Source organism: Pseudophryne corroboree (genome assembly GCF_028390025.1).
Source record: "Pseudophryne corroboree isolate aPseCor3 chromosome 3 unlocalized genomic scaffold, aPseCor3.hap2 SUPER_3_unloc_22, whole genome shotgun sequence".
Taxonomy (NCBI): Eukaryota; Metazoa; Chordata; class Amphibia; order Anura; family Myobatrachidae; genus Pseudophryne; species Pseudophryne corroboree.
In genome coordinates, this window is record NW_026967511.1 from 1,096 (window position 1) to 145,274 (window position 144,179).

The 144,179-nt window shown below is 49.0% G+C and overlaps 1 protein-coding gene across 1 annotated transcript; it reads right to left on the reverse strand.

Moving 5' to 3' along the window:
• Positions 1–23,724: 23,724 nt before the first annotated feature.
• Positions 23,725–104,190, reverse strand: LOC134983725 (zinc finger protein ZFP2-like). The gene is made up of 6 exons (XM_063949371.1): positions 103,889–104,190; positions 77,272–77,463; positions 72,498–72,576; positions 72,276–72,377; positions 51,156–51,935; positions 23,725–27,917 (listed from the first exon to the last, which is right to left on the reverse strand). Exons 3-6 carry the CDS (start codon positions 72,529–72,531, stop codon positions 26,782–26,784), a joined length of 2,052 nt encoding a protein of 683 aa, XP_063805441.1. The 5' UTR covers positions 72,532–72,576; positions 77,272–77,463; positions 103,889–104,190; the 3' UTR covers positions 23,725–26,781.
• Positions 104,191–144,179: the final 39,989 nt, after the last annotated feature.

A 144,179-nucleotide genomic window follows, 5' to 3' on the forward strand; every position in this document is an offset into this window, starting at 1 on the left:
CCGCAGCAACACTCCTACACACATCACCGCAGCAACACTCCTACACACATCACCACTGCAACACTCCTACACACATCACCGCAACACTCCTACACACATCACCGCAGCAACACTCCTACACACATCACCGCTGCAACACTCCTACACACATCACCGCAGCAACACTCCTACACACATCACCGCTGCAACACTCCTACACACATCACCGCTGCAACACTCCTACACACATCACCGCAGCAACACTCCTACACACATCACCGCAGCAACACTCCTACACACATCACCGCAGCAACACTCCTACACACATCACCGCAGCAACACTCCTACTCACATCACCGCAGCAACACACATCACCACTGCAACACTCATACACACATCACCGCAGCAACACTCCTACACACATCACCGCAACACTCCTACACACATCACCGCAGCAACACTCCTACTCACATCACCGCAGCAACACATCACCACTGCAACACTTATACACACATCACCGCAGCAACACTCCAACACACATCACCGCAGCAACACTCCTACACACATCACCGCAGCAACATACATCACCACTGCAACACTCCTACACACATCACCGCAGCAACACTCCAACACACATCACCGCAGCAACACTCCTACACACATCACCGCAGCAACACTCCTACACACATCACCGCAGCAACACACATCACCACTGCAACACTCCTACACACATCACCGCAGCAACACTCCAACACACATCACCGCAGCAACACTCCTACACACATCACCGCAGCAACACACATCACCACTGCAACACTCCTACACACATCACCGCAGCAACACTCCTACACACATCACCGCAGCAACACTCCTACACACATCACCACTGCAACACTCCTACACACATCACCGCAGCAACACTCCTACACACATCACCGCAGCAACACTCCTACACACATCACCACTGCAACACTCCTACACACATCACCGCAGCAACACTCCTACACACATCACCGCAGCAACACTCCTACACACATCACCGCAGCAACACACATCACCACTGCAACACTCCTACACACATCACCGCAGCAACACACATCACCACTGCAACACTCCTACACACATCACCGCAGCAACACTCCTACACACATCACCGCAGCAACACTCCTACACACATCACCGCAGCAACACTCCTACACACATCACCACAGCAACACTCCTACACACATCACCGCTGCAACACTCCTACACACATCACCGCAGCAACACTCCTACACACATCACCGCAGCAACACTCCTACACACATCACCGCAGCAACACTCCTACACACATCACCGCAGCAACACACATCACCACTGCAACACTCCTACACACATCACCGCAGCAACACTCCTACACACATCACCGCAGCAACACTCCTACACACATCACCGCAGCAACACACATCACCACTGCAACACTCCTACACACATCACCGCAGCAACACTCCAACACACATCACCACTGCAACACTCCTACACACATCACCGCAGCAACACTCCAACACACATCACCACTGCAACACTCCTACACACATCACCGCAGCAACACTCCAACACACATCACCACTGCAACACTCCTACACACATCACCGCAGCAACACTCCAACACACATCACCACTGCAACACTGCTACACACATCACCGCAGCAACACTCCAACACACATCACCGCAGCAACACTCCAACACACATCACCGCAGCAACACTCCTACACACATCACCGCAGCAACACTCCTACACACATCACCGCAGCAATACTCCTACACACATCACCGCAGCAACACTCCTACACACATCACCACTGCAACACTCCTACACACATCACCGCAGCAACACTCCTACACACATAACCGCAGCAACACTCCTACACACATCACCACTGCAACACTCCTACACACATCACCACAGCAACACTCCTACACACATCACCGCAGCAACACTCCTACACACATCACCGCAGCAACACTCCTACACACATCACCGCAGCAACACTCCTACACACATCACCGCAGCAACACACATCACCACTGCAACACTCCTACACACATCACCGCAGCAACACTCCAACACACATCACCGCAGCAACACTCCTACACACATCACCGCAGCAACACTCCTACACACATCACCACTGCAACACTCCTACACACATCACCGCAGCAACACTCCTACTCACATCACCGCAGCAACACTCCTACACACATCACCGCAGCAACACTCCTACACACATCACCGCAGCAACACTCCTACACACATCACCGCAGCAACACTCCTACACACATCACCGCAGCAACACTCCTACACACATCACCGCTGCAACACTCCTACACACGTCACCGCAGCAACACTCCTACACACATCACCGCAGCAACACTCCTACTCACATCACCGCAGCAACACTCCTACACACATCACCGCAGCAACACTCCAACACACATCACCGCAGCAACACTCCTACTCACATCACCGCAGCAACACTCCTACACACATCACCGCAGCAACACTCCTACACACATCACCGCAGCAACACTCCTACACACATCACCGCAGCAACACTCCTACACACATCACCGCAGCAACACTCCTACACACATCACCACTGCAACACTCCTACACACATCACCGCAGCAACACTCCTACTCACATCACCGCAGCAACACTCCTGCACACATCACCGCAGCAACACTCCTACACACATCACCGCTGCAACACTCCTACACACATCACCGCAGCAACACTCCTACACACATCACCACTGCAACACTCCTACACACATCACCGCAGCAACACTCCTGCACACATCACCGCAGCAACACTCCTACACACATCACCGCTGCAACACTCCTACACACATCACCGCAGCAACACTCCTACACACATCACCGCAGCAACACTCCTACACACATCACCGCAGCAACACTCCTACACACATCACCGCAGCAACATACATCACCACTGCAACACTCCTACACACATCACCGCAGCAACACTCCTACACACATCACCGCTGCAACACTCCTACACACATCACCGCAGCAACACTCCTACACACATCACCGCAGCAACACTCCTACACACATCACCGCAGCAACACTCCTACACACATCACCGCTGCAACACTCCTACACACATCACCGCAGCAACACTCCTACACACATCACCGCTGCAACACTCCTACACACATCACCACTGCAACACTCCTACACACATCACCGCAGCAACACTCCTACACACATCACCGCAGCAACACTCCTACACACATCACCGCAGCAACACTCCTACACACATCACCGCAGCAACACTCCTACACACATCACCGCAGCAACACTCCTACTCACATCACCGCAGCAACACACATCACCACTGCAACACTCATACACACATCACCGCAGCAACACTCCTACACACATCACCGCAACACTCCTACACACATCACCGCAGCAACACTCCTACTCACATCACCGCAGCAACACACATCACCACTGCAACACTTATACACACATCACCGCAGCAACACTCCAACACACATCACCGCAGCAACACTCCTACACACATCACCGCAGCAACACACATCACCACTGCAACACTCCTACACACATCACCGCAGCAACACTCCTACACACATCACCGCAGCAACACTCCTACACACATCACCGCAGCAACACACATCACCACTGCAACACTCCTACACACATCACCGCAGCAACACTCCAACACACATCACCGCAGCAACACTCCTACACACATCACCGCAGCAACACTCCTACACACATCACCACTGCAACACTCCTACACACATCACCGCAGCAACACTCCTACACACATCACCGCAGCAACACACATCACCACTGCAACACTCCTACACACATCACCGCAGCAACACACATCACCACTGCAACACTCCTACACACATCACCGCAGCAACACTCCTACACACATCACCGCAGCAACACTCCTACACACATCACCGCAGCAACACTCCTACACACATCACCGCAGCAACACTCCTACACACATCACCGCAGCAACACTCCTACACACATCACCACTGCAACACTCCTACACACATCACCGCAGCAACACTCCTACACACATCACCGCAGCAACACTCCTACACACATCACCGCAGCAACACACATCACCACTGCAACACTCCTACACACATCACCGCAGCAACACTCCAACACACATCACCGCAGCAACACTCCTACACACATCACCGCAGCAACACACATCACCACTGCAACACTCCTACACACATCACCGCAGCAACACTCCTACACACATCACCGCAGCAACACTCCTACACACATCACCGCAGCAACACACATCACCACTGCAACACTCCTACACACATCACCGCAGCAACACTCCAACACACATCACCGCAGCAACACTCCTACACACATCACCGCAGCAACACTCCTACACACATCACCACTGCAACACTCCTACACACATCACCGCAGCAACACTCCTACACACATCACCGCAGCAACACTCCTACACACATCACCGCAGCAACACTCCTACACACATCACCGCAGCAACACTCCTACACACATCACCGCAGCAACACTCATCACCACTGCAACACTCCTACACACATCACCGCAGCAACACACATCACCACTGCAACACTCCTACACACATCACCGCAGCAACACTCCTACACACATCACCGCAGCAACACTCCTACACACATCACCGCAGCAACACTCCTACACACATCACCGCAGCAACACTCCTACACACATCACCACTGCAACACTCCTACACACATCACCGCAGCAACACTCCTACACACATCACCGCAGCAACACTCCTACACACATCACCGCTGCAACACTCCTACACACATCACCGCAGCAACACTCCTACACACATCACCGCTGCAACACTCCTACACACATCACCGCTGCAACACTCCTACACACATCACCGCAGCAACACTCCTACACACATCACCGCAGCAACACTCCTACACACATCACCGCAGCAACACTCCTACACACATCACCGCAGCAACACTCCTACTCACATCACCGCAGCAACACACATCACCACTGCAACACTCATACACACATCACCGCAGCAACACTCCTACACACATCACCGCAGCAACACTCCTACTCACATCAATGCAGCAACACATCACCACTGCAACACTTATACACACATCACCGCAGCAACACTCCAACACACATCACCGCAGCAACACTCCTACACACATCACCGCAGCAACATACATCACCACTGCAACACTCCTACACACATCACCGCAGCAACACTCCAACACACATCACCGCAGCAACACTCCTACACACATCACCGCAGCAACACTCCTACACACATCACCGCAGCAACACACATCACCACTGCAACACTCCTACACACATCACCGCAGCAACACTCCAACACACATCACCGCAGCAACACTCCTACACACATCACCGCAGCAACACACATCACCACTGCAACACTCCTACACACATCACCGCAGCAACACTCCTACACACATCACCGCAGCAACACTCCTACACACATCACCGCAGCAACACACATCACCACTGCAACACTCCTACACACATCACCGCAGCAACACTCCAACACACATCACCGCAGCAACACTCCTACACACATCACCGCAGCAACACTCCTACACACATCACCACTGCAACACTCCTACACACATCACCGCAGCAACACTCCTACACACATCACCGCAGCAACACTCCTACACACATCACCGCAGCAACACACATCACCACTGCAACACTCCTACACACATCACCGCAGCAACACTCCTACACACATCACCGCAGCAACACTCCTACACACATCACCGCTGCAACACTCCTACACACATCACCGCAGCAACACTCCTACACACATCACCGCTGCAACACTCCTACACACATCACCGCAGCAACACTCCTACACACATCACCGCAGCAACACTCCTACACACATCACCGCAGCAACACTCCTACACACATCACCGCAGCAACACTCCTACTCACATCACCGCAGCAACACACATCACCACTGCAACACTCATACACACATCACCGCAGCAACACTCCTACACACATCACCGCAGCAACACTCCTACTCACATCACCGCAGCAACACATCACCACTGCAACACTTATACACACATCACCGCAGCAACACTCCAACACACATCACCGCAGCAACACTCCTACACACATCACCGCAGCAACATACATCACCACTGCAACACTCCTACACACATCACCGCAGCAACACTCCAACACACATCACCGCAGCAACACTCCTACACACATCACCGCAGCAACACTCCTACACACATCACCGCAGCAACACACATCACCACTGCAACACTCCTACACACATCACCGCAGCAACACTCCAACACACATCACCGCAGCAACACTCCTACACACATCACCGCAGCAACACACATCACCACTGCAACACTCCTACACACATCACCGCAGCAACACTCCTACACACATCACCGCAGCAACACTCCTACACACATCACCGCAGCAACACACATCACCACTGCAACACTCCTACACACATCACCGCAGCAACACACATCACCACTGCAACACTCCTACACACATCACCGCAGCAACACTCCTACACACATCACCGCAGCAACACTCCTACACACATCACCGCAGCAACACTCCTACACACATCACCACAGCAACACTCCTACACACATCACCGCTGCAACACTCCTACACACATCACCGCAGCAACACTCCTACACACATCACCGCAGCAACACTCCTACACACATCACCGCAGCAACACTCCTACACACATCACCGCAGCAACACACATCTCCACTGCAACACTCCTACACACATCACCGCAGCAACACTCCTACACACATCACCGCAGCAACACTCCTACACACATCACCGCAGCAACACACATCACCACTGCAACACTCCTACACACATCACCGCAGCAACACTCCAACACACATCACCACTGCAACACTCCTACACACATCACCGCAGCAACACTCCAACACACATCACCACTGCAACACTCCTACACACATCACCGCAGCAACACTCCAACACACATCACCACTGCAACACTCCTACACACATCACCGCAGCAACACTCCAACACACATCACCACTGCAACACTCCTACACACATCACCGCAGCAACACTCCAACACACATCACCGCAGCAACACTCCAACACACATCACCGCAGCAACACTCCTACACACATCACCGCAGCAACACTCCTACACACATCACCGCAGCAATACTCCTACACACATCACCGCAGCAACACTCCTACACACATCACCACTGCAACACTCCTACACACATCACCGCAGCAACACTCCTACACACATAACCGCAGCAACACTCCTACACACATCACCACTGCAACACTCCTACACACATCACCACAGCAACACTCCTACACACATCACCGCAGCAACACTCCTACACACATCACCGCAGCAACACTCCTACACACATCACCGCAGCAACACTCCTACACACATCACCGCAGCAACACACATCACCACTGCAACACTCCTACACACATCACCGCAGCAACACTCCAACACACATCACCGCAGCAACACTCCTACACACATCACCGCAGCAACACTCCTACACACATCACCACTGCAACACTCCTACACACATCACCGCAGCAACACTCCAACACACATCACCGCAGCAACACTCCTACACACATCACCGCAGCAACACTCCTACACACATCACCGCAGCAACACTCCTACACACATCACCGCAGCAACACTCCTACACACATCACCGCAGCAACACTCCTACACACATCACCGCAGCAACACTCCTACACACATCACCGCAGCAACACTCCTACACACATCACCGCTGCAACACTCCTACACACGTCACCGCAGCAACACTCCTACACACATCACCGCAGCAACACTCCTACTCACATCACCGCAGCAACACTCCTACACACATCACCGCAGCAACACTCCAACACACATCACCGCAGCAACACTCCTACTCACATCACCGCAGCAACACTCCTACACACATCACCGCAGCAACACTCCTACACACATCACCGCAGCAACACTCCTACACACATCACCGCAGCAACACTCCTACACACATCACCACTGCAACACTCCTACACACATCACCGCAGCAACACTCCTACTCACATCACCGCAGCAACACTCCTGCACACATCACCGCAGCAACACTCCTACACACATCACCGCAGCAACACTCCTACACACATCACCACTGCAACACTCCTACACACATCACCGCAGCAACACTCCTACACACATCACCGCTGCAACTCTCCTACACACATCACCACTGCAACACTCCTACACACATCACCGCAGCAACACTCCTACACACATCACCACTGCAACACTCCTACACACATCACCGCAGCAACACTCCTACACACATCACCGCAGCAACACTCCTACACACATCACCGCAGCAACACTCCTACACACATCACCGCAGCAACACTCCTACACACATCACCGCAGCAACACTCCTACACACATCACCGCAGCAACACTCCTACACACATCACCGCAGCAACACTCCTACACACATCACCGCAGCAACACTCCTACTCACATCACCGCAGCAACACTCCTACACACATCACCGCAGCAACACTCCTACACACATCACCGCAGCAACACTCCTACACACATCACCACTGCAACACTCCTACACACATCACCGCAGCAACACTCCTACACACATCACCGCTGCAACACTCCTACACACATCACCACTGCAACACTCCTACACACATCACCGCAGCAACACTCCTACACACATCACCACTGCAACACTCCTACACACATCACCACTGCAACACTCCTACACACATCACCGCAGCAACACTCCTACACACATCACCACTGCAACACTCCTACACACATCACCACTGCAACACTCCTACACACATCACCGCAGCAACACTCCTACACACATCACCACTGCAACACTCCTACACACATCACCACTGCAACACTCCTACACACATCACCACTGCAACACTCCTACACACATCACCACTGCAACACTCCTACACACATCACCGCAGCAACACTCCTACACACATCACCACTGCAACACTCCTACACACATCACCGCAGCAACACTCCTACACACATCACCGCAGCAACACTCCTACACACATCACCGCAGCAACACTCCTACACACATCACCGCAGCAACACTCCTACACACATCACCGCAGCAACACTCCTACACACATCACCGCAGCAACACTCCTACACACATCACCGCAGCAACACTCCTACACACATCACCGCAGCAACACTCCTACTCACATCACCGCAGCAACACTCCTACACACATCACCGCAGCAACACTCCTACACACATCACCACTGCAACACTCCTACACACATCACCGCAGCAACACTCCTACACACATCACCGCTGCAACACTCCTACACACATCACCACTGCAACACTCCTACACACATCACCGCAGCAACACTCCTACACACATCACCGCAGCAACACTCCTACACACATCACCACTGCAACACTCCTACACACATCACCGCAGCAACACTCCTACTCACATCACCGCTGCAACACTCCTACACACATCACCACAGCAACACTCCTACACACATCACCGCTGCAACACTCCTACTCACATCACCGCAGCAACACTCCTACACACATCACCGCAGCAACACTCCTACACACGTCACCGCAGCAACACTCCTGCACACGTCACCGCAGCAACACTCCTACACACATCACCGCAGCAACACTCCTACACACATCACCACAGCAACACTCCTACACACATCACCGCAGCAACACACATCACCACTGCAACACTCCTACACACATCACCGCAGCAACACTCCTACACACATCACCGCAGCAACACTCCTACACACATCACCACAGCAACACTCCTACACACATCACCGCAGCAACACTCCTACACACATCACCGCAGCAACACTCCTACACACATCACCGCAGCAACACTCCTACACACATCACCACTGCAACACTCCTACACACATCACCGCAGCAACACTCCTACTCACATCACCGCTGCAACACTCCTACACACATCACCGCAGCAACACTCCTACACACATCACCGCAGCAACACTCCTACACACATCACCGCAGCAACCCACACATCACCACTGCAACACTCCTACACACATCACCACTGCAACACTCCTACACACATCACCGCAGCAACACTCCTACACACATCACCACTGCAACACTCCTACACACATCACCGCAGCAACACTCCTACACACATCACCACTGCAACACTCCTACACACATCACCGCAGCAACACTCCTACACACATCACCGCAGCAACACTCCTACACACATCACCGCAGCAACACTCCTACACACATCACCGCAGCAACACTCCTACACACATCACCGCAGCAACACTCCTACACACATCACCGCAGCAACACTCCTACACACATCACCGCAGCAACACTCCTACACACATCACCACTGCAACACTCCTACACACATCACCGCAGCAACACTCCTACACACATCACCGCAGCAACACTCCTACACACATCACCACTGCAACACTCCTACACACATCACCGCAGCAACACTCCTACACACATCACCACTGCAACACTCCTACACACATCACCGCAGCAACACTCCTACACACATCACCACTGCAACACTCCTACACACATCACCGCAGCAACACTCCTACACACATCACCGCAGCAACACTCCTACACACATCACCACTGCAACACTCCTACACACATCACCACTGCAACACTCCTACACACATCACCGCAGCAACACTCCTACACACATCACCACTGCAACACTCCTACACACATCACCACTGCAACACTCCTACACACATCACCACTGCAACACTCCTACACACATCACCACTGCAACACTCCTACACACATCACCGCAGCAACACTCCTACACACATCACCGCAGCAACACTCCTACACACATCACCACTGCAACACTCCTACACACATCACCACTGCAACACTCCTACACACATCACCACTGCAACACTCCTACACACATCACCACTGCAACACTCCTACACACATCACCGCAGCAACACTCCTACACACATCACCGCAGCAACACTCCTACACACATCACCGCAGCAACACTCCTACACACATCACCGCAGCAACACTCCTACACACATCACCGCAGCAACACTCCTACACACATCACCGCAGCAACACTCCTACACACATCACCGCAGCAACACTCCTACACACATCACCGCAGCAACACTCCTACACACATCACCGCAGCAACACTCCTACACACATCACCGCAGCAACACTCCTACACACATCACCGCAGCAACACTCCTACACACATCACCGCAGCAACACTCCTACACACATCACCGCAGCAACACTCCTACACACATCACCGCAGCAACACTCCTACACACATCACCGCAGCAACACTCCTACACACATCACCGCAGCAACACTCCTACACACATCACCGCAGCAACACTCCTACACACATCACCGCAGCAACACTCCTACACACATCACCGCAGCAACACTCCTACACACATCACCGCAGCAACACTCCTACACACATCACCGCAGCAACACTCCTACACACATCACCGCAGCAACACTCCTACACACATCACCGCAGCAACACTCCTACACACATCACCGCAGCAACACTCCTACACACATCACCGCAGCAACACTCCTACACACATCACCGCAGCAACACTCCTACACACATCACCGCAGCAACACTCCTACACACATCACCGCAGCAACACTCCTACACACATCACCACTGCAACACTCCTACACACATCACCGCAGCAACACTCCTACTCACATCACCGCTGCAACACTCCTACACACATCACCACAGCAACACTCCTACACACATCACCGCTGCAACACTCCTACACACATCACCACAGCAACACTCCTACTCACATCACCGCAGCAACACTCCTACACACATCACCGCAGCAACACTCCTACACACGTCACCGCAGCAACACTCCTACACACGTCACCGCAGCAACACTCCTACACACATCACCGCAGCAACACTCCTACACACATCACCGCAGCAACACTCCTACACACATCACCACTGCAACACTCCTACACACATCACCGCAGCAACACTCCTACACACATCACCACAGCAACACTCCTACTCACATCACCGCAGCAACACTCCTACACACATCACCGCAGCAACACTCCTACACACATCACCGCAGCAACACTCCTACACACATCACCACTGCAACACTCCTACACACATCACCGCAGCAACACTCCTACTCACATCACCGCTGCAACACTCCTACACACATCACCGCAGCAACACTCCTACACACATCACCGCAACAACACTCCTACACACATCACCGCAGCAACACACATCACCACTGCAACACTCCTACACACATCACCACTGCAACACTCCTACACACATCACCGCAGCAACACTCCTACACACATCACCACTGCAACACTCCTACACACATCACCGCAGCAACACTCCTACACACATCACCACTGCAACACTCCTACACACATCACCGCAGCAACACTCCTACACACATCACCGCAGCAACACTCCTACACACATCACCGCAGCAACACTCCTACACACATCACCACAGCAACACTCCTACACACATCACCGCAGCAACACTCCTACACACATCACCGCAGCAACACTCCTACACACATCACCGCAGCAACACACATCACCACTGCAACACTCCTACACACATCACCACTGCAACACTCCTACACACATCACCGCAGCAACACTCCTACACACATCACCACTGCAACACTCCTACACACATCACCGCAGCAACACTCCTACACACATCACCGCAGCAACACACATCACCACTGCAACACTCCTACACACATCACCGCAGCAACACTCCTACACACATCACCACTGCAACACTCCTACACACATCACCACTGCAACACTCCTACACACATCACCGCAGCAACACTCCTACACACATCACCGCAGCAACACTCCTACACACATCACCACTGCAACACTCCTACACACATCACCACTGCAACACTCCTACACACATCACCACTGCAACACTCCTACACACATCACCACTGCAACACTCCTACACACATCACCACTGCAACACTCCTACACACATCACCGCAGCAACACTCCTACACACACAGTGCAAACATTACACACAGGACGGGGCTGGGCGGAGTATGTGCCCGTACTGTCATTATATAAACCAGGGGGAATAGATATATGTGACGTTGTGTCAGTCAGTGATGTGTGACACCAGGGGACAGGACACACATTCTACCAAGTACACAAATACAGGGGGCGCCTCCACATCAGTGATTTTATTATTAGGTCATTCCATGTACACACACACACACACACACACACACACACACACACACACACACATAGTACACACATACAGTACACACATACACTACACACATACAGTACACACATATAGTACACACTACACACATACAGTATACACTACACACACATATAGTATATACACACACACACACACACACACACACACAGAGTATACACACACATATAGTACACACTACACACATACAGTATACACTACACACACACAGTACACACACATATAGTATACACACACACACACACACACACAGTACACACAGACACTACACACACAGTATACACACATACAGTATACACACATACAATATACACACACACACACACACACACACACACACACACACACACACACACACAGAGTATACACACACACACACACACACACACACACACAGTATACACACACAAAGTACACACACACACACACAGTATACACACACATACAGTATATACACACACACAGTACACACATACAGTATATATACACAAATAGTACACACACACACACACACATATAGTATATACACATACAGTACACACATATACAATATATACACACACTACACACATATACAGTATACACACACACACAGTATATACACATACAGTATATACACACACACACATACAGTATATACACACACACATACAGTATATACACACACAGTACACACATACAGTATATACACACACATAGTATACACACACACACACACACACACACACACACACACACAGTACACACATATACAGTATACACACACACAGTATATACACACACACACACACATACAGTATATACACACACACAGTACACACATACAGTATATACACACATATACAGTATACACACACAGTATATACACACACAGTATATATACACACACACACATACATACAGTATATACACACACACATACAGTATATACACACACAGTACACACATACAGTATATACACACACATAGTATACACACACATACAGTATATACACATAGTACACACACACAGTATACACACACACAATTATAGTATATACACACACACACAGTATATACACACACACATACAGTATACACACATACAGTATATACACATAGTACACATTACACTCACCAGGCCTTATATAGCAGCAGCATGTCACAGTGTAGTCTGGAGGCGGGGCCTGTGAGTGACACTGGCTGCACCTATCAGCGCTCAGTGCAGGAGAAGGGGGCGGGGAGAGAGGAGGCCGCTGTCATGGTTACCTGCCACCCAGCCGCCGCCTCCTCCCTGCACCAACAGGACGGACCACAGCAACATGGCCGCCGCCGCCGCGGTGTTAAGTAGCGCAGTGTCAGCACGGCGAGGATGTACATTGTGAAGGCGTGTTATGTGTTGGTTGGAGGGGTGATATCGCTTCTCTGCACGTGTCCCGTGTACAGGAGCGCGGCGGCCATGTTGCCGGAGCCCGCAGAGCGGAGGCGATCAGCGCAGTGGGAGGGGTGTGTCCTGTGAGTGACGCAGGGGGCGGGGCCGGCTGTGTCCTGTCTGAGGAGATCAGGGACCGGCAATGGCGGGAGTTTCCTGGGAGAGGCTGGAGGCGGCCGGTGCTCACTACATAGGAGCAGTATAGTGGCGGGGTAATAGTGACCCGGAAAGAGGGTGAGAGGAGGAGGAGGAGGTTACAATGTACCGGCTGTATGGAGTACCTAGTATTACACCATACATCCACTCACAGCTGAGTGCAGCGCCAGTGACACCTAGTGGTGGTGATAGGAATTATCCTGATATATCATCATCACCTCCACCATCACCACCACCTCGTCCACCACCCCAACCACCTCCACCACCACAACCTCCACTACCGCCTCGTCCACCACCCCAACCTCCACCACCACCACCACCTCGTCCACCACCCCAACCTCCTCCACCCACCACCTCCAACACCACCACCATCACCACCACCTCGTCCACCACCCCAACCACCTCCACAACCTCCACCACCACCTCGTCCACCACCCCAACCACCTCCACCACCACAACCTCCACTACCGCCTCGTCCACCACCCCAACCTCCACCACCACTGCCGCCACCTCCACCACCACCTCGTCCACCACCCCAACCTCCTCCACCACCACCTCCACCACCACCACCACCATCACCACCACCTCGTCCACCACCCCAACCACCTCCACCACCTCGTCCACCACCCCAACCTCCACCACCACTGCCGCCACCACCTCGTCCACCACCACCTCCACCAGCACCTCCATCACCACCACCTCCACCATCACCACCTCCACCAGCACCTCCACCACCACCATCACCACCTCCACCAGCACCTCCACCATCACCTCAACCACCTCCACCTCGTCCACCACCCCAACCTCCACCACCACTGCCGCCACCACCTCGTCCACCACCACCTCCACCACCCACCAGCACCTCCACCACCTCCACCATCACCACCAGCACCATCACCACCAGCACCTCCACCATCACCACCTCCACCATCACCACCTCCACCATCACCACCTCCACCAGCACCTCCACCATCACCACCACCAGCACCTCCACCATCACCACCACCTCCACCCACCACCCCAACCACCTCCACCACAACCTCCTCCCCAACCACCACCTCCACCACAACCCCAACCACCTCCACCACCACAACCTCCACCGCCTCCACCCCAACCACCTCCACCGTATCCACCACCACCCCAACCACCACCTCCACCACCACTGCCGCCACCTCCACCACCACCTCGTCCACCACCCCAACCACCTCCACCACCACCTCATCCACCACCCCAACCACCTCCACCACCACAACCTCCACCACCACCTCGTCCACCACCCCAACCTCCACCACCACTGCCGCCACCACCTCGTCCACCACCACCTCCACCACCACCCACCACCTCCACCTCCATCACCACCACCTCCACCATCACCACCACCTCCACCATCACCACCCCTCCACCAGCACCTCCACCATCACCAGCACCTCCACCACCTCGTCCACCACCTCCACCCACCACCCCAACCACCTCCACCACCACAACCTCCTCCCCAACCACCACCCCAACCACCTCCACCACCACAACCTCCACCGCCTCCACCCCAACCACCTCCACAACCTCCACCGCATCCACCACCACCCCAACCACCACCTCCACCACCCCAACCACCACCTCCACAACTTCCACCACCACCCACCACCCTCCTCCACCACCCCAACCACCTCCACCACCACCTCGTACACCACCACGTCCAACACCCCAACCACCTCCACCCCAACCTCCACCACCACAACCTCCACCACCACCTCGTCCACCACCCCAACCTCCACCACCTCGTCCACCACCCCAACCACCTCCACCACCCACCACCTCCACCACCACCAGCACCTCCATCACCACCTCCACCAGCACCTCCATCACCTCCACCATCACCACCTCCACCATCACCACCACCACCAGCACCTCCACCATCACCACCACCTCGTCCACCACCTCCACCACCACAACCTCCACCCCAACCACCACCTCCACCCCAACCACCTCCACCACAACCTCCACCGCATCCACCACCACCCCAACCACCACCTCCACCACCACCACCTCCACCACCACAACCTCCACCACCCACCACCACCCCAACCTCCACCACCACAACCTCCACCACCACAACCTCCACCACCACCTCGTCCACCACCCCAACCTCCACCACCACTACCGCCACCTCCACCACACCAACCACCTCCACCAGCACCTCCACCACCACCTCCACCAGCACCTCCATCACCACCAGCACCTCCACCATCACCACCACCTCGTCCACCACCCCAACCACCTCCACCCCAACCTCCACCACCACCTCGTCCACCACCCCAACCTCCACCACCACCTCCACTGCCACCACCTCCTCGTCCACCACCACCACCCCAACCACCACCACCCCAACCACCTCCACCAGCACCTCCACCACCACCTCGTCCACCACCTCCACCAGCACCTCCATCACCACCACCACCTCCACCATCACCACCTCCACCATCACCACCACCAGCACCTCCACCATCACCACCACCTCATCCTCCACCACCACCCCAACCACCTCCACCACCACAACCTCCACCCCAACCACCTCCACCACAACCACACCTCCACCACCACCTCCACCACAACCACCTCCAGCACCACAACCTCCACCTCAACCACCACAACCTCCACCGCATCCACCACCACCCCAACCACCTCCACCACCCCAACCTCCACCGCCCCAACCACCACCACCACAACCTCCACCACTTCCACCTCCACAACCTCCACCACCACAACTTCCACCACCACCCCAACCACCACCACCCCAACCACCACCACAACCCCAACCACCACAACCTCCACCGCCTCCACCACCACCTCCACCCCAACCACCCCCACAACCTCCAACACCACCCCAACCACCACCACCACAACCTCCACCACCCCAACCACAACCTCCACCACCACCTCCACCCCAACCACCACAACCTCCACCACCACCCCAACCACCTCCACCCCAACCACCACCACAACCTCCACCACCACAACCTCCACCACCCCAACCTCCACCACCACCAGCACCTCCACCACCACCTCCACCCCAACCACCTCCACCACCACAACCTCCACCACCACCGCCTCCACCACCTACCGCCTCCACCAGCACCACCACCTCGTCCACCACCTCCACCACCACCGCCACCACCACCCTGGATACCATTCATTGACTTTCTATATACACAAGGATGTATGCTATACAATTACACTTCTACTAACGTGGACACTTTGGGGTAAATTTACTAAGATTGGAGTTGTATTTAAGATGGGATGATACCCATAGCAACCAATCAGATTCCAGGTATTATCTTCTAGAAGGTGCTAGATAAATGAGAAGTAGATTCTGATTGGTTGCTATGGGCAACATCCCATGTTAAATAGAACTCCCATCTTATACCTCCCAACTGTCCCGATTTTGGCGGAACAATCCAGTTTTTCACAGTCTGTCCCACGGGTCGCAGTGTCCTGCGGGTGGTGGGGCAGTTGGGAGATTCCCCCCCCCCCCCCTCCCTGTCTCTCTGAGCAGAGCAGCGGTGAATAGATGCTGTGCGCATTCACGGCAGAGAGGGACAGGGGGCATGACCTGCAGCTCTCACAGCGCTGTTCATGCCCCCATAATGACCAAAACTGGGTGCGTGGCTTGCGATTGCGGCACTTGCCTCGAGGCCATGCCCCCTAAAAATCAGGCGCGCAATGTGGTCCCCCACACAATAAAACACGACATAGACTCCCACATGAAACATGACATACCACCACAATAAAACACGACATAGACCCCCACATGAAACATGACACACCCCCACGCAATAAAACAACACATAGACCCCCACATGAAACATGACATACCACCACGCAATAAAACACGACATAGACCCCCACATGAAACATGACACACCACCACGCAATAAAACAACACATAGACCCCCACATGAAACATGACATACCACCACGCAATAAAACACGACATAGACCCCCACATGAAACATGACACACCACCACGCAATAAAACAACACATAGACCCCCACATGAAACATGACATACCACCACGCAATAAAACACGACATAGACCCCCACATGAAACATGACACACCCCCACGCAATAAAACACGACATAGACCCCCACATGAAACATGACACACCCCCACAATAAAACACGACATAGACCCCCACATGAAACATGACACACCCCCACACAATAAAACACGACATAGACCCCCACATGAAACATGACACACCAGGGCTAAGCAGATTGTCCTTGGTGATTTTAATATGGTCATTAGGCCAAAGGACAGAGGAGGTTCAAGGACAACCATAGGTCCTGATTCCGATTGTTTTGTTAGTATGGATAGGCAGGCGGATCTGGTAAATGTGCATGTTATCCATTTCCCAGGCCTCACGGGTTACACCTATTTTAGTGCTAGTCGTAGGTCTAGCATAGATACGTTTTTTTGTTAAGGAGTCCTCGAAAACTCCATCTCCTAGAGGGGAAGTTAGTAGAGTTTTCTGATCTCAGTTTTCTCTCTGTCATTTTGAATGCTTCATAAACTTCAGGAACTGGATGGAGTACCCATGTGGTGGCTTATGCATATGATGTCATGGTAGTTCTGTCCTTTGAGGATGAGGCACGTGGTGTAGAAGAACTGCGAATACTCTGAAGCTTCATGCCCAAGAGTACACCAGGAAAAGTGAAGGTTTCTGGATGGGGAGGAAGGTGAAGAATTTTTCCTTCTGTATAGCCTTTGGGCCAGTGCGCTGATAAAGATTTCATAGCAATTATACCACACTATACTGGGAGATAAAACTGGAAGATACTACCTAAAAAGCTGAGACCTGGAGGAGATGGAAGCTCATTTTCAGGGAAAGGGTTGACGTGTGTAAAAAGTAAAACCAATTGACTCTGTTTTTTTTTTATATGTCAGCTATGTGTGCTGCTTCTTGCCACAGGAATATATTCAATAACTGTCGGAAGCTGCCGTCTTGTTGGAACCGGGGGGAGGGGGTTGCTCCAGCAAGCGAGGTCCCGTTTGTTGGAGTCGGGTGGACGCTGCCATGAGCCTCCAGTTACGCTGCTTCAGCCGCTGCTCACCCCGTCTCCTCCTCTCCTACCCCCTATCTCCTTTCTTCCGCTCCGTCCTTTTCTCTCTTCCACTCCGTCTCCTCCTCTTCCGCTGCTCCCCCAGCCACTGCAGACATCTCTCTACCCCCCCCCCCCCCGCGCCGCAGACGTCTTCCCACGCCAGCCGCTGACATACCACCCCCCCCCCCCCCCCTCGACAGTCGGATTTGGATGATCTTTGAGTAGGGGTTGTCGGGTCCATTCCTTTATTATTGAACATACCCTTTAGTCTTTATGGACCAAGCTAAATGATCTGTTCTTTCTGTTATGGGGAATTACAATTAATTTAGGGAGTAATTCAGACCTGATCGCTCCTTTGCAGAGGGCTGTGATCAGATAGCCGCCGCCCGTAGACGGCGGACATCTGCAAATCCGTTCACAACTCGCAATCGAATGATTTTTCTAGTCTGTGAACAGCCCAGGACTTACTCCCACAGTGCGATAGAAACAGGCTGATCGGAGCCGGAGCTGACGTCACACACCCGCCCTGAAAACGCTTGGGCACGCCTGCGTTTTCCCCGACACTCCCAGAAAACGACCACTTACCACCCACAATCGCTCGCTTCCTGGCACTCTCCTTGCAAACGCCTAACGATAAAAAAAAATTGCAGGATTGTTTTGCAGTTTGGCCTTGCACCTGTGCATTATAATCCGTACATGTGCGCAGTCATTCGATAATCGGCCGCTGTACAATTTCGCACAGCAATCAGGTCTGAATTAGGCCCTTAGCTGCAAGGTGTACTACTTACGAATCGAGAAAAGGAGGGAGGACTCTGGGGATTATTCAGGTTGATTGCAGATTCACCTCCTCTGGGGGTGTGAGATGAAATCCCGGCGGCGGCGGTCACTCTGCGCTGAATTGAATAGCCCCAAGGGCAAACTCCCAGTGCTGTTCAATTCACTTTCAATTGAATTGATCCCATTGTATATACAATACACTCATTGATAGTGAATCCCATTTATTTCCTTTGTGTCCATTTTTTTAGACTGATTAATTCCAACACAGGGAGGAAGTCATGTCACCACCCAGCTCATTACATTGGGGCTGGAGACCAGACAGCTTCCTGAAAGGACCTCTAGTAAGTTATGTTTATACCCATATTTTGGATTGGTGTCCGATTCTGTTGGAAACTGTGGGACCCGGGCTAGGGTTTGTACCACGGGAAAGAACTCTGGAGCCTTGGAGTAAAACAAGGTGATTTAATATATCTCCGCATACAGGTTATGGCAAGAGGTGAACAATAAAACAATAAGATATTTTGCAGCGTTCTTGAACAAAACTATAGAAGGTAGTCGGCTGGATACTTGTCCACAGGTGAGATGTAGTACGTGGATGTCCGATTCACTAGGTGCCGAGACCTTGTTTCATACTTGAACTCAGGTGTGCAATGGAGATGGGTGACTGGACAGCTGGATAACCGGAACACAGCTGAGTGCTTGAGCACAGATTTATTGTAGAGCGGAGGCATTCGATAGCCGGGACACGGCTAGGTGCTTGCACACAGATGAGCTGGATAGCCGAGACATGACTAGGTTCCTGCACACAGGTGAACTGCAGAGCTGGATAGCCGAGACATGACTAGGTTCCTGCACACAGGTGAACTGCAGAGCTGAATAGCCAGGACACGGCTATGTGTTTGCACACAGGTGAACTGGAGAGCCAGATAGTTGGGAGTCAGGCGAAGCAAAGGATACTGCTTGCACCAGAGTCTCTGTACAAATGTCAGCTGGGAATTCTCCTGAGGGAGTGAACAGCAGACCTGTAAGGACAACAAAACACTGACACTGGAGAGACCAGCTTTATAGCCCAGTTCCCCACTGGATTGGCTGGACATGTCACATGATTGCAGACAGAGCTCTGATAGGTATGCAGTACGGTCAGCTGATCACAGTGTCATGGATTGTCACATGGATGGAACTGGGGGGAAAGTCGGCATGCAAGGGACTGACGGCAGCAATGGCGGCTGACAGTGAGGTCACTAGTCATCACGGTCAGCGGTGATGACATACCTGAGAGTGTGAGTCCATGCCTGACTGGTACGGGAACCACGGGACAAACGGGTCAGAATGTGGCCAGGAAGGTTAGTGTGAACCTGTTTTGTGACACTTGGTTTATTGTAGCTCCAGCTATTTGGTCTGTAATGACCTTCTATGCCTACAAGTAGTTAGGGTGTTGTGAAGTAAAATATATCCTAAAAAGGGGTGTAGTATGGTATGCCGGCGGCTTGGCTCCCGGCGACTAGCATACCGGCGCCGGGAGCCCGACCGCCGGCATACTGACAGAGTGGCGAGCGATCCAGACAGTCGGCATACTGAAGACCACCCCTAAAAATAAGTATTTTCTTCATTGGGCTAAATTGGGTCCATTGCGAAGTTTATTGCTTCAGAACTGAATTGTCTTGCAAAGGCTACAGGAAAACATAAGATATTATATATGGTATGTACGGGTTTAGTATGAAATACCTACTATCAAAATGCCGACAACAATTGGCTGACTGTCAAAATCCCGAAAAGGTCACAATACCGACAATGTCAAAATACATTTAAAATACAAAGTCAAAATGCCCAAATTTTAAATACCGACAGGTCAAACAGTCAACACAAGTTTTTAATGATGTTTTCTTGTGTTTATGTGGACATGGACACCATATAAGTGTGCTGTGCTCGCCCTGCTTTGGACACGGTTATATTCCCCTTCCAGGTCCTCTGGGATGGTAACGAATGAACAAGCCGGGTTCAATGAAAAACTCATGTTGGCTTTTTTACCTGTCGACATTTTAAATGTCTGTATTTTTGGCCATGGGATTTTAATTGTAGGTAAATTGACCGCATCCCGTATGTACCTATCAAGCTTTATTTTTTCTAAACATATATATTTTCAGTCCTTGTTTTAATTAAAGTGCACAAAGTACATCTCTCACAAAGGGATCAGTACTAAATGCCGCCGGCCGGAATCCCGGCGGTCGAAATACCGACAGGGGTGACGAGCAGAACGCAGCCCCTTGCGGGCTCGCTTCGCTCGCCGCGCTGCGGGCACGGTGCCTCGCTACGCTCGGCACACTATTATATTCTCCCTCTATGGGTGTCGTAGACACCCATGGAGGGAGAATATGTCGGGATTGTGGCGGTCGGGATTCCGGCGTCGGTAATTCGAACGCCGGGATTCCGCCCGGCGGCATCTTGACCGCATCCCCTCACAAACCCACCTTGAATAACGGTGTAATAAGATGTGGTTTATATGGCCCTAAACATATATTTTTTCATAGGCTCTATGTGGCTCAACGTGGAGTTTATCTTTTATTTATTAGCTTTATAACCCTTAATACACCAAGCCTAGCTCATCAACGTACTTTACCAAGCTTGGGTCTTCAGAGGACCCCATGGTTTTTTGTCTAAATTCTCAACTTTTTGATGCGGAAAATTACTAAAATTATGTTTTTGGGGTTTCTGAAGGGATACGTTCCAGTAAGGGTACGACAGATAGCATAAAATATTTTATTTCAAGAGTAGTTAGCCAATAAAAGCCATATATTCTTCTTCATTACAGTCTGTACATTTTTACATCCGATTGGATACTGTATATTCTTGTAAAAAGGTTATATAATTTTACTACGGTAACAATACATCACTATTCATGTGTTACCATCGCTACAGTCCTTAGCATGTCAGAGTGGTGGTTGTTCTCCTGTGTTTCTCACATATAAAACATTCTGCAATTGTAACGTAGTACACCAAGCAGGGGTCCTGGTGGGACCCCAATTGTGTTTTTATTTACTTTGTTTTGGAAAGGACATTTTACAAGCCTAATTACACAGTATTTATCTTAATCCAATGCGGGACACATAGAAAAATCAGGAGTAAAATAGTTGTTATAGATACGGCAGGATCACAAAAAATAACATTCTGAGGTCCTCAGAAGACCCCCCTTGGTGTACTAAGGGTTAACCAAGTTGTAAAACATCACAGGATTGTCCTGATATGTTATATATGTACCAATCATTATCTTGTTACTCCTCCATTTCGAATACTGATTTTCTCATTCACCCATAAAGATACCTACCCCTGATGAAGTCCTTGTAAGAACGAAACGCGTATAATTTCAACACCCATTGTCCAATCCTGTGAGGACCTCGCCTCGAGCTCACACTTGTATAAGGTGGAGGTGGGGCTCAACCCCATCTCTCCTTAATTGGTTGTGGTCTGTTCATATCTATTCTGTTCTATGTAAGCATTGCATGCTGTTTTACTCAAGAAATACATTTTTCCTTCTGTTCTAAGAATAAAACATTTGGTATATTTTACTAATTGGCCTTACGGTCTTGTTTTTGGGTGATTTGATTGGTGAGGGGGTATCTCCACAGAATTAATTCCATTACTGTTATTGGACAATTCATGGTGAATAACACTGAAGAGACGCCATTACCTGTACATATGGACTATTTACCTCCCATACATGTCAGCGCCCTCTGGAATTTCTTTTTGTATAACAAAAGCTTTATTTACAAAAAAGGTCCCACGCTTATTTAGAATTTAAAAAAAACAAAAAACAAAAAGAAATGTTTAAAAAAAAAAAAAAGTTACAAAGTACATACAGGCAAGTAATTCAAATAAAGGGGTCGATTCTATTCGGCAACTAATGAATAGCGCCGGGAATTTGCTCCCGATGCTATTCAATTCAGCAACTAGTTACGTCGGTGATGGCCCGTTCTCGCCGACAAAACAGGTTGAATTGTCGGGAGAACGGGCATTCTCCGACGTAACTCTCCGGCGCGAGGCTGATTCCCGACAGAATCAGCCTTGCGCCAGCCGCGAGGCAGCACTTTTGTCGGTTTTTTTCTCTCATCCCCCGGGGATGAGAGAAGAATTCCTGACAATTGCAGGTAATTAGTTGCTGAATTGAATAGCGTCGGGAGCAAATTCCCGGCGCTATTCATTAGTTGCCGAATAGAATCGACCCCAAAGAGGACAAAACTTAGATTATCAGCCAGAAGATCTGTCCGGACGGAACTGTAGGTGAAAGCAGGTTAAACTTCAATACCTTTTATCTGTAGAGCATCACACCTTGGACGATGTCACCCAAACCCTTGCCGATTGGCTGATTAGATAATGAAGTCATCCCTGATCTGCTCAACTCACTTTAAACAGTCACATAATTGGGCATAACATCCCCTGCTGTATGATTTAGACTATGGGTATTATTCTCTGCTATTTTAGCTACCATGAGTGTAACTATTAACGCATTTGGGATGTGGGATTTTTGAGGCGTTTCATATCTTGGAAACATTACGTTGTGACTGAGACTCATTCTCTGAAGAGAGTAGAGAATGTGGCAGGAGCAGGCTGGTTGGTTAGTAGCCTGGCAGCTGTAAGCGGTGCAATTCTTTTGCCGGGAGACCCAGGTAGAGGGCATGGCAGCATACTAGGTGTGATCATACAAATACATGTATGACTTTAGGTAGATCTTCTGAGGGATTTAAGTGCTTGATTCTAGCTATGTTCCTCAGATTTAAGAACGAGCTGATTGTGGCCGATACCTGATGTTTGTCACTCCACCATCCAGGACCCCAAGATTCCGCACATGTTCAGTGTTTTGTAATTCTGAACCCCCAAGCATTAGTCCAAGTTGGTTGGCCAAGCAGTAGTCTTTCCCTTTCTTGGTGAGCTTTCATCACATGGACCTCTGTTTCACAAGGAAGGATTCACAGCCAACTGGATATCATAACACCTGGAGCTCAGCTAGAGAGCCATTTAAGATTGGTGTTGGATTTTCAGTACCTGGAGCAAAAGACAGACCATCTGCATAGCAGTGATAGACAAGGCCATGACGTCGGATTATTTCACGAAGTTGTCCCATATATATTGCAAAATACATAGTAGATAGGATAGAACCTTGAGGAACCTTGCTTGGTGATGGTGATGAGCATAGGCCCTCATTCCGAGTTGATCGGTCGCAAGGCGATTTTAGCAGAGTTACACACGCTAAGCCACCGCCTACTGGGAGTGAATCTTAGCTTCTTAAAATTGCGAACGATGTATTCGCAATATTGCGATAACAAACTACTTAGCAGTATCAGAGTAGCTCCACACTTACTCGGCATCTGCGATCAGTTCAGTGCTTGTCGTTCCTGGTTTGACGTCACAAACACACCCAGCGTTCGCTCAGACACTCCCCCGTTTCTCCGGCCACTCCTGCGTTTTTTCCGGAAACGGTAGCGTTTTCATCCACACGCCCATAAAACGCTGTGTTTCCGCCCAGTAACACCCATTTCCTGTCAATCACACTACGATCGCCGGAGCGATGAAAAAGCCGTGAGTAAAAATACTATCTTCATTGTAAAATTACTTGGCGCAGTCGCAGTGCGAATATTGCGCATGCGTACTAAGCGGGTTTTCACTGCGATGCGATGAAAAATACCGAGCGAACGACTCGGAATGAGGGCCATAGTCCAGAAGATTAAAATGGTTCCTCACTTGGGTAATGTCTGTGTGCAACATGAGCGGATTTATTTATCACACTCAAGAGCATGGAAATGGTTTTTCACCTGTGACTACTCTGATGTTCAACAAGATTTGATTGCTGTGCAAAACATTTCCCACACTCAGAGCATGCAAAGGGCTTCTCATTTCTGTGAATTCTCTGATGTGTAACAAAATGCGATTTATTTAAAAAACAGTTCCCACACTCAGAACATGGAAATGACTTCAAGCCTGTGTGACTTCTCTCATGTGTAACAAGTTGTGATTTCAGTGTAAAACATTTCCCACACTCAGAACATGAAAATGGCTTCTCACCTGTGTGTATTCTCCGATGTTTGACAATTTGCGACTTCCATGCAAAACATTTCCCACACTCAGAACATGAAAGTGGCCTCTCGCCTGTGTGACTTCTCCGATGTGTAACAAGATTTGATTGCTGTGCAAAACATTTCCCACACTCGGAGCATGTAAATGGCTTCTCACCTGTGTGACTTCTCTCATGTCTAACAAGATTTGATTTTACTGTAAAACATCTCCCACACTCAAAACAGGAAAATGGCTTTGCACCTGTATGACTTCTCTCATGTTTAACCAAATTTGATTTCAGTGTAAAACATTTCCCACACTCAGAACATGGAAATGGCTTCTCACCTGTGTGACTTCTCTGATGTGAAACAAGCTGCGTTTTCCGCGCAAAACATTTCCCACACTCAGAACATGAAAATGGCTTCTCACCTGTGTGACTTCTCTCATGGATAACAAGAGATGACTTGTGTGTAAAACATACCCCGCACTCAGAGCATGGAAATGGTTTCTCGCCTGTATGTATTCTCTCATGTCTAACAAGATTCGATTTGAATGTAAAACATTTCCCACACTCAGAACAGGGAAATTGTCTCTCATCTGCCGTAGATGGCTGATGGGTAATACGCTTTGTGTTCTGTGTAAAACATTTGGCATCTATAGAACAGGGAAACTCTGTATCTACTCTCAGAGCTGTAACAGATGCAACAATATCAGAGTGATCAGGAGAACATTTCCCAGGATCAGAGGGACCAGCTGATAGAGCTGGATGTATAATTGGGGTAAAGGGATTATCTTCTGGAGAATCCGGTCTACTGTCATTATCTTTTATGTCACAATCCAGGGATAACATTAGATGTCCTTCTGAGATATTCCTACTTGTGTGTCCACCTCCTAGAAATAAATTATAGAAATATAAATTTTAAATTTAACATTTTAATCTTGTGCTGTGCAGTAATATAACATCGCCTGTGCATACATTTAGGTAACACTAAGACTATGTGGGATTACTAGAGGTGACATGGGCTGTGCAGTAATATAACATCGCCTGTGCATACATTTAGGTAACACTGAGATCATGTGGTATTACTAGAGGTGACCTGGGCTGTGCAGTAATATAACATCGCCTGTGCATACATTTAGGTAACACTGAGATCATGTGGGATTACTAGAGGTGACATGGGCTGTGCAGTAATATAACATCGCCTGTGCATACATTTAGGTAACACTGAGACTATGTGGGATTACTAGAGGTGACATGGGCTGTGCAGTAATATAACATCACCTGTGCATACATTTAGGTAACACTGAGACTATGTGGGATTACTAGAGGTGACATGGGCTGTGCAGTAATATAACATCGCCTGTGCATACATTTAGGTAACACTGAGACCATGTGGGATTACTAGAGGTGACATGGGCTGTGCAGTAATATAACATCGCCTGTGCATACATTTAGGTAACACTGAGATCATGTGGGATTACTAGAGGTGACATGGGCTGTGCAGTAATATAACATCGCCTGTGCATACATTTAGGTAACACTGAGACTATGTGGGATTACTAGAGGTGACATGGGCTGTGCAGTAATATAACATCACCTGTGCATACATTTAGGTAATACTGAGAGATCATGCGGGATTACTAGAGGTGACATGGGCTGTGCAGTAATATAGCATCGCCTGTGCATACATTTAGGTAACACTGAGAGATCATGTGGGATTACTAGAGGTGACATGGGCTGTGCAGTAATATAGCATCGCCTGTGCATACATTTAGGTAACACTGAGAGATCATGTGGGATTACTAGAGGTGACATGGGCTGTGCAGTAATATAACATCACCTGTGCATACATTTAGGTAACACAGAGATCATGTGGTATTACTAGAGGTGACATGGGCTGTACAGTAATATAACATCGCCTGTGCATACATTTAGGTAACACAGAGAGATCATGTGGTATTACTAGAGGTGACATGGGCTGTGCAGTAATATAACATCACCTGTGCATACATTTAGGTAACACTGAGAGATCATGTGGGATTACTAGAGGTGACATGGGCTGTGCTGTAATATAACATCGCCTGTGCATACATTTAGGTAACACTGAGATCATGTGGGATTACTAGAGGTGACATGGGCTGTGCTGTAATATAACATCGCCTGTGCATACATTTAGGTAACACTGAGATCATGTGGGATTACTAGAGGTGACATGGGCTGTGCAGTAATATAACATCGCCTGTGCATACATTTAGGTAACACTGAGAGACCATGTGGGATTACTAGAGGTGACATGGGCTGTGCAGTAATATAACATCACCTGTGCATACATTTAGGTAACACTGAGATCATGTGGGATTACTAGAGGTGACACGGGCTGTGTAGTAATATAACATCGCCTGTGCATACATTTAGGTAACACTGAGATCATGTGGGATTACTAGAGGTGACATGGACTGTGCAGTAATATAACATCGCCTGTGCATACATTTAGGTAACACTGAGATCATGTGGGATTACTAGAGGTGACATGGGCTGTGCAGTAATATAACATCGCCTGTGCATACATTTAGGTAACACTGAGAGAACATGTGGGATTACTAGAGGTGACATGGGCTGTGTAGTAATATAACATCGCCTGTGCATACATTTAGGTAACACTGAGAGATCATGTGGGATTACTAGAGGTGACATGGGCTGTGCAGTAATATAACGTCACCTGTGCATACATTTAGGTAACACTGAGAGATCATGTGGGATTACTAGAAGTGACATGGGCTGTGCAGTAATATAACATCACCTGTGCATACATTTAGATAACACTGAGATCATGTGGGATTACTAGAGGTGACATGGGCTGTGCAGTAATATAACATCGCCTGTGCATACATTTAGGTAACACTGAGAGAACATGTGGGATTACTAGAGGTGACATGGGCTGTGTAGTAATATAACATCGCCTGTGCATACATTTAGGTAACACTGAGAGATCATGTGGGATTACTAGAGGTGACATGGGCTGTGCAGTAATATAACATTGCCTGTGCATACATTTAGGTAACACTGAGAGATCATGTGGGATTACTAGAGGTGACATGGGCTGTGCAGTAATATAACATCGCCTGTGCATACATTTAGGTAACACTGAGATCATGTGGGATTACTAGAGGTGACATGGCCTGTGCAGTAATATAACATCGCCTGTGCATACATTTAGGTAACACTGAGATCATGTGGGATTACTAGAGGTGACATGGGCTGTGCAGTAATATAACGTCGCCTGTGCATACATTTAGGTAACACTGAGAGATCATGTGGGATTACTAGAGGTGACATGGGCTGTGCAGTAATATAACGTCACCTGTGCATACATTTAGGTAACACTGAGAGATCATGTGGGATTACTAGAAGTGACATGGGCTGTGCAGTAATATAACATCGCCTGTGCATACATTTAGATAACACTGAGATCATGTGGGATTACTAGAGGTGACATGGGCTGTGCAGTAATATAACATCGCCTGTGCATACATTTAGGTAACACTGAGAGAACATGTGGGATTACTAGAGGTGACATGGGCTGTGTAGTAATATAACATCGCCTGTGCATACATTTAGGTAACACTGAGAGATCATGTGGGATTACTAGAGGTGACATGGGCTGTGCAGTAATATTACGTCACCTGTGCATACATTTAGGTAACACTGAGAGATCATGTGGGATTACTAGAAGTGACATGGGCTGTGCAGTAATATAACATCGCCTGTGCATACATTTAGGTAACACTGAGATCATGTGGGATTACTAGAGATGACATGGGCTGTGCAGTAATATAACATCGCCTGTGCATACATTTAGGTAACACTGAGATCATGTGGGATTACTAGAGGTGACATGGGCTGTGCAGTAATATAACATCGCCTGTGCATACATTTATGTAACACTGAGATATCATGTGGGATTACTAGAGGTGACATGGGCTGTGCAGTAATATAACATCGCCTGTGCATACATTTAGGTAACACTGAGATCATGTGGGATTACTAGAGGTGACATGGGCTGTGCAGTAATATAACATCACCTGTGCATACATTTAGGTAACACTGAGAGATCATGTGGGATTACTAGAGGTGACATGGGCTGTGCAGTAATATAACATCGCCTGTGCATACATTTATGTAACACTGAGAGATCATGTGGTATTACTAGAGGTGACACGGGCTGTGCAGTAATATAACATCGCCTGTGCATACATTTAGGTAACACTGAGAGATCATGTGGGATTACTAGAGGTGACATGGGCTGTGCAGCAATATAACATCACTTGTGCATACATTTAGGTAATACTGAGATCATGTGGGATTACTAGAGGTGACATGGGCTGTGCAGTAATATAACATCGTCTGTGCATACATTTAGATAACACTGAGATCATGTGGGATTACTAGAGGTGACATGGGCTGTGCAGTAATATAACATCGCCTGTGCATACATTTAGGTAACACTGAGATCATGTGGGATTACTAGAGATGACATGGGCTGTGCAGTAATATAACATCGTCTGTGCATACATTTAGATAACACTGAGATCATGTGGGATTACTAGAGGTGACACGGGCTGTGCAGTAATATAACATCTCCTGTGCATACATTTAGGTAACACTGAGATCATGTGGGATTACTAGAGATGACATGGGCTGTGCAGTAATATAACATCGTCTGTGCATACATTTAGATAACACTGAGATCATGTGGGATTACTAAAGGTGACACGGGCTGTGCAGTAATATAACATCTCCTGTGCATACATTTAGGTAACACAGAGACCATGTGGGGTTACTAGAGGTGACATGGGCTGTGCAGTAATATAACATCACCTGTGCATACATTTAGGTAACACTGAGAGATCATGTGGGATTACTAGAGGTGACAGGGGCTGTGCAGTAATATAACATCGCCTGTGCATACATTTAGGTAACACTGAGAGATCATGTGGGATTACTAGAGGTGACAGGGGCTGTGCAGTAATATAACATCGCCTGTGCATACATTTAGGTAACACTGAGAGATCATGTGGGATTACTAGAGGTGACATGGGCTGTGCAGTAATATAACATCACCTGTGCATACATTTAGGTAACACTGAGATCATGTGGGATTACTAGAGGTGACATGGGCTGTGCAGTAATATAACATCTCCTGTGTATACATTTAGGTAACACTGAGATCATGTGGGATTACTAGAGGTGACATGGGCTGTGCAGTAATATAACATCGCCTGTGCATACATTTAGGTAACACTGAGAGATCATGTGGGATTACTAGAGGTGACATGGGCTGTGCATTAATATAACATCGCCTGTGCATACATTTAGGTAACACTGAGAGACCATGTGGGATTACTAGAGGTGACATGGGCTGTGCAGTAATATAACATCGCCTGTGCATACATTTAGGTAACACTGAGAGACCATGTGGGATTACTAGAGGTGACAGGGGCTGTGCAGTAATATAACATCGCCTGTGCATACATTTAGGTAACACTGAGAGATCATATGGGATTACTAGAGGTGACACGGGCTGTGCAGTAATATAACATTGCCTGTGCATACATTTAGGTAACACTGAGACCATGTGGGATTACTAGAGGTGACATGGGCTGTGCAGTAATATAACATCGCCTGTGCATACATTTAGGTAACACTGAGATCATGTGGGATTACTAGAGGTGACATGGGCTGTGCAGTAATATAACATCGCCTGTGCATACATTTAGGTAACACTGAGGTCATGTGGGATTACTAGAGGTGAAATGGGCTGTGCAGTAATATAACATCGTCTGTGCATACATTTAGGTAACACTGAGAGATCATGTGGGATTACTAGAGGTGACATGGGCTGTGCAGTAATATAACATCGCCTGTGCATACATTTAGGTAACACTGAGAGTTCATGTGGGATTACTAGAGGTGAAATGGGCTGTGCAGTAATATAACATCACCTGTGCATACATTTAGGTAACACTGAGAGAACATGTGGGATTACTAGAGGTGACATGGGCTGTGCAGTAATATAACATCTCCTGTGCATACATTTAGGTAACACTGAGATCATGTGGTATTACTAGAGGTGACATGGGCTGTGCAGTAATATAACATCTCCTGTGCATACATTTAGGTAACACTGAGATCTTGTGGTATTATTAGAGGTGACATGGGCTGTGCAGTAATATAACATCTCCTGTGCATACATTTAGGTAACACTGAGATCATGTGGGATTACTAGAGGTGACATGGGCTGTGCAGTAATATAACATCACCTGTGCATACATTTAGGTAACACTGAGATCTTGTGGTATTATTAGAGGTGACATGGGCTGTGCAGTAATATAACATCTCCTGTGCATACATTTAGGTAACACTGAGATCATGTGGGATTACTAGAGGTGACATGAGCTGTGCAGTAATATAACATCACCTGTGCATACATTTAGATAACACTGACAGATCATGTGGGATTACTAGAAGTGACATGGGCTGTGCAGTAATATAACATCTCCTGTGCATACATTTAGGTAACACTGAGATCATGTGGGATTACTAGAGGTGACATGGGCTGTGCAGTAATATAACATCGCCTGTGCATACATTTAGTTAACACTGAGATCATGTGGTATTACTAGAGGTGACCTGGGCTGTGCAGCATTAAGAGGATTTTGGTACTTACCGATAAATCCATTTCTCTGAATCCTCTAGGGGACACTGGACACACCTCCGGTTCACAGACTTCACACCCCTAATGTCTAAGATGGAACTCCAGTGTCCCCTAGTGGATGAAAGAGAAATAACATCGCCTGTGCATACATTTAGGTAATACTGAGATCATGTGGGATTACTAGAGGTGACATGGGCTGTGCAGTAATATAACATCGCCTGTGCATACATTTAGGTAACACTGAGAGATCATGTGGGATTACTAGAGGTGACATGGGCTGTGTAGTAATATAACATCGCCTGTGCATACATTTAGATAACACTGAGATCATGTGGGATTACTAGAGGTGACATGGGCTGTGCAGTAATATAACATCGCCTGTGCATACATTTAGGTAACACTGAGATCATGTGGGATTACTAGAGATGACATGGGCTGTGCAGTAATATAACATCGCCTGTGCATACATTTAGGTAACACAGAGACCATGTGGGGTTACTAGAGGTGACATGAGCTGTGTAGTAATATAACATCACCTGTGCATACATTTAGGTAACACTGAGATCATGTGGGATTACTAGAGGTGACATGGGCTGTGCATTAATATAACATCGCCTGTGCACACATTTAGGTAACACTGAGAGACCATGTGGGATTACTAGAGGTGACATGGGCTGTGCAGTAATATAACATCACCTGTGCATACATTTAGGTAACACTGAGAGATCATGTGGGATTACTAGAGGTGACATGGGCTGTGCAGTAATATAACATCGCCTGTGCATACATTTAGGTAACACTGAGAGACCATGTGGGATTACTAGCGGTGACGGGCTGTGCAGTAATATAACATCGCCTGTGCATACATTTAGGTAACACTGAGAGATCATATGGGATTACTAGAGGGGACACGGGCTGTGCAGTAATATAACATCGCCTGTGCATACATTTAGGTAACACTGAGATCATGTGGGATTACTAGAGGTGACATGGGCTGTGTAGTAATATAACATCGCCTGTGCATACATTTAGGTAACACTGAGATCATGTGGGATTACTAGAGGTGACATGGGCTGTGCAGTAATATAACATCACCTGTGCATACATTTATGTAACACTGAGATCATGTGGGATTACTAGAGGTGACATGGGCTGTGCAGTAATATAACATCGCCTGTGCATACATTTAGGTAATACTGAGATCATGTGGGATTACTAGAGGTGACATGGGCTGTGTAGTAATATAACATCACCTGTGCATACATTTAGGTAATACTGAGATCATGTGGGATTACTAGAGGTGACATGGGCTGTGCAGTAATATAACATCACCTGTGCATACATTTATGTAACACTGAGATCATGTGGGATTACTAGAGGTGACATGGGCTGTGCAGTAATATAACATCGCCTGTGCATACATTTAGGTAATACTGAGATCATGTGGGATTACTAGAGGTGACATGGGCTGTGTAGTAATATAACATCACCTGTGCATACATTTAGGTAATACTGAGATCATGTGGGATTACTAGAGGTGACATGGGCTGTGCAGTAATATAACATCGCCTGTGCATACATTTAGGTAACACTGAGATCATGTGGGATTACTAGAGGTGACATGGGCTGTGCAGTAATATAACATCGCCTGTGCATACATTTAGGTAACACTGAGATCATGTGGGATTACTAGAGGTGACATGGGCTGTGCAGCAATAAGAGGATTTTGGTACTTACCGATAAATCCATTTCTCTGAATCCTCTAGGGGACACTGGACACACCTCCGGTTCACAGACTTCACACCCCTAATGTCTAAGATGGAACTCCAGTGTCCCCTAGTGGATGAAAGAGAAATAACATCGCCTGTGCATACATTTAGGTAACACTGAGAGATCATGTGGGATTACTAGAGGTGACATGGCTGTGCAGTAATATAACATCACCTGTGCATACATTTAGGTAACACTGAGAGATCATGTGGGATTACTAGAGGTGACATGGGCTGTGCAGTAATATAACATCGCCTGTGCATACATTTAGGTAACACTGAGATCATGTGGGATTACTAGAGGTGACATGGGCTGTGCAGTAATATAACATCGCCTGTGCATACATTTAGGTAACACTGAGATCATGTGGGATTACTAGAGGTGACATGGGCTGTGTAGTAATATAACATTGCCTGTGCATACATTTAGGTAACACTGAGATCATGTGGGATTACTAGAGGTGACATGGGCTGTGTAGTAATATAACATCGCCTGTGCATACATTTAGGTAAAACTGAGATCATGTGGGATTACTAGAGGTGACATGGACTGTGCAGTAATATAACATCGCCTGTGCATACATTTAGGTAACACAGAGATCATGTGGGATTACTAGAGGTGACATGGGCTGTGTAGTAATATAACATCTCCTGTGCATACATTTAGGTAACACTGAGATATCATGTGGGATTACTAGAGGTGACATGGGCTGTGCAGTAATATAACATCGCCTGTGCATACATTTAGGTAACACTGAGATATCATGTGGGATTACTAGAGGTGACATGGGCTGTGCAGTAATATAACATCGCCTGTGCATACATTTAGGTAACACTGAGAGACCATGTGGGATTACTAGAGGTGACAGGGGCTGTGCAGTAATATAACATCGCCTGTGCATACATTTAGGTAACACTGAGAGATCATGTGGGATTACTAGAGGTGACATGGGCTGTGCAGTAATATAACATCACCTGTGCATACATTTAGGTAACACTGAGATATCATGTGGGATTACTAGAGGTGACATGGGCTGTGCAGTAATATAACATCGCCTGTGCATACATTTAGGTAACACTGAGATCATGTGGGATTACTAGAGGTGACATGGGCTGTGTAGTAATATAACATCGCCTGTGCATACATTTAGGTAACACTGAGATCATGTGGTATTACTAGAGTTGACCTGGGCTGTGCAGTAATATAACATCACCTGTGCATACATTTAGGTAACACTGAGATCATGTGGGATTACTAGAGGTGACATGGGCTGTGCAGTAATATAACATCGCCTGTGCATACATTTAGGTAACACTGAGGTCATGTGGGATTACTAGAGGTGAAATGGGCTGTGCAGTAATATAACATTGCCTGTGCATACATTTAGATAACACTGACAGATCATGTGGGATTACTAGAGGTGACATGGGCTGTGCAGTAATATAATATCGCCTGTGCATACATTTAGGTAACACTGAGAGAACATGTGGGATTACTAGAGGTGACATGGGCTGTGCAGTAATATAACATCACCTGTGCATACATTTAGGTAACACTGAGACCATGTGGGATTATTAGAGGTGACATGGGCTGTGCAGTAATATAACATCGCCTGTGCATACATTTAGGTAACACTGAGATCATGTGGGATTACTAGAGGTGACATGGGCTGTGCAGTAATATAACATCGCCTGTGCATACATTTAGGTAACACTGAGATCATGTGGTATTACTAGAGGTGACCTGGGCTGTGCAGCAATAAGAGGATTTTGGTACTTACCGATAAATCCATTTCTCTGAATCCTCTAGGGGACACTGGACACACCTCCGGTTCACAGACTTCACACCCCTAATGTCTAAGATGGAACTCCAGTGTCCCCTAGTGGATGAAAGAGAAATAACATCGCCTGTGCATACATTTAGGTAACACTGAGAGATCATGTGGGATTACTAGAGGTGACATGGCTGTGCAGTAATATAACATCACCTGTGCATACATTTAGGTAACACTGAGAGATCATGTGGGATTACTAGAGGTGACATGGGCTGTGCAGTAATATAACATCGCCTGTGCATACATTTAGGTAACACTGAGATCATGTGGTATTACTAGAGGTGACCTGGGCAGTGCAGTAATATAACATCGCCTGTGCATACATTTAGGTAACACTGAGATCATGTGGTATTACTAGAGGTGACATGGGCTGTGCAGTAATATAACATCGCCTGTGCATACATTTAGGTAACACTGAGATCATGTGGGATTACTAGAGGTGACATGGGCTGTGCAGTAATATAACATCGCCTGTGCATACATTTAGGTAACACTGAGATCATGTGGTATTACTAGAGGTGACCTGGGCTGTGCAGTAATATAACATCGCCTGTGCATTCATTTAGGTAACACTGAGATCATGTGGGATTACTAGAGGTGACATGGGCTGTGCAGCAATATAACATCGCCTGTGCATACATTTAGGTAACACTGAGATCATGTGGGATTACTAGAGGTGACATGGGCTGTGTAGTAATATAACATCGCCTGTGCATACATTTAGGTAACACTGAGATCATGTGGGATTACTAGAGGTGACCTGGGCTGTGCAGTAATATAACATCGCCTGTGCATACATTTAGGTAAAACTGAGATCATGTGGGATTACTAGAGGTGACATGGGCTGTGCAGTAATATAACATTGCCTGTGCATACATTTAGGTAACACTGAGAGATCATGTGGTATTACTAGAGGTGACATGGGCTGTGCAGTAATATAACATCACCTGTGCATACATTTAGATAACACTGAGATCATGTGGGATTACTAGAGGTGACGTGGGCTGTGCAGTAATATTACATCGCCTGTCCATACATTTAGATAACACTGACAGATCATGTGGGATTACTAGAGGTGACATGGGCTGTGCAGTAATATAACATCGCCTGTGCATACATTTAGGTAACACTGAGAGAACATGTGGGATTACTAGAGGTGACATGGGCCGTGCAGTAATATAACATCGCCTGTGCATACATTTAGGTAACACTGAGAGATCATGTGGGATTACTAGAGGTGACATGGGCTGTGCAGTAATATAACATCGCCTGTGCATACATTTAGGTAACACTGAGAGAACATGTGGGATTACTAGAGGTGACATGGGCTGTGCAGTAATATAACATCACCTGTGCATACATTTAGGTAATACTGAGATCATGTGGGATTACTAGAGGTGACATGGGCTGTGCAGTAATATAACATCACCTGTGCATACATTTAGGTAATACTGAGATCATGTGGGATTACTAGAGGTGACATGGGCTGTGCAGTAATATAACATCACCTGTGCATACATTTAGATAAGACTGACAGATCATGTGGGATTACTAGAGGTGAAATGGGCTGTGCAGTAATATAACATCGCCTGTGCATACATTTAGGTAACACTGAGAGAACATGTGGGATTACTAGAGGTGACATGGGCTGTGCAGTAATATAACATCGCCTGTGCATACATTTAGGTAACACTGAGATCATGTGGGATTACTAGAGGTGACATGGGCTGTGCAGTAATATAACATCGCCTGTGCATACATTTAGGTAACACTGAGATCATGTGGTATTACTAGAGGTGACCTGGGCTGTGCAGCAATAAGAGGATTTTGGTACTTACCGATAAATCCATTTCTCTGAATCCTCTAGGGGACACTGGACACACCTCCGGTTCACAGACTTCACACCCCTAATGTCTAAGATGGAACTCCAGTGTCCCCTAGTGGATGAAAGAGAAATAACATCGCCTGTGCATACATTTAGGTAACACTGAGAGATCATGTGGGATTACTAGAGGTGACATGGCTGTGCAGTAATATAACATCACCTGTGCATACATTTAGGTAACACTGAGAGATCATGTGGGATTACTAGAGGTGACATGGGCTGTGCAGTAATATAACATCGCCTGTGCATACATTTAGGTAACACTGAGATCATGTGGGATTACTAGAGGTGACATGGGCTGTGCAGTAATATAACATCGCCTGTGCATACATTTAGGTAACACTGAGATCATGTGGGATTACTAGAGGTGACATGGGCTGTGTAGTAATATAACATCGCCTGTGCATACATTTAGGTAACACTGAGATCATGTGGTAATACTAGAGGTGACCTGGGCTGTGCAGTAATATAACATCACCTGTGCATACATTTAGGTAACACTGAGAGATCATATGGGATTACTAGAGGTGACATGGGCTGTGCAGTAATATAACATCGCCTGTGCATACATTTAGGTAACACTGAGATCATGTGGTATTACTAGAGGTGACCTGGGCAGTGCAGTAATATAACATCGCCTGTGCATACATTTAGGTAACACTGAGATCATGTGGTATTACTAGAGGTGACATGGGCTGTGCAGTAATATAACATCGCCTGTGCATACATTTAGGTAACACTGAGATCATGTGGGATTACTAGAGGTGACATGGGCTGTGCAGTAATATAACATCGCCTGTGCATACATTTAGGTAACACTGAGATCATGTGGTATTACTAGAGGTGACCTGGGCTGTGCAGTAATATAACATCGCCTGTGCATTCATTTAGGTAACACTGAGATCATGTGGGATTACTAGAGGTGACATGGGCTGTGCAGCAATATAACATCGCCTGTGCATACATTTAGGTAACACTGAGATCATGTGGGATTACTAGAGGTGACATGGGCTGTGTAGTAATATAACATCGCCTGTGCATACATTTAGGTAACACTGAGATCATGTGGGATTACTAGAGGTGACCTGGGCTGTGCAGTAATATAACATCGCCTGTGCATACATTTAGGTAAAACTGAGATCATGTGGGATTACTAGAGGTGACATGGGCTGTGCAGTAATATAACATTGCCTGTGCATACATTTAGGTAACACTGAGAGATCATGTGGTATTACTAGAGGTGACATGGGCTGTGCAGTAATATAACATCACCTGTGCATACATTTAGGTAATACTGAGATCATGTGGGATTACTAGAGGTGACGTGGGCTGTGCAGTAATATTACATCGCCTGTCCATACATTTAGATAACACTGACAGATCATGTGGGATTACTAGAGGTGACATGGGCTGTGCAGTAATATAACATCGCCTGTGCATACATTTAGGTAACACTGAGAGAACATGTGGGATTACTAGAGGTGACATGGGCCGTGCAGTAATATAACATCGCCTGTGCATACATTTAGGTAACACTGAGAGATCATGTGGGATTACTAGAGGTGACATGGGCTGTGCAGTAATATAACATCGCCTGTGCATACATTTAGGTAACACTGAGAGAACATGTGGGATTACTAGAGGTGACATGGCCTGTGCAGTAATATAACATCGCCTGTGCATACATTTAGGTAACACTGAGAGATCATGTGGGATTACTAGAGGTGACATGGGCTGTGCAGTAATATAACATCACCTGTGCATACATTTAGGTAACACTGAGAGAACATGTGGGATTACTAGAGGTGACATGGGCTGTGTAGTAATATAACATCACCTGTGCATACATTTAGGTAACACTGAGAGAACATGTCGGATTACTAGAGGTGACATGGGCTGTGTAGTAATATAACATCACCTGTGCATACATTTAGGTAACACTGAGAGATCATGTGGGATTACTAGAGGTGACATGGGCTGTGCAGTAATATAACATCACCTGTGCATACATTTAGGTAACACTGAGAGAACATGTCGGATTACTAGAGGTGACATGGGCTGTGTAGTAATATAACATCGCCTGTGCATACATTTAGGTAACACTGAGAGATCATGTGGGATTACTAGAGGTGACATGGGCTGTGCAGTAATATAACATCACCTGTGCATACATTTAGGTAACACTGAGAACATGTGGGATTACTAGAGGTGACATGGGCTGTGTAGTAATATAACATCACCTGTGCATACATTTAGGTAACACTGAGAGATCATGTGGGATTACTAGAGGTGACATGGGCTGTGCAGTAATATAACATCGCCTGTGCATACATTTAGGTAACACTGAGAGATCATGTGGGATTACTAGAGGTGACATGGGCTGTGCAGTAATATAACATCGCCTGTGCATACATTTAGGTAACACTGAGATCATGTGGGATTACTAGAGGTGACATGGGCTGTGCAGTAATATAACATCACCTGTGCATACATTTAGGTAACACTGAGAGATCATGTGGGATTACTAGAGGTGACATGGGCTGTGCAGTAATATAACATCGCCTGTGCATACATTTAGGTAACACTGAGAGATCATGTGGGATTACTAGAGGTGACATGGGCTGTGCAGTAATATAACATTGCCTGTGCATACATTTAGGTAACACTGAGATCATGTGGGATTACTAGAGGTGACATGGGCTGTGCAGTAATATAACATCACCTGTACATACATTTAGGTAACACTGAGAGATCATGTGGGATTACTAGAGGTGACATGGGCAGTAATATAACATCGCCTGTGCATACATTTAGGTAACACTGAGATCATGTGGGATTACTAGAGGTGACATGGGCTGTGCAGTAATATAACATCGCCTGTGCATACATTTAGGTAACACAGAGAACATGTGGGATTACTAGAGGTGACATGGGCTGTGCAGTAATATAACATCGCCTGTGCATACATTTAGGTAACACAGAGAACATGTGGGATTACTAGAGGTGACATGGGCTGTGCAGTAATATAACATCGCCTGTACATACATTTAGGTAACACTGAGAGATCATGTGGGATTACTAGAGGTGACATGGGCAGTAATATAACATCGCCTGTGCATACATTTAGGTAACACTGAGATCATGTGGGATTACTAGAGGTGACATGGGCTGTGCAGTAATATAACATAGCCTGTGCATACATTTAGGTAACACTGAGATCATGTGGGATTACTAGAGGTGACATGGGCTGTGCAGTAATATAACATCGCCTGTGCATACATTTAGGTAACACAGAGAACATGTGGTATTACTAGAGGTGACATGGGCTGTGTAGTAATATAACATCGCCTGTGCATACATTTAGGTAACACTGAGATATCATGTGGGATTACTAGAGGTGACATGGGCTGTGCAGTAATATAACATCACCTGTGCATACATTTAGGTAACACTGAGATATCATGTGGGATTACTAGAGGTGACATGGGATGTGCAGTAATATAACATCGCCTGTGCATACATTTAGGTAACACTGAGATCATGTGGGGTTACTAGAGGTGACATGGGCTGTGCAGTAATATAACATCGCCTGTGCATACATTTAGGTAACACTGAGACCATGTGGGATTACTAGAGATGACATGGGCTGTGCAGTAATATAACATCGCCTGTGCATACATTTAGGTAACACTGAGAGATCATGTGGGATTACTAGAGGTGACATGGGCTGTGCAGTAATATAACATCACCTGTGCATACATTTAGGTAACACAGAGAACATGTGGGATTACTAGAGGTGACATGGGTCGTGCAGTAATATAACATCACCTGTGCATACATTTAGGTAACACAGAGATCATGTGGGATTACTAGAGGTGACATGGGCTGTGCAGTAATATAACATCACCTGTGCATACATTTAGGTAACACTGCGAGATCATGTGGGATTACTGGAGGTGACATGGGCTGTGTAGTAATATAACATCGCCTGTGCATACATTTAGGTAACACTGAGAGATCATGTGGGATTACTAGAGATGACATGGGCTGTGCAGTAATATAACATCGCCTGTGCATACATTAAGGTAACACTGAGATCATGTGGGATTACTAGAGGTGACAAGGGCTGTGCAATAATATAACATCACCTGTGCATACATTTAGGTAACACTGAGAGAACATGTGGGATTACTAGAGGTGACATGGGCTGTGCAGTAATATAACATCACCTGTGCATACATTTAGGTAACACTGAGATCATGTGGGATTACTAGAGGTGACATGGGCTGTGCAATAATATAACATCACCTGTGCATACATTTAGGTAACACTGAGATCATGTGAGATTACTAGAGGTGACATGGGCTGTGCAGTAATATAACATCGCCTGTGCATACATTTAGGTAACACTGAGAGATCATGTGGGATTACTAGAGGTGACATGGGCTGTGCAATAATATAACATCACCTGTGCATACATTTAGGTAACACTGAGATCATGTGAGATTACTAGAGGTGACATGGGCTGTGCAGTAATATAACATCACCTGTGCATACATTTAGGTAACACTGAGATCATGTGGGATTACTAGAGGTGACATGGGCTGTGCAGTAATATAACATCGCCTGTGCATACATTTAGGTAACATTGAGAGATCATGTGGGATTACTAGAGGTGACATAGGCTGTGCAGTAATATAACATCACCTGTGCATACATTTAGGTAACAATGAGAGATCATGTGGGATTACTAGAGGTGACATGGGCTGTGCAGTAATATAACATCGCCTGTGCATACATTTAGGTAACACTGAGAACATGTGGGATTACTAGAGGTGACATGGGGTGTGCAGTAATATAACATCACCTGTGCATACATTTAGGTAACACTGAGAGAACATGTGGGATTACTAGAGGTGACATGGGCTGTGTAGTAATATAACATCACCTGTGCATACATTTAGGTAACACTGAGAGAACATGTGGGATTACTAGAGGTGACATGGGCTGTGCAGTAATATAACATCACCTGTGCATACATTTAGGTAACACTGAGATCATGTGGGATTACTAGAGGTGACATGGGCTGTGCAGTAATATAACATCGCCTGTGCATACATTTAGGTAACACTGAGATCATGTGGGATTACTAGAGGTGACATGGGCTGTGTAGTAATATAACATCGCCTGTGCATACATTTAGGTAATACTGAGATCATGTGGGATTACTAGAGGTGACATGGGCTGTGCAGTAATATAACATCACCTGTGCATACATTTAGGTAATACTGAGATCATGTGGGATTACTAGAGGTGACATGGGCTGTGCAGTAATATAACATCACCTGTGCATACATTTAGGTAACACTGAGATCATGTGGGATTACTAGAGGTGACATGGGCTGTGCAGTAATATAACATCGCCTGTGCATACATTTAGGTAACACTGAGAGATCATGTGGGATTACTAGAGGTGACATGGGCTGTGCAGTAATATAACATCACCTGTGCATACATTTAGGTAACACTGAGAGAACATGTGGGATTACTAGAGGTGACATGGGCTGTGCAGTAATATAACACCGCCTGTGCATACATTTAGGTAACACTGAGAGATCATGTGGGATTACTAGAGGTGACATGGGCTGTGCAGTAATATAACATCGTCTGTGCATACATTTAGGTAACACTGAGATCATGTGGGATTACTAGAGGTGACATGGGCTGTGCAGTAATATAACATCACCTGTGCATACATTTAGATAACACTGACAGATCATGTGGGATTACTAGAGGTGACATGGGCTGTGCAGTAATATAACATCTCCTGTGCATACATTTAGGTAACACTGAGAGATCATGTGGGATTACTAGAGGTGACATGGGCTGTGCAGTAATATAACATCTCCTGTGCATACATTTAGGTAACACTGAGAAATCATGTGGGATTACTAGAGGTGACATGGGCTGTGCAGTAATATAACACCGCCTGTGCATACATTTAGGTAACACTGAGAGATCATGTGGGATTACTAGAGGTGACATGGGCTGTGCAGTAATATAACATTGCCTGTGCATACATTTAGGTAACACTGAGATCATGTGGGATTACTAGAGGTGACATGGGCTGTACAGTAATATAACATCTCCTGTGCACACATTTAGGTAACACTGAGATCATGTGGGATTACTAGAGGTGACATGGGCTGTGCAGTAATATAACATCGCCTGTGCATACATTTAGGTAACACTGAGAGAACATGTGGGATTACTAGAGATGACATGGGCTGTGCAGTAATATAACATCACCTGTGCATACATTTAGGTAACACTGAGAGAACATGTGGGATTACTAGAGGTGACATGGGCTGTGTAGTAATATAACATCACCTGTGCATACATTTAGGTAACACTGAGAGAACATGTGGGATTACTAGAGGTGACATGGGCTGTGCAGTAATATAACATCGCCTGTGCATACATTTAGGTAACACTGAGAGATCATGTGGGATTACTAGAGGTGACATGGGCTGTGCAGTAATATAACATCACCTGTGCATACATTTAGGTAACACTGAGAGAACATGTGGGATTACTAGAGGTGACATGGGCTGTGCAGTAATATAACACCGCCTGTGCATACATTTAGGTAACACTGAGAGATCATGTGGGATTACTAGAGGTGACATGGGCTGTGCAGTAATATAACATCGCCTGTGCATACATTTAGGTAACACAGAGAACATGTGGGATTACTAGAGGTGACATGGGCTGTGCAGTAATATAACATCGCCTGTGCATACATTTAGGTAACACTGAGAGATCATGTGGGATTACTAGAGGTGACATGGGCTGTGCAGTAATATAACATCGCCTGTGCATACATTTAGGTAACACTGAGATCATGTGGGATTACTAGAGGTGACATGGGCTGTGCAGTAATATAACATCGCCTGTGCATACATTTAGGTAACACTGAGAGAACATGTGGGATTACTAGAGGTGACATGGGCTGTGCAGTAATATAACATCGCCTGTGCATACATTTAGGTAACACTGAGAGATCATGTGGGATTACTAGAGGTGACATGGGCTGTGCAGTAATATAACATCGCCTGTGCATACATTTAGGTAACACTGAGATCATGTGGGATTACTAGAGATGACATGGGCTGTGCAGTAATATAACATTACCTGTGCATACATTTAGGTAACACTGAGATCATGTGGGATTACTAGAGGTGACATGGGCTGTGCAGTAATATAACATCGCCTGTGCATACATTTAGGTAACACTGAGAGATCATGTGGGATTACTAGAGGTGACATGGGCTGTGCAGTAATATAACATCGTCTGTGCATACATTTAGGTAACACTGAGATCATGTGGGATTACTAGAGGTGACATGGGCTGTGTAGTAATATAACATCGCCTGTGCATACATTTAGGTAACACTGAGATCATGTGGGATTACTAGAGGTGACATGGGCTGTGCAGTAATATAACATCGCCTGTGCATACATTTAGGTAACACTGAGAGATCATGTGGGATTACTAGAGGTGACATGGGCTGTGCAGTAATATAACATCACCTGTGCATACATTTAGGTAACACTGAGAGATCATGTGGGATTACTAGAGGTGACATGGGCTGTGCAGTAATATAACATCACCTGTGCATACATTTAGGTAACACTGAGAGATCATGTGGTATTACTAGAGGTGACATGGGCTGTGCAGTAATATAACATCTCCTGTGCATACATTTAGGTAACACTGAGAGATCATGTGGGATTACTAGAGATGACATGGGCTGTGCAGTAATATAACATCACCTGTGCATACATTTAGGTAACACTGAGAGATCATGTGGGATTACTAGAGGTGACATGGGCTGTGCAGTAATATAACATCACCTGTGCATACATTTAGGTAACACTGAGATCATGTGGGATTACTAGAGGTGACATGGGCTGTGTAGTAATATAACATCACCTGTGCATACATTTAGGTAACACTGAGAGATCATGTGGGATTACTAGAGGTGACATGGGCTGTGCAGTAATATAACATCGCCTGTGCATACATTTAGGTAACACTGAGATCATGTGGGATTACTAGAGGTGACATGGGCTGTGCAGTAATATAACATCACCTGTGCATACATTTAGGTAACACGGAGAATATTCAGATCTCTGGGCTGGTAACACACAATGACATAATGTGAGGGGGAGAGCAGGAGTATAATAGGGGCTGATGGCTCCTGATGTATGAAATACACCAGAGAGTGTGGGAAGGAGACTGGTCAGATCTCTGGGCTGGTAACACACAGTGACATGATGTGAGGAGGAGAGCAGGAGTATAATAGGGGCTGATGGCTCCTGATGTATGATATACACCAGAGAGTGTGGGGAGGAGACTGGTCAGATCTCTGGGCTGGTAACACACAGTGACATGATGTGAGGGGGAGAACAGGAGTATAATAGGGGCTGATGTCTCCTGATGTATGAGATACACCAGAGAGTGTGGGGAGGAGACTGGTCAGATCTCTGGGCTGGTAACACATAGTGACATGATGTGAGGGGGAGAGCAGGAGTATAATAGGGGCTGATGGCTCCTGATGTATGAGATACACCGGAGAGTGTGGGAAGGAGACTGGTCAGATCTCTGGGCTGGTAACACACAGTGACATGATGTGAGGGGAGAGCAGAAGTATAATAGGGGCTGATGTCTCCTGATGTATGAGACACACCAGAGAGTGTGGGGAGGAGACTGGTCAGATCTCTGGACTGGTAACATACAGTGACATGATGTGAGGAGGAGAGCAGAAGTATAATAGGGGCTGATGGCTCCTGATGTATGAGATACACCAGAGAGTGTGGAGAGGAGACTCGTCAGATCTCTGGGCTGGTAACACACAGTGACATGATGTGAGGGGGGAGAACAGGAGTATAATAGGAGCTGATAACTCCTGATGTATGAGATACACCAGAGAGTGTGGAGAGGAGACTGGTCAGATCTCTGGGCTGGTAACACACAGTGACATGATGTGAGGGGAGAGCAGGAGTACAATAGGGGCTGATGGCTCCTGATGTATGAGATACACCAGAGAGTGTGTGGAGGAGACTGGTCAGATCTCTGGGGTGGTAACACACAGTGACATGATGTGAGGGGGAGAGCAGGAGTATAATAGAGGCAGATGTCTCCTGATGTACGAGATACACCAGAGAGTGTGGGGAGGAGACTGGTCAGATCTCTGGGCTGGTAACACACAGTAACATGATGTGAGGGGGAGAGCAGGAGTATAATAGGGGCTGATGTCTCCTGATGTATGAGATACACCAGAGAGTGTGGAGAGGAGACTGGTCAGATCTCTGGGCTGGTAACACACAGTGACATGATGTGAGGGGGAAAGCAGGAGTATAATAGGGGCCGATGGCTCCTGATGTATGAGATACACCAGAGAGTGTGGGGAAGAGACTGGTCAGATCTCTAAGCTGGTAACACACAGTGACATGATGTGAGGGGGAGAGCAGGAGTATAATAGGGGCTGATGGCTCCTGATGTATGAGATACACCAGAGAGTGTGGGGAGGAGACTGGTCAGATCTCTGGGCTGGTAACACACAGTAACATGATGTGAGGGGGAGAGCAGGAGTATAATAGGGGCTGATGACTCCTGATGTATGAGATACACCAGAGAGTGTGGAGAGGAGACTGGTCAGATCTCTGGGCTGGTAACACACAGTGACATGATGTGAGGGGGAAAGCAGGAGTATAATAGGGGCCGATGGCTCCTGATGTATGAGATACACCAGAGAGTGTGGGGAGGAGACTGGTCAGATCTCTGGGCTGGTAACACACAGTGACATGATGTGAGGGTAGAGCAGGACTATAATAAGGGCTGATGGCTCCTGATGTATGAGATACACCAGAGAGTGTGGGGAGGAGACTGGTCAGATCTCTGGGCTGGTAACACACAGTGACATGATGTGAGGGGGAGAGCAGGAGTATAATAGTGGCTGATGGCTCCTGATGTATGAGACACACCAGAGAGTGTGGGGAGGAGACTGGTCAGATCTCTGGGCTGGTAACACACAGTGACATGATGTGAGGGGGAGAGCAGGAGTATAATAGGGGCTGATGGCTCCTGATGTATGAGATACACCAGAGAGTGTGGAGAGAAGACTGGTCAGATTTCTGGGCTGGTAACACACAGTGACATGATGTGAGGGGGAGAACAGGAGTATAATAGGGATGATGTCTCCTGATGTATGAGATACACCAGAGAGTGTGGGGAGGAGACTGGTCAGATCTCTAAGCTGGTAACACACAGTGACATGATTTGAGGGAGAGCAGGAGTATAATGGGGGCTGATGGCTCCTGATGTATGAGATACACCAGAGAGTGTGAGGAGGAGACTGGTCAAGATCTTTGGGCTGGTAACACACAGTGACATGATGTGAGGGGGAGAGCAGGAGTATAATAGAGGCTGATGGCTCCTGATGTTAGAGATACACCAGAGTGTGTGGAGAGGAGACTGGTCAGATCTCTGGGCTGGTAATACACAGTGACATGATGTGAGGGAGAGAGCAGGAGTATAATAGGGGCTGATGTCTCCTGATGTATGAGATACACCAGAGAGTGTGGGGAGACTGGTCAGATCTCTGGGCTGGTAACACACAGTGACATGATGTGAGGGGGGGAGCAGGAGTATAATAGGGGCTGATGGCTCCTGATGTAGGAGATATACCAGAGAGTGTGGGGAGGAGACTGGTCAGATCTCTGGGCTGGTAACACACAGTGACATGATGTGAGGAGGAGAGCAGGAGTATAATAGGGGCTGATGGCTCCAGATGTATGATATACACCAGAGAGTGTGGGGAGGAGACTGGTCAGATCTCTAAGCTGGTAACACACAGTGACATGATTTGAGGGAGAGCAGGAGTATAATGGGGGCTGATGGCTCCTGATGTATGAGATACACCAGAGAGTGTGGGGAGGAGACTGGTCAGATCTCTGGGCTGGTAACACACAGTAACATGATGTGAGGGGGAGAGCAGGAGTATAATAGGGGCTGATGTCTCCTGATGTATGAGATACACCAGAGAGTGTGGAGAGGAGACTGGTCAGATCTCTGGGCTGGTAACACACATTGACATGATGTGAGGGGGAAAGCAGGAGTATAATAGGGGCTGATGGCTCCTGATGTATGAGAAACACCAGAGAGTGTGGGGAGGAGACTGGTCAGATCTCTGGGCTGGTAACACACAGTAACATGATGTGAGGGGGAGAGCAGGAGTATAATAGGGGCTGATGGATCCTGATGTATGAGATACACCAGAGAGTGTGGGGAGGAGACTGGTCAGATCTCTGGGCTGGTAACACACAGTGACATGATGTGAGGGGGAGAGCAGGAGTATAATAGGGGCCGATGGCTCCTGATGTATGAGATACACCAGAGAGTGTGGGGAGGAGACTGGTCAGATCTCTGGGCTGGTAACACACAGTGACATGATGTGAGGGGGAGAGCAGGAGTATAATAGTGGCTGATGGCTCCTGATGTATGAGATACACCAGAGAGTGTGGGGAGGAGACTGGTCAGATCTCTGGGCTGGTAACACACAGTGACATGATGTGAGGGGGAGAGCAGGAGTATAATAGGGGCTGATGTCTCCTGATGTATGAGACATACCAGAGAGTGTGGGGAGGAGACTGGTCAGATATCTGGGCTGGTAACACACAGTGACATGATGTGAGGTGGAGAGCAGGAGTATAATAGGGGCTTATGGCTCCTGACTCCCCCACTGGGCAGATACATTTCCATCATTAGTCTGTACGGACAGAGGAGGGTGTAGGATAAGAGATTGCTGTAGTGACTGAGCAAGGAGAATATGTGACTCTCTTCTGTGTTTATAACTCACCTGTGCCGATATCTGTAGGGATCTCCTCCTCCTTACATTGCTGATCACCCCGCACATACGTCTCTTCTTCTCCCTCTATATCTTCTGCCTTTATATCAGTCACATACGTCTCTTCTTCTCCCTCTATATCTTCTGCCTTTATATCAGTCACATACGTCTCTTCTTCTCCCTCTATATCTTCTGCCTTTATATCAGTCACATACGTCTCTTCTTCTCCCTCTATATCTTCTGCCCTTATATCAGTCACATACGTCTCTTCTTCTCCCTCTATATCTTCTGCCTTTATATCAGTCACATACGTCTCTTCTTCTCCCTCTGTATCTTCTGCCTTTATATCAGTCACATACGTCTCTTCTTCTCCCTCTATATCTTCTGCCTTTATATCAGTCACATACGTCACTTCTTCTCCCTCTATATCTTCTGCCTTTATATCAGTCACATACGTCTCTTCTTCTCCCTCTATATCTTCTGCCTTTATATCAGTCACATACGTCTCTTCTTCTCCCTCTATATCTTCTGCCTTTATATCAGTCACATACGTCTCTTCTTCTCCCTCTGTATCTTCTGTCTTTATATCAGTCACATACGTCTCTTCTTCTCCCTCTATATCTTCTGCCTGTATAACAGTCACATACGTTTCTTCTTCTCCCTCTGTATCTTCTGTCTTTATATCAGTCATATACGTCTCTTCTTCTCCCTCTATATCTTCTGCCTTTATATCAGTCACATACGTCTCTTCTTCTCCCTCTATATCTTCTGTTTTAACATCAGACATATGTTCTACCTATAAAAAAATAATAGGATTTTAATTACCTACCGGTAAATCCTTTTCTCGTAGTCCGTAGAGGATACTGCGGTCTACATTAGTACCATAGGGTATAGACGGGTCCACTAGGAGCTTTAGGCACTTTAAGAAATCAATAGTGTGCACTGGCTCCTCCCTCTATGCCCCTCCTACCAGACTCAGTCTAGAAACTGTGCCCGAGGAGAAGGACATACTTCGAGAGAAGAAGGATTAAACTGAACAGTGGTGAGATTGGAACCAGCTCACACATACAAGAGGAAAGCGAAGTTAACCAAACTTTGAACAGGAACAGCCACAGCTGAACCAACAACAATACTGAACCAAGTAACTGTGTAGGAAATACGAAGCACTGGGCGGGCAACCAGTGTCCTCTACGGACTACGAGAAAAGGATTTACTGGTAGGTCATTAAAATCATATTTTCTCTTACGTCCTAGAGGATACTGGGGTCCACATTAGTACCATGTTGATATACCAAAGCTTTCAAACCGGGTGGGAGAGTGCTGAGGTTCCTGCAGAACTGATTGACCAAACTGAAGGTCCTCTGCGGCCAAAGTATCTAACTTGTAGAACTTAGCAAACGTGTTCAAACCCGACCAAGTTGCTGCTCGGCAGAGCTGTAAAGCCGAGACACTCCGGGCAGCCGCCCAGGAAGACCCCACCGACTTAGTAGAGTGGGCCTGTACTTTAGGATCTGGCAAACCTGCCGTAGAATAAGCCTGCTGGATAGTAAGTCTGATCCAGTGAGCAATAGTCTGCTTTGAAGCAGGACACCCAATTTTCTTGGGATCATAGAGAACAAACAGCGAGTCAGATTTTCTGTGACGAGCCGTCCGCTTCACATAGATCTTCAAAGCCCTCACAACATCCAAGGACTTTGAGGTAACAGAGGTGTCCGTAAACACCGTAACCACAATAGGTTGATTGATATGAAACGCAGACACCACCTTAGGAAGAAACTGCTGATGGATTCAGAGTTCAGCTCGTTCTTCATGAAAAATCAAATAGTGGCTTCTTTCAGACAACGCCCCCAGTTCTGACACACGTCTTGCTGAAGCCAAGGCCAACAGTGTAACAGTCTTCTATGTAACAAACTTTACGTCCACCTCCCGTAAAGGCTCAAACCACTCCGATTGTAGAAACTGCAACACCACGTTGAGATCCCAAGGTGCTGTGGGAGGCACAAAGGGAGGTTGGATGTGCAGAATACCCTTCAAGAACGTATGAACCTCAGGGAGGAAAGCCAATTGTTTGTGGAAAAAAATGGATAAGGTTGAAATCTGGACCTTTAAAAAGGAGCCCAAACGTAGGCCCACATCCACACCTGACTGTAAAAAAAGGAGAAAACGTCCCAATTGAAATTCCACTGCAGGACATTTCCTGTTCTCACACCACGAGACATATTTTCTCTAAATACGGTGATAATGCTTAGACGTTACCCCTTTCCTGGCTTGGATCAGGGTTGGAAGAACCTTGTCCGGAATTCCATCCCAGGCTAGAATTTGGCGCCCAACCTCCATGCCGTCAAATGTAGCCATGTTAAGTCTGGCTAGACGAACGGCCCCTGTTGTAGAAGATCCTCTCGAAGAGGTAGAGGCCACGGGTTCTCTAGGAGCATCTACAGTAGATCCGCGTACAAGGCCTTTCTTGGCCAGTCCGGAGCAATGAGAATTGCTTGAACCTTTCCCCTTTTTATTCTTTTGAGAATTCTTGGGATCAATGGAAGAGGTGGAAACACGTAAACCGTCTGGGAGACCCATGGAGTCACCAGGGGGTCCACCGCCACTGCTTGTAGGTCTCTCGACCTGGAACAATACCGCATGAGCTTCTTGTTGAGACGAGAGGCCATTATGTCTATGTTAGGGTCTCCTGCCCTGTGCTGCCACGTCGTCATGGCAACCGGGAGACAAGTGCTAGTGGAGTAACCTGAGCGCAGCTGATACTCCGGTTCGGGTCTTTTGCTGTGCAGTGGTTATAGGCTCTGTGCACGGCAGGGGATCCGGTGCTGGTTTTTGTGCTCACAGTCTGTGAGGTCTGAGTGGGGCGTGGACAGCACCTGCTTTATAAGGCCTCTTTTCAGGGTAAGCAGATGCTGCTGAATCTTTGTTGGTTAGTCAGTTCATGAAAGTTAGCCAGTACTGTGTAGCTTTGTATTTGTTTGTTGCTTACTGCAAATAGGCCTGGGGATTTGGTATTACACTCTGCCAATCCAGACCTAGCAGTAAGACTGGAGTCAGTCGTTTAGCTTGCTGGGGTTCTGTTACTACTCTGTGAACCTAGCAAGTTTGCGGCTGTATTCTAAGACTTGCCTGTCTAATCCTGTCTCACTGTGCTAGGTGTCAGGGGTCAGTTTAGTGGCAGTAAGCTAAAACCTGTGCACTGCAAGTGAGAAATAGGATTGTGGAGACTCTCCTTGTGTCTATCATTCCATCTCTGACCAAGGAGTTTACTGCCACACCCGTTGGTAACCCTTTAGGGTTTTGCTGTTGCCCTTAGCAACAGCATTTCAGGTTCTCTACGTATTAAAACACAACATCTTGCTTTTTACATCTGAGCAGTTCTAATACAAGGGAGATACCCAGTTCCTTAGCCTCTGGGCTTCTCTGTTCACTTTGTGTGTATTTTGTTACCCTATCACCTTCTGTGTACGTTATGTCATATTCCCCAGTTTGTCTGTGAGTCCATTTGTTTTGCATAACAGTTCAAACACCAGTACATTCCTGCAGACACTGGAGTGCATAACAGTTCTGACACCAGTACTTTCCTGCAGGCACTGGTGTGCATAACATATTCAGCAGCCTAATACTCCTGTTGAAATTTTGTGGGAATATGGAGCATACCCCTCAAAATACGTTGCAACAGGTGGTCGATCAGGTGCAGGTCCTGACTCGACAATTTAATGATTGTCCATTAAAATGCACACCTCCCAGGCTGCTGGCGGATCTCCCGCAGCAGCAGCACCTGCAGGGGTTAAGGAGCCGAAAGTAAATCTCCCGGATCGTTTTTCTGGAGATCGCTCGCAGTTCTTTTGTTTCAAGGAGAGCTGCAAGCTATACTTCCGGCTTAGGCCTCAGTCTTCTGGGTCGGAGATTCAGCGGGTGGGCATAGTGATTTCCTTGCTACAAGGAGACCCACAGGTCTGGGCATATGGGTTGCAGCCTGACTGTCCGTCGCTTAAAAGTGTTGATGCTTTTTTTACGGCACTGGGCATGTTGTATGATGACCCTGACAAGACGGCCTCAGCCGAGGCTCAGATTTCGATCCTTAAGCAAGGGCGAAGGCCAGTTGAGGTTTACTGTACGGAGTTTCGGAGGTTGGCCCATGATACCCAGTGGAATGACCCAGCCCTGAGACACCAGTACCGAAGAGGTCTTTCTAACCAGATAAAGGACCAACTGGTACAATATCCCTTGCCTGATAGCTTGGATCAGCTCATGCAGTTATCCATCCGGGTGGATAGACGGCTGAGAGAGCGTAGGCTTGAAAGGGAGACTGAGATTTCCTTCCTTCCCAAGGGAACCTCAGACTCTGAGGAATTTTCTGAGGAGCCTATGCAGATTGGGGCTACCCGCCTCTCCTCGCGTGAGAAGACGCGGAGGAGACAGCAGGGGTTGTGTTTGTACTGTGGGAATAAAGGTCATGTGGTAGTATCATGCCCAGAAAAGCCGGAAAACTTCAGGGCCTGAGGGTGATGGGAAATATCCTGTCAGGCCAGAAGTCAGAATTTCCCAAGAAGACTTTTATCATTCCGGTGACCTTGAAGATCCTCGGTCAAACTGTCAAGACTGAGGCCTTTGTGGACAGTGGGGCCGACGGGGTTTTTATGGACCGCCAATTCGCCCTGAAACACTCTGTTCCCTTAGTACCCTTGGCATCGGAAATTGAGATTTGTGGGTTAAATGGGGAACCATTATCCCAAGGTAAAATTACCTCTTGCACTAGCCAGATTTCTTTGTTTATTGGAGCCACACACTCTGAAAAATTGTCCTTTTATGTGACTGTCTGTACTTTTGCCCCATTGGTGTTGGGGTTACCCTGGTTAAGGGCCCACAATCCTCAATTTGACTGGGTCTCTGGGGAGATTCTTAGTTGGGGTACTGATTGTTTCAGGAGTTGCTTGAGCCTTCCAGTCAGGCTCTCGCAGCTAAGTTTGCCAGGATTGCCAGGGTGTTATGCAGATTTTGCGGATGTGTTCTCCAAAAAAGTTGCAGAGGTACTACCTCCCCATCGCCCCTATGACTGTGCCATTGATTTGTTGCCAAATGCTAAGCTTCCCAAGAGCAGGTTGTACTCCCTGTCACGTCCTGAGACTCAGGCTATGGCAGAGTACATTCAGGAGAACTTGGCTAAGGGATTTATCAGACCTTCACAGTCTCCAGTTGGGTCGGGGTTCTTCTTCGTGGGTAAAAAGGACGGTTCGTTGCGACCCTGCATCGACTTCAGGGAATTGAACCGTATCACGATTAAAAACTCATACCCACTGCCTCTCATTTCGGTCTTGTTTGACCAGCTTCGTACTGCCACCATTTTTTCTAAGATTGACCTACGCGGTGCGTACAATCTAATCCGAATAAGAGAGGGGGATGAATGGAAGACTGCCTTTAATACCCACTCAGGGCATTATGAATATTTGGTGATGCCTTTTGGGCTCTGTAATGCCCCGGCAGTCTTCCAGGATTTCATGAATGATGTGCTCAGGGAATATTTGGATAGATTCTTAGTTGTATACTTAGATGACATCCTAATCTTCTCCCATTCCCTGGAGGAACATCGGAAGCATGTACGCTTAGTCCTCCAGAAACTCAGAGACCACCGGCTTGGGGCGAAGCTGGAGAAGTGCGAATTTGAAGTTCAGCAAATCGCATTTCTAGGATATATTATCTCCCCAGAAGGTTTCCAAATGGAGGGTTCCAAGGTACAGGCAGTCCTGGATTGGGTGCAGCCCACTAGTTTGAAGGCGCTTCAGCGTTTCCTGGGCTTTGCGAATTTTTATAGACGATTTATCGCTGGATTTTCGTCTATAGTGGCGCCCTTGGTGGCACTCACTAAGAAAGGGGCGGATGTTGCTCACTGGTCTTGTGAGGCTAAAGCGGCTTTTGCCCGTCTCAAAAGGGCATTTGTTTCGGCCAAGGTGCTGCGACACCCAGATCCAGAGCGTCCTTTTGTGGTGGAGGTGGATGCCTCTGAGATGGGTATTGGGGCAGTGCTTTCTCAGATGGGAGTGTCTGATAATCGCCTTCATCCCTGTGCTTACTTTTCCCGTAAATTTTCGCCTGCCGAGATGAATTATGACGTGGGTAACCGGGAATTGTTGGCTATTAAGGATGCACTGGAGGAGTGGAGACACTGGCTTGAGGGGGCTAAGTTTGTGGTCTCAATTCTCACTGACCATAAGAATCTGGCATATTTAGAGTCAGCGAAGCGTCTCAATGCCAGGCAGGCACGATGGGCTTTGTTTTTTGCTCGCTTTAATTTTTTGATAACATATCGCCCTGGGTCAAAAAACATCAAGGCTGATGCGCTCTCGCGGAGTTTTGCTCCAATCCAGGAGACCACCGAGGAGCCGTTGCCCATTGTTTCCCCATCATGTATTAAAGTGGGCATTACCCAGGACCTCTTATCATTAGTCCTTAGAGCACAGGAGCAGGCTCCTCCAGACCTTCCGGTAGGTCTTTTGTTTGTGCCTCCTAGGTTAAGACAGCGAGTGTTCCTGGAATTCCATGCCAAGAAGTCGGCAGGTCACCCGGGTATTGCCAGAACTCGGGAGTTGCTATCTAGGGCGGTGTGGTGGCCCTCGGTGGCTAAGGATGTGGATCAGTGGGTTCGGGCATGTGACATCTGTGCCCGAAATAAGACTCCTAGAGGGGTTCCTGTTGGCCCATTACATCCACTCTCTATCCCATCTAAGCCATGGACCCACATTTCAATGGATTTTGTGGTGGACTTGCCCAAATCCTCGGGGATGACAGCCATCTGGGTTGTCGTTGACAGGTTTTCGAAGATGGCGCACTTCGTTCCACTGGTTGGGCTGCCATCAGCCAGACGCCTGTCTGAATTATTTATGCTGCATGTTGTGCGTCTCCACGGGTTGCCACTTGATGTGGTCTCTGACCGCGGATCCCAGTTTGTGGCCAAATTCTGGAGGGCATTTTGTTCCGATCTCCAGATTTCTGTCAGCTTGTCGTCAGGCTACCATCCGCAGTCTAATGGGCAGACTGAAAGGGTGAACCAGTCCTTGGAGCAGTTCCTCAGGTGTTATGTCTCCAAGTGTCAGACTGACTGGGTTGCTCATCTGTCCATGGCGGAGTTTGCCTATAACAACGCGGCTCACTCTGCTACAGGGATCTCTCCCTTCCTTTGTGTGTATGGGCATCATCCTAAGGCCAATTCTTTTGACCCCCTGGACTCCACGCCTGGTGGTTCCTCTGTGGTTTCGGTCCTTAGAGGTATTTGGCGGAAAGTGAAGAAAGCCCTTGTGTCTGTGTCATTAGTGACCAAAAGGGTTTTTGATAAGCGGAAAAGACCCTGCAGCTTCAAATTAGGAGACTTCGTCTGGTTGTCTACCAAGAATTTGAAGTTGAGACAGCCATCTCATAAGTTAGGGCCCCGGTTAATCGGCCCTTATAAGATCACCAGGGTTATCAATCCGGTGGCATTTCAGTTAGATCTGCCCCGTTCTTTGGGTATCAATAAAACATTTCATTGTTCCCTTTTAAAACGGGCGATTAGTAATCCTTCTTCCAGTGGAAGACCTTCCCCTCTTCTGATACGTGGCCAGAGGGAGTTTGTTGTTGAAAGGATTCTTGACTCCAAGGTGGTTCGGGGTCGGCTGTCATTTTTGGTGCACTGGAAGGGGTATGGCCCGGAGGAGCGGTCGTGGGTGCGCAGTTGTGATCTTCATGCCCCCAGACTGATACGCTCTTTCTTCTCGCAGTTCCCCGATAAACCCGGTGGTAGGGGTTCTTTGACCCCTCGTCAGAGGGGGGGTACTGTTAGGGTCTCCTGCCCTGTGCTGCCACGTCGTCATGGCAACCGGGAGACAAGTGCTAGTGGAGTAACCTGAGCGCAGCTGATACTCCGGTTCGGGTCTTTTGCTGTGCAGTGGTTATAGGCTCTGTGCACGGCAGGGGATCCGGTGCTGGTTTTTGTGCTCACAGTCTGTGAGGTCTGAGTGGGGCGTGGACAGCACCTGCTTTATAAGGCCTCTTTTCAGGGTAAGCAGATGCTGCTGAATCTTTGTTGGTTAGTCAGTTCATGAAAGTTAGCCAGTACTGTGTAGCTTTGTATTTGTTTGTTGCTTACTGCAAATAGGCCTGGGGATTTGGTATTACACTCTGCCAATCCAGACCTAGCAGTAAGACTGGAGTCAGTCGTTTAGCTTGCTGGGGTTCTGTTACTACTCTGTGAACCTAGCAAGTTTGCGGCTGTATTCTAAGACTTGCCTGTCTAATCCTGTCTCACTGTGCTAGGTGTCAGGGGTCAGTTTAGTGGCAGTAAGCTAAAACCTGTGCACTGCAAGTGAGAAATAGGATTGTGGAGACTCTCCTTGTGTCTATCATTCCATCTCTGACCAAGGAGTTTACTGCCACACCCGTTGGTAACCCTTTAGGGTTTTGCTGTTGCCCTTAGCAACAGCATTTCAGGTTCTCTACGTATTAAAACACAACATCTTGCTTTTTACATCTGAGCAGTTCTAATACAAGGGAGATACCCAGTTCCTTAGCCTCTGGGCTTCTCTGTTCACTTTGTGTGTATTTTGTTACCCTATCACCTTCTGTGTACGTTATGTCATATTCCCCAGTTTGTCTGTGAGTCCATTTGTTTTGCATAACAGTTCAAACACCAGTACATTCCTGCAGACACTGGAGTGCATAACAGTTCTGACACCAGTACTTTCCTGCAGGCACTGGTGTGCATAACAGTCTATTTGTGGAATTCCCCACCGGCGTGTCAAGGACTCGAACACCTGCGGGTGAAGGCCCCACTCTCCTGGGAGGAGGTTGTGTCTGCTGAGGAAGTCTGCTTCCCAGTTGTCTACTCCCGGAATGAAGATTGCAGACACAGCGCCACGAGTGTCTTTCTGCCCAGAGGAAAATCTTTGTTATCTCGGACACTGCTGCTCAGCTCTTCATTCCACCTTGTCGGTTTATGTACATTACTGCCGTCACATTGTCTGACTGAACTTGAATGGCGTGATCCTGAAGAAGATGTGATGCCTGTAGAAGGGCATTGTATATGGCCCTTAGTTTCGGAATGTTGATTGGAAGGATGGTTTCCTGACTTGACCATTTTCCTTGGAACTGTTCCCCTTGGGTGACTGCTCCCCAACCTCTGAGGCTTGCGTCTGTAGTTAGCAGAATCCAATTTTGAATCCTGTACCTTCGACCCTCGGTCAGGTGAGAAGTCTGAAGCCACCACAGAAGAGAAATACTGGCTTTTCACAACAGACGTATCCTCTGGTGCATGTGAAGATGCGATCCGGACCATTTGTACAACAGATCCAGCTGGCGTAAAACCTTCCGTACTGCAGAGCCTCATAAGAGGCTACCATCTTCCCCAGATGGTGAATACGTAGATGCACCGATATCCGGGTTGGTTTTAGAACGTCCCGCACCATTGACTGGATTACCACTGCCTTTTCCAACGAAAGGAATACCTTCTGTTCCTCTGTATCCAGTATCATCCCCAGAAACGGAAGCCTCCGTGTTGGTTCCAGGTGGGATTTTGGCAGGTTCAGAATTCCCCCATGATCCTGGAATAATCGGGTTGAGAGGGCAATGTTGTCCAACATCCTCTGCCTGAATGGTGCTTTTATCAGCAGGTCGTCCAGATACGGTATTATGTTCATACTTGCGGAAGAGAATCATCATCTCTGCCATTACCTTGGTGAATACCCTCGGTGCCGTGGAGAGGCCATATGGCAAGGCCTGGAACTGGTAGTGACAGTCCTGTAATGCAAACCTTAGATAAGCCTGATGAGGCGGCCAAATCGGAATATGAAGGTACGCATCCTTGATATCCAGAGACACCAGGAATTCCTCCTCCTCCAGACCTGAGATCACGGCTCTCAGAGACTCCATCTTGAATTTGAACACCCGTAAGTATGGGTTCAATGACTTGAGGTTTAAAATGGGCCTTACCGAACCGTCCGGTTTCGGTACCACAAACAGGCTGGAGTAATAACCCTCGTTTTGCAGTTGAAGTGGAACTGGAACAATGACCTGAGTCTGTATCAGTTTTTGAATTGCTGCCTGTAAAGTCATACTTGCTTCTGCAGAAGCTGGTGTAGCCATAGGCGATAAGATCTTTGACCCATGGATCCAGGCATGATGTTGGCCATATGAATTGGGTTCCCATCTGCCAGTCTTCCAGGCAGTGTGGTCCACCATCATGCAGAAGGCTTAGAGGAAGCAGAACTGGAGGTCTGTTCCAATGAACCTGCAGATGCCGGTTTTCTGGGTTTACCTTTAGCGCCTTTGAAGGCTGTAGAGCAGGCATTCCCAACCACGGTCCTCAGGGCACACCAACAGTGCAGGTTTTAGTGATATCCAGGCTGCAGCACAGATGGTTAAAATAAGAATTTACTCACCGGTAATTCTATTTCTCGTAGTCCGTAGTGGATGCTGGGAACTCCGTAAGGACCATGGGGAATAGACGGGCTTCGCAGGAGACTGGGCACTCTAAAAGTAAGATTAGGTACTATCTGGTGTGCACTGGCTCCTCCCTCTATGCCCCTCCTCCAGACCTCAGTTAGGGAAACTGTGCCCGGAAGAGCTGACACTACAAGGAAAGGATTTGGAATCCAGGGTAAGACTCATACCAGCCACACCAATCACACCGTACAACTTGTGATAAACTTACCCAGTTAACAGTATGAACAACAACTGAGCCTCATTCAACGGATGGCTCATAACAATAACCCTTTTGTTAAGCAATAACTATATACATGTATTGCAGAGAGTCCGCACTTGGGACGGGCGCCCAGCATCCACTACGGACTACGAGAAATAGAATTACCGGTGAGTAAATTCTTATTTTCTCTGACGTCCTAGTGGATGCTTGGGACTCCGTAAGGACCATGGGGATTATACCAAACCTCCCAAACGGGCGGGAGAGTGCGGATGACTCTGCAGCACCGAATGAGCAAACTCAAGGTCCTCCTCAGCCAGGGTATCAAACTTGTAGAACTTAGCAAATGTGTTTGAACCCGACCAAGTAGCAGCTCGGCAAAGCTGTAACGCCGAGACCCCTCGGGCAGCCGCCCAGGAAGAGCCCACCTTCCTTGTGGAATGGGCTTTCACTGATTTTGGATGCGGCAGACCAGCCGCAGAATGCGCCTGCTGAATCGTGCTACAGATCCAGCGAGCAATAGTTTGCTTTGAAGCAGGAGCACCCAGCTTATTGGGCGCATGAAGGATAAACAGCGAGTCAGTTTTCCTGACTCCAGCCGTCCTGGCTACATAGATCTTCAAAGCCCTGACCACATCCAGTAACTTGGAGTCCTCCAAGTCCCGAGTAGCCGCAGGCACCCCAATAGGTTGGTTCAAATGAAACGCTGATACCACCTTTGGGAGAAATTGGGGACGAGTCCTCAATTCTGCCCTGTCCATATGGAAGATCAGATAGGAGCTTTTACATGACAAAGCCGCCAATTCTGACACACGCCTTGCTGAAGCTAATGCCAACAGCATGACCACCTTCCACGTGAGATACTTTAGCTCCACGGCCTTAAGTGGCTCAAACCAGTGTGATTTCAGGAAATCCAACACAACGTTAAGATCCCAAGGTGCCACTGGAAGCAAGAAAGGGGTCTGAATATGCAGCACTCCCTTAACAAACGTCTGAACCTCAGGCAGTGAAGCCAGTTCTTTTTGAAAGAAAATGGATAGGGCTGAAATCTGAACCTTTATGGACCCCAATTTTAGGCCCATAGTCACCCCTGACTGTAGGAAGTGCAGAAATCGACCCAGGTGGAATTCCTCTGTTGGGGCCTTCCTGGCCTCACACCAAGCAACATATTTCCGCCATATACGGTGATAATGCTTAGCTGTCACATCCTTCCTAGCTTTTAACAGCGTAGGAATCACTTCATCTGGAATGCCCTTTTCCGTTAGGATCTGGCGTTCAACCGCCATGCCGTCAAACGCAGCCGCGGTAAGTCTTGGAACATACAGGGCTCCTGTTGCAACAGGCCCTGTCTGAGAGGCAGAGGCCATGGGTCCACTGAGATCATTTCTTGCAGTTCTGGGTACCAAGTTCTTCTTGGCCAATCCGGAACGATGAGTATAGTTCTTACTCCTCTCTTTCTTACTATCCTCAGTACCTTGGGTTTGAGAGGAAGAGGAGGGAACACATAAACCGGCTGGTACACCCACGGTGTCACTAGTGCGTCCCCAGCTGTCGCCTGAGGGTCCCTTGACCTGGCGCAATATCTTTTTAGCTTTTTGTTGAGGCGGGACGCCATCATGTCTACCTGCGGCATTTCCCACCGATTTGTAATCTGTGTGAAGACTTCTGGATGAAGTCCCCACTCTCCCGGGTGGAGGTCGTGTCTGCTGAGGAAGTCTGCTTCCCAGTTGTCCACTCCCGGAATGAACACTGCTGACAGTGCTAGCACGTGATTCTCCGCCCATCGAAGAATCCTTGTGGCTTCTGCCATTGCCATCCTGCTTCTTGTGCCGCCCTGGCGGTTCACATGGGTGACCGCCGTGATGTTGTCTGATTGAATCAGCACTGGTTGTTTTTGAAGCAGGGGCTCTGCTTGACTCAGGGCATTGTAAATGGCCGTTAGTTCCAGTATATTTATGTGTAGTGAAGTTTCTTCCCTGAGTGACTGCCCCCCATCCTCGGAGGCTTGCATCCGTGGTCACCAGGACCCAGTCCTGTATGCCGAACCTACGGCCCTCGAGAAGATGAGCACTCTGCAGCCACCACAGCAGAGACACCCTGGCCCTCGGGGACAGGGTGATCAGCCGATGCATCTGAAAATGCGATCTGGACCACTTGTCCAACAGATCCCACTGAAAGATCCTTGCATGGAACCTGCCGAAGGGAACTGCTTCGTATGAAGCAACCATCTTTCCCAGGACTCGCGTGCAGTGATGCACCGACACCTGTTTTGGTTTCAGGAGGTCCCTGACCAGAGATGACAATTCCTGGGCCTTCTCCACCGGGAGAAACACCTTCTTCTGTTCTGTGTCCAGAATAATGCCGAGGAAAAGCAGACGCGTTGTAGGAATCAGCTGTGACTTTGGGATATTCAGAATCCAGCCGTGCTGATGCAGCACTTCCTGAGAGAGTGCTACGCTGACCAACAACTGCTCTCTGGACCTAGCCTTTATGAGGAGATCGTCCAAGTACGGGATAATTATAACTCCCTTCTTCCGAAGGAGTATCATCATTTCGGCCATTACCTTGGTAAATATTCTCGGTGCCGTGGAGAAACCAAACGGCAACGTCTGGAATTGGTAATGACAGTCCTGTACCACGAACCTGAGGTATTCCTGGTGAGGCGGGTAAATGGGGACATGCAAGTAAGCATCCTTGATGTCCAGCAACACCATAAAATCCCCATCTTCCAGGCTTGCAATAACCGCTCTGAGCGATTCCATTTTGAACTTGAATTTCTTTATATAAGTGTTCAAGGATTTTAAATTCAGAATGGGTCTCACCGAACCGTCCGGTTTCGGTACCACAAATATTGTGGAATAGTAACCCCGTCCCTGCTGAAGGAGGGGGACCCTGATTATCACCTGCTGGAGGTACAGCTTGTGAATTGCCGCCAGTACTACCTCCCTTTCTCTGAGAGCAGCAGGCAAGGCTGATTTGAGGTAACGGCGAGGGAGAGTCGCCTCAAACTCCAGCTTGTATCCCTGAGATACAATTTGTACAGCCCAGAGATCCACCCGTGAGCGAACCCACTGGTTGCTGAAGTTTCGGAGATGCGCCCCCACCGCACCTGGCTCCGCCTGTGGAGCCCCAGCGTCATGCGGTGGACTTAGTGGAAGCAGGGGAGGATTTTTGTTCCTGGGAACCGGCTGCCTGGTGCAGCTTCTTTCCTCTACCCCTGCCTCTGGCCAGAAAGGATGCGCCTCTGACCCGCTTGCCTTTCTGAGGCCGAAAGGACTGCATTTGATAATACGGTGCTTTCTTAGGCTGTGAGGGAACCTGAGGTAAAAAAGTCGACTCCCAGCTGTTGCTGTGGATACGAGGTCTGAGAGACCGTCCCCAAACAATTCCTCACCCTTATAAGGTAAAACCTCCATGTGTTTTTTAGAGTCGGCATCCCCTGTCCACTGCCGAGTCCATAATACTCTCCTGGCAGAAATGGACATTGCATTAATTCTAGAGCCCAGCAGGCAAATGTCCCTCTGGGCATCCCGCATGTGTAAGACGACGTCTTTTATATGTTCTAGGGTTAGCAAAATAGTATCCCTGTCGAGGGAATCAATGTTGTCTGACAGGGTATCAGTCCATGCGGCTGCAGCGCTACACATCCAGGCTGAAGCAATTGCGGGTCTCAGTATAGTACCTGAGTGTGTATACACAGACTTCAGGATAGCTTCCTGCTTTCTATCCGCAGGTTCCTTTAGGGCTGCCGTATCCTGAGACGGCAGGGCCACCCTTTTAGATAAGCGTGTCAGCGCCTTGTCCACCCTAGGGGATGTTTCCCAACGTGACCTATCCTCTGGCGGGAAAGGGTACGCCATCAGTAACCTCTTAGAGATCACTAGTTTCTTATCAGGGGAACTCCACGCTTCTTCACACAATTCATTCAATTCATCAGATGGGGGAAAAGTCACTGGCTGCTTTTTCTCCCCAAACATAATACCCCTCTTGGTGGTAACCGGGTTAATGTCAGAAATGTGCAATACATCTTTCATTGCAGTAATCATGCATCGGATGGCTTTTGTAGACTGTACATTTGTCTCATCATCGTCTACACTGGAGTCAGACTCCGTGTCGACATCTGTGTCTACCATCTGAGCTAGCGGGCGTTTATGAGCCCCTGACAGCCTCTGAGTCGCCTGGGCAGGCGCGGGCTGAGACCCCGGCTGTCCCAAGGCTGCTGCGTCATCGAACCTTTTATGTAAGGAGTTGACACTGTCGGTTAAGACCTTCCACATATCCATCCAATCAGGTGTCGGCCCCGTCGGGGGCGACACCACACTTATCTGCCCTTGCTCCGCCTCCACGTAACCCTCCTCATCAAACATATCGACACAGCCGTTCAGACACACCGCACACACACAGGGAATGCTCTGACTGAGGACAGGACCCCACAAAGTCCTTTGGGGAGACAGAGAGAGAGTATGCCAGCACACACCAGAGCGCTATATAACCCAGGGATACACACTTATAATAAGTGATTACCCAAAAGCTGCTTATTTATCTTATTTGCGCCTAAATTTATGTCCCCCCCTCTCTTTTTTACCCTTCTTGCACCTGGATACTGCAGGGGAGAGCCTGGGGAGCTGCTTCCAGTGGAGCTGTGAAGGGAAAATGGTGCTGGTGTGCTGAGGAAGAAGGCCCCACCCCCTCAGCGTCGGGCTTCTGTCCCGCGTTTTGTGTATAGTAATGGCGGGGGTTTTTACACATATACAGTGCCAGACTGTATATGTGTATTTTTAGTGCCAAAAGGTATTATAATTGCTGCCCAGGACGCCCCCCCCCCCCCCCAGTGCCCTGCACCCTACAGTGACCGGAGCGTGTAAGTGTGCTGGGAGCAATGGCGCACAGCTGCGGTGCTGTGCGCTACTTTAATGAAGACAGGAGTCTTCTGCCGCCGATTTCGTCATTCTCTTGTCTTCTGGCTCTGCAAGGGGGACGGCGGCGCGGCTCCGGGAACGGACGATCGAGGTCAGGCCCTGTGTTCGATCCCTCTGGAGCTAATGGTGTCCAGTAGCCTAAGAAGCACAAGCTAGCTGCAAGCAGGTAGGTTCGCTTCTCTCCCCTCAGTCCCTCGTAGCAGTGAGTCTGTTGCCAGCAGATCTCACTGAAAATAAAAAAACCTAACAAATACTTTCTTTACTAGCAGACTCAGGAGAGCCCACTAGGAGCACCCAGCTCTGGCCGGGCACAGATTCTAACTGAGGTCTGGAGGAGGGGCATAGAGGGAGGAGCCAGTGCACACCAGATAGTACCTAATCTTTCTTTTAGAGTGCCCAGTCTCCTGCGGAGCCCGTCTATTCCCCATGGTACTTACGGAGTTCCCAGCATCCACTAGGACGTCAGAGAACACATGGAGACATGGGCACTCTAAAGAACTTTTAGTATGGGTGTGCACTGGCTCCTCCCTCTATGCCCATCCTCCAGACCTCAGTTAGAGAACTGTGCCCAGAGGAGACGGACAGTACGAGGAAAGGATTTTGTTAATCTAAGGGCAAGATTCATACCAGCCCACACCATCCACACCGTATAACCTGGAATATACGCAACCAGTTAACAGTATGAACAAACTACAGTAACGGTCAAAGACCGATTCCAACTGTAACATAACCCTTATGTAAGCAATAACTATATACAAGTCTCGCAGATCCAGTCCGCACTGGGACGGGCGCCCAGCATCCTCTACGGACTAGGAGAAAAAGATTTATCGGTAGGTTTAAAATCTTATTTTCTCTTACGTCCTAGAGGATGCTGGGGACTCCGTAAGGACCATGGGGTTTATACCAAAGCTCCAGATCGGGCGGGAGAGTGCGGATGACTCTGTAGCACCGACTGAGCAAATGCTAGGTCCTCATCAGCCAGGGTATCAAACTTGTAGAATTTTGCAAAAATGTTTGAACCCGACCAAGTAGCTGCTCAGCAGAATTTTAATGCCGAGACCCCTCGGGCAGCCGCCCAAGAAGAGCCCACCTTCCTAGTGGAATGGGCCTTTACCGAATTTAGTAATGGCAATCCTGCCATAGAATAAGCCTGATGAATCGTGTTACAGATCCAGCGAGCAATAGTCTGCTTCGAAGCAAGAGCGCCAATCTTGTTGGCTGCATACAGGACAAACAGAGCCTCTGTTTTCCTAACCCTAGCCGTTCTGGCTACATAAATCTTCAAGGCCCTGACTACATCCAAGGACTTGGAGTCCTCCAAGTCACTCGTAGCCACCGGCACCACGATAGTTTGGTTCATATGAAAAGAAATCACCACAGAGTCCTCAATTCTGCTCTATCCACATGAAAAATCAAATAGGGGCTCTTGTGAGACAAGGCCGCCAATTCTGATACACGCCTTACAGATGCCAAGGCCAATAACATGACCACCTTCCAGGTGAGAAATGTTAATTCAACCGTTTGAAGAGGTTCAAACCAGTGTGATTTAAGAAACTGTAACACCACGTTCAGGTCCCAGGGTGCCACTGGGGGCACAAAAGGAGGCTGGATGTGCAGCACTCCTTTCACAAAAGTCCGGACTTCTAGGAGAGAAGCCAATTCCTTCTGAAAGAATATAGATAGGGCCGAAATCTGTACCTTAACAGAGCCTAACTTTGGGCCCATATCCACTCCTGTCTGTAGAAAGTGGAGAAAACGGCCCAGATGGAAATCTTCCGTAGGAGCATTCTTGGACTCACACCAAGAGACATATTTCCGCCAGATACGGTGATAATGTTTCGCCGTCAGCTCCTTCCTAGTCTTTATCAGAGTAGGCATGACCTCCTCCGGAATACCTTTTTCAGCTAGGATTCGGCGTTCAACCGCCATGCCGTCAAACGCAACTGCGGTAAGTATTGGAATAAGCAGGGCCCCTGCTGCAACAGGTCCTCCCCGAGAGGAAGGGGCCAAGGATCTTCTGCGATCATTTCCTGAAGATCTGAGTACCAGGCCCTTCGAGGCCAGTCTGGAACAGTGAGCATTGACTGTACTCTTTTCTGTCTTATAATCCTCAAAGTCTTTGCGATGAGAGGAAGAGGAGGAAACAAATAGACCGACTGAAACACCCATGGTGTCACCAGGGCGTCTACTGCTACTGCCTGAGAGTCCCGAGACCTAGCACAGTACCGTGGAAGCTTTTTGTTGAGGCGTGACGCCATCATGTCTATTTGAGGAATTCCCAAGAGACTCGTTATCTCTGCAAAGACTTCTTGATGAAGTCCCCACTCTCCTGGATGGAGATCGTGTCTGCTGAGTAAGTCCGCTTCCCAGTTGTCTACTCCCGGAATGAAGACTGCTGACAGAGCGCTTACGTGATTTTCCGCCCAGCGAAGAATCCTGGTGGCTTCCGCCATTGCCACTCTGGTCCTTGTCCCGCCTTGGTGGTTCACATGTGCCACATGTGAATCAGAACCGGTAGGTTGCGAAGAAGACCCTCCGCTTGTCGAAGGCCGTTGTATATGGCCCTTAATTCCAGCACGTTTATGTGCAGACAGGACTCCTGGTTTGACCATAGTCCCTGAAAATGTCTTCCTTGGGTGACTGCTCCCCATCCCTGAAGGCTCGCGTCCGTGGTCACCAGAACCCAGTCCTGAATGCCAAACCTGCAACCCTCTAGAAGGTGAGCACTTTGCAGCCACCATAGGAGAGACACCCTGGCCCTGGAGACAGTGTTATTTTCTGATGTATCTGTAGATGGGACCCGGACCACTGGTCCAGAAGGTCCCATTGAAATGGCCTTGCATGAAACCTGCCGAAAGGAATGGCCTCGTATGAGGCCACCATTTTTCCCAGAACTCGAGTGCATTGATGAACTGACACTCTTTTTGGATTTAGCAGGTCTCTGACCATGTTCTGGAGGTCCAGGACTTTTTCCGACGGTAGAAAATGGGCCCTGTGAGTCGGTGTAATCCGTAGATTGACCTCCTGTCGACATCCTGGACTCTGCTTTGTCCAGTCTCTTATGTAATGATGCTACACTTGCATGTAACATATGCCACATATCAATCCAATCCTGAGTCGGCACCACCGACTGGGACACACCACTCATCTGCTCCACCTCCTCCTTGGATAAGCCTTCCGCTTCAGACATGCCGACACACACGTACCGACACCCCACACACACCGGGATATAGCTATAAGGGGACAATTCCCTAAAGCAGGCCCTTTGGAGAGACAGAGAGAGAGTATTCCAGCACACACCCAGCGCCAACTGACACTGGAATAAACCCAGACAGCGCTTTTATATGAAATTACACTGATTTCCCCACTCACTGCGCCTGTAATGTGCCCCCCTACTCTTTTTTCAGCCCTCTGAGCTCGTTCAGCAGGGGAGAGTCCGGGGAGCCAGCGTCTCTGCAGCTTCTGTGGAGAAAATGGCGCTGGTTAGTGCTGAGGGATCAAGCTCCACCCACTCCAGCGGCGGGCTTTGGTTCCGCTTCAATAATCAAAAAATGGCGGGGGATCATTTATTTGCTGCCTCCACAGCCTAATAAACTTGTTTATTGCCAGTAATGAGGTTTATTGCTGCCCAGGGCGCCCCCCCCCCTGCGCCCTGCACCCATCTGTGCCATGTGTGTGTGTTGTTTGGGAGCAATGGCGCGCAGCTTAGTGCTGCGTGCTTACCACAGGAAGATCTGAAGTCTTCTGCTGCCTTGAAGTCTTCTCACTTCTCATACTCACCCGGCTTCTATCTTCCGGCTCTTTGAGGAGGACAGCGGCTCCGGGGCGAACCCCAGGGTGAGACCTGTGTTCCGACTCCCTCTGGAGCTAATGGTGTCCAGTAGCCTAAGAAGCAGAGCCTATAAGTGAGTAGGGCTGCTTCTCTCCCCTCAGTCCCACGATGCAGGGAGCCTGTTGCCAGCAGTGCTCCCTGAAAATAAAAAACCTAACAAAAGTATTTACAGAGAAACTCAGGAGAGCTCCCCTGTAATGCACCCAGTCTCCTCTGGGCACAGGATCTAACTGAGGTCTGGAGGAGGAGCATAGAGGGAGGAGCCAGTGCACACCCATACTAACAGTTCTTTATAGTGCCCATGTCTCCTGCGGAGCCCGTCTATACCCCATAGTCCTTGAGGACCGTGGTTGGGAATGCCTGCTGTAGAGAAACCCCTGGATATATTCTTAAATTTGGCCGTCCGAAAGGACTGCAACGTTGGAGCAGAGGAGGTCTTCTCAGCTGGGTGCTGCGGAAGGAAGATATGCAGACTTACCCGCAGTTGCGTTGGATATGTCCAAACATGGCCTCACCTGTGAAGGGTAGGCTCTCCACGCCTTTCCTGGAATCTGCGTCCGCAGTCCACATAAGCCTCTGCATGCTGACACTGCCATGGCAGTGACGCGTCCGTTGAGCAGGCCTATTTCTTTCATGGCCTCCACCATAAAATTTGCACAGTCATGTATATGTTGCAGTACCAAAACGATCTCTCCTCTGTGTAGAGAATCCAAATCATCAAATAGATTACCTGACCATTTTACAACGGCCTTAGTGATTCATGCACAGGAAATAGTGGGTCTCTGGGCCACCCCAGCAGCTGTGTACAGGGATTTGAGAGTGGTCTCAATATTGCGGTCAGCCGCGTCCTTTAAGAAGGCTGCCCCCGGGACAGGTAGAATAATTTTACGTGACAATCTAGATACAGATGCGTCTATGAGTACAGTGTAATGATCCCCTCTGCTGTGCAGGAAACACACTTCTTAGACATTGTAATGTGGGAGTTTGCACACACACACACACACACACACACACACAGGAAAATACAGGTTAAGGACAATTAACCAACAGCGCCCTCTAGGGAGAGTTATGAGGAAACCAGCCCCACAGCGCCCCTTTAGCTGATAATAATTTCAGCTGGGCACAGACTACTGAGAGCTGCGCTCCTACCCTTGTGCCGCCATTCCCGCCGGATACCCGCTACACCGGCGCTGTACTCGCCACTCTTCTATCTTCTGGCTCTGTTAGGGGTGGCGGCCATGCTGCGGGAGGGTACACTGCGCCGTGGTTGGGATTGCGCATGGTTCCCTCAGGAGCTCAGTGACCTGTCAGCCGGGAACGGGACCATTAACCCTATAGGAGGATTGGCCGTTCCCCCCCTAAGTCCCACGAAGCAGGCAGGCTGGTGCTATCTAGTCCTGCCTGAAAATACCAAACAGAAAATAAATGCAGAAAACTCTTCAGGATCTTCCAGCAACGTGACCAGCTACTCTGGGCACATTTTCTAAACTGAGTCTGGTAGGAGGGGCATAGAGGGAGGAGCCAGCCCACACTATTGATTTCTTAAAGTGCTCGTGGCTCCTAGTGGACCTGTCTATACCCCATGATACTAAATGGACCCCAGTATCCTCTAGGACATAAGAGAAACAAAAAAACTATAATGACATTTGCATACGCTCCTCTACAGATCATACAGTGGCAGTCACTTTGGTATATTGGGGAGACCCTAAATCCCACCTACCTGATCCTCCTGTGGGATCCTGTGATTCTCCTCTGTACAGTCCTGGGAATACAGAGGACGGGGACATCTCTCTGGGGTATCTCTGTTACTGGGCCCATCTGTAGGAGACACACAGTGACTGAGTACAGTGTATATATGTGATTATCAGATGATGTATGTATATATAGGGGACCCCATACCTGCTCTCCCCTGTACAATACGTGACAGTCTCCTCTTACCCAGTGATGTGAGGGGCCGGTGATTCTCCATCATCACGTCCTTGTACAGACCCCTGTGTTCCTCTATATACTCCCCCTCCTGCATGGAGACATAGACAGTGACATCCTGACACCTTATAGGAACCTGACACACACAGTGATACAGTCATCACCCAGACACATCCCCCGGTGTTACTGTATAATGTCCCATTCCCAGCAGTCACCTCTCCAGTCATCACCCAGACACGTCCCCTGGTGTTACTGTATAATGCCCCATTCCCAGCAGTCACCTCTCCAGTCATCATCCAGACACATCCCCTGGTGTTACTGTATAATGCCCCATTCCCAGCAGTCACCTCTCCAGTCATCACCCAGACACGTCCCCTGGTGTTACTGTATAATGCCCCATTCCCAGCAGTCACCTCTCCAGTCATCATCCAGACACATCCCCTGGTGTTACTGTATAATGTCCCATTCCCAGCAGTCACCTCTCCAGTCATCACCCAGACACATCCCCCGGTGTTACTGTATAATGTCCCAATCCCAGCAGTCACCTCTCCAGTCATCACCCAGACACATCCCCTGGTGTTACTGTATAATGTCCCATTCCCAGCAGTCACCTCTCCAGTCATCACCCATACACGTCCCCTGGTGTTACTGTATAATGTCCCATTCCCAGCAGTCACCTCTCCAGTCATCACCCAGACACATCCCCTGGTGTTACTGTATAATGTCCCAATCCCAGCAGTCACCTCTCCAGTCATCACCCAGACACATCCCCCGGTGTTACTGTATAATGTCCCATTCCCAGCAGTCACCTCTCCAGTCATCACCCAGACACGTCCCCTGGTGTTACTGTATAATGCCCCATTCCCAGCAGTCACCTCTCCAGTCATCACCCAGACACGCCCCCTGGTGTTACTGTATAATGTCCAATTGCCAGCAGTCACCTCTCCAGTCACCACCCAGACACGTCCCATGGTGTTACTGTATAATGCCCCATTCCCAGCAGTCACCTCTCCAGTCATCACCCAGACACATCCCCTGGTGTTACTGTATAATGTCCCATTCCCAGCAGTCACCTCTCCAGTCATCACCCAGACACATTACCTGGTGTTACTGTATAATGTCCCATTCCCAGCAGTCACCTCTCCAGTCATCACCCAGACATATCCCCTGGTGTTACTGTATAATGTCCCCATTCCCAGCAGTCACCTCTCCAGTCATCACCCAGACACGTCCCCTGGTGTTACTGTATAATGCCCCATTCCCAGCAGTCACCTCTCCAGTCATCACCCAGACACGTCCCCCGGTGTTACTGTATAATGTCCCATTCCCAGCAGTCACCTCTCCAGTCATCACCCAGACACATTACCTGGTGTTACTGTATAATGTCCCATTCCCAGCAGTCACCTCTCCAGTCATCACCAAGATACATCCCCCGGTGTTACTGTATAATGTCCCATTCCCAGCAGTCACCTCTCCAGTCATCACCCAGACACATTACCTGGTGTTACTGTATAATGTCCCATTCCCAGCAGTCACCTCTCCAGTCATCACCCAGACATATCCCCTGGTGTTACTGTATAATGTCCCATTCCCAGCAGTCACCTCTCCAGTCATCACCCAGACACATTACCTGGTGTTACTGTATAATGTCCCCATTCCCAGCAGTCACCTCTCCAGTCATCACCCAGACACATCCCCTGGTGTTACTGTATAATGTCCCATTCCCAGCATTCACCTCTCCAGTCATCACCCAGACACATCCCCTGGTGTTACTGTATAATGCCCCATTCCCAGCAGTCACCTCTCCAGTCATCACCCAGACACGTCCCCTGGTGTTACTGTATAATGTCCCATTCCCAGCAGTCACCTCTCCAGTCATCACCCAGACACATCCCCTGGTGTTACTGTATAATGCCCCATTCCCAGCAGTCACCTCTCCAGTCATCACCCAGATATGTCCCCTGGTGTTACTGTATAATGCCCCATTCCCAGCAGTCACCTCTCCAGTCATCACCCAGACACGTTACCTGGTGTTACTGTATAATGTCCCATTCCCAGCAGTCACCTCTCCAGTCATCACCAAGATACATCCCCCGGTGTTACTGTATAATGTCCCATTCCCAGCAGTCACCTCTCCAGTCATCACCCAGACACATTACCTGGTGTTACTGTATAATGTCCCATTCCCAGCAGTCACCTCTCCAGTCATCACCCAGACATATCCCCTGGTGTTACTGTATAATGTCCCATTCCCAGCAGTCACCTCTCCAGTCATCACCCAGACACATTACCTGGTGTTACTGTATAATGTCCCCATTCCCAGCAGTCACCTCTCCAGTCATCACCCAGACACATCCCCTGGTGTTACTGTATAATGTCCCATTCCCAGCATTCACCTCTCCAGTCATCACCCAGACACATCCCCTGGTGTTACTGTATAATGCCCCATTCCCAGCAGTCACCTCTCCAGTCATCACCCAGACACGTCCCCTGGTGTTACTGTATAATGTCCCATTCCCAGCAGTCACCTCTCCAGTCATCACCCAGACACATCCCCTGGTGTTACTGTATAATGCCCCATTCCCAGCAGTCACCTCTCCAGTCATCACCCAGATATGTCCCCTGGTGTTACTGTATAATGCCCCATTCCCAGCAGTCACCTCTCCAGTCATCACCCAGACACGTTACCTGGTGTTACTGTATAATGTCCCATTCCCAGCAGTCACCTCTCCAGTCATCACCAAGATACATCCCCCGGTGTTACTGTATAATGTCCCATTCCCAGCAGTCACCTCTCCAGTCATCACCCAGACACATTACCTGGTGTTACTGTATAATGTCCCATTCCCAGCAGTCACCTCTCCAGTCATCACCCAGACATATCCCCTGGTGTTACTGTATAATGTCCCATTCCCAGCAGTCACCTCTCCAGTCATCACCCAGACACATTACCTGGTGTTACTGTATAATGTCCCCATTCCCAGCAGTCACCTCTCCAGTCATCACCCAGACACATCCCCTGGTGTTACTGTATAATGTCCCATTCCCAGCATTCACCTCTCCAGTCATCACCCAGACACATCCCCTGGTGTTACTGTATAATGCCCCATTCCCAGCAGTCACCTCTCCAGTCATCACCCAGACACGTCCCCTGGTGTTACTGTATAATGTCCCATTCCCAGCAGTCACCTCTCCAGTCATCACCCAGACACATCCCCTGGTGTTACTGTATAATGCCCCATTCCCAGCAGTCACCTCTCCAGTCATCACCCAGATATGTCCCCTGGTGTTACTGTATAATGCCCCATTCCCAGCAGTCACCTCTCCAGTCATCACCCAGACACGTCCCCCGGTGTTACTGTATAATGTCCCATTCCCAGCAGTCACCTCTCCAGTCATCACCCAGATACATCCCCTGGTGTTACTGTATAATGTCCCATTCCCAGCAGTCACCACTCCAGTCATCACCCAGACACATCCCCTGGTGTTACTGTATAATGTCCCATTCCCAGCAGTCACCTCTCCAGTCATCACCCAGACACATCCCCTGGTGTTACTGTATAATGCCCCATTCCCAGCAGTCACCTCTCCAGTCATCACCCAGATACATCCCCCGTTGTTACTGTATAATGTCCCATTCCCAGCAGTCACCTCTCCAGTCATCACCCAGACACATCCCCCGTTGTTACTGTATAATGCCCCATTCCCAGCAGTCACCTCTCCAGTCATCACCCAGACACGTTCCCTGGTGTTACTGTATAATGCCCCATTCCCAGCAGTCACCTCTCCAGTCATCACCCAGAAACATCCCCTGGTGTTACTGTATAATGTCCCATTCCCAGCAGTCACCTCTCCAGTCATCACCCAGATACATCCCCCGGTGTTACTGTATAATGTCCCATTCCCAGCAGTCACCTCTCCAGTCATCACCCAGACATATCCCCTGGTGTTACTGTATAATGTCCCCATTCCAAGCAGTCACCTCTCCAGTCATCACCCAGACACGTCCCCTGGTGTTACTGTATAATGTCCCATTCCCAGCAGTCACCTCTCCAGTCACCACCCAGACACATCCCCTGGTGTTACTGTATAATGCCTCATTCCCAGCAGTCACCTTTCCAGTCATCATCCAGACACCCCCCTCCCCCCTGGTGTTACTGTATAATGCTCCATTCCCAGCAGTCACCTCTCCAGTCATCACCCAGACACAACCCCTGGTGTTACTGTATAATGCCTCATTCCCAGCAGTCACCTTTCCAGTCATCATTCAGACACCCCCCTCCCCCCTGGTGTTACTGTATAATGCTCCATTCCCAGCAGTCACCTCTCCAGTCATCACCCAGACACGTCCCCCGGTGTTACTGTATAATGTCCCATTCCCGGCAGTCACCTCTCCAGTCATCACCCAGACACGTCCCCCGGTGTTACTGTATAATGCCCCATTCCCAGCAGTCACCTCTCCAGTCATCACCCAGACACGTCCCCTGGTGTTACTGTATAATGTCCCATTCCCAGCAGTCACCTCTCCAGTCACCACCCAGACACGTCCCCTGGTGTTACTGTATAATGTCCCATTCCCAGCAGTCACCTCTCCAGTCACCACCCAGACACATCCCCTGGTGTTACTGTATAATGTCCCATTCCCAGCAGTCACCTCTCCAGTCATCACCCAGACACATCCCCTGGTGTTACTGTATAATGTCCCATTCCTAGCAGTTATCTCTCCAGTCATCACCCAGACACATCCCCCGATGTTACTGTATAATACCCCATTCCCAGCAGACACCTCTTCAGTCAGCTGCTGAATGATCTTGTTGATGAGATCCAGGATCTTCTGGTCATTGTGTCTCTCATGTATCAGTGAGTGAGGTGGAGGCACTGTGATGGGGCTCTGGGTCCTGCTCAATCCCCCTGAGACACGGGCATGGCTGCTGGATGTCTCACACTCACCGGATGTCTTCCTCACTACTATGTAACCCTGCGAAATGGGGGAGACATCAATATCACTGTAAATACTGCCAGATCCCCTCACCTCCACAGTCATGTCCCTGTATTATTACTATAGATATAGGACATGACTGGGGAGGTGAGGGGATCTGAGAGTGTCACTGTGATGTCACTTATATCTATAGTAATAATAGAGGGACATGACTGGGGAGGTGAGGGGATCTTGGAGTGTCACAGTGACATCACTTTTACCTATAGTAATAATAAAGGAACATGACTGGGGAGGTGAGGGGATCTGAGAGCGTCACTGTGACGTCACCTATATCTCTAGTAATAATACAGAGACATGACTGGGGAGGGGATCTGAGAGCGTCACAGTGACATCACTTATATCTCTAGTAATAATACAGGGACATGACTTAGGAAGTGAGGGGATCCGAGAGCATCACTGTGACGTCACATATCTATAGTAATAATACAGGGACATGACTGGGGAGTTGAGGGGATTTGGGAGTATCACAGTGACATCACTTATATCTATAGTAATAATACAGGGACATGACTGGGGAGGTGAGGGTATATTGGAGTGTCATAGTGACATCACTTTTATCTATAGTAATAATACAGGGACATGACTGGGGAGGTGAGGGGATCTGGGAGTGTCACAGTAACATCACTTATATCTATAGTAATAATACAGGGACATGACTGGGGAGGTGAGGGTATATTGGAGTGTCACAGTGACATCACTTTTATCTATAGTAATAATACAGGGACATGACTGGGGAGGTGAGGGGATCTGGGAGTGTCACAGTAACATCACTTATATCTATAGTAATAATACAGGGACATGACTGGGGAGGTGAGGGTATATTGGAGTGTCACAGTGACATCACTTTTATCTATAGTAATAATACAGGGACATGACTGGGGAGGTGAGGGGATCTGGGAGTGTCACAGTAACATCACTTATATCTATAGTAATAATACAGGTACATGACTGGGGAGGTGAGGGGATCTGGGGTGTCACTGTGACATCACTTATATCTATAGTAATAATACAGGGACATGACTGGGGAAGTGAGGGGATCTGGGAGTGTCACAGTGACATCACTTATATCTATAGTAATAATACAGGGACATGACTGGGGAGGGGAGGGGATCTGGGAGTGTCACAGTGACATCACTTATATCTATAGTAATAATACAGGGACATGACTGGGGAGGTGAGGGTATATTGGAGAGTCACAGGGACATCACTTTTATCTATAGTAATAATACAGGGACATGACTGGGGAGGTGAGGGGATCTGGGAGTGTCACAGTAACATCACTTATATCTATAGTAATAATACAAGTACATGACTGGGGAGGTGAGGGGATCTGGGGTGTCACTGTGACATCACTTATATCTATAGTAATAATACAGGGACATGACTGGGGAGGGGAGGGGATCTAGGAGTGTCACAGTGACATCACTTATATCTGTAATAATACAGGGACATGACTGGGGAGGTGAGGTGATCTGGGAGTGTCACAGTGACATCACTTTTATCTATAGTAATAATACATGGACAAGACTGGGGAGGTGAGGGGATCTTGGAGTGTCACAGTGACATTACTTATATCTATAGTAATAATACAGAGACATGACTGGGGAGGTGAGGGGATCTGGGAGCGTCACAGTGACATCACTTATATCTATAGCAATAATACAGAGACATGACTGGGAAGGTGAGGGTATCAGAGTGTCACTGTGACGTCACTTATATCTATAGTAATAATACAGAGACATGACTGGGGAGGTGAGAAGGTCTGGGAGTGTCACAGTGACCTCACTTATATCTATAGTAATAATACAGGAACATGACTAGGGAGGTGAGGGGATCTGCGAGTGACATCACTTATATCTATAGTAATAATACAGGGACATGACTGGGGAGGTGAGGGGATCTGGGAGTGTCACAGTGACATCACTTATATCTATAGTAATAATACAGGGACATGACTGGGGAGGTGAGGGGATCTGGGAGCATGATAGGATGATAGGAGACAGATAGGTCACATGCCCTGAGATAAGAAGGATACAGCAGGAGAGGGGGACTATGGGATGCAGGCTAGGGTCAGCAGGGTAGGGGTGCTATGGGGGCAGGCATGGGGCTGCAGGGGAGAGGGGTTATGGGAGGCAGGCAGGGGCAGAAGGGGCTCGCTGTGTATACTGCCCCCTATGTGTGTACACCGCCCCTAGCGTGTATATATCGTCCCCCCTACGTGTATATACCGCCCCATATGTGTGTATATACTGCCCCCTATGTGTGTATATACTGCCCCGTGTGTGTATAGCGCCCCCTATGTGTGTATACCTCCCCCTATGTGTGTATACCGCCCCCTATGTGTGTATACCGCCCCCTATGTGTGTATACCGCCCCCCTATGTGTGTATACCGCCCCCCTATGTGTGTATACCGCCCCCTATGTGTGTATACCGCCCCCTATGTGTATATACTGCCCCCTATGTGTGTATACCGCCCCCTATGTGTATATCCCGCCCCCTATGTGTATATACCGCCCCCTATGTGTGTATACCGCCCCCCTATGTGTGTGTATACCGCCCCCTATGTGTGTATATACTGCCCCCTTTGTGTGTATATACTGCCCCGTGTGTGTATAGCGCCCCCTATGTGTGTATAGCGCCCCCCTATGTGTGTATACCGCTCCCTATGTGTGTATAGCACCCCCTGTGTGTGTATAGCGCCCCCCATGTGTGTATAGCGCCCCCTATGTGTGTATATACTACCCCGTGTGTATAGCGCCCCCTATGTGTGTATACCTCCCCCTATGTGTATATACCGCCCCCTATGTGTGTATACCGAACCCTATGTGTGTATACTGCCCCCTATGTGTATATACTGCCCCCTATGTGTATATACTGCCCCTATGTGTGTATACCGCCCCCTATGTGTGTATACCGCCCCCTATGTGTGTATACCGCCCCCTATGTGTGTATACTACCCCCTATGTGTATATACTGCCCCCTATGTGTATACCGCCCCACTATGTGTGTATATACTGCCCCCTATGTGTGTATATACTGCCCCCTATGTGTGTATATACTGCCCCGTGTGTGTGTATAGCGCCCCCTATGTGTGTATACCTCCCTCTATGTGTGTATACCGCCCCTATATGTGTATACCGCCCCATGTGTATATACCGCCCCCTATGTGTGTATACCGCCCCCTATGTGTATATACCGCCACCTATGTGTATATACCGCCCCCTATGTGTGTATACCGCCCCCTATGTGTGTATACCGCCCCCTATGTGTGTATACCGCCCCCCTATGTGTGTATATACCGCCCCCTATGTGTGTATATACTGCCCCCTATGTGTGTATATACCGCCCCGTGTGTGTATACCGCCCCCTATGTGTGTATAGCGCCCCCTATGTGTGTATACCGCTCCCTGTGTGTGTACAGCGCCCCCCATGTGTGTATAGCGCCCCCTATGTGTGTATATACTGCCCCGTGTGTATAGCGCCCCCTATGTGTGTATACCTCCCCCTACGTGTATATACCGCCTCCTATGTGTGTATACCGCCCCCTATGTGTGTATACCGCCCCATATGTGTGTATACTGCCCCCTATGTGTATATACTGCTCCCTATGTGTGTATACCACCCCCTATGTGTATATACCGCCCCCTATGTGTGTATACCGCCCCCTATGTGTATATACTGCCCCCTATGTGTGTATATACCGCCCCCTATGTGTGTATATACTGCCCCCTATGTGTGTATATACTGCCCCGTGTGTGTATACCGCCCCCTATGTGTGTATAGCGCCCCCCTATGTGTGTATACCGCTCCCTATAGCACCCCCTATGTGTGTATAGCACCCCCCATGTGTGTATACCGCCCCCTATGTGTGTATACCGCCCCCTATGTGTGTATACCTCCCCCTATGTGTGTATACCGCCCCCTATGTGTGTATACCGCCTTCTATGTGTGTATACCGCCTTCTATGTGTGTATAGCGCCCCCTATGTGTGTATACCGCCCCCCTATGTGTGTATACCTTCCCCTATGTGTGTACACCGTCCCCCTATATGTGTATACCGCCCCTATATGTGTATACCGCCCCCTATGTGTGTATACCGCCCCCTATGTGTATATACCGCCCCCTATGTGTGTATACCTCCCCCTATATGTGTATACCTCCCCGTATGTGTGTATACCCCCTATGTGTGTATACCGCTCCCTATGTGTGTATACCGCCCCCTGCGTATACCTCCCCCTATGTGTGTATACCGCCCCCTATGTGTATATACCGCCCCCTATGTGTATATACCGCCCCCTATGTGTGTATACCGCCCCCCTATGTGTGTATATACCGCCCCCTATGTGTGTATAGAGCCCCCTATGTGTGTATAGCGCCCCCTATGTGTGTATAGCGCCCCCTATGTGTGCATAGCGCCCCCTATGTGTGTATACCGCCCCCTATGTGTGTATAGCGCCCCCTATGTGTGTATAGCGCCCCCTATGTGTGTATACCGCTCCCTATGTGTGTATAGCGCCCCCCATGTGTGTATAGCGCCCCCTATGTGTGTATACCGCCCCCTATGTGTGTATACCGCCCCCTATGTGTGTATATCGCACCCTATGTGTGTATACCGCCCCCTATGTGTGTATACCGCCCCCAATGTGTGTGTAGCGCCCCCTATGTGTGTATATACTGCCACGTGTGTATAGCGCCCCCTATGTGTGTATACCTCCCCCTATGTGTATATACCGCCCCCTATGTGTGTATACCGCCCCCTGTGTGTATACCGCCCCCTATGTGTGTATACTGCCCCCTGTGTGTATACCGCCCCCTATGTGTATATACCGCCCCCTATGTGTATATACCGCCCCCTATGTGTGTATACCGCCCCCTATGTGTGTATACCGCCCCCCTATGTGTGTATACCGCCCCCCTATGTGTGTATATACCGCCCCCTATGTGTGTATATACTGCCCGCTATGTGTGTATATACTGCCGCGTGTGTGTATACCGCCCCCTATGTGTGTATAGCGCCCCCCTATGTGTGTATACCGCTCCCTATAGCACCCCCTATGTGTGTATAGCACCCCCCATGTGTGTATACCGCCCCCTATGTGTGTATACCGCCCCCTATGTGTGTATACCTCCCCCTATGTGTGTATACCGCCTCCTATGTGTGTATAGCGCCCCCCATGTGTGTATACCGCCCCCCTATGTGTGTATACCTCCCCCTATGTGTGTATACCGTCCCCCTATGTGTGAATACCGCCCCCTATGTGTGTATACCGTCCCCCTATATGTGTATACCGCCCCCTATGTGTGTATACCGCCCCAATGTGTAAATACCGCCCCAATGTGTAAATACCGCCCCCTATGTGTGTATACCGCCCCCTATGTGTGTATACCGCCCCCTATGTGTGTATACCGCCCCCTATGTGTGTATATACTGCCCGCTAAGTGTGTATATACTGCCCCGTGTGTGTATACCGCCCCCTATGTGTGTATAGCGCCTCCCTTTGTGTGTATACCGCTCCCTATAGCACCCCCTATGTGTGTATACCTCCCCGTGTGTGTATACCGCCCCCTATGTGTGTATACCGCCCCATGTGTATATACCGCCGCCTATGTGTGTATACCGCCCCCTATGTGTATATACTGCCCTCTATGTGTGTATACCGCCCCCTATGTGTATATACCGCCCCCTATGTGTGTATACCACCCCCTATGTGTGTATACCGCCCCCCCTATGTGTGTATATACCGCCCCCTATGTGTGTATATACTGCCCCCTATGTGTGTATATACCGCCCCGTGTGTGTATACCACCCCCTATGTGTGTATAGCGCCCCCCTATGTGTGTATACCGCTCCCTATGTGTGTATAGCACCCCGTGTGTGTATAGCGCCCCCCATGTGTGTATAGCGCCCCCTATGTGTGTATATACTGCCCCGTGTGTATAGCGCCCGCTATGTGTGTATACCTCCCCCTATGTGTATATACCGCCCCCTATGTGTGTATACCGCCCCCTAAGTGTGTATACCGCCCCCTATGTGTATATACTGCCCCCTATGTGTGTATACCGCCCCCTATGTGTATATACCGCTCCCTATGTGTGTATACCGCCCCCTATGTGTGTATACCGCCCCCCTATGTGTGTATATACCGCCCCCTATGTGTGTATACACTTCCCCCTATGTGTGTATATACTGCCCCGTGTGTGTATACCGCACCCTATGTGTGTATAGCGCCCCCCTATGTGTGTATACCGCTCCCTATAGCACCCCCTATGTGTGTATAGCACCCCCCATGTGTGTATACCGCCCCCTAAGTGTGTATACCGCCCCCTATGTGTGTATACCTCCCCCTATGTGTGTATACCGCCCGCTATGTGTGTATATCGCCTTCTATGTGTGTATAGCGCCCCCTATGTGTGTATACCGCCCCCCCAATGTGTGTATACCTCCCCCTATGTATGTATACCGTCCCCCTATGTGTGTACACCGCCCCTCTATGTGTGTATACCGCCCCTATGTGTGTATACCGCCCCCTGTGTGTATATACCGCCCCCTATGTGTGTATACCTCCCCTTATGTGTGTATACCGCCCCCTATGTGTGTATACCTCCCCCTATGTGTGTATACCCCCTATGTGTGTATACCGCCCCCTATGTGTATATACCGCCCCCTATGTGTGTATACCGCCCCCTATGTGTATATACTGCCCCCTATGTGTGTATTCCGCCCCCTATGTGTGTATACCTCCCCCTATGTGTGTATACCTCAACCTATGTGTGTATACCGCCCCCTATGTGTGTATACCTCCCCCTATGTGTGTATACCGCCCCCTATGTGTATATACCGCCCCCTATGTATGTATATACCGCCCCCTATGTGTGTATATACTGCCCCTTATGTGTGTATATACTGCCCCGTGTGTGTATACCGCCCCCCTATGTGTGTATAGCGCCCCCTATGTGTGTATACCGCTCCCTATGTGTGTATAGCACCCCCTGTATGTGTATAGCGCCCCCATGTGTGTGTATACTGCCCCGTGTGTATAGCGCCCCCTATGTGTGTATACCTCCCCCTATGTGTGTATACCGCCCCCTGTGTGTGTACTGCCCAATATGTGTATATACTGCCCCCTATGTGTATATACTGCCCCCTATGTGTGTATACCACCCGCTATGTATGTATACCGCCCCCTATGTGTGTATACCGCCCCCCTATGTGTGTATACCTCCCCCTATGTGTGTATACCGTCCCCCTATGTGTGTATACCTCCCCCTATGTGTGTATACCCCCTATGTGTATATACCGCCCCCTATGTGTATATACTGCCCCCTATGTGTGTATACCGCCCCCTATGTGTATATACCGCCCCCTATGTGTGTATACCGCCCCCCTATGTGTGTATACCGCCCCCCTATGTGTGTATATACCGCCCCCTATGTGTGTATATACTGCCCGCTATGTGTGTATATACTGCCCCGTGTGTGTATACCGCCCCTATGTGTGTATAGCGCCCCCCTATGTGTGTATACCGCTCCCTATAGCACCCCCTATGTGTGTATAGCACCCCCCATGTGTGTATACCGCCCCCTGTGTGTATACCAACCCATATGTGTGTATACCGCCTCCTATGTGTGTATAGCGCCCCCCATGTGTGTATACCGCCCCCCTATGTGTGTATACCTCCCCCTATGTGTGTATACCGTCCCCCTATGTGTGAATACCGCCCCCTATGTGTGTATACCGTCCCCCTATATGTGTATACCGCCCCCTATGTGTGTATACCGCCCCAATGTGTAAATACCGCCCCAATGTGTAAATACTGCCCCCTATGTGTATATACCGCCCCCTATGTGTGTATACCGCCTCCTATGTGTGTATACCGCCCCCCTATGTGTGTATATACCGGCCCCTATGTGTGTATATACTGCCCGCTATGTGTGTATATACTGCCCCGTGTGTGTATACCGCCCCCTATGTGTGTAAAGCGCCCCCCTATGTGTGTATACCGCTCCCTATAGCACCCCCTATGTGTGTATACCTCCCCCTATGTGTGCATACCGCCCCCTATGTGTGTATACCGCCCCATGTGTATATACCGCCCCCTATGTGTGTATACCGCCCCCTATGTGTATATACTGCCCTCTATGTGTGTATACCGCCCCCTATGTGTATATACCGCCCCCTATGTGTGTATACCACCCCCTATGTGTGTATACCGCCCCCCTATGTGTGTATATACCGCCCCCCTATGTGTGTATATACCTCCCCCTATGTGTGTATATACTGCCCCCTATGTGTGTATATACCGCCCCGTGTGTGTATACCTCCCCCTATGTGTGTATACCCCCTATGTGTGTATACCGCCCCCTATGTGTATATACCGCCCCCTATGTGTGTATACCGCCCCCTATGTGTATATACTGCCCCCTATGTGTGTATTCCGCCCCCTATGTGTGTATACCTCCCCCTATGTGTGTATACCTCAACCTATGTGTGTATACCGCCCCTATGTGTGTATACCTCCCCCTATGTGTGTATACCGCCCCTATGTGTATATACCGCCCCCTATGTGTATATACCGCCCCCCTATGTGTGTATATACCGCCCCCTATGTATGTATATACCGCCCCCTATGTGTGTATATACTGCCCCTTATGTGTGTATATACTGCCCCGTGTGTGTATACCGCCCCACTATGTGTGTATAGCGCCCCCTATGTGTGTATACCGCTCCCTATGTGTGTATAGCACCCCCTGTGTGTGTATAGCGCCCCCATGTGTGTGTATACTGCCCCGTGTGTATAGCGCCCCCTATGTGTGTATACCTCCCCCTATGTGTGTATACCGCCCCCTGTGTGTGTGTACTGCCCAATATGTGTATATACTGCCCCCTATGTGTATATACTGCCCCCTATGTGTGTATACCACCCGCTATGTATGTATACCGCCCCCTATGTGTGTATACCGCCCCCCTATGTGTGTATACCTCCCCCTATGTGTGTATACCTCCCCCTATGTGTGTATACCGTCCCCCTATGTGTGTATACCTCCCCCTATGTGTGTATACCCCCTATGTGTATATACCGCCCCCTATGTGTATATACTGCCCCCATGTGTGTATACCGCCCCCTATGTGTATACCGCCCCCTATGTGTGTATACCGCCCCCTATGTGTGTATACCGCCCCCCTATGTGTGTATACCGCCCCCCTATGTGTGTATATACCGCCCCCTATGTGTGTATATACTGCCCGCTATGTGTGTATATACTGCCCCGTGTGTATACCGCCCCCTATGTGTGTATAGCGCCCCCTATGTGTGTATACCGCTCCCTATAGCACCCCCTATGTGTGTATAGCACCCCCCATGTGTGTATACCGCCCCCTATGTGTGTATACCGCCCCCTATGTGTGTATACCTCCCCCTATGTGTGTATACCGCCTCCTATGTGTGTATAGCGCCCCCCATGTGTGTATAGCGCCCCCCATGTGTGTATACCGCCCCCCTATGTGTGTATACCGCCCCCTATGTGTGTATACCGCCCCCTATGTGTGTATACCGCCCCCTATGTGTATATACCGCCCCCTATGTGTGTATACCGCCCCCTATGTGTGTATACCGCCTTCTATGTGTGTATAGCGCCCCCTATGTGTGTATACCGCCCCCCCAATGTGTGTATACCTCCCCCTATGTATGTATACCGTCCCCCTATGTGTGTATACCGCCCCTATGTGTGTATACCGCCCCCTATGTGTGTATATACCGCCCCCTATGTGTGTATACCTCCCCTTATGTGTGTATACCTCCCCCTATGTGTGTATACCCCCTATGTGTGTTTACCGCCCCCTATGTGTATATACCGCCCCCTATGTGTGTATACCGCCCCCTATGTGTATATACTGCCCCCTATGTGTGTATTCCGCCCCCTATGTGTGTATACCTCCCCCTATGTGTGTATACCGCCCCCTATGTGTGTATACCGCCCCCTATGTGTGTATACCGCCCCCCTATGTGTGTATATACCGCCCCCTATGTGTGTATATACCGCCCCCTATGTGTGTATATACTGCCCCCTATGTGTGTATATACTGCCCCGTGTGTGTATACCGCCCCCTATGTGTGTATAGCGCCCCCTATGTGTGTATACCGCTCCCTATGTGTGTATAGCACCCCCTGTGTGTGTATAGCGCCCCCATGTGTGTATATACTGCCCCGTGTGTATAGCGCCCAATATGTGTGTATATCTCCCCCTATGTGTGTATACCGCCCCCTTTGTGTGTATACTGCCCCCTATGTGTATATACTGCCCCCTATGTGTATATACTGCCCCCTATGTGTATATACCGCCCCCTATGTATGTATACCGCCCCCTATGTGTGTATACCGCCCCCCTATGTGTGTATACCTCCCCCTATGTGTGTATACCGTCCCCCTATGTGTGTATACCTCCCCCTATGTGTGTATACCCCCTATGTGTATATACCGCCCCCTATGTGTATATACTGCCCCCTATGTGTGTATACCGCCCCCTATGTGTATATACCGCCCCCTATGTGTGTATACCGCCCCCTATGTGTATATACCGCCCCCTATGTGTGTATACCGCCCCCTATGTGTGTATACCTCCCCCTATGTGTGTATACCACCCCCTATGTGTGTATACCGCCCCCCTATGTGTGTATATACCGCCCCCTATGTGTGTATATACTGCCCCCTATGTGTGTATATACTGCCCCGTGTGTGTATACCGCCCCCTATGTGTGTATAGCGCCCCCTATGTGTGTATACCGCTCCCTATGTGTGTACACCACCCCCTATGTGTGTATAGCACCCCCTGTATGTGTATAGCGCCCCCCATGTGTGCATAGCGCCCCCTATGTGTGTATATACTGCCCCGTGTGTATAGCGCCCCCTATGTGTGTATACCTCCCCCTATGTGTATATACCGCCCCCTATGTGTGTATACCGCCCCCTATGTGTGTATACCGCCCCCTATGTGTGTATACCGCCCCCTATGTGTGTATACTGCCCCCTATGTGTATATACCGCCCCATATGTGTGTATAGCGCCCCCCCTATGTGTATACCGCCCCCTATGTGTGTATACAGCCCCCTATATGTGTATACCTCCCCCTATGTGTATACTGCCTCCTATGTGTATACTGCCTCCTATGTGTGTATAGCGCCCCCCATGTGTGTATACCGCCCCCTATGTGTGTATACCGCCCCCTATGTGTATATACCGCCCCCTATGTGTGTATACCGCCCCCCTATGTGTGTATATACCGCCCCCTATGTGTGTATAGCGCCCCCTATGTGTGTATAGCACCCCCTATGTGTGTATAGCACCCCCTATGTGTGTATAGCACCCCCTGTGTGTGTATAGCGCCCCCCATGTGTGTATAGCACCCCCTATGTGTGTATATACTGCCCCGTGTGTATAGCGCCCCCTATGTGTGTATACCTCCCCCTATGTGTATATACCGCCCCCTATGTGTGTATACCGCCCCCTATGTGTGTATACCGCCCCCTATGTGTGTATACCGCCCCCTATGTGTGTATACCGCCCCCTATGTGTATATACCGCCCCCTATGTGTGTATACCACCCCCTATGTGTGTATACCGCCCCCCTATGTGTGTATATACCGCCCCCTATGTGTGTATATACTGCCCGCTGTGTGTATATACTGCCCCGTGTGTGTATACCGCCCCCCTATGTGTGTATACCGCTCCCTATGGCACCCCCTATGTGTGTATAGCACCCCCCATGTGTGTATACCGCCCCCTATGTGTGTATACCGCCCCCTATGTGTGTATACCTCCCCCTATGTGTGTATAGCGCCCCCCCATGTGTATACCGCCCCCCTATGTGTGTATACCTCCCCCTATTTGTGTATACCGTCCCCCTATGTGTGAATACCGCCCCCTATGTGTGTATACCGTCCCCCTTAATGTGTATACCGCCCCCTATGTGTGTATACCGCCCCCAATGTGTAAATACTGCCCCCTGTGTGTGTATACCGCCCCCTATGTGTATATACCGCCCCCTATGTGTGTATACCGCCCCCCTATGTGTGTATATACCGCCCCCTATGTGTGTATATACTGCCCGCTATGTGTGTATATACTGCCCCGTGTGTATATACTGCCCCGTGTGTGTATACCGCCCCCTATGTGTGTATACCGCCCCCTATGTGTGTATACCGTCCCCCTATATGTGTATACCGCCCCCAATGTGTATATACTGCCCCCTATGTGTGTATACCGCCCCCTATGTGTGTATACCGCCCCCTATGTGTGTATACCGCCCCCTATGTGTGTATACCGCCCCCTATGTTTATATACTGCCCCCTATGTGTATATACCGCCCCATATGTGTGTATAGCGCCCCCCCTATGTGTATACCGCCCCCTATGTGTGTATACAGCCCCCTATATGTGTATACCTCCCCCTATGTGTATACTGCCTCCTATGTGTATACTGCCTCCTATGTGTGTATAGCGCCCCCCATGTGTGTATACCGCCCCCTATGTGTGTATACCGCCCCCTATGTGTATATACCGCCCCCTATGTGTGTATACCGCCCCCCTATGTGTGTATATACCGCCCCCTATGTGTGTATAGCGCCCCCTATGTGTGTATAGCACCCCCTATGTGTGTATAGCACCCCCTATGTGTGTATAGCACCCCCTGTGTGTGTATAGCGCCCCCCATGTGTGTATAGCACCCCCTATGTGTGTATATACTGCCCCGTGTGTATAGCGCCCCCTATGTGTGTATACCTCCCCCTATGTGTATATACCGCCCCCTATGTGTGTATACCGCCCCCTATGTGTGTATACCGCCCCCTATGTGTGTATACCGCCCCCTATGTGTGTATACCGCCCCCTATGTGTATATACCGCCCCTTATGTGTGTATACCACCCCCTATGTGTGTATACCGCCCCCCTATGTGTGTATATACCGCCCCCTATGTGTGTATATACTGCCCGCTGTGTGTATATACTGCCCCGTGTGTGTATACCGCCCCCCTATGTGTGTATACCGCTCCCTATGGCACCCCCTATGTGTGTATAGCACCCCCCATGTGTGTATACCGCCCCCTATGTGTGTATACCGCCCCCTATGTGTGTATACCTCCCCCTATGTGTGTATAGCGCCCCCCATGTGTGTATACCGCCCCCCTATGTGTGTATACCTCCCCCTATGTGTGTATACCGTCCCCCTATGTGTGAATACCGCCCCCTATGTGTGTATACCGTCCCCCTTAATGTGTATACCGCCCCCTATGTGTGTATACCGCCCCCAATGTGTAAATACTGCCCCCTGTGTGTGTATACCGCCCCCTATGTATATATACCGCCCCCTATGTGTGTATACCGCCCCCCTATGTGTGTATATACCGCCCCCTATGTGTGTATATACTGCCCGCTATGTGTGTATATACTGCCCCGTGTGTATATACTGCCCCGTGTGTGTATACCGCCCCCTATGTGTGTATACCGCCCCCTATGTGTGTATACCGTCCCCCTATATGTGTATACCGCCCCCAATGTGTATATACTGCCCCCTATGTGTGTATACCGCCCCCTATGTGTGTATACCGCCCCCTATGTGTGTATACCGCCCCCTATGTGTGTATACCGCCCCCTATGTTTATATACTGCCCCCTATGTGTATATACCGCCCCATATGTGTGTATAGCGCCCCCCCTATGTGTATACCGCCCCCTATGTGTGTATACAGCCCCCTATATGTGTATACCTCCCCCTATGTGTATACTGCCTCCTATGTGTATACTGCCTCCTATGTGTGTATAGCGCCCCCCATGTGTGTATACCGCCCCCTATGTGTGTACACCGCCCCCTATGTGTATATACCGCCCCCTATGTGTGTATACCGCCCCCCTATGTGTGTATATACCGCCCCCTATGTGTGTATAGCGCCCCCTATGTGTGTATAGCACCCCCTATGTGTGTATAGCACCCCCTATGTGTGTATAGCACCCCCTATGTGTGTATAGCACCCCCTGTGTGTGTATAGCGCCCCCCATGTGTGTATAGCACCCCCTATGTGTGTATATACTGCCCCGTGTGTATAGCGCCCCCTATGTGTGTATACCTCCCCCTATGTGTATATACCGCCCCCTATGTGTGTATACCGCCCCCTATGTGTGTATACCGCCCCCTATGTGTGTATACCGCCCCCTATGTGTATATACCGCCCCCTATGTGTGTATACCACCCCCTATGTGTGTATACCGCCCCCCTATGTGTGTATATACCGCCCCCTATGTGTGTATATACTGCCCGCTGTGTGTATATACTGCCCCGTGTGTGTATACCGCCCCCCTATGTGTGTATACCGCTCCCTATGGCACCCCCTATGTGTGTATAGCACCCCCCATGTGTGTATACCGCCCCCTATGTGTGTATACCGCCCCCTATGTGTGTATACCTCCCCCTATGTGTGTATAGCGCCCCCCATGTGTGTATACCGCCCCCCTATGTGTGTATACCTCCCCCTATGTGTGTATACCGTCCCCCTATGTGTGAATACCGCCCCCTATGTGTGTATACCGTCCCCCTTAATGTGTATACCGCCCCCTATGTGTGTATACCGCCCCCAATGTGTAAATACTGCCCCCTGTGTGTGTATACCGCCCCCTATGTATATATACCGCCCCCTATGTGTGTATACCGCCCCCCTATGTGTGTATATACCGCCCCCTATGTGTGTATATACTGCCCGCTATGTGTGTATATACTGCCCCGTGTGTATATACTGCCCCGTGTGTGTATACCGCCCCCTATGTGTGTATACCGCCCCCTATGTGTGTATACCGTCCCCCTATATGTGTATACCGCCCCCAATGTGTATATACTGCCCCCTATGTGTGTATACCGCCCCCTATGTGTGTATACCGCCCCCTATGTGTGTATACCGCCTCCTATGTGTGTATACCGCCCCCTATGTGTGTATAGCGCCGCCCTATGTGTGTATACCGCTCCCTATAGCACCCCCTATGTGTGTATAGCACCCCCCATGTGTGTATACCGCCCCCTATGTGTGTGTATACCGCCCCCTATGTGTGTATACCTCCCCCTATGTGTATACTGCCTCCTATGTGTGTATAGCGCCCCCCATGTGTGTATACCGCCCCCTATGTGTGTATACCGCCCCCTATGTGTATATACCGCCCCCTATGTGTATATACCGCCCCCTATGTGTATATACCGCCCCCTATGTGTGTATACCGCCCCCCTATGTGTGTATATACTGCTCCCTATGTGTGTATATACTGCCCCCTATGTGTGTATATACTGCCCCGTGTGTGTATACCGCCCCCTATGTGTGTATAGCGCCCCCTATGTGTGTATACCGCTCCCTATGTGTGTATAGCACCCCCTATGTGTGTATAGCACCCCCCATGTGTGTATAGCGCCCCCTATGTGTGTATACCTCCCCCTATGTGTATATACCGCCCCCCTATGTGTGTATACCGCCCCCTATGTGTGTATACCGCCCCTATGTGTGTATACCGCCCCCTATGTGTGTATACCACCCCCTATGTGTATATACCGCCCCCTATGTGTATATACCACCCCCTATGTGTATATACCACCCCCCTATGTGTGCATATACCGCCCCCTATGTGTGTATATACTGCCCGCTGTGTGTATATACGACCCCGTGTGTGTATACCGCCCCCTATGTGTGTATAGCGCCCCCCTATGTGTGTATACCGCTCCCTATAGCACCCCCTATGTGTGTGTATAGCACCCCCCATGTGTGTATACCGCCCCCTATGTGTGTATACCGCCCTCTATGTGTGTATACCTCCCCTTATGTGTGTATACCGCCTCCAATGTGTGTATAGCGCCCCCCATGTGTATACTGTCCCCCTATGTGTGAATACCGCCCCCTATGTGTGTATACCGCCCCCTATGTGTGTATACCGTCTCCCTATATGTGTATACCGCCCCCTATGTGTGTATACCGCCCCCAATGTGTATATACCGCCCCCTATGTGTGTATACCGCCCCCTATGTGTGTATACCGCCCCCTATGTGTGTATACCGCCCCCTATGTGTGTATACCGCCCCCCCTATGTGTGTATATACCGCCCCCTATGTGTATATACTGCCCGCTATGTGTGTATATACTGCCCCGTGTGTGTATACCACCCCCTATGTGTGTATAGTGCCCCCCTATGTGTGTATACCGCTCCCTATAGCACCCCCTATGTGTGTATAACACCCCCCATGTGTGTATAGCGCCCCCTATGTGTGTATACCGCCCCCTATGTGTGTATACCGCCTCCTATGTGTGTATAGCACCTCCCATGTGTGTATACCGCCCCCTATGTGTGTATACCGCCCCCTATGTGTGTATACCTCCCCCTATGTGTATACTGCCTCCTATGTGAGTATAGCGCCCCCCATGTGTGTATACCGCCCCCTATGTGTATATACTGCCCCCTATGTGTGTATACCGCCCCCCTATGTGTGTATATACTGCCCCCTATGTGTGTATATACTGCCCCGTGTGTGTATACCGCCCCCTATGTGTGTATAGCGCCCCCTAAGTGTGTATACCGCTCCCTATGTGTGTATAGCACCCCCTATGTGTGTATAGCACCCCCCATGTGTGTATAGCGCCCCCTATGTGTGTATATACTGCCCCGTGTGTATAGCGCCCCCTATGTGTGTATACCTCCCCCTATGTGTATATACCGCCCCCTATGTGTGTATACCTCCCCCTATGTGTGTATACCGCCCCCTATGTGTGTATAGCACCCCCTATGTGTGTATATAACGCCCCCCATGTGTGTATATATCCCCTATGTGTGTATACTGCCCCCCTATGTGTGTATACTGCCCCCCTATGTGTGTATAGCTCCCCCTATGTGTGTATATACCGCCCCCTATGTGTGTATACCGCCCCCTATGTGTGTATACCGCCCCCTATGTGTGTATACCGCCCCCTATGTGTGTATATACTGCCCGCTATGTGTGTATATACTGCCCTGTGTGTGTATACCACCCCCTATGTGTGTATAGCGCCCCCCTATGTGTGTATACCGCTCCCTATAGCACCCCCTGTGTGTATAGCACTCCCCATGTGTGTATAGCGCCCCCTATGTGTGTATACCGCCCCCTATGTGTGTATACCTCCCCCTATGTGTATACTGCCTCCTATGTGTGTATAGCACCCCCCATGTGTGTATACCGCCCCCTATGTGTGTATACCTCCCCCTATGTGTATACTGCCCCCTATGTGTGTATAGCGCCCCCCATGTGTGTATACCGCCCCCTATGTGTATATACCGCCCCCTATGTGTGTATACCGCCCCCCTATGTGTGTATACCGCCCCCTATGTGTGTATACCGCCCCCTATGTGTGTATATACTGCCCCCTATGTGTGTATATACTGCCCCCTATGTGTGTATATACTGCCCCGTGTGTGTATACCGCCCCCTATGTGTGTATAGCGCCCCCTATGTGTGTATACCGCTCCCTATGTGTGTATAGCACCCCCTATGTGTGTATAGCACCCCCCATGTGTGTATAGCGCCCCCTATGTGTGTATATACTGCCCCGTGTGTATAGCGCCCCCTATGTGTGTATACCTCCCCCTATGTGTATATACCGCCCCCTATGTGTGTATACCTCCCCATATGTGTGTATACCGCCCCCTATGTGTGTATAGCACCCCCTATGTGTGTATATAACGCCCCCCATGTGTGTATATATCCCCTATGTGTGTATACTGCCCCCCTATGTGTGTATACTGCCCCCTATGTGTGTATAGCGCCTCCTATGTGTATACACCTCCCCCCTGTGTGTATAGCGCCCCCTATGTGTGTATAGCGCCTCCTATGTGTATACACCTCCCCCCTATGTGTGTATACCTCCCCCTATGTGTATATACAGCCCCCTATGTGTGTATACCGCTCCCTATGTGTATATACCTCCCCCTATGTGTATATACCTCCCCCTATGTGTAACACCCTTGTATGAGCAGTGACCGCAGTGTGTGCAGTGCTGTGTGTGTATACCTCCTCCTATGTGTGTATACCTCCCTCCTATGTGTAACACCCCTGTATGAGCAGTGACCGCAGTGTGTGCAGTGCTGTGTGTATACCTCCTCCTATGTGTGTATAGCGCCCCCCATGTGTGTATACCGCCCCCCTATGTGTGTATACCTCCCCCTATGTGTGTATACCGTCCCCCTATGTGTGAATACCGCCCCCTATGTGTGTATACCGTCCCCCTTAATGTGTATACCGCCCCCTATGTGTGTATACCGCCCCCAATGTGTAAATACTGCCCCCTGTGTGTGTATACCGCCCCCTATGTATATATACCGCCCCCTATGTGTGTATACCGCCCCCCTATGTGTGTATATACCGCCCCCTATGTGTGTATATACTGCCCGCTATGTGTGTATATACTGCCCCGTGTGTGTATACCGCCCCCTATGTGTGTATACCGCCCCCTATGTGTGTATACCGTCCCCCTATATGTGTATACCGCCCCCAATGTGTATATACTGCCCCCTATGTGTGTATACCGCCCCCTATGTGTGTATACCGCCCCCTATGTGTGTATACCGCCTCCTATGTGTGTATACCGCCCCCTATGTGTGTATAGCGCCGCCCTATGTGTGTATACCGCTCCCTATAGCACCCCCTATGTGTGTATAGCACCCCCCATGTGTGTATACCGCCCCCTATGTGTGTGTATACCGCCCCCTATGTGTGTATACCTCCCCCTATGTGTATACTGCCTCCTATGTGTGTATAGCGCCCCCCATGTGTGTATACCGCCCCCTATGTGTGTATACCGCCCCCTATGTGTATATACCGCCCCCTATGTGTATATACCGCCCCCTATGTGTGTATACCGCCCCCCTATGTGTGTATATACTGCTCCCTATGTGTGTATATACTGCCCCCTATGTGTGTATATACTGCCCCGTGTGTGTATACCGCCCCCTATGTGTGTATAGCGCCCCCTATGTGTGTATACCGCTCCCTATGTGTGTATAGCACCCCCTATGTGTGTATAGCACCCCCCATGTGTGTATAGCGCCCCCTATGTGTGTATATACTGCCCCGTGTGTATAGCGCCCCCTATGTGTGTATACCTCCCCCTATGTGTATATACCGCCCCCCTATGTGTGTATACCGCCCCCTATGTGTGTATACCTCCCCCTATGTGTATACTGCCTCCTATGTGTGTATAGCACCTCCCATGTGTGTATACCGCCCCCTATGTGTGTATACCTCCCCCTATGTGTATACTGCCTCCTATGTGAGTATAGCGCCCCCCATGTGTGTATACCGCCCCCTATGTGTATATACTGCCCCCTATGTGTGTATACCGCCCCCCTATGTGTGTATATACTGCCCCCTATGTGTGTATATACTGCCCCGTGTGTGTATACCGCCCCCTATGTGTGTATAGCGCCCCCTAAGTGTGTATACCGCTCCCTATGTGTGTATAGCACCCCCTATGTGTGTATAGCACCCCCCATGTGTGTATAGCACCCCCCATGTGTGTATAGCGCCCCCTATGTGTATATACCGCCCCCTATGTGTATATACCACCCCCTATGTGTATATACCACCCCCCTATGTGTGCATATACCGCCCCCTATGTGTGTATATACTGCCCGCTGTGTGTATATACGACCCCGTGTGTGTATACCGCCCCCTATGTGTGTATACCGCTCCCTATAGCACCCCCTATGTGTGTGTATAGCACCCCCCATGTGTGTATACCGCCCCCTATGTGTGTATACCGCCCTCTATGTGTGTATACCTCCCCCTATGTGTGTATACCGCCTCCAATGTGTGTATAGCGCCCCCCATGTGTATACCGTCCCCCTATGTGTGAATACCGCCCCCTATGTGTGTATACCGCCCCCTATGTGTGTATACCGTCTCCCTATATGTGTATACCGCCCCCTATGTGTGTATACCGCCCCCAATGTGTATATACCGCCCCCTATGTGTGTATACCGCCCCCTATGTGTGTATACCGCCCCCTATGTGTGTATACCGCCCCCTATGTGTGTATACCGCCCCCCTATGTGTGTATATACCGCCCCCTATGTGTATATACCGCCCCCTATGTGTATATACTGCCCGCTATGTGTGTATATACTGCCCCGTGTGTGTATACCACCCCCTATGTGTGTATAGTGCCCCCCTATGTGTGTATACCGCTCCCTATAGCACCCCCTATGTGTGTATAACACCCCCCATGTGTGTATAGCGCCCCCTATGTGTGTATACCGCCCCCTATGTGTGTATACCTCCCCCTATGTGTATACTGCCTCCTATGTGTGTATAGCACCTCCCATGTGTGTATACCGCCCCCTATGTGTGTATACCTCCCCCTATGTGTATACTGCCTCCTATGTGAGTATAGCGCCCCCCATGTGTGTATACCGCCCCCTATGTGTATATACTGCCCCCTATGTGTGTATACCGCCCCCCTATGTGTGTATATACTGCCCCCTATGTGTGTATATACTGCCCCGTGTGTGTATACCGCCCCCTATGTGTGTATAGCGCCCCCTAAGTGTGTATACCGCTCCCTATGTGTGTATAGCACCCCCTATGTGTGTATAGCACCCCCCATGTGTGTATAGCGCCCCCTATGTGTGTATATACTGCCCCGTGTGTATAGCGCCCCCTATGTGTGTATACCTCCCCCTATGTGTATATACCGCCCCCTATGTGTGTATACCTCCCCCTATGTGTGTATACCGCCCCCTATGTGTGTATAGCACCCCCTATGTGTGTATATAACGCCCCCCATGTGTGTATATATCCCCTATGTGTGTATACTGCCCCCCTATGTGTGTATACTGCCCCCCTATGTGTGTATAGCTCCCCCTATGTGTGTATATACCGCCCCCTATGTGTGTATACCGCCCCCTATGTGTGTATACCGCCCCCTATGTGTGTATACCGCCCCCTATGTGTGTATATACTGCCCGCTATGTGTGTATATACTGCCCTGTGTGTGTATACCACCCCCTATGTGTGTATAGCGCCCCCCTATGTGTGTATACCGCTCCCTATAGCACCCCCTGTGTGTATAGCACTCCCCATGTGTGTATAGCGCCCCCTATGTGTGTATACCGCCCCCTATGTGTGTATACCTCCCCCTATGTGTATACTGCCTCCTATGTGTGTGTATAGCACCCCCCATGTGTGTATACCGCCCCCTATGTGTGTATACCTCCCCCTATGTGTATACTGCCTCCTATGTGTGTATAGCGCCCCCCATGTGTGTATACCGCCCCCTATGTGTATATCCCGCCCCTATGTGTGTATACCGCCCCCCTATGTGTGTATACCGCCCCCTATGTGTGTATACCGCCCCCCTATGTGTGTATATACTGCCCCCTATGTGTGTATATACTGCCCCCTATGTGTGTATATACTGCCCCGTGTGTGTATACCGCCCCCTATGTGTGTATAGCGCCCCCTATGTGTGTATACCGCTCCCTATGTGTGTATAGCACCCCCCATGTGTGTATAGCACCCCCCATGTGTGTATAGCGCCCCCTATGTGTGTATATACTGCCCCGTGTGTATAGCGCCCCCTATGTGTGTATACCTCCCCCTATGTGTATATACCGCCCCCTATGTGTGTATACCTCCCCATATGTGTGTATACCGCCCCCTATGTGTGTATAGCACCCCCTATGTGTGTATATAACGCCCCCCATGTGTGTATATATCCCCTATGTGTGTATACTGCCCCCCTATGTGTGTATACTGCCCCCTATGTGTGTATAGCGCCTCCTATGTGTATACACCTCCCCCCTGTGTGTATAGCGCCCCCTATGTGTGTATAGCGCCTCCTATGTGTATACACCTCCCCCCTATGTGTGTATACCTCCCCCTATGTGTATATACAGCCCCCTATGTGTGTATACCGCTCCCTATGTGTATATACCTCCCCCTATGTGTATATACCTCCCCCTATGTGTAACACCCTTGTATGAGCAGTGACCGCAGTGTGTGCAGTGCTGTGTGTGTATACCTCCTCCTATGTGTGTATACCTCCCTCCTATGTGTAACACCCCTGTATGAGCAGTGACCGCAGTGTGTGCAGTGCTGTGTGTATACCTCCTCCTATGTGTGTATAGCGCCCCCCATGTGTGTATACCGCCCCCCTATGTGTGTATACCTCCCCCTATGTGTGTATACCGTCCCCCTATGTGTGAATACCGCCCCCTATGTGTGTATACCGTCCCCCTTAATGTGTATACCGCCCCCTATGTGTGTATACCGCCCCCAATATGTAAATACTGCCCCCTGTGTGTGTATACCGCCCCCTATGTATATATACCGCCCCCTATGTGTGTATACCGCCCCCCTATGTGTGTATATACCGCCCCCTATGTGTGTATATACTGCCCGCTATGTGTGTATATACTGCCCCGTGTGTGTATACCGCCCCCTATGTGTGTATACCGCCCCCTATGTGTGTATACCGTCCCCCTATATGTGTATACCGCCCCCTATGTGTGTATACCGCCCCCTATGTGTGTATAGCGCCCCCTAAGTGTGTATACCGCTCCCTATGTGTGTATAGCACCCCCTATGTGTGTATAGCACCCCCCATGTGTGTATAGCGCCCCCTATGTGTGTATATACTGCCCCGTGTGTATAGCGCCCCCTATGTGTGTATACCTCCCCCTATGTGTATATACCGCCCCCTATGTGTGTATACCTCCCCCTATGTGTGTATACCGCCCCCTATGTGTGTATAGCACCCCCTATGTGTGTATATAACGCCCCCCATGTGTGTATATATCCCCTATGTGTGTATACTGCCCCCCTATGTGTGTATACTGCCCCCCTATGTGTGTATAGCTCCCCCTATGTGTGTATATACCGCCCCCTATGTGTGTATACCGCCCCCTATGTGTGTATACCGCCCCCTATGTGTGTATACCGCCCCCTATGTGTGTATATACTGCCCGCTATGTGTGTATATACTGCCCTGTGTGTGTATACCACCCCCTATGTGTGTATAGCGCCCCCCTATGTGTGTATACCGCTCCCTATAGCACCCCCTGTGTGTATAGCACTCCCCATGTGTGTATAGCGCCCCCTATGTGTGTATACCGCCCCCTATGTGTGTATACCTCCCCCTATGTGTATACTGCCTCCTATGTGTGTGTATAGCACCCCCCATGTGTGTATACCGCCCCCTATGTGTGTATACCTCCCCCTATGTGTATACTGCCTCCTATGTGTGTATAGCGCCCCCCATGTGTGTATACCGCCCCCTATGTGTATATCCCGCCCCTATGTGTGTATACCGCCCCCCTATGTGTGTATACCGCCCCCTATGTGTGTATACCGCCCCCCTATGTGTGTATATACTGCCCCCTATGTGTGTATATACTGCCCCCTATGTGTGTATATACTGCCCCGTGTGTGTATACCGCCCCCTATGTGTGTATAGCGCCCCCTATGTGTGTATACCGCTCCCTATGTGTGTATAGCACCCCCCATGTGTGTATAGCACCCCCCATGTGTGTATAGCGCCCCCTATGTGTGTATATACTGCCCCGTGTGTATAGCGCCCCCTATGTGTGTATACCTCCCCCTATGTGTATATACCGCCCCCTATGTGTGTATACCTCCCCATATGTGTGTATACCGCCCCCTATGTGTGTATAGCACCCCCTATGTGTGTATATAACGCCCCCCATGTGTGTATATATCCCCTATGTGTGTATACTGCCCCCCTATGTGTGTATACTGCCCCCTATGTGTGTATAGCGCCTCCTATGTGTATACACCTCCCCCCTGTGTGTATAGCGCCCCCTATGTGTGTATAGCGCCTCCTATGTGTATACACCTCCCCCCTATGTGTGTATACCTCCCCCTATGTGTATATACAGCCCCCTATGTGTGTATACCGCTCCCTATGTGTATATACCTCCCCCTATGTGTATATACCTCCCCCTATGTGTAACACCCTTGTATGAGCAGTGACCGCAGTGTGTGCAGTGCTGTGTGTGTATACCTCCTCCTATGTGTGTATACCTCCCTCCTATGTGTAACACCCCTGTATGAGCAGTGACCGCAGTGTGTGCAGTGCTGTGTGTATACCTCCTCCTATGTGTGTATAGCGCCCCCCATGTGTGTATACCGCCCCCCTATGTGTGTATACCTCCCCCTATGTGTGTATACCGTCCCCCTATGTGTGAATACCGCCCCCTATGTGTGTATACCGTCCCCCTTAATGTGTATACCGCCCCCTATGTGTGTATACCGCCCCCAATGTGTAAATACTGCCCCCTGTGTGTGTATACCGCCCCCTATGTATATATACCGCCCCCTATGTGTGTATACCGCCCCCCTATGTGTGTATATACCGCCCCCTATGTGTGTATATACTGCCCGCTATGTGTGTATATACTGCCCCGTGTGTGTATACCGCCCCCTATGTGTGTATACCGCCCCCTATGTGTGTATACCGTCCCCCTATATGTGTATACCGCCCCCTATGTGTGTATAGCGCCCCCTAAGTGTGTATACCGCTCCCTATGTGTGTATAGCACCCCCTATGTGTGTATAGCACCCCCCATGTGTGTATAGCGCCCCCTATGTGTGTATATACTGCCCCGTGTGTATAGCGCCCCCTATGTGTGTATACCTCCCCCTATGTGTATATACCGCCCCCTATGTGTGTATACCTCCCCCTATGTGTGTATACCGCCCCCTATGTGTGTATAGCACCCCCTATGTGTGTATATAACGCCCCCCATGTGTGTATATATCCCCTATGTGTGTATACTGCCCCCCTATGTGTGTATACTGCCCCCCTATGTGTGTATAGCTCCCCCTATGTGTGTATATACCGCCCCCTATGTGTGTATACCGCCCCCTATGTGTGTATACCGCCCCCTATGTGTGTATACCGCCCCCTATGTGTGTATATACTGCCCGCTATGTGTGTATATACTGCCCTGTGTGTGTATACCACCCCCTATGTGTGTATAGCGCCCCCCTATGTGTGTATACCGCTCCCTATAGCACCCCCTGTGTGTATAGCACTCCCCATGTGTGTATAGCGCCCCCTATGTGTGTATACCGCCCCCTATGTGTGTATACCTCCCCCTATGTGTATACTGCCTCCTATGTGTGTGTATAGCACCCCCCATGTGTGTATACCGCCCCCTATGTGTGTATACCTCCCCCTATGTGTATACTGCCTCCTATGTGTGTATAGCGCCCCCCATGTGTGTATACCGCCCCCTATGTGTATATCCCGCCCCTATGTGTGTATACCGCCCCCCTATGTGTGTATACCGCCCCCTATGTGTGTATACCGCCCCCCTATGTGTGTATATACTGCCCCCTATGTGTGTATATACTGCCCCCTATGTGTGTATATACTGCCCCGTGTGTGTATACCGCCCCCTATGTGTGTATAGCGCCCCCTATGTGTGTATACCGCTCCCTATGTGTGTATAGCACCCCCCATGTGTGTATAGCACCCCCCATGTGTGTATAGCGCCCCCTATGTGTGTATATACTGCCCCGTGTGTATAGCGCCCCCTATGTGTGTATACCTCCCCCTATGTGTATATACCGCCCCCTATGTGTGTATACCTCCCCATATGTGTGTATACCGCCCCCTATGTGTGTATAGCACCCCCTATGTGTGTATATAACGCCCCCCATGTGTGTATATATCCCCTATGTGTGTATACTGCCCCCCTATGTGTGTATACTGCCCCCTATGTGTGTATAGCGCCTCCTATGTGTATACACCTCCCCCCTGTGTGTATAGCGCCCCCTATGTGTGTATAGCGCCTCCTATGTGTATACACCTCCCCCCTATGTGTGTATACCTCCCCCTATGTGTATATACAGCCCCCTATGTGTGTATACCGCTCCCTATGTGTATATACCTCCCCCTATGTGTATATACCTCCCCCTATGTGTAACACCCTTGTATGAGCAGTGACCGCAGTGTGTGCAGTGCTGTGTGTGTATACCTCCTCCTATGTGTGTATACCTCCCTCCTATGTGTAACACCCCTGTATGAGCAGTGACCGCAGTGTGTGCAGTGCTGTGTGTATACCGCCCCCTATGTGTGTATACCGCTCCCTATAGCACCCCCTATGTGTGTATAGCACCCCCCATGTGTGTATACCGCCCCCTATGTGTGTATACCGCCCCCTATGTGTATATACCGCCCCCTATGTGTATATACCGCCCCCTATGTGTAACACCCCTGTATGAGCAGTGTGTGCAGCGCTGTGTGTGTATGACACTGGTAATATACTCTCCATGCACCACACACTGCAGCACATACACCCTGCCCGGCAGGAGAGGGGGCGGCGGCCATTACCTGGAGGAGACCGGGGGCGGAGCTCTGTGTACAGGAAGGGGCGGGGCGGTGTTTCCGGGTCACCGTCTCACGTAGCGCATGGGATTATGGGTAGGGACAGCCGCAGTCACTCGGCAACCAGCAATAGCCCCGCCCAATCCCCTCCCATTAACTAAGGCGTCCAATTACTCATCATTCAGCTCCGCCCACTCTTCCGCCATTGGTCGCAGTGTCCCGTCACTCAGTCACCCTCTCTCGCCCAAAATCCGCAGCCCCGCCCATTCTCCCGCCTATAGGCAACAGCATACGTCCGTCACTCAGCCACAGCCAGTCCGGTCCGCTCTCCCTCCCATTGGCCGCAGTCCCGCCTTCTCTACCTTACAAATGCAGCAGCCCTGCTCTCTACCTCCCATTGGCCGCAGCACAGTCCCCGCCCCCTCTCCCTCCCATAGGCCGCAGCACAGTCCCCGCCCTCTGCTGCCTCCCGGCCCTCGGACGCTGTATACGTCACTATCTCCTGCTCACACAGACTAAGCCAACATGGCGGCGCCCATAGGAGTCAGCAACATGGCGCCTGCCCCATCCTGATGCTGTCCTGTGTGTGTATGAAGTGTGTAGGGGCAGGAGGTGCTGATGTGGGGGGAGGGGGATGATACTATGCTGGTGACAGGGGAGGAGGTGACATGGCACCGGCCCCTGGCTGATGGCTGTGTTGGGATGGGGCATACACTGTAGCTGGGGTGTGAGGCGTTACTCCAGTACACTGCCGCCATGTCCTGGACCAGGGAGATCTCTATGTGACTGTATTTACCGGGTGTGGCCTCGTCGCTCCGGGATACAGCGCACGGCATATCTCCCCCTATTCCCGCCGACAGAAACGTATGGGGGGATTTCCCTGTATCTGGAATGTGAAGTATCCCCGCAGCTGCCGCCTGAAGATGGCGATCGCCTGTTGTAGCCTATGGGTGACACATCTGTGGTGATGCGGCGGCGGGGGACCAGAGTTGATTCCCGGCTCTGGTCATTCAGCAGCAACGGGCAGTGGCGCTTCAAGCTTGGCGCCGGTTCGTCAGCCAATAGGAAGCGCCGCCCCCGGCCTTTCAATTACGGCGCCTTCCATGAGCCAATCGCGTCTCGCGGTGTGGAAGCCAATAGGAAATGGGCGCGGCGAGCCAATCAGAGCTCGAGGCGCCGTAGCAGGCCCCACCCCAGCATCTAACGTCAGACGCCGCCGGGGAGAGAAGTCGTCAGGCGGCTCCGCGGAAACTGTTTCAGAGGCCGTGGAAGATGCCCGAAGACGTCAGCAGAGAAGATGGCCAGGGCGGGCCAGCGGCAGAAGAGCACGTCTGAAGACTGAGAAGCACTGCAGTGGTGGGAAGCAACAGACCTATGAAGTTCCCCACTGCCGCCTTCTCCACCACAAGGTAGGCACTTCTAAGGCCCTACATCTATCACACTAGACCTCCAGGGCAGTCAGGTTACGGCTTGGGGAGCGGTAGGCGGGCACTAGGCCTGTGGGGCAATTTCAGGCGTTAGGCCTGTGCCCACTTTATAAGGCATTAGGCCCTAGTTTAGGTAACCCCCATTAGGTATATAAGGCTTTAGGCCCAGGTTACCCAAACTGCCCCAGGATAGGCGGGCACTAGGTCCAGTATAGAGTACCGCCCCCCAAGGTGAATAAAGGCGGTACTGGGCACTAGGCCCAGGCCACTTGAACGTGCCCTAAGTAGGCAGGCCAGTAGGCCTGACCAGCATGCTAAGAGTGATCTGGGCATTAGGGCCGGATCACTCCAGTTGCCCATATTAGGCGGGCAGAGAGCCCGTGCCCACAAGTGAGAAGGTGATCTGGATAATATGTCCGGATCACCAGTGTACCCCTCAGATAGCCTGGAGCCCCCTGAAGTGTCGTGGGCAGCAGGCCCAATTACGCAGTGTGCGGGAGGTGGGCAGGCTGTATGACCCTAGAGCAGGGGTTCTCAAACTCGGTCCTCAGGGGCGCACACAGTGCATGTTTTGCAGGTAACCCAGCAAGTGCACAGGTGTATTAATTACTCACAGACACATTTTAAAAGGTCCACAGGTGGAGCTAATTATTTCACTTGTGATTCTGTGAGGAGACCTGCAAAACATGCACTGTGTGTGCCCCCGAGGACCGAGATTGAGAACCTCTGCCCTAGAGGATATTGGGGTCCACATTATTACCATGGGCACTTTAAGAGTTTAATAGTGTGTGCTGGCTCCTCCCTCTATGCCCCTTCTACCAGACTCAGTATAGAAAATGTGCTCGGAGGAGGCGTCACAGCTAGGGGAGCTCCTGAAGAGTTTTCTACTTTTATTTTCTGTTATATTCAGGCAGGGCTGATTGGTACCAGACTGTCTGCTTCGTGGGACTTAGGAGGGAGAATGGCCCAACCTCTCTTAAGGTTAATGGTTCCGTTCCCCGCTGATAGGACGTTGAGCTCCTGAGGGTCCTATTCGCAAGCCCCACCACGGCAACTGTACAGTCCCGCAGCACGCTGCCACCCCTAACAGAAGTAAGAAGAGTGGTGAGAAAGTGGCCGGCATCCCAGTTAGCGGGTCGCCGGCTGTAATGGCGGCATTAGGGTATGGAGCGCATCGCTGACATGCAGGCTGCGTCTCCAGGCTCGGTGCAACATGCTGTGTGTGTGTTTCTGCTGTGAGGGGCGAGCTGAGCTTTATAACATTTACCCTACACTGGCAAACAGCTTACATGGGTTCTAACCCGCTGTTAAGCTTCACAGAACACCTCAGCCAGTATAATAAAACCGGGAAGCCGCACGCCATTACTGGGCGGGCATTAACTATGAGCAGATCCAGCAGCTCACCAGCGCCATTTTCCCTCTGCAGCTCACACTGACAGGACTGGCACAAGGACTCCACGTCTCCTCAGCAGTACCAGGGGATCATAGTAAGGGGGGGAGCGGTGTTAGACTCCTAAGCCCTATTAAGGAGCTCAGTTTGCGACCCAGCTGGGCTTGGCTTTGGCTAATAGGCCGCGGTGTGGCTGGCTCCTTCTTCTCTGTGTCTCCCTGCAGGCTCTGTGTGGGTTATACTGTGCTTTCAGCTTTACTGTGTGTGAGTGTGTGTGTCCCTTTACACTACCTTGTCACGGGAGTGTGTTTTCTGCACAGCAGAGTGTCTTTCTTTCCTGGGGGAATCCCTACAGTGTACTCAGGATAGTACACATTCTCAGGCTAGTGGGTCCGAACCTGCATGGTTGGATTCCCTTAAAGGGATGATCTCAAATATTTGTAATAAATTATCCCATAATGAGAAAGAAACGCAATACATAAGACAGTCTGTGGATGACCTGATGACTAGAGATTCAGTTCCCATACCAGCGTCTCAGACCCCTGCCATTTGTCCACAAACGCGTACTCTGGCCCAAATCCTGCAGGCTGACACTGATGATGGTGTTTCAGACGCGGAGGAGGGTGAAGTGGACTCGTGTGGGGGGGATGCAGCCCTGTCACAAGGAATACAGGCCCTGATAGAAGCTATTAGAGAAGTCCTGCACATTCCTGACAAGGTGGATGAGGAATCTTATTATTGTTAGGCGCCGGGGTCCGCTTGTCTGCGCGGCCCGGCGCCTAGCAACTAGGGACGCCGTGCGCGTACAGCCGCCGGCTCCCTAGCAACGCTATACGCCGGGCGCGCTGAGCCGCACGGACCCTAGCAACGGGGACGCCACTGGCGGACCGCGTTCCCCGTTGCTGGGTCCTTGGAATTAATTGGTGCACCTGTTCTCTGGCCATGCAGCAAGGCAGCTGCACGGCATTGATTCTAATCAGCTCTTTTAGCAGCTGATTGGAGGACTCCTGATTAAATACACTCCCAGGGCTTCTCACAGACGCCGGTAATAGCTTCCTGCATGCTGTCTTGTTTGCTGAGAGTCTGTTTCCAGTCCAGCTGTATCCGGTCATTCTGGTCCTCTGAAGTCCTGAACTCGGGAGTTATCATCTCGTCCCTGGAGTCCTGACTGATCACCGTTTATCATCCAGTGGTGTTCGTGAGTCGCGGCTCTGCCGTGTGTAGCGGCTCGGCCGCTTTACCCCTTATATTTTGTGTTTGGAGCATTTGCGGAGGGTTCCGCTTCCACAGGTCCACTCGGGTATTCGGCGGTGCCGGGTAGGAGTATTGGACAAGTGGATATTTTGGTTGTCCTTTTCCCTGGCGGTTTCTCCGCACATACTTTAGGTTTTTAGTTAGCTTGTAGCCCCTGGCCAGGTTGTCTAGTTAGAGGGCCTCTTGTTATCATCCTGTCTCGGACTTCGATTTGTCTCTCACTAAGACCAGGGGGCATCGGAGTTGGGCAGACATAATCCGCCCTTCAAACGCGTCTGCCAAGGGCTCAAGAAACCATAGTCTCGCAAGGGATTTCTGACAGCACGGATGAGGGCGCTAGGGGCTATTGTTCTTTCCTGTTCCCGTCCCCAGCATTCCGTTCCAGTGCTCCGGTCCTTGCCATAAGATCTCCTCTGACCAGGAGTGCTGGAATCATAACAATTATAATATAAAAAAGAAATCCTCTTCTTCTTTTCCTGCTTCAAAGGAGTTAAATTCTCTGATTGAAGAAACTTGGGTTAATCCAGACTAGAAGTTTCAGATCCCTAATAGGTTACTCACATCCTTCCCGCTTCCTCAGGATGATAGGAAAAAGTGAGAAAATCCACCGCTTGTTGATGCATTGGTATCTAGGTTGTCACATAAGATAGTCTTACCTGTCCCTGGGGCAGCCTCCTTGAAGGACATGGCTGACCGCATGATTGAGACCACTCTCAAATCCCTGTACACAGCTGCTGGGGTGGCCCAGAGTCCCACTATAGCTTGTGCATGGATCACTGGGGCCATTGCTAAATGGTCAGGTAATATAATTGACGGGTTAGATCCCTTATCCAGGGGGGAGATCATTTTGCTCCAACAACATATACAGGACTCTGCTAATTTTATGGTGAAGGCCATAAAGGAAATTGGTTTGCTCAATGCCCGCACCACTGCCATGGCGGTGTCAGCACGCAGGGGCTTGTGGCTATGCCAGTGGACTGTGGATGCGGATTCCAGGAAAGGCGTGGAAAGCCTACCATTCAGAGGTGAAGCCCTTTTTGGAGATGAGTGGGATACGTGGATATCAAAGGCTACGGCGGGTAAGTCTACATACCTTCCTTCCGCAGCATCCCCAACTAGGAAAACCTTTTCTGCTCCAACTCTGCAGTCCTTTCGGACAGCAAAATGTAAAAGTAAATCCAAAGGTTCTGTGACCAGACGGTCCCGTACGAAAGCACTCACCGCTTTCGTGTCCCGTCCCCAGTACACAGAATGGATGTTTAGGTCACGCCGGACCTGGCCACATAGGGGATTCTCGCTTACCGTCAGTATTCGCCTGTTACTGACTCCACCCACTGTGCAGTGGGTGGATTTACACTGCCACCACCAAACTCCTAACCTGCCGTGGCGTTTGGAACCACGGTTCTGCTCTGTATGCGTCGACACCCCGCCTTACCACACCTGGGTGGTGTCGACGAATCGCCAAACGTTGCTTGCCCAAGCACAGCACGGTAGCAGGCTGAAGGCGGAGCTTGGAGATGCTGGTTACACCCTGGACAGGAGGAAAACGGAGCTAGGTTTCACCTAGCCCTGCAGGTCACAAGATGAAGCGGTCTTCTTTAGGCAGATGATCTTTATTTGCCCAAATACAGCCTTCAAAAAGGCTCAGCAATACAGCAGATGTTACAGCAGAATGAAACTGGTATAATATACTCTGGAGGCTCACAGGCCTCCTCTTTTTATCTCAGTTCTACACACAGTACCACAGGGGGTTCAACCGGTATTTAGGATTTCGTTTTCTAAATGTGATTTTTATTATTGTTTTTAATTGTGTTAAATAAAAAGCACGCTTATGTTTTAAATCAGCGCTGTTATTGGTGTGTTTGTATTTAAATAAATACAAGTTACATTTCAAAAGTTAAGAATTAGATAAAGCACATTCCTGCTCCTCTTCATATATAACCAAACCAGTGGCTTTCCCAAACATAATCTGATTATCATGTTCCTGTCTCTTTCACACGTGTAAATATAACTTGTATTTCTCTTACGTCCTAGAGGATGCTGGGGACTCCGTAAGGACCATGGGGGGGTATAGACGGGCTCCGCAGGAGATAGGGCACCTAAAAAGAACTTTGACTATTGGTGTGCACTGGCTCCTCCCTCTATGCCCCTCCTCCTGACCTCAGTTAGATCTTGTGCCCAGAGGAGAATGGGTGCACTGCAGAGAGCTCTCCAGAGTTTTCTGTGGAAAAATAATTTTGTTAGGTTTTTTATTTTCAGGGAGTCCTGTTGGCAACAGGCTCCCTGCATCCTGGGACCGAGGAGAGAGAAGCAGAGCTGGCTTGTAAAGTTGGGCTCTGCTTCTAAGGCTACTGGACACCATTAGCTCCAGAGGGAGTCGGAACACAGGTCTCACGTGGGGTTCGTCCTGGAGCCGCGCCGTCGTCCTCCTCACAGATGCCGAAGATAGAAGCTGGATGAGAAGGTAGAAGACATCTTAGGCGGCAGAAGACATCAGATCTTCGCTGCGCGCCATTGCTCACAGTCACACACACACACAGAGCAGCACTGAAGGGTGCAGGGCGCGGGGGGGGGGTGCCCTGGGCAGCAATAAACCTCACATTTGGACAAATACAGTTTGATTAGGCTGCGGAGGCAGTAAATCTATGATCCCCCACCATTTTAATTGAAAAATCACTGGGACCGAAGCCCGCCATCGGGTGGGCGGGGCTTGATCCTCAGCACTAACCAGCGCCATTTTCTCCACAGAAGCTGCATGAGGAAAACGCTGGCTCCCTGGTCTCTCCCCTGCTGAACTTCACAGGCTGGAAAAAAGGAGGGGGGCACATTAGCGACACAGTGAGTGGGAATTGGCATATTATATATAGAAAAGCGCTATCTGGACATATTTTTTCCAGTGTTTTTAAGCGCTGGTGTGTGCTGGCATACTCTCTCTCTGTCTCTCCTAAGGGCCTGGTTGGAGTTTTGTCCCCTTATAGGTTAATCCCTGTGTGTGTGGGGTGTCGGTGCGTGTGTGTCGACATGTCTGAGGTGGAAGGCTACTCCGAGGAGGAGGTGGAGCAAAGGAGTGGTGTGTCCCCGTCGGTTGTGCCGACTCCGGATTGGATGGACTTGTGGCATATATTGAATGCAAGTGTGACATCTTTACATAAAAGGCTTGATAAGGCTGAATTAGGGGGGACTTCAGGGGGTCAATCCTCGGATTGGACCGACTCACAGGGCCCGTCGGGGTCTCAAAAACATCCCTTAACACAAGACACTACTACCGACACAGATTCTGATTCCAGTGTCGACTATGACAAAGTAAAATTGCACCCTAGGGTGACTAAAACCATTCAATGTATGATTGTGGCAATAAGGGATGTGTTGCATATTGTGGATGAACCCTCGATCCCCGACACAAGGGTACACATGTTTAAGGAAAAGAAACAGATAAGGCCCTGACGCGCTTGTCCAAGAAAGTGGCGCTACCGTCTCCTGACACAGCAGCCCTTAAGGACCCTGCAGATCGCAGGCAAGAAACTACCTTAAAGTGTATTTATTCTCATACGGGGGCTGTGCTAAGACCGACAATTGCGTCGGCATGGGTGTGTAGCGCAATTGCAGCTTGGACAGATGAGCTGACAGATCAATTTGATAATATGGATAAGGATACTATATTCCTAACTCTAGCCCATATTAAAGACACAGTCTTATTTATGAGGGATGCTCAAAGGGACATTGGATTGCTAGCTTCTAGGGCCAATGCCATGTCTGTCTCAGCGAGAAGATCCTTATGGACTCGCCAATGGACGGGTGATGCGGATTCCAAAAAACATATGGAAGTACTACCCTATAAGGGTGATGTATTGTTTGGGGATGGGCTGACGGACCTGGTTTCCACAGCTACAGCAGGTAAATCAAATTTTTTACCATATATTCCCCAACAGCAAAAGAAAGCAACACCCTATCAGATGCAGTCCTTTCGGTCGCACAAGTCCAAAAGAGGTCGGGGATCCTCTTTCCTTGCCAGAGGTAAGGGCGGAGGCAAGAGAGCACCTGCTTCGGCAGGTGCCCAGGAACAAAAGTCCTCCCCGGCTGCTCCAAAATCCACAGCATGACGCTGGGGCTCCCCTGAGGGAGTCCGCACCGGTGGGGGCACGTCTTCGACTTTTCAGTCAGGCCTGGGTCAGTTCGGACCTGAATCCCTGGGTGTTGGAAATAGTTTCCCAGGGTTACAAATTGGAATTCGAGGAGGTGCCCCCACGCCGATTTTTCAAATCGGCCCTACCAGCTTCCACATCGGAAAGGGATGTAGTGTTAGCTGCAATTCAAACGTTGTGTATACAGCAAGTGATAATCAAGGTTCCCTTGCACCAGCAGGGAAGAGGTTACTACTCAACCCTATTTGTGGTCCCGAAACCGGACGGTTCGGTCAGACCTATTGAATCTGAAATCCCTAAACCTGTACATAAAAAGATTCAAATTCAAAATGGAATCACTCAGAGCGATAATAGCCAACATGGAGGAGGGGGAGTTTATGGTGTCTCTGGACATAAAGGATGCGTACCTTCATGTCCCCATTTATGCCCCCCATCAGGAATACCTGAGATTCGCTGTACAGGATTGTCATTACCAATTTCAGACATTGCCGTTTGGACTTTCCACGGCCCCGAGGATTTTCACCAAGATTATGGCGGAAATGATGGTGGTCCTGCGCAAGCATGGAGTCACAATTATCCCATACTTGGACGATCTCCTGATAAAAGCGAGATCAAGGGAGAAATTGCTGAGCAGTGTGGCGCTCTCTCTGAGAGTGCTCCAGCAACACGGTTGGATTCTAAATCTACCGAAGTCACAGTTGATTCCGACAACTCGACTACCGTTCCTAGGTATGATACTGGATACGAAACAAATGAAGGTCTTCCTCCCAATAGAGAAAGCCCAAGACATCCAGAACATGGTCAGAGACCTGCTAAAACCGAAAAGGGTGTCAATTCACCAATGCACTCGAGTTCTGGGGAAAATGGTGGCGGCCTACGAGGCCATTCCCTTCGGAAGGTTCCATGCAAGGACTTTTCAATGGGACCTTCTGGACAAGTGGTCCGGGTCCCATCTGCACTTACATCGGAAAATAACTCTGTCCCCAGGGACCAGAGTGTCCCTCCTGTAGTGGTTGCAAAGTGCTCACCTCCTGGAGGGTCGCAGGTTGGAATTCAGGATTGGATCTTGGTTACCACGGACGCGAGCCTCCGAGGATGGGGAGCGGTCACACAGGGAAAAAAATGTCAGGGTCTTTGGTCAGACCAGGAGTCCGGTCTACACATCAGTGTGTTGGAACTCAGGGCCATTTACAACGGCCTTCGACAAGCGGAGAGTTTTCTTCGAAACCTACCAGTTCTGATTCAATCAGACAATGTCACAGCAGTGGCTCATGTGAACCGCCAAGGCGGGACAAGAAGCAAAGTCGCGATGGCGGAAGCCACAAGGATCCTTCGTTGGGCGGAAAATCATGTAAGCGCTCTGTCGGCTGTCTTCATTCCGGGAGTGGACAACTGGGAAGCAGACTTCCTCAGCGGACAGGATCTCCATCCAGGAGAGTGGGGACTTCATCAAGAAGTCTTTGCAGACGTAACACTTCTTTGGGGAACTCCTCAAATAGACATGATGGCGTCACGCCTCAACAAAATACTTCGGAGGTATTGCGCCAGGTCTCGGGACCCTCAGGCAGTAGCAGTAGACGCTCTGGTAACACTGTGGAGACAGGAGTGGATATGGGCCTGAAATTAGGCTCTGTTAAGGTACAGATTTCGTCCCTCTCGATTTTCTTTTAGAAGGAATTGGCTTCTCTTCCAGAAGTCCAGACGTTTGTAAAGGGAGTGCTGCACATTCACCCCCCTTTTGTGCCTCCAGTGGCACCATGGGACCTGAACGTGGTGTTGCAGTTCCTAAAATCATACTGGTTTGAACCGCTTAACAAGGTTGAGTTGAAATTTCTTACCTGGAAGGCGGTCATGTTGTTGGCCTTAGCATCAGCAAGGCGAGTGTCAGAATTGGCGGCTTTGTCACACAAGAGCCCCTACTTGATTTTTCATGTGGATCGAGCAGAATTGAGGACAAGTCCGCAATTTTTGCCTAAAGTGGTTTCTTCATCCATATGAATCAACCTATTGTGGTCCCTGTGCCTACAAGTGACCTGGAGGATTCCAGATTCCTGGACGTAGTCTGGGCCTTAAAAATTTATGTAGCCAGGACGGCTAGAATTAGGAAAACAGAGGCTTTGTTTGTCCTGTATGCGGCCAATAAGATTGGCGCTCCTGCTTCGAAGCAGACTATTGCTCGCTGGATCTGTAATACGATTCAGCAGGCTCACTCTACGGCTGGATTGCCGGTACCAAATTCGGTTAAGGCCCATTCCACTAGGAAGGTTGGCTCTTTTTGGGCGGCTGCCCGAGGCGTCTCGGCATTACAACTTTGCCGAGCGGCGACTTGGTCGGGGTCAAACACTTTTGCTAAATTCTACAAGTTTGAACCCCTGGCTGATGAGGACCTAGCGTTTGCTCAGTCGGTGCTGCAGAGTCATCCGCACTCTCCCGCCCGGTTTGGAGCTTTGGTATAAACCCTATGGTCCTTACGGAGTCCCCAGCATCCTCTAGGACGTAAGAGAAACACGCTGTAGCGTTGTCGGCAATCTTCTTTCCAGGAGTAGACAACTGGGAAGCAGACTTCCTCAGCAGACGCGACCTCCACCCAGGAGAGTGGGGCCTTCACCCGGACGTGTTCGGGTGCTTGACACTTCGGTGGGGAATTCCGCAAATCGACATGATGGCCTATCGTCTCAACAAGTAGCTCAAGTGGTATTGGTCCAGGTCGCGAGACCCACAGGCAGTGGTGGTGGATGCTCTGTTGACTCCATGGGTCTACCAGATGGTGTATGTGTTTCCACCACTTCCATTGATCCCATGAATTCTCAAAAGAATAAAAAGGGAAAAAGTTTCAAGCAATTCTCATTGCTCCGGACTGGCCAAGAAGGGCCTGGTACGCGGATCTTCTGGAGATGCTCCTGGAGGACCCATGGCCTCTTCCTCTTCGTGATGATCTTCTACAACAGGGGCCGTTCGTCTATCGAGACTTACCACGGCTACGTTTGACGGCATGGAGGTTAAGCATCAAATTCTAGCCCAGAAAGGGATCCCAGACAGGGTTATTCCAACCTTGATTCAAGCCAGAATGGGGGTAACGTCTAAACATTACCACCATTTTTGGAAAAAATATTTGGAAAAAATACGTCTCTTGGTGTGAGAACAGGAAATTTCCTGTGGTGGAATTTCAACTGGGACGTTTTCTCCTTTTTCTGCAGTCAGGAATGAATGTGGGACTACGTTTGGGCTCCTTAAAAGTCCATATTTCAGCCTTATCCATTTTCTTCTAGAAACATTTGGCTTCTCTCTCGGAGGTTCAGACATTTTTGAAGGGTGTTCTGTACATCCAACCGCCCTTTGTGCCTCCCACGGCACCTTGGGATCTCAACGTGGTGTGGCAGTTTCTACAATCAGAATGGTTTAACCCTTTACAGGAGGACGTAAAGTTTCTTACGTGGAAGACTGTTACATTGTTGGCCTTAGCTTCAGCAAGACGTGTGTCGGAGTTGGGGGTGTTGTCTCACAAAAGCCCCAATTTAATTTTTCATGAAGAAAGAGCTGAACTCAGAACTCATCAGCAATTTCTTCCAAAGGTGGTGTCTGCGTTTCATATCAACCAACCTATTGTGATTCCGGTGGTTACCGACACCTCTGCTACTTCAAAGTCCTTGGATGTTGTGAGGGCTTTGAAGATCTATGTGAAGCGGACAGCTCATCACAGAAAATCTGACTCGTTGTTTGTTCTCTATGATCCCAATAAAATTGGGTGTCCTGCTTCAAAGCAGTCTATTGCTCGCTAGATCAGGCTTACTATCCAGCATGCTTATTCCATGGCAGGTTTGCTGGGTCCAGGAGCTGTGCAGGCCCACTCTACTAGGACGGTGGGTTCTTCCTGGGCGGCTGCCCGGGGTGTCTCTGCTTTACAGCTCTGCCGAGCAGCTACTTGGACAGGTTCGAACACGTTTGCTAAATTCTACAAGTTCGATACTTTGGCCTCTGGTAAATCAGTTCTGCAGCAACCTCAGCACTCTCCCACCCGGTTTGGGAGCTTTGGTACATCCGCATGGTACTAATGTGGACCCCAGTATCCTCTAGGACGTAAGAGAAAATAGGATTTTAATTACCTACCAGTACATCCTTTTCTGCAGCGGGGTACACTGGTATTCCACAGGGAATAACATCGGGGTGTAGAGTTGGATCTTGATCCGAGGCAAAGCTTTGACTGTTCCCAGGATGCACTGGAGCACAGTTAGTAAGTTGGTGCCTGCAGTGCAGGCTGCTAACCTAATAAGAGCTTTTCTTGAGAAAAAATAAAACTTCAAGGGCCGCAGCACAGGCACTAGTTATTGGACGTCACTGACATATCATGCCGTGGCTCCATCACCTCCCCCAGCAGCGCTGTATACTCCCGCGCCCTGGTTGCCGGGCACTTACAGTGGGGGCGATCCGGTCTCATCTAGCACACATACCGCCGCTGCTCTCCTGGATTGCGTGGCCGCACGTTAGGGAGGAGGTAAGAGGGTGTCCCAGGTGGGACCCGCCAAAATCACGATCCGGTCGCGGTGTCCGGAAACGGACCGTGCCGCTGGCGTGGACACTGTGGCCATGCAGGGATATCCACCAGGGCAAGGAGCACAGGTCGGATTTACCAAAATCCATTTACAATAGGCCCCGCAGTACCCGGTGGGGAAGTCCAGCAAGGGTATAAGGCTCTGACCTGTAGCCCCTCCTCCAGCTCCAGGAGCCATCTACAGCAGATGTTCTCACCCTGGAGCTGCATCTCTCTCTCAACCGCACTCCCTGTCAGCGTTTGGGCGCCATTACACAGAGCTGCGCTGATTCTGGGACTGCTGGGTGATGCCTCCTCTGTAACGCCGCCTGTCTCATCAGCGCTGTGCGTTTACAGGACACTTACATATTCTACATGTCATTTACACAGTGTTAGTTAAGATCAAGTACGTAACTATATGAATATTTAGTACAAGTATCCTGTGATATACATCCAGTGTTTACTGTCATTGTTATATCTGTATATATACATAGCTTTATGTAGTATTACTAGTCCAGAGCAGTTTTATTGTTATATGTAATAATTTCTGCATTGTACATGTGACTGTGTGCCTATAGCTGCTGTGTGGATTCAATTCTGTGTATCACACATATTGCTATCACTATATTCTGTGCACTGAGGGGGGCTAAGTGCATCAGGGTCCCATATATTATATAGTGTTTCACAGGATATAATGTTTTGTATTTCTCTGACGTCCTAGTGGATGCTGGGAACTCCGTAAGGACCATGGGGAATAGCGGCTCCGCAGGAGACTGGGCACAATTAAGAAAGCTTTAGTACTACCTGGTGTGCACTGGCTCCTCCCACTATGACCCTCCTCCAGACCTCAGTTAGAATCTTGTGCCCGGCCGAGCTGGATGCACACTAGGGGCTCTCCTGAGCTCCTAGAAAGAAAGTTTATGTTAGGTTTTTTATTTTACAGTGAGACCTGCTGGCAACAGGCTCACTGCACCGAGGGACTAAGGGGAGAAGAAGCGAACCTACCTAACTGGTGGTAGCTTGGGCTTCTTAGGCTACTGGACACCATTAGCTCCAGAGGGATTGACCGCAGGACCCGACCTCGTCGTCCGTTCCCGGAGCCGCGCCGCCGTCCCCCTTACAGAGCCAGAAGCAAGAAGATGGTCCAGAAAATCAGCGGCAGAAGACTTCAGTCTTCACCAAGGTAGCGCACAGCACTGCAGCTGTGCGCCATTGCTCCTCATGCACACCACACACTTCGGTCACTGATGGGTGCAGGGCGCTGGGGGGGGAGGCGCCCTGAGGGCAATGTTACACACCTTGGCTGGCAAAATATACATCATATATAGCCCCAGGGGCTATATAGGTGTAAATTAATACCCCTGCCAGAGTTTTAAAAACTCGTGAGAAGTCCGCCGAAAAAGGGGCTGGGCTTCTTCCCTCAGCACACTGGCGCCATTTCTCCCTCACAGCTCCGCTGGAAGGAAGCTCCCTGACTCTCCCCTGCAGTCTACAGCTACAGAAGGGTAAAAAAGAGAGGGGGGGCACAATTTAGGCGCAGTATCTCTCTCTCTCTCTCTCTCTCTCTCTCTCTCTCTCTCTATATATATATATATATATATATATAGCAGCTATAAGGGGATATAATTCAGTTAGTCCCTTTATTATATAGCGCTCTGGTGTGTGCTGGCATACTCTCTCTCTGTCTCTCCAAAGGGCTTTGTGGGGTCCTGTCCTCTGTCAGAGCATTCCCTGTGTGTGTGCGGTGTGTCGGTACGGCTGTGTCGACATGTTTGATGAGGAGGCTTATGTGGAGGCGGAGCAGATGCCTATAAATGTGATGTCACCCCCTGAGGGGCGGACACCTGAGTGGATGGACTTATGGAAGGAATTACGTGAAAGTGTTGACTCCTTACATAAAAAATTTGACGACATGCCAACTGCGGGACAGCCGGCTTCTCAGCTCGTGCCTGTCCAGGTGTCTCAAAGGCCATCAGGGGCTCTAAAACGCCCGCTACCTCTGATGGCAGACACAGATGTCGACACGGATACTGATACCAGTGTTGACAACGAAGAGACTAATGTAATGTCCAATAGGGCCACTCGTTACATGATTGAGGCAATGAAAAATGTTTTACACATTTCTGATATTACCCCAGGTACCACAAAAAAGGGTATTATGTTTGGGGAGAAAAAAACTACCAGTGTTTTTTTCCCCCTTCTGAAGAATTGAATGAAGTGTGTGAAGTAGCGTGGGCTTCCCCCGATAAAAAATTGGTAATTTCTAAAAGGTTACTAATGGCGTACCCTTTCCCGCCAGAGGATAGGTCACGTTGGGAGACTCCCCCTAGGGTGGATAAAGCGCTCACAAGCTTGTCAAAGAAGGTGGCACTACCGTCTCCGGATACGGCCGCCCTGAAGGAATCTGCTGATAGAAAGCAGGAGGCTATCCTGAAGTCTGTATATACACACTCAGGCATTATACTGAGACCAGCTATTGCTTCAGCATGGATGTGCAGTGCTGCAGCTGCGTGGTCAGATTCCCTGTCGGAAAATATTGACACCCTAGACAGGGACACTATATTGCTAACCATAGAGCATATAAAAGACGCAGTCTTCTACATGAGAGATGCACAGAGGGATATTTGCCGGCTGGCATCAAAAATAAGTGCAATGTCCATTTCTGCCAGGAGAGGCTTGTGGACTCGGCAGTGGACGGAGGATGCAGATTCTAAAAGGCACATGGAAGTTTTGCCTTATAAGAGTGAGGAGTTATTCGGGGATGGTCTCTCAGACCTGGTCTCCACAGCAACAGCTGGGAAGTCAGCATTTTTGCCCCATGTTCCCTCACAGCCTAAGAAAGCACCGTATTATCAGGTACAGTCCTTTCGGCCCCAGAAAAGCAGGCGGGGAAGAGGCGCGTCCTTTCTGCCCAGAGGCAGAGGTAGGGGGAAAAAGCTGCAACAAACAGCCGATTCCCAGGAGCAAAAGTCCTCCCCCGCTTCCTCCAAGTCTGCCGCATGATGGTGGGGCTCCACAGGCGGAGCCAGGTACGGTGGGGGCCCGTCTAAAAAATGTCAGCGATCAGTGGGCTCGCTCACAGGTGGATCCCTGGATCCTTCAAGTAGTATCTCAGGGGTACAAGCTGGAATTCGAGACGTCTCCCCCCTGCCGTTTCCTCAAATCTGCCTTGCCGACAACTCCCTCAGGCAGGGAGGCTGTGCTAGAGGCAATTCACAAGCTGTATTCCCAGCAGGTGATAGTCAAGGTGCCCCTACTTCAACAAGGACGGGGTTACTATTCCACAATGTTTGTGGTACCGAAACCGGACGGTTCGGTAAGACCCATTTTAAATTTGAAATCCTTGAACACATATATAAAAAAATTCAAGTTCAGGATGGAATCGCTCAGGGCGGTTATTGCAAGCCTGGACTAGGGGGATTACATGGTATCCCTGGACATCAAGGATGCTTACCTGCATGTCCCCATTTACCATCCTCACCAGGAGTACCTCAGATTTGTGGTACAGGATTGTCATTACCAATTCCAGACGCTGCCGTTTGGCCTGTCCACGGCACCGAGGGTATTTACCAAGGTAATGGCCGAAATGATGATACTCCTTCGAAAAAAGGGAGTTTTAATTATCCCATACTTGGATGATCTCCTGATAAAGGCGAGGTCCAAGGAGCAGTTGCTAGTCGGGGTAGCACTATCTCGGGAAGGGCTACAACAGCACGGTTGGATTCTAAACATTCCAAAGTCACAGCTGGTTCCTACGACGCGTCTACTGTTCCTGGGGATGGTTCTGGACACAGACCAGAAAAAAGTGTTTCTCCCGGAGGAGAAGGCCAAGGAGCTGTCATCTCTAGTCAGAGGCCTCCTGAAACCAAAACAGGTTTCGGTGCATCATTGCACGCGAGTCCTGGGAAAAATGGTAGCTTCCTACGAAGCAATTCCATTCGGCAGGTTCCATGCAAGAACTTTTCAGTGGGACCTGTTGGACAAGTGGTCCGGATCGCATCTTCAGATGCATCGATTGAGAACCCTGTCTCCAAAGACCAGGGTGTCTCTGCTGTGGTGGCTGCAGAGTGCTCATCTTCTAGAGGGCCGCAGATTCGGCATACAGGACTGGGTCCTGGTGACCACGGATGCCAGCCTTCGAGGCTGGGGGGCAGTCACGCAGGGAAGAAACTTCCAGGGACTATAGTCAATTCAAGAGATTTCCCTACACATAAATATTCTGGAACTGAGGGCCATTTACAATTCCCTAAGTAAAGCAAGACCCCTGCTTCAAAACCAGCCGGTACTGATTCAGTCAGACAACATCACGGCTGGCGCCCATGTAAACCGACAGGGCGGCACAAGAAGCAGGATGGCGATGGCAGAAGCCACAAAGATTCTCAGATGGGCGGAAAATCACGTGTTAGCACTGTCAGCAGTGTTCATTCCGGGTGTGGACAACTGGGAAGCAGACTTCCTCAGCAGGCACGACCTCCACCCGGGAGAGTGGGGACTTCATCCAGAAGTTTTCCAAATGCTGGTAAACCGTTGGGAAAGGACACAGGTGGACATGATGGCGTCCCGCCTCAACAAAAAGCTAAAAAAATATTGCGCCAGATCAAGGGACCCTCAGGCGATAGCTGTGGACGCTCTAGTGACACCGTGGGTGTACCAGTCGGTTTATGTGTTCCCTCCTCTACCTCTCATACCAAAGGTACTGAGGATAATAAGAAGGCGAGCAGTAAGGACGATTCTCGTGGTTCCGGGTTGGCCAAGAAGAGCTTGGTACCCAGAACTTCAAGAAATGCTATCAGAGGACCCTTGGCCTCTGCCGCTCAGACAAGACCTGCTGCAGCAGGGGCCCTGTCTGTTCCAAGACTTACCGCGGCTGCGTTTGACGGCATGGCGGTTGAACACCGGATCCTAAAGGAAAAGGGCATTCCGGAGGAAGTCATTCCTACGCTGATTAAAGCTAGGAAAGAAGTAACCGCAAACCATTATCACCGCATATGGCGGAAATATGTTGCGTGGTGTGAGGCCAGGAAGGCCCCGACAGAGGAATTTCAGCTGGGTCGATTTCTGCACTTCCTACAGTCAGGAGTGACTATGGGCCTAAAATTGGGTTCCATAAAGGTCCAGATTTCGGCTCTGTCGATTTTCTTCCAGAAAGAACTGGCTTCACTGCCTGAAGTTCAGACTTTTGTAAAGGGAGTGCTGCATATTCAGTCCCCCTTTGTGCCTCCAGTGGCACCTTGGGATCTTAACGTGGTGTTGAATTTTCTAAAATCACATTGGTTTGAACCACTTAAATCTGTGGATTTAAAATATCTCACGCGGAAGGTGGTCATGCTGCTGGCCTTGGCTTCGGTCAGACGTGTGTCAGAATTGGCGGCTTTGTCGTGTAAAAGCCCTTATCTGATTTTCCATATGGATAGGGCAGAATTGAGGACTCGTCCCCAGTTTCTCCCTAAGGTGGTGTCAGCTTTTCATTTGAACCAACCTATTGTGGTGCCTGCGGCTACTAGGGACTTGGAGGATTCCAAGTTGCTGGACGTAGTCAGGGCCCTGAAAATTTATGTTTCCAGGACGGCTAGAGTCAGGAAAACTGACTCGCTATTTATCCTGTATGCACCCAACAAGCTGGGTGCTCCTGCTTCTAAGCAGACTATTGCTTGCTGGATTTGTAGCACAATTCAGCTGGCGCATTCTGCGGCTGGACTGCCACATCCTAAATCTGTAAAAGCCCATTCCACAAGGAAGGTGGGCTCTTCTTGGGCGGCTGCCCGAGGGGTCTCGGCTTTACAACTTTGCCGAGCTGCTACTTGGTCAGGGGCAAACACGTTTGCTAAATTCTACAAGTTTGACACCCTGGCTGAGGAGGACCTGGAGTTCTCTCATTCGGTGCTGCAGAGTCATCCGCACTCTCCTGCCCGTTTGGGAGCTTTGGTATAATCCCCATGGTCCTTACGGAGTTCCAAGCATCCACTAGGACGTCAGAGAAAATAAGAATTTACTTACCGATAATTCTATTTCTCGTAGTCCGTAGTGGATGCTGGGCGCCCATCCCAAGTGCGGATTGTCTGCAATACTTGTGCATAGTTATTGTTAACTAAAGGGTTATTGTTGAGCCATCTGTTGAGAGGCTCAGTTATTTTTCATACTGTTAACTGGGTATAATATCACAAGTTGTACAGTGTGATTGGTGTGGCTGGTATGAGTCTTACCCGGGATTCAAAATCCTTCCTTATTGTGTCAGCTCTTCCGGGCACAGTATCCTAGCTGAGGTCTGGAGGAGGGTCATAGTGGGAGGAGCCAGTGCACACCAGGTAGTACTAAAGCTTTCTTAATTGTGCCCAGTTTCCTGCGGAGCCGCTATTCCCCATGGTCCTTACGGAGTTCCCAGCATCCACTACGGACTACGAGAAATAGATTTACCGGTGAGTAAAATCTTATTTTTTCTCTGTGTGTTTCAGTCGCCCTATACTGCTTAAATCCTCTGTTTGTGTTCTGCATTTGCTGTCACATTACACAGGGTTTTTTTTGTCAGGTACTGTGTCTGGCTATATTGTACTGTTACGCCTAAGGCTACGTTCCCAATAATGTCTGCTGCACAGGGCGGGAAATCGGTGGACGCTCCTGTGTCATGCAGTGCTGACGCCATGGATTTACCTTTGGAAAATATTTCAGCTGAGGGTCTAGGTACTGGGTGTTCTGCACCCCCCAGTCAGCCTGCAGCACCGGTGGCACACCAAGACCCACCTTGGGCTGCATTTTCTAATATGCTGACTACGCTGGTAACAAGACTTACGCCCCCTGTGGGACCTCCTGTGCCATTACAGCCACATATTGTCCCAGTCGTTAATCCGCCATGGGCAGATAATCTGTCCACTCAGTTACAGCAATTAAATCAGTCCTTGGTTAAACAAAAACCTAACCCTCGCCCTACTAGGTACAAAGGGTCATCTAAGCGCCATTTCTTCCTCACAATCCACTCATGTTTCTGATCCATCAGACACTGATTCAGCTGCTTCTGATGAGGAATCTGCAACACAGGTTGATGTTCCTGACCTAGTGGCGGCTATCAAACTGATTCTTCAGATTGACCCTACTGATATGTCTAAGAAACCAGGTAAGTTCAAACGTCAGAAGGTTACTAAATTAGTCTTACCACATTCTGACCATTTAATTGACATATGTTAGGCCTGGGAGTCTCCAGGAAAGAAATTTTCCTTGTCTAAAAAGATGCTAGCTCGTTATCCTATCTCTGCAGAGTTAAGTAACAAGTGGGAAACCCCACCACAAGTGGACTCACATGTAGACCGTCTTGTGGTGTCATCTACCTTGCCTGTCACCACCGTCACCTCTCTGAAGGAACTGATGGATAAGCGTGTGGATAAGCATTTGGTGGTACAATCCCTTCTGGACACAGGAGTGATAGTGCCGGTGCCTTTGTCTCAGAGAGGCAGGGGATACTATTCAACGCTGTTACTAGTTCCGAAGCCGAATGGATCCTCCCGGCCCATTCTCAACCTCAAGTCTTTAAACAAATTTGTGAAGGTGTCCAAGTTCCGTATGGAAACTCTTCGCTCTATTGTTCTGGCTTTGGTGCCCAAGGATAATATAGTATCCCTGGACATACAGGATGCTTACCTACACATACCTATTGCCATGTAGCATCAGCAGTATCTGCAGTTTGCTATTGGCAACCTACATCATAAATTCCAAGCCTTGCCTTTTGGACTGACTACAGCTCCTCGGATCTTCACCAAGGTCATGGCAGTCATGACGGCCATTCTCCGTCGGCAAGGTATCAGGATCCTGTCGTATCAGGACGACTTGCTGATCCTGGCGAATTCCCCAGAGGTTCTCATCCGTCATCTGGAACTGACGGTCCAATTCCTACAAGCCCACGGATAGCTCATCAATTGGAAGAAATCCTTGCTGGTCCTTGCTCAGAGCATGGTGCACCTGGGGGCATTACTGGACAAACACAACCGACATTTGTTCTTGTCTCCAGAGAAGGTCTTGAAACTTCAGGACAGGATAGGATGCTTCCTCTCTCGCCCAAGAGTGTCGATACACTCGGCGATGCAGGTACTAGGCCTCATGGTGTCGTCTTTCGACATGGTAGAGTACGCTCAATTTCATTCCCGCCCTCTGCAGAGGTTAATCCTTTCCAAGTGGGACAGCCTCCTGTTCGTCTGTTACTGAGCTGGTGGCTACAAGACCATCTATTGAGTAGAGGTCATCCCTTCTGGATCTTCAACTGGGTCCTCCTAACGATGGATGCCAGTCTGCGGGTTTGGGGAGCAGTGTTGGAGCAACACTCTCTACAGGGTCGGTGGACCAGGGAGGAATCTCGGCTCGGATTTACTATAGGGTTTGGAATTCTTACTTCACCTGGTGTGCTGCTAAGAATTATGATGCATACAAGTTCAGTCGTGCCAAACTTTTGGCATTTCGGCAACAAGGCCTGGACTTAGGCCTTCGTCTGACCTCCCTCAAGGTTCATATTTCTGCCTTGTCGGTATGGTTTCAAAGAAAAATTGCGTCTCTGCCTGATGTTCATACATTCACTCAGGGTGTTTTACGGATTCAGCCTCCCTATGTCCCTCCTGTGGCTCCATGGGATCTGTCTGTTGTTCCGAATGCCCTACAAGAGTCTCCATTTGAAACTCTTGAGTCTGTGGACCTTAAATGGCTTACGCTTAAGGTCTTGTTTTTGCTGGCTATTGCCTCTGCTAGAAGAGTGTCGGACTTAGGCGCTTTGTCCTGTTGTTCACCCTTTCTGATTTTTCAGTGTGACCGTGTGGTTATTAGAACTCGCCCTGGTTATCTACCGAAGGTGCTATCGTCTTTCCACCTTAACCAAGAAATTGTGGTTCCGGCCTTTATCTCTCCTGGTTTGTCCTCCGTATAAATGTGGAGAGAACTGCCTCTATCAGGAAGTCTGATTCTCTCTTTGTCCGCTTTGGATTTCAAAAACGTGTCTGGCCTGCAAATGAGCAAACTTTGGCCAGATGCATTAGAATGGTGGTTGCACAAGCTTATGCTCAGGCTGGACTCCCAGCTCCTGCTGCAATCAAGGCCCATTCTACTCGGTCTGGGCAGGATCCTTCTTGGGTGGCCCACCGTGGTGCGTCCAATTGTGCAAGGTGGCTACGTGGTCCTCAGTGAACACGTTCATCAGGTTCTGTGCCTTCGATACTTCCACCTTCCAGGATGCTTCCTTTGGACGCCAGGTTCTTGTACCCACTACAGTGCGTCCCCCCCCATGAGGAACTGCTTTAGGACATCCCCGATGTATTCCCTGTGGAGCCCAGTGTACCCCGCTGCAGAAAAGGAGATTTATGGTAAGAACTTACCTTTGTTAAATCTCTTCCTGCAAAGTACACTGGGCTCCACAGGGCGCCCACCCTGACGCACTTAGCTTCTTTGGGTTTGTAGGGCATTAGCCGCTGGTCCCTTCTCCTGCTGTGAGAATGTGGTTCTTTGTGGCTAATGACTATTGTCTCTCTTACCTGCTACTGCATTGGACAAAACTGAGCTCCAGTGCCTGGAGGCGGGGCTATAGAGGAGGCGGTGCAGTGCATCCTAGGAACAGTCAAAGCTTTAGCCTGTTGGTGCCTCAGATCAAGATCCAACTCTACACCCTGATGTTATTCCCTGTGGAATACCAGTGTACCTCGCAGAAAGAGATTTAACAATGGTAAGTCTACCATAAATCTCCTTTTCTCGTAGTCCGTAGAGGATACAGTGTTACCTGCACTGTTACTTGGTTAAGTATTGTTGTTGGATCAGCTCTTGCTGTTCCTGTTCAAGTTTGGTTAGCATGGCTTTCCTCTTGTTGTGTGTGTGTGCTGGTTCGGAATCTCACCACTGTTCTTTTAAATCTTTCTCTCACCGTATGTCCGTCTCCTCGGGCACAGTTTCTAGACTGAGTCTGGTAGGAGGGGCATAGAGGGAGGAGCCAGCACACACTATTGATTTCTTAAAGTGCCCAAGGCAACTAGTAGACCCGTCTATACTCCATGGTGCTAATGTGGACCCCAGTATCCTCTACGGACTACAAAAAAAGGATTTACCAGTAGGTACTTAAAATCCTATTTTTTTCTCCTGTGTGGTGGAGCTGTCCAGTGCCACACACATAAGGTAGTCATTCTGAGTTGATCGCTCGCTAGCAGTTTTTAGCAGCCATGCAAACGCTATGCCGCCGCCCTCTAGGAGTGTATTTTAGCTTAGCAGAAGTGCAAACGAATGTATCGCAGAGCGGCTACAAAATACTTTTGTGTAGTTTCAGAGTAGCTCAAAACCTATCCAAGCGCTTGCGATCACTTCAGACCATTCAGTTCCAGATTTGACATCACAAACCTGTCCAGCGTTCAGCCAGCCACGCCTGAGTTTCCTCAGACATGCCTGCGTTTTTATCTGGCACGCCTGCGTTTTTCCGCACACTCCCTGAAAACGGTCAGTACACACCCAGAAACGCCCACTTCCTGTCAATCACTCTGTGGCCAGCAGTGCGACTGAAATGCTTTGCTAAACCCTGTGAAAAACTGCATCGTTCGTTGTGCCCGTATATGTCGCGTGTGTGCATTGCGCCGCATACGCATGCGCAGAACTGCAGATTTTTAGCCTGATCGCTGCGAACAAATTCAGCTAACGATCAACTTGGAATGACCACCATAGTCAGAGCAGCCAGGCATAGGAAAGGGGCTGGCCAGCTCTGGATTGGTAGGTAGGGATTATTATTACATTTTATTTATAAGGCGCCACAAGTGTTTGGCAGCGCCGTATAAAGGACAGTACAGGGAGACAGAACTTAGCATTACAGTAAATAAATAACAGAAATAGAGTAGAGGTAACAAAGAGCAGCACAATTCTCATACATAATAAAGATGTAAGTGGTGAGGGAGTAATCAGCGTACTACGAGGAGCTGGCGGCCATAGATAGAGATGAGCCTTTACCAGCAGGAGAAAAAGCGGGTAAAGATGGTCGCTGAGAAGGAGAGAGCTGCGAGTGAAATGTGTTGAAGAGGGTTTTGACAACAAAAGAGGGCCCTGCTCTGAGGAGCTAACAATCTAGTAGGAAGAGGCGACATATGACATGAGGTGCAAGCAAGCGGGAGGTAGCCTGATGGTAGTATGTAAGCAAAGCAGAGATGTTCAAGGCATCGGGCAGGGGATGAAGGAGCAGCCTCAGGACTAGTTTATGCATCGGAGGGGTACGCTTTGATGAATATGTGGGTTTTCTGTGCCCGTTTGAAGTTTTGCAAGGTCGGGAGAGTCTAATGGAGCGGGGGAGTGCGTTCCTCTGAAGAGGTGCAGCACGGACAAAATCCTGAACTTGTGCAAGGGGAAGCAGTGACCAAGGCAGAGGAGAGGTGACAGTCATTGGCCGACCGTAGTGGGCGAGAGGGAGTATGAAGGGAGAGGAGGTTGGAGATGTAGGGAGCAGTGGAATTAGAGATGGCCTTGTATGTGAGGGTGAGGAGTGTGAGGATGATTCTGTAGGGGAATGGGAGGCAGTGTAGATTTTGTCAAAGGGGAGTGGCAGAGGTGGAGCGGCGGGAGAGGAAGATGAGCCTAGCTGCGGAGTTCAGGACAGATTGGAGGGGAGCGATGTGGGAGCAAGTGAGGCCAGTGAGGAGAACATTGCAGTAGTCGAGCCGTGAGATGACCAGTGAGTGGATGATAAGTTTAGTTGCACTCTGGGAGAGAAATGGCCTGATGCGAGCAATGGTGCATAGCTGGACCAGACAGGATTGTGCCAGAGCTTGGATGTAGGGTGTAAAGGAGAGGGAGGAGTCAAGAGTAACACCCAGGCAGCGGAGTTAGGGAATGGGGGAGATGATAGTGTTGTCAGCAGTGATAGAGATACTGGTAGGGGGTGTTGCTCTGGCTGGGGGAAAGATAATGAGTTCAGTTTTGTCCATGTTGAGCTTCAGAGAATGCTCAGCCATCCAGGAGAAGATGGTGGAGAGGCAGCTGGAAACCTGAGAGAGGACAGAGGGGGACAGATCAGGAGAGGAGAGGTAGAGTTGTGTGTCTCAGCATATAGGTGGTATTGAAGGCAAAAGGAGTTAATGAGCGCACCCAGGGAAGAGGTGTACAGGGAGAACAGGAGGGGGCCAAGGACAGAACCCTGAGGGACACCAACAGGAAGGATGGAAAGGTGTGAGGTGGTGCTGGAGGCAGACACAGAGAAGGAGAGTTTATTGAGGTAAGAGGTAAACCAGTCAAGGACAGTGCGAGAGAGGCCAATGTTTTGGAGTGTGCAGAGGAGGAAGGATGATCCACGGTGTCAAGGGCAGTAGAGAGGTCCAGAAGAACAAGCAGAGAGAAGTGGCCCCTGGATTTGGCTGAAAGCAGGTCAATGGTGACTTTCACCAGGGCAGTCTCAGTGGAGTGGAGTGGGCAAAAGCCAAATTGTAGTGGATCAAGGATAAATTTGTCAGGTAACTTGTGAGATGGCTGTAGACCAGTTGTTCAAGTAGCTTGGAGGCGAATGGGAGAAGAGAGAAGGGGCAGTAGCTAGTGGGTGATGAAGGGTTGAGGTTGGATTTTTTGAGAATAGGTGAGACCAGAGCACGTTTGAATGGTGAGGGAAAGATGCTGGTAGAGAGTGATAGGTTGAAGAGGTGAGCAAGGGGGGGGGAGGGAGCAGAGAAGATGGGAGGGGGTCCAGGGGCAGGTTGAGGGGGGAGGATAAGATGAGGGAGTGGACTTCCTCGTCTGTAGTGGGATGGAAGGAGGACAGGGTGGGATAGATGGATGGGAAAGATGATGGGGCAGCAGAGGGGGAGACGGGAGGAGATATTGTGTATGATTTCCTCAATTTTGGAGATGAAGAACGCAAAGTCAGTGCCAGTGCGGGAGGATGGGAGGGGGGGCGAAGGAGAGTGTTGAAAGTTTCAAAGAGTCGGCGTGGACTGGAGGACTGAGAAGAGATGAGTACTTGGAAAAAGGATTGCTTGGCGAGGGAGAGAGCAGAGCTGTAGGAGGAGAGACTAAACATGAAATGGAGGAAATCCGTCAGGGAGTGAGAATTTCTCCAGGAGTGTTCGGTGGAGCGTGAGCATTTTTGTAAGAAGCGTGTTAGTTTGGTGTGCCAGGTTTGGGGTTTGGAGTGGCGGAGGGGAATAGAGGAGAAGGGGGCCACAGAGTCGAGAGCAGCGGTTAGGGAAGAGTTATACAAGGAGGCTGCCTTGTTGGGACAAGTCATAGTGGAAAGAGGAGAGAGGAAAGTCTCGATGGAGGACAGGAAAGTGGGGTTGAGAGACCCAAGATTGCGTCTGGTGATGGTGGGTCTGGGCGTGGAGAGCAGAAAGGAGGATGAGAGGGTGAAAGAAAGCAGATGGTGGTCAGAGAGAGGGAAGGAAGAGTTTGAGAAATCAGAGAGACACATCGGTGAGTGAAGACAAGGTCGAGGAACCGGCCGAGATTGTGAGCAGGGGTGGTGGTCCATTGAGAAAGTCCAAAGGAGGTGGAAAGGGCGAGAAGATTAGTGGAAGCGGCATTAGTGATGTCAATAGGGATGTTAAAGTCTCCGAGGATGACGGAGGGGAGGTCGGAGGAGAGAAAGTGGGGAAGCCAGGCAGGAAAGTTGTCAAGGAAAGGTGAACAGTGGCCAGGGGGCAGTAGATCACTGCCACAAGGAGGTGAATGTGGTAGAAGAGGTGGATAGTGCGGACCTCAAAGGTGGATAAGGTGAGGGAGGTCTCGGGTGGGATGACACGAAAGGTGCAGTTTGGGGAGAGAAGGATGCCCACGCCTCCATCCTGGCAGTCATCAGGTATGACCGTGTGGGTGAAGGTGAGGCCTCCGTAGGACAGGGCAGCAGGGGATGTGGTGTCAGAGGAGGAGAGCCAGGTTTCAGTGATGGCGAGAAGGTTAAAAGAGTGGGAGATAAAGAGGTTGTGGATAGTTGGCAGCTTGTTGTAGTTTGATCTAGCATTCCAGAGTGCACAGGAGAAGGGAAGGGAGGGGACAGGGGAGATGGGGATCACGTTGGCTGGGTTCTGAATGCGTGTAGGTGGTCTGTAAATTGGGGGGGGGGGGGGGTTTGACCTAGCAGGGAGGATTGTTATGGGACAGGATTGAGGAGCCATAATTCCAGTATAGTAGTGTTGTTCAGAGGAATACTATAGAATGGACAATGAGAAGGGGACAGTGTAAACAGGAATTTTTGGGAAATAATGGAAGGATCGGAAGGCTAAGAGTGTTACACAGTGGATGTAGATAGTGTAATTGAGGAGCAGACAGCAATGTGTAAGAGCAGTGGGGCTGGTAGATAATCAGACAGGGAGGTCAGTGTGCAGGTTGCAGGCAGTGGTGGTGGTGGATTAGGTAACTCACGGTAGTATGGTGATTGCAGCTCTTGTGGAGGTGAGGAAGACAGTCTTCTGTCCTTCTGTTTCTCTCCGGTATATCTCCGAGTATCTCCAATGTTCATATTAATATCCGCATACTTTACGCTAACAGACTTCACAGCTAAGCTACTTCACAGCCCAACATGTACAGATTAAATAGAAATGCACCAACAGTAAGCGGAAGGTAATTTAGAGGGACAGAACTGTTGTATATTTGTTAGAATTCATTGTTAGGATTCATCTGCCATAATGGTCGGCCGGTGAATAGTAAGACAGGGCTAAATGCTGGAGTAATTACTGCAGGTAAGACAATCTAGCAGGGGAGTAGTCAATAGAATAATCACTGGATACAGAGTGTCCTGGTTCTGGAACAGAGAATAGCTGGGAACAATCAGAATTACGACATGCAGGCTATGAATGTGTAGCTGTACCAAAGACGTAATGAGAGCTCAATAATGCAGCACAGAACTAGAACACAGGTGACTGAAGCCGGGGGAATTGGTGCCCAGATCTGAATTAGAATATGGATGCAGCACAAAAGTAAAGACAATGGCCTTCATTCCGAGTCGTTCGCTCTGTAAATTTCTTCGCATCGCAGCGTTTTTCTGCTTAGTACGCATGCGCAATGTTCGCACTGCGACTGCGCCAAGTAATTTTGCTATGAAGTTAGGATTTTTACTCACGGCTTTTTCATCGCTCCGGCGATCGTAGTGTGATTGACAGGAAATGGGTGTTACTGGGCGGAAACACAGCGTTTTAGGGGCGTGTGGATAAAAAACGCTACCGTTTCCGGAAAAAACGCAGGAGTGGCCGGAGAAACGGGGGAGTGTCTGGGCGAACGCTGGGTGTGTTTGTGACGTCAAACCAGGAACGACAAGCACTGAACTGATCGCAGATGCCGAGTAAGTGTGGAGCTACTCAGAAACTGCTAAGTAGTTTGTTATCGCAATATTGCGAATACATCGTTCGCAATTTTAAGATGCGAAGATACACTCCCAGTAGGCGGCGGCTTAGCGTGAGCAACTCTGCTAAATTTGCCTTGCGAGCGATCAACTCGGAATGAGGGCCAATATCCTCTGCTCTGAATAATGAGCCTCCACAGGAATGATGAGGTTTGTGATGATTTTATTAACTGCAGACCCTATCTCCAAGTAGTGATCCTTCATAACATGGCAAAAGCAGATAAAGCACAAAGATCAAATGAGAGCTTGCAGGGGGTAATAACCTGAGAATCCACATACCATAGTTTAAGTCCACAGTAACCAAATAAATGCAGTGTTCTCAGCATAAAGGGAGTACTTGAAAAATCCACAAGGCATAGGTAAAGTTCTCAATACTTAACTAATGTAGTCCTGGAAACATCATCAGGCAGAGACAGGAGTATCAGGAGGGCATTGACCGGCAATCCAGACTTTCAGTATAAGCTGGAGCTTGCACTCAGAGAACCAGGCAATCCAGGTAGTTCTTGCAGAAAGTAATTATAATCATATAACCGGCAAGGGTAAATGTACACTGGCTGGTTTATAACAGCCACACTAACCAACGACATAAAGCTAGGCTGGGAATGTTAACTCGAATTACACACCCTGCGCACCTGCAGAGCTGCATGTACACAGAGAGCCTAAGGAACAGAAAACAGGAATCTTGAACAGAGGGCATACATGCGCCAATAGAATCATAACAGGTCTCCCCACCTCCCGACCGCTCAGAAGCTGCACATCACCGCCGCCGGCCACTCCATGTCCCTGCCCACCCACACAGCACTGCCAGCAGCTGGATCGGCAGGCCCATGTCCTGGTACTCGCGGTAAGTCTGCTGCGGTGCATGAACATTCCAAATGTATGTTCAAATCTCACTCTGCAATCTGCCTATAGCAATCTGCACCTATGCAAATCATCTATATTCCAAATGTATGTTCAAATCATTTGTTAGACAGTTTTGTGCTTTATGCTTTTGTTTGTAATTTAAAATACCTGTGTTTCAAAGCTTGGTCAGTGCCGCATATTTAATTAAGGATCACTGGGCTGGTGTTTGTTTAATCAATCAGTGTGTAATGTAACACCTTTGATTAGTGGGACATTTGCCTCAGCTGTAGTTGGGTCAATTTCCCATAGTATATCTGTAACTTCAACCATGCACAGCTGTGCATGTCAGCTGTGCATTCCAATACTCAAAGCGTTCCTGCTCTAAGCGTTTTGAAAATGAACAGTTAAAAAAACAGTTGAACAAACATTGAACAGCATCAAGAAAGAAATCTTGTGTGTAATAATGTGTAATGGGCATTACGGGGTGTAATGTGTAATGGGCATAATGCTGTGTAATAATGTGTAATGGGTATAACGGTGTGTAATAATGTGTAATGGGCATTACGGTGTGTAATAATGTGTAATGGGCATTACGGGGTGTAATAATGTGTAATGGGCATTACGGTGTGTAATAATGTGTAATGGGCATTATGGTGTGTAATAATGTGTAATGGGCATTACGGTGTGTAATAATGTGTAATGAGCATAATGGTGTGTAATAATGTGTAATGTGCATAACGGTGTGTAATAATGTGTAATGGGCATTATGGTGTGTAATGTGCATAACGGTCTGTAATAATGTGTAATGGGCATTACGGATGTATAATAATGTGTAATGGGCATAACGGTGTGTAATAATGTGTAATGGGCATTACAGTGTGTAATAATGTGTAATGGGCATTACGGTGTGTAATAATGTGTAGTGGGCATTATGGTGTGTAATAATGTGTAATGGGCATTACGGTGTGTAATAATGTGTAATGGGCATTACGGTGTGTAATAATGTGTAGTGGGCATAATGGTGTGTAATAATGTGTAATGGGCATTACGGGGTGTAATAATGTGTAATGGGCATAATGGTGTGTAATAATGTGTAATGTGCATAACAGTGTGTAATAATGTGTTATGGGCATTACAGTGTGTAATGTATAATGGGCATTACAGTGTGTAATAATGTGTAATGGGCATTACGGTGTGTAATAATGTGTTATGGGCATAAAGGTGTGTAATGTATAATGGGCATTACGGTGTGTAATAATGTGTAATGGGCATTACGGTGTGTAATAATGTATAATGGGCATTACGGTGTGTAATAATGTGTAATGGGCATTACGGTGTGTAATAATGTATAATGGGCATTACGGTGTGTAATGTATAATGGGCATTACGGTGTGTAATAATGTATAATGTGCATTACGGTGTGTAATGTATAATGGGCATTACGGTGTGTAATAATGTATAATGGGCATTACGGTGTGTAATAATGTATAATGGGCATTACGGTGTGTAATGTATAATGGGCATTACGGTGTGGAATAATGTATAATGGGCATTACGGTGTGTAATAATGTGTAATGGGCATTACGGGGTGTAATGTGTAATGGGCATAATGCTGTGTAATAATGTGTAATGGGTATAACGGTGTGTAATAATGTGTAATGGGCATTACGGTGTATAATAATGTGTAATGGGCATTATGGTGTGTAATAATGTGTAATGGGCATTACGGTGTGTAATAATGTATAATGGGCATAATGCTGTGTAATAATGTGTAATGGGCATTACAGTGTGTAATAATGTGTAATGGGCATTACGGTGTGTAATAATGTGTAGTGGGCATAATGGTGTGTAATAATGTGTAATGGGCATTACGGGGTGTAATAATGTGTAATGGGCATTACGGTGTGTAATAATGTGTAATGGGCATTATGGTGTGTAATAATGTGTAATGGGCATTACGGTGTGTAATAATGTGTAATGAGCATAATGGTGTGTAATAATGTGTAATGTGCATAACGGTGTGTAATAATGTGTAATGGGCATTATGGTGTGTAATGTGCATAACGGTCTGTAATAATGTGTAATGGGCATTACGGATGTATAATAATGTGTAATGGGCATAACGGTGTGTAATAATGTGTAATGGGCATTACAGTGTGTAATAATGTGTAATGGGCATTACGGTGTGTAATAATGTGTAGTGGGCATTATGGTGTGTAATAATGTGTAATGGGCATTACGGTGTGTAATAATGTGTAATGGGCATTACGGTGTGTAATAATGTGTAGTGGGCATAATGGTGTGTAATAATGTATAATGGGCATTACGGGGTGTAATAATGTGTAATGGGCATAATGGTGTGTAATAATGTGTAATGTGCATAACGGTGTGTAATAATGTGTTATGGGCATTACAGTGTGTAATGTATAATGGGCATTACAGTGTGTAATAATGTGTAATGGGCATTACAGTGTGTAATAATGTGTTATGGGCATAAAGGTGTGTAATGTATAATGGGCATTACGGTGTGTAATAATGTGTAATGGGCATTACGGTGTGTAATAATGTATAATGGGCATTACGGTGTGTAATAATGTGTAATGGGCATTACGGTGTGTAATAATGTATAATGGGCATTACGGTGTGTAATGTATAATGGGCATTACGGTGTGGAATAATGTATAATGGGCATTACGGTGTGTAATAATGTGTAATGGGCATTACGGGGTGTAATGTGTAATGGGCATAATGCTGTGTAATAATGTGTAATGGGTATAACGGTGTGTAATAATGTGTAATGGGCATTACGGTGTATAATAATGTGTAATGGGCATTATGGTGTGTAATAATGTGTAATGGGCATTACGGTGTATAATAATGTGTAATGGGCATTACGGTGTGTAATAATGTGTAATGGGCATTACGGTGTGTAATAATGTATAATGGGCATTACGGTGTGTAATGTATAATGGGCATTACGGTGTGTAATAATGTATAATGGGCATTACGGTGTGTAATAATGTATAATGGGCATTACGGTGTGTAATAATGTATAATGGGTATTACGGTGTGTAATGTATAATGGGCATTACGGTGTGTAATAATGTATAATGGGCATTACGGTGTGTAATAATGTGTAATGGGCATTACGGGGTGTAATAATGTGTAATGGGCATAATGCTGTGTAATAATGTGTAATGGGCATTACAGTGTGTAATAATGTGTAATGGGCATTACGGATGTGTAATAATGTGTAATGGGCATTACAGTGTGTAATAATGTGTAATGGGCATTACGGATGTGTAATAATGTGTAATGGGCATTACGGTGTATAATAATGTGTAATGGGCATTACGGATGTGTAATAATGTGTAATGGGCATTACGGATGTGTAATAATGTGTAATGGGCATTACAGTGTGTAATAATGTGTAATGGGCATTACGGATGTGTAATAATGTGTAATGGGCATTACGGATGTGTAATAATGTGTAATGGGTATTACAGTGTGTAATAATGTGTAATGGGCATTACGGATGTGTAATAATGTGTAATGGGCATTACGGTGTGTAATGTATAATGGGCATTACGGTGTGTAATGATGTATAATGGGTATTATGGTGTGTAATAATGTGTAATGGCGCTGTATATGGGTCAGCTGGCTGCTCATAAATGAAGTTGCTGTTTGTGCGTTACTATACAGGTTGTATGACACAGGTGTGTACATTACACTTGTGCTTTGTAGATAAATTGTGTTTAATATTTTTCCCACAGATATGTCAGCAGAGGAAAATGACAAATTCTGGTCTGGGTTCATTCAATTGTATCACGAGAACGAGTGCCTGTGGTGTGTAAAAATAAGATTTTAATACCTACTGGTAAATCCTTTTTTGTCTTAGTCCGTAGAGGATGCTGGGGACGCTTCAAGAACCATGGGGTATAGACAGGATCCGCAGGAGACATGGGCACACTTTAAGACCTTGAATGGGTGTGAACTGGCTCCTCCCTCTATGCCCCTCCTCCAGACTCCAGTTTAAGTAACTGTGCCCAGGGAGACGGACATTTCGAGGAAAGAATTTGTTAAACCACGGTGAGCATCTTACCAGCTCACACCTCGAACATGCCGCCGAACGTGGCCTTCAATAGAACACCAGCCGACAGCATGAAGAATATGCAGCAATATGCTGACATAAAGCATAACACAACCTGTGTGTAAACACAACCAATAACAGCATAACGCATGCCATGGCATGAATATTGTCAGCAACAGGCTGACTTAAACGCAACACACCATGTGTGTAAACATACCCAATAACTGCAGATACAGTACGCACTGGGACGGGCGCCCAGCATCCTCTACGGACTAAGAGAAAAGGATTTACCGGTAGGTATTAAAATCCTATTTTCTCATACGTCCTAGAGGATGCTGGGGATGCTTCAAGAACCATGGGGTTTATACCAAAGCTCTAGAACGGACGGGAGAGTGCGGATGACTCTGCAGCACCGATTGACCCAACAAGAGGTCTCATCAGCCAGGGTATCAAACTTGTAAAACTTCGCAAAGGTGTTTGAACCCGACCAAGTAGCTGCCTGGCAAAGCCGTAATGCCGCCAAGGATGAGCCCACCTTTCTGGTAGAATGGGTCTTCACTGATTTCGTTAACGGCAATTCAGCCATAAAATTAGCCTGCTGAATCGTATTACAGATCCAGCCTGCAATAGTCTGCTTGGAAGCAGGAACCCAAATCTTGTTGGGAGCCTACAGGACAAACAGAGCCTCCATTGTCCTAACCTGAGCCGTTCTGGCAACATAAATTTTCAAAGCTCTGACCACATCGAGAGACTTCTATTCCGCTAAGGCATCAGTAGCCACTGGCACCACAATAGGTTGGTTCATGTGAAACGATGAAACCACTTTTGTCAGAAATTGCTGTTGAGTTCTCAATTCCGCTCCATCCGTGTGGAAGATTAAATAGGGGCACTTGTGGGACAAAGCCGCTAATTCAGACACCCGCCTTGCGGATGCCAAGGCCAACAGCCGGACCACTTTCCAAGTGACGAATTACAACTCTACCTTACGTAAAGGTTCAAAACAATGAGACTGCCGGAACTACAACACCACGTTAAGACCCCATGGAGCTCCAGGGGGGCACAAAGGGAGGTTGGATGTGTAACACTCTTTTTATGAAAGTTCGAATTTTTGTAAAGGAGGCCAATTGTTTTTGGAATAAAACCGATAAGACTGAATCTGAACCTTAATCGAGCCCAACTTAAGACCCACATCCACACCATCTTGTGAAAAAAGGAGAAAACGATCCCACTGGAATCTTCCGTAGAAGCCTTCTTGGATTCGCACCAAGACACATACTTTCTCCAAATATGGGGGTAATGTTATTACGTTACTCCTCTACTGGTCTGAAGAAAAGTAGGGATGATTTCACTGGAAATATCCTCTCGGCTAGGTTCCGGCGTTCATCTGAAGATCTGGATACCAGGTCCTCTTAGGCCAGTCTGGAACAATGAGGATCACCTGAACCTTTGTTCTCCTTATGATCTTTAGCATTTTTGGAAAAAAATGGAATCGGAGGGGACGCATAGACCGACTGAAACACCCACTGAGTCATTAGGGCGTCCACTGCTATAGCTTGAGGGTCCCTTGACCTGTAACAATATCTCTGAAGCTTCTTATTGAGGCGAGACGTCATCTTCTCTATTATAGGAATCCCTCAACGACTTGTCACTTCTGTGAAAACCTCTGAATGAAGACACCACTCTCCTGGATGAAGAACGTGTCTGCCGAGATGGCCTGCTTCCCAGTTGTCCACCCCTGGAACGAACACCGCTGACCGAGCGCGCATATGATTTCGTCGCCCAGCGGAAAATCTTTCTGGCTTCTGCCATTGCTGCTTCGGTCTTTGTTTGTAGAAAACCGTTATAAACGGCCCTTACCTCTAGACCGTTAATGTGGTGAAAGTATCCTAACTTGACCCTCTTCCTTGGAAGTTTTCCTCCTGTGTGACAGCTCCACCGCCTCTAAGGCATGCATCCGTGGTCCCTAGAATCCAGTCCTGGAACCCAAACCTGCGCTTATGAGAACTGCGCCGCTACCACAGGAGTGAAACTCTGGTCTTGAAAAAACAAGATTATCCCAGGTGGAAACCGGACCAATTGTCCAACTGGTCCCGTTAAAAACACTCTGGCATTTAACCTGCTCACTGAATGGCCTCGTAGGCCGCAACCATCTTTTTCATCAATGGAATGTAATGATGGATTGACCCTGTTGCAGATCTGACCCGACTCTGGATCCTCAGAGCTTTTTCCACTGGAAGAAACAAACTCTCAACAGTTCTATATCTAACAGTATTTCCAACGCCGACAACCTTGTCATTGGGATCAACAGTGATTCTGGCGAGTTCAGGAGCCAACCACTTTGTTGAAGAACTGCCAGGGAGAATGCAACGTTTTGCACCACTTGGTTTCTTGACCTCGCCATAATCAGGAGAGCGTCCCAGTACAGAACAATAATGACTCTTTTACTATCGAAGGAAAACCATCATACCACCATCACTCCGGTGAATTGGCAATGACAATCCTGAATAGCAAACCCAGGTAAGCCTAATGCGGAAGAAACCATACTTAGACCGTCTTTCTCCTTTTACAGATTGGAGATCCCTGCGCTGAGAGATTCCAGCTTGTAGTTCAACTTTAGAAATTTTTGGGATTTTAGAGATAGGATTGTTCTGACCGAGCCGTCCGGCCTCGGAAGCACGAAAAAGCTTGAATAACAGCTTCTTTTTTTTTTATGTGTGACCGGGACAGCAGGACAATGACCTGATCCTGACACAACTCTTGTATGGCGTTGCATACTACCTCCCCGTCCAGAGGAGAATCGGTAAGGTCTATTTGAAAAAATCAGTGCAGGGAAACGTCTGGAAACTCCTGTATGTCCCCCTTGGAACTCTATTCTTAAACTCACTGGTCCATGTCCCTTCCAGGACTGACTGAAGAGTGTTAGACGTGGTCCCACCGGTGTGGGTTCCCGCAAGATAGACCCAGCGTCATGCGGTGGATGTGGCAGAAACAGAGGATGACCTCTGACCTTCTCACCTTCCTCTACCTGCAAAGAAAGGGAAAACCGTATCTATTTGGTCGAAATGACTGCATCCTACAATAATGCGTCACCAACCGTTGTGAGGGAACATAGGGCAAGAAGGTAGACTTACCAGTGGTATCTGCCGAGATCAACTTAACAAGACCATCCCCAAACCAGGTTTCACCTTCATAGGGAAGAGACTCCAGTTCTTCTGGGAGTCAGCCTCAGCATTCCATTGGTAAATCCACAACACCCTCCTAGTCAAGACCACCATGGAATTGGCCCGCGAACTCAAGAGTCCTATATCCCTTGTGGTCGCACAGCAGTCTGCTGCAATGTTATAGATATGACTCAACTTCAGGAGTACCCTGCATACAACTACTCCCCCATGCGCACGTAATGCAAGTATAATCAACGTACACGCGGACACATAATTATAGAGTATCACATATCTTCCTGTTTACGATCCTTTGTGACAGGGCCCTGTGCAGAACAAGGGGTGACTCTCACTTTATTCTATCCACGGCAGGAAAACACTCGGAATACTCTTGAGGATTTTAAAACATCTGGTCACGGCTGCTCAAAACAAGAAAAGGAATAACTTTACCTCAGCATTCATTATAAAATTTTATATATATATATATATATATATATCTATATATCTATATATATATATATATATATATATATACCTTTAAATACACCTATACACACAAATATCTCTCTCTCTATATATATCTATTTAAGTCATATATAAATATCCCTTTTACAGGAACAGCAGGGTCCCTAGTGACATTAATACGTTCTTAATGTGTATGAACAGGTACTGAATGCCGATCTAGTCAGGAAACATTATGGTCGACATAAGAAACAGTATTCGTGTCGATCTCCGGGAGTAGTAACTGGGCAAAATAACATTCTTGCGACCCCGAGGGAAATATATTCTATGAATATGACTCCCTCCATAAACATTACTACCTCTGTGATCGTGCCACAGACCTATGTAACCTTACTATACATACATATAGGTATAGCCCTTTCTGATATGCATCACATTATCATGCCAATTTCTCTGACGTCCTAGTGGATGCTGGGAACTCCGTAAGGACCATGGGGAATAGCGGCTCCGCAGGAGACTGGGCACAACTAAAGAAAGCTTTAGGACTACCTGGTGTGCACTGGCTCCTCCCCCTATGACCCTCCTCCAAGCCTCAGTTAGATTTTTGTGCCCGGCCGAGAAGGGTGCACACTAGGGGCTCTCCTGAGTTTCTTAGAAAAAGTTTAGTTTTAGGTTTTTTATTTTCAGTGAGACCTGCTGGCAACAGGCTCACTGCATCGAGGGACTAAGGGGAGAAGAAGCGAACTCGCCTGCTTGCAGCCAGCTTGGGCTTCTTAGGCTACTGGACACCATTAGCTCCAGAGGGATCGAACACAGGCCCAGCCTCGGAGTCCGGTCCCAGAGCCGCGCCGCCGGCCCCCTTACAGAGCCAGAAGCAAGAAGAGGTCCGGAAAATCGGCGGCAGAAGACATCCAGTCTTCACCAAGGTAGCGCACAGCACTGCAGCTGTGCGCCATTGCTCCTCAGGCACACTTCACACTCCGGTCACTGAGGGTGCAGGGCGCTAGGGGGGGGGCGCCCTGAGCAGCAATAAAAACACCTTGGCTGGCGAAAATACATCCATATAGCCCCCAGGGCTATATGGATGTACATTAACCCCTGCCAGAATCCATAAAAATGCGAGAGAAAAGTCTGCGAAAAAGGGGCGGAGCTATCTCCCTCAGCACACTGGCGCCATTTTTCCCTCACAGCTCCGTTGGAGGGAGCTCCCTGGCTCTCCCCTGCAGTAACTACACTACAGAAAGGGTTAAAAAGAGAGGGGGGGGGCACAAATTAGGCGCAGTATACAATATATGCAGCTATAAGGGAAAACACTTTTTTATAGGTGCTATCCCTGTGATCTATAGCGCCCTGGTGTGTGCTGGCATACTCTCCCTCTGTCTCCCCAAAGGGCTTTGTGGGGTCCTGTCCTCTATCAGAGCATTCCCTGTGTGTGGGCTGTGTCGGTACGGCTGTGTCGACATGTATGATGAGGAAAATGAGGTGGAGGCGGAGCGAATGCCTGTAAATATGTTGTCACCCCCTGCGGGGTCGACACCGGTGTGGTTGAATTTATGGAAGGATTACGTGAAAGTGTCAACTCCTTACATAAAAGGTCGACGACACAGAACAGCCGGCTACTCAGCTTGTGCTTGTTCCAGCGTCTCAAATGTCATGGGGGGCTCTAAAAACGCCCGCTACCTCAGATAGCAGACACAGATGTCGACACGGATACCGACTCCAGTGTCGACGACGATGAGACTAGTGTACCCTCCAAATAGGTCCACCTGTTACATGATTGAGGCAATGAAAAATGTATTACACATTTATGATTATACCCCAGGTACCACATAAAAGGGTATTGTGTTTGGTGAGAGAAAACTACCAGTAGTTTTTCCTGCATCTGAGAAATTAAATGAGGTGTGTGAGGAAGCGTGGTCTTCTCCCGATAAGAAATTGATAATTTCTAAACAGTTATTGGCAGCGTACCCTTTCCCGCCAGAGGATAGGTCACGCGGTGAAACACCCCATAGGGTAGATACAGCGTTTACACGCTTATCAGAAAAGGTGGCACTACCGTCTCCGGATACGGCCGCCCTGAAGGAACCTGCTGATAGAAAGCAGGAGGTTACCTTATAGGATATAGTCACACACTAGGGCATTATATTGCGACCAGCCGTTGCTTCGGCATGGATGTGCAGTGCTGCAGCTGCGTGGTCAGATTCCCTGTCGGAAAATAACTATGGATAGGGACAATATTTTGCTGACAATAGAGCATATAAAAGACGTGGTCTTATACATGCGTGATGCACAGAGGGATAATTGCCGACTGGCATCAAAAATAAGCGCTAGGTCCATTGCCGCCAGACGGGGGTTATGGACTCGGCAATGGTCAGGCGATGCCGACTCGAATCGGCACATGGAAGTTTGCCCTATAAGGGGGTAAAACTGTTTGGGGATGGTCTGTCAGACCTCGTTTCCACAGCTACTGCTGGGAAATCGACTTTTTTGCCACAGGTTACCCCACAACAATAGAAAGCACCGTATCATCAAGTACAGTCCTTTCGCCCCAGAAAAGCAAGAGGGCTAGAGGCTCATCCTTTCTGCCGAGAGGCAAAGGTAGAGGAAAAAGCAACAGCTAGTTCCCAAGAGCAGAAGTCCTCCCCTCCGTCCGGTAAGCCCACAGCATGACGCTGGGGCTGCTTAGGCGGACCCGGGTACGGTGGGGGCCCGTCTCAGAAATTTCAGCGCCCGGTGGGCTCTCTCACATGGATCCCTGGGTCCTTCAGGTAGTTTCTCAGGGGTACAGGCTGGAGTTCGAGAGGTTCGCCCCCCCGCCATTTCATAAAATCTGCCTTACCGGCACCTCCCTCTGCCAGGGAGGCGGTGTTGGTGACTATTCAACACTATAATCACAACAAGTGATTGTCAAGGTGCCCCTCCTTCAACAAGGAAGGGGTTACTATACCACAATGGTTGTGGTACCGAAACAGTACGGTTCGGTGAGACCCATCTTAAAATTAAAATGCTTGAATTTTTTATATTAGAAGATTCATGTTCAAGATGGAATCGCTCAGGGCGGTTATTACGAGCCTGGACGAGGGGGATTACAGGGTCTCCCTGGACATCAAGGATGCGTACCTGCATGTCCCCATTTACCCTCCTCACCAGGAGTACCTCAGATGTGTGGTACAGGACTGTCACTATCAGTTCCAGATGCTGCCGTTGGAGTTCGCAAGAAGGAAGTTTTTATTATCCCGTATTTGGACGATCTCCTGATAAAGGCGAGGTCCAAAGAACAGTTGGTAATAGGGGTAGCACTCTCTCGGGAAGTGCTACAACAGCACGGCTGGATTCTCAATTTTCCAAAGTCACAGCTGGTCCCGACGACACGTCTTCTGTTCCTGGGAATGATTCTGGACACAGACCAGAAAAGAGTGTTTCTTCCAGTGGAAAAAGCCGAGGAGTTGTCATCTCTAGTCAGAGACATCCTGAAACCAGGACAAGTGTCGGCACATCAATGCACACGAGTCCTGGGAAAAATGGTAGCTTCGTACGAAGCATAATTCCATTCGGAAGGTTCCACGCAAGGACGTTCCAGTGGGGCCTGTGGGACTAATGGTCCGGGTCCCATGTACAGATACAACAGCGGATAACCCTGTCAGCAAGAAACAGGGTGTCGCTGCTGTGGTGGCTGCAGAGGGCTCATCT

Excerpts from the sequence above, each read along its gene's own strand:
- LOC134983725 (XM_063949371.1), bottom strand. The coding sequence starts at position 72,531 with ATGATGGAGAATCACCGGCCCCTCACATCACTGG. Across the intron at positions 51,936-72,275 it reads CCCACAGGAGGATCAGGTAG|AACATATGTCTGATGTTAAA; the intron begins GTGGGATTTAGG and ends TTTTATAGGTAG. Across the intron at positions 27,918-51,155 it reads CCCTACAGATATCGGCACAG|GAGGTGGACACACAAGTAGG; the intron begins GTGAGTTATAAA and ends ATTTATTTCTAG.